This window comes from Kogia breviceps, chromosome 11 (genome assembly GCF_026419965.1).
Source record: "Kogia breviceps isolate mKogBre1 chromosome 11, mKogBre1 haplotype 1, whole genome shotgun sequence".
NCBI lineage: Eukaryota > Metazoa > Chordata > Mammalia > Artiodactyla > Physeteridae > Kogia > Kogia breviceps.
The window spans coordinates 91,365,559-91,509,737 of record NC_081320.1 but is presented as its reverse complement, the minus strand read 5'-3'; the positions used below and the strand labels follow the sequence as shown (position 1 = coordinate 91,509,737).

General features: G+C 41.8%; 1 long non-coding RNA gene across 1 annotated transcript; it reads right to left on the bottom strand.

Annotated features, from left to right (window-relative positions):
* Positions 1-45,376: 45,376 nt before the first annotated feature.
* LOC136792182 (uncharacterized) lies at positions 45,377-130,060 on the bottom strand. Its single transcript, XR_010835633.1, has 3 exons — positions 129,855-130,060; positions 87,828-88,016; positions 45,377-45,499 (listed from the first exon to the last, which is right to left on the bottom strand). It is a non-coding gene; the product is annotated as an uncharacterized lncRNA (long non-coding RNA).
* Between the last annotated feature and the right edge of the window lie 14,119 nt (positions 130,061-144,179).

Here is a 144,179-nt window from a genome sequence, read left to right as displayed (position 1 = left end):
ACAGTTTCAATTTCATTACTTGTGATTTGTCTGTTCATATTTTCTATTTCTTCCTGGTTCAGTCTTGAAAGGTTATACCTTTCTAAGAATTTGTCCATTTCTTCCAGTTTGTCCATTTTTTTGACATAGAATTGCTTATAGTAGTCTCTTATGATGCTTTGTATTTCTGCAGTGTCCATTGTAACTTCTCCTTTTTCATTTCTAATTTTATTGATTTGAGTCATCTCCCTCTTTTTCTTGATGAGTCTTTCTTGATGAGTCTGACTAAAGGTTTATGAATTTTGTTTATCTACTCAAGAACCAGCTTTTAGTTTTATTGATCTTTGCTATTGTTTTCTTTGTTTCTATTTCATTTATTTCTGCTCTGATCTTTATGATTTCTTTCCTTTTCTTTATGATTTCTTTCCTTCTACTAACTTTGGGTTTGTTTGTTCTTTTTTCTCTAGTTCCTTTAGGTGTAAAGTTAGACTGTTTATTTATTTACACTGCTTTTGCTGCATCCCATAGGTTTTGCACCATCATGTTTTCATTGTCATTTGTCTCTAGGTGTTTTTTTATTTCCTCTTTGATTTCTTCAGTGAACTCTTGATTATTTAGTAGTGTATTATTTAGCCTCCATGTGTGTGTGTTTTTTCCCTATAATTTATTTCTAATCTCATAACATTGTGGTCAGAAAAGATGCTTGATATGATTTCAATTTTCTTAAATTTACTGTGGATTGATTTGTGACACAAGACGTGATCTATCCTGGAGAATGTTCCATGTGCACTTGAGAAGAAAGTGTAATCTGCTGTTTTTGGATGGAATATCCTATAAATATCAATTAAATCTGTCTGGTCTGTTGTGTCATTTAAAGCTTATGTTTCCTTATTAATTTTCTGTCTGGCCCATCCATTGGTGTAAGTGAGGTGTTAAAGTCCCCCACTATTATTGTGTTACTGTCGATTTCCTCTTTTATAGCTGTTAGCACTTGCCTTATGTATTGAGGTGCTCCTATGTTGGGTGCATATATATTTATAACTGTTATATCTTCTTCTTGGATTGATCCCTTGATCATTATGAAGTGTCCTTCCTTGTCTCTTGTAACATTCTGTATTTTGCAGTCTATTTTATCTGATATGAGTATTGCTAATCCAGCTTTCTTTTGGTCTCCATTTGCATGGAATATCTTTTTCCATTCCCTCACTTACAGTCTGTATGTGTCCCTAGGTCTGAAGTAGGTCTCTTGTAGACAGCATACATATGGGTCTTGTTTTGTATCTATTCAGTGAGGCTGTTTCTTTTGGTTGGAACATTTAATCCATTCACATTTAAGGTGATTATCGATATGTATGTTCCTCTTACCATCTTCTTAATTGTTTTGGGTTTGTTTCTGTAGGTCCTTTTCTTCTCTTGTGTTTCCCATTTAGAGAAATTCCTTTAGCATTTGTTGTAGAGCTGCTTTAATGGTGCTGAATTCTCTTAGCTTTTGCTTGTCTGTAAAGCTTTTGATTCTCCATCAAATCTGAATGAGATCCTTGCCAGCTAGAGTAATCTTGCTTGTAGATTCTTCCTTTTCATCACTTTAAATATATCGTGCCACTCCCTTCTGGCTTGTAGAGTTTCTGCTGAGAAATCAGCTGCTAACCTTATGAGAGTTCCCTTGTATGTGGTTGTTTTTCCCTTGCTGCTTTTGATAACTTTTCTTTGTCTTTAATTTTTGTCAGTTTTATTACTATGTGTCTTGGCGTGTTTCTCCTTGGATTTATCCCGCCTGGGAATCTCTGCACTTCCTGGACTTGGATGACTATTTCCTTTCCCATGTTAGGGAAGTTTTTGACTCTAATCTCTTCAATATTTTCTCGTGTCCTTTCTCTCTCTCTTCTCCTTCTGGGATCCCTATAATGTGAATGTTGGTGTGTTTAAGGTTGTCCCAGAGGTCTCTTAGGCTGTCTTCATTTCTTTTTACTCTTTTTTCTTTATTCTGTTCCACGGCAGTGAATTCCACCATTCTGTCTTCCAGGTCACTTATCCATTCTTCTGCCTCAGTTATTCTGCTGTTGATTCCTTCTAGTGTATTTTTCATTTCAGTTATTGTATTGTTCATCTCTGTTTGTTTGTTCTTTAATTCTTCTAGGTCTTTGTTAAACATTTCTTGCATCTTCTTGATCTTTGCCTCCATTCTTTTTCCACAGTCCTGGATCATCTTCACCATCATTATTCTGAATTCCTTTTCTGGAAAGTTGCCTATCTCCACTTCATTTAGTTGTTTTTCTGGGGTTTTATCTTGTTCCTTCATCTGGTACATAGTCCTCTGCCTTTTCATTTTGTCTATCTTTCTGTGAGCGTGGTTTTTGTTCCACAGGCTGCAGAATTGTAGTTCTTCTTGCTTCTGCTGTCTGCACTCTTGTGGATGAGGCTATCTCAGAGGTTTGTTCAAGATTCCTGATTGGAGGGACTCTACTCAATAATTTAAAAGCACAAGAGATACAACAAACGAATCCTAGGAGAGCACTCAACTCAGGAGATTGGCAAGGTACTGGGAAGATAGGAAAGTATTTTTACCAGTGGGGAGAGGAGAGTGGAATACACTTTATAAGAATAGGAATGCATCACACATCATATTCTTTTCACAGAGTAATTTCAACATGAAATTGATTTTCCAGATACTACAAATCATTAAATTTATATAAGAAAATATTTAGTCTGAAAAAGTACAGATTGTCAGCCATCTTTGAAATCTTTATGTATTCCTAGGCTCTCCCACTAACAATTTTCTTGGGATTCAACAGCTGTCTGTTCACTGACTTTTAAATGCTTTTCCCATTGGAGGCTGGAAGATGCACACCTTTATCCTTATACAGGGATTTAGGGAACACTTCACAACTCAGCTACGTTTCACACTCTCAAAGCACTTCTGTTTTGATCATTTTCCCTTAAGGAACAGGGTAAATAAAACAACAAAAAACAAAAACCATGCAATTCCTTTGAGCTTCACACCTTATAAGTGTCATAAAACTGCAAATGCTTTCTTGGAGCATCCAGGTAACTTTCCCATAAAATCTCAGGTTTTGTTAGTTTTCCTTAAACTTCAGAAGCAGTTTCTTTCCTGACATGATCTTTGGATGTCTGCGATAACATGGGGGGGGGGGTCTGTTCTTGTGTTTACTTATCACCTGTTTCTGCACACAGAGCCCCTTTCATTTTCCTGATTGGGTCTCCCCAGGATTTTTCTCTGAGTAGATGCTCTGCTTGAAGGGTCATTATTTGACTCTGTTGCATCTGAGGACCTGCAACAATAAATACTGTTCTACAACAGTGTCGCAAGGTGCATCTGTTTTGCACACGTAACCTCCTTTCTCATAACATAAATGAACCATAAATACCAAAGCCAGAATAGATCTGAGACCACCTATGGCCCAAATATGCAGAAATTTGACCCAGGACATCCTTAATTTGGACACAAGCAAATATAATTCCTGAACAGAATGTCTAAAAGAAAATTAAACAGGGGTTACTTTTTTGTTTGCCTATAGAGTGAATGAGCATTCAGTATTGAAATTCACTCATTACCAAGTTGTCAGTTGAGAGCTGACCAGGGGCTGGCAAGATTGGCAAACTGTAGGAATTTGTATTCATAGGCACTGGCCTCCACATTTCCTGCACAGAGATCTCAGACTCTCTTTAAAACAGTGGGTGTTCTAACTCTTTAAGAGATTGGCATTCCATCATTTTATTTATTTATTTTTGCAATTTATTTTTGTGTACTTTAAAAATTTTTTTATTGGGATATAGGTGATTTACAATGTTGTGTTAGTTTCAGTGTACAGCAAAGTGAATCTGTTTTACATATAGCCACTCTTTTTAAGGTTCTTTTCCCATACAGGCCATTACAGAATATTAAGTAGAATTCCCTGTGCTATACAGTAGGTCCTCATTAGTTATTTATTTTATATATTGTAGTGTGTATGTGTCAATCTCAATCTTCTTCTGTGATTTGACTGAACAATATCTGGGTGTGGAATCTTTTCTTTCATCCTACTTGGAATTCATTAGGTTTCTTGAATCTGAGACTTGTCACTTCTCATAGTTATGGAAAATTCTTAGCCATTTTTTCCTTTAAATACTGCTTCTATTTCAGTCTTTCTCCCTTCTATTTTGGGGTCTCTAGTCAGACATAAGTTACATCTTCTCACTCTACTGCCCATATGTCTTAACCTTTCTCGTGTTTTTCCTGTTATTTGTCTCACTGGGACATATTCTGGATAATTTCAGATAAAATTTTCAATTCACAAATTTTCTCTTCAGTTCAATCTGCAGTTAAATTTATCTTATTTATATGTATAGATATAAATTTTATATCTATACATATAAATTTTATAATTAAAAAAATTTTATCATACACATTTTCTTTTTATTTTAGCCCTAGATATTATATTTCTTTTTTTCTATTTTGTATCTGCCTGATCAGTTTTGATAATATATTATTTCTTCATTATACTTTTAATCCCTCTTTTATTTTAAAAATTATTAAAGATATTTGTTGTATATTCTGTTCCTCATAATTGAAATATCTACAGCCTTTGCTGGTAAGACTCTACATTACTTATGCCAGCTCTAATGGTGGCATTTTTCCTTGTCTGTTAGTGAGTTTTGATTGTGAACTCATAATCTTTAGATCTTTATTTGGGAGTTTTTTGAGGCTTTGGTTTAAAATATATTTATCCACTTTTTTTGTTTGTTTGTTTTTTGTTTTTGGCCACGCCGCGTGGCATGTGGGATCTTTGTTCCCCGACCAGGGATCGAAACTGCACCCCCTGCATTGGAAGCATGGAGTCTTAACTACTGGATGGCCAGGGAGCAGCTTATACAGCTCAATATCAAGAAAACAAACAACCCAATCAAAAAATGGGTTGAAGACCTAAATAGACATTTCTCCAAAGAAGACATACAGATGGCCAACAAACACATGAAAAGATGCTCAACATCACTAATTATTAGAGAAATGCAAATCAAAACTATAATGAGGTATCACCTCATACCAGTCAGAATGGCCACCATCAAAAAATCTATGAACACTAAATGCTGGAGAGGGCATGGAGAAAAGGGAACCCTCACACATTGTTGGAGGGAATGTAAATTAATATAGCCACTATGGAGAACAGTATGGAGGTTCCTTAAAAAACTAAAAATGGAACTACTTTATGACTTAGCAATCCCACTACTGGGCATATACCTAGAGAAAAACCATAATTCAAAAGACACATGCACCCCAAAGTTCATTGCAGCACTATTTGCAATAGCCAGGACATGGAAGCAACTTCAATGTCCTTCAACAGAGGAATGGATAAAGAAGATGTGGTGCATATATACAATGGAATATTACTCAGCCATAAAAAGGAATGAAATTGGATCATTTGTAGAGACATGGATGGACCTAGAGACTGTCATACAGACTGAAGTAAGTCAGAAAGAGAAAAACAAATATCTTGTATTAACTCATATATGTGGAATCTGAAAAAATTGGTATAGACGATCTTATTTACAAAGCAGAAATAGAGATGCAGACATAAAGAACAAACGTATGGATACCTAGGAGGGAATGGGGGGTGGGATGAACTGGGAGACTCGGATTGACATATATAAACTATTGATACTATGTATAAAATAGATAACTAATGAGAACCTACTGTATAGCCCAGGGAACTCTATTCACTGCTCTGTGGTGACCTAACTGGGAAGGAAATCCAAAAAAGAGGGGATATATGTATATGTATAGCTGATTCACTTTGCTGTACAGTAGAAACTAACACAATATTGTAAAGCAACTATACTCCAATAAAAATTTTAAAAAATACTTATCCAGAGAAAATTTTACTTGTCCAAAACAGTAGCAATCTAGAATATTAAAAGATAAAGCCTAGAGAGCTTTTTCTTCTTTACCGAAATAAATTTAATTATGATCACAAACCCACAGGAGGGCAGGCTTAAGCTTAGGTATTATGAGAGATGTCTTTAATTTTTCTTTCTCTCTTTTTCCTTCCCTCCTTCCTCCCTCCTTCCTTCTTTCCTCCCTTCCCCCCTTTCTCCCTTCCTTCCTTCCTTCCTTTCTTCCTTCCTTCTTTCCTTCCTTCCTTACCAGAACATGGCCTCACTGTATACTTTTGTAGGGTGGACTTTATCTCCTTATCTTCTTTCTCTAAATGTTGTTCCTCAATGTGGTCTGGATTTTGTGGGTATCTGTGATTTAGTCAACTCTGCTGAAGGCTCAGATTTCTCTCCTATGGCATATAACCCAAGTTGGCTCATTAAAACTCAAGTTCTGAGCACTCAGAAATCAGCGTACATCCCCAGAGCATTCTGGATCCTGTTCTGATTTAGCCTGTGGATTCATGCTTCTGCTTCCTTGTCGTTTCTGGCTTCTGGGGCGTTTCCTTGTCTTCCACCTCAGCCACATGCCTCAAAATAATTTTTAACTGCATTTAAATTGCAGATTGAAGATTTTAAAGTAAAGATCTAGTCTATCATATTGTCAGAAATGGAATCCCCACCCTGATAATTCTTCAGTCTTAACACTGTGACAACAGTTGTCATGGTCAGTTTATTTCTCTGACTTTTTCTGAGAGCTTCTTAAAGGTTAAAAACTATGATGCCTTCATCTCTAATTCCAGTTCCTGACACAAAGTAGGGGGCTCAGTGAAAGTCGGTTGGACGAATGAAATAATACATTTTAAAACGAATAATGCAATAACCAGAGATTTCCGGATACCAAACAGAATCAGCTTATTAAACTTGGTTACCCATATTCCAGGATGACTGATTATAAATTGGATTTTTAAAGCGAGCATAGTCTTCTCAGAAATTCTGAGCCAGTAGCAGATTCATGAGGTCTGAAACCAAGTTGAGAGTTAACTAGCTCAAATATTGAATACTCTGAGGGACTGTGGCAGGACGTGCGGGGAGAGCTGAGCCCAAGGGGCAACAAGGTAGACAGGCAGGGAGGGCTGGCCAAGCAGCTGCTTCCCACCTGCTGGAGTGGTTCCAACGGGGGCTGGGAGCCTCGGGGGAGAGGGCACTGAGTGTAGATCGGAGCAAAGGGGGGCCCTTGGGGATCCAGATCCTGCTTGTCCAGATCCTGCTTGTCTCCCCGAAGGGGAGAAGTGTAACTCTTTTGTTGCCAGTAGCCTCCTCTACTGCACAGACCCACCAGCAGACTCCAAGCTGGCAGACACTACTGATTTGTCCATTGTAGAGCAGCTGTGGCTGAGACTCTTCTGGTGGCATTAACCCAAGAACTATTGGACACAAAAGGATCCCGATGTAACACAGAGCAAGCCCCCTCCATCTGATTTCACAACTCTAATAATCAACAACAGCCTTCTATACTCGATAGCTACCCCTGCCCTCAACCCAAGAATTCTGAATAGCTTAAAACTTCAAAGGGGAACGAATATCTGCATGGCCCCTCCTGTTATTCCCACTGTAGGGCTAGATGATTAGGGAAAGAAGCCACGTGTTCACTTTCAGCCCGGTCACTGCTGGGATCCCTTCTTAAGAAACCCAGGACCAGTCACCCCCTGACTGGGCACCTCGGTTTTCTCATCCATACGGTGGGGAGGGCACAGAATGCTCTTTAAGAGCCTTGCTAGAATTCTACTGCGTCTAGAAGTCTAGGACTGAGAACTTTTTACTTCCTGATTTTATTAGAGGCCACAGTTTATCTCCTACTTTGGAAACTGACAAATAGTTTCCAGTAAGACCTTCAGAATCCCCCGTCCCCCAGTAAATATAATGTAGGTGCATTTTTAGAGTCTGTTTCTAGGCAGTTTACCTATGGACATGAGGAGAGCTTTCATTACTGGTGGTAAGTACTCCAGGAGCCAGACATTTGAAAAATCACTTCAAAATGAAGCTACTCATTCTTGCTGTGGATTTATCAAGCCTGCCTAGTTCCTTCGATCTTGAGGCTTGCCTCGGGAATCCTGCATTTTCGCATGATTGTTTTTGGAGACCCAGCCAGAACTGATTCTTCCATAAAATTGCAATAGCGAACCATTTCACTAATTCTGAGACTCAGGGACACACTAGGCCCGAACACCTGTTATATTAGCCTTCCTCCAATAATTCAGATTGTCCTCGATCCCCTTCCCTTACCCAATTAAACAGAGTTTTAGGGTCGCAGGGATTGATTTCCTAGGACTCAGTGTCCCTGCTGTCACACAGACACGCTGATGGCAGCCTTCCCTGCCTTCCCCAATTCCAGATTGCTCAGTTTTTTCAACGCACCTTTAATGAGCACACACCCAGGTGTTCGGGTGGGCACCAAGGCATACAGAGCTTCAAGAACAGGGTCTGAAGTGCCTAGTAGGGAGGGGAAGGCAGGTTGCTTTATGACTTTCAAGGCCCCAGGCACTTTTGCCTTCCTGGGCCCCTTCCCCCGTAAAAAACTTTTTATAATTTAATTTATGTTTTTTGACTGCATTGGTATAAAGATGAATATAGTCTGGGCTGAATTCATTATTGCATGTTCATTATTAGTGGGTTCAGTTTTTCTCCTGATTTTAAAAGAAATGAAAACATTATGATCTGTCCCTAAAAATAGCATGGGCCCCAGGCACCACTCCTAATGGGAAAGTCAGCCCTGGACACGGGGAGAAGGGTTGTTTGTATAAACAGAGGAGGCAAGTAAGGCAGGCAGAGGCAGTGGGAAGCCCACTGATCTCTGGGACCCCGGGGCAGGGCCTTCTGACTCAATAAGGCGTGGGCCCTGCCCGGAGCCGGACAGTTCAATGTGATGCCTGAACACATGCTGAGGCTGAGGAGGAAGAAAGAGATAGGAAGGTCTTTGGGGAAGAGCAGATGACGTGAGAGATGAGAAAGTAAGAAATGGGGACGAGCGTCCAGGGAGCTGGAAGCTGCTGGAACAGAAGATACCAAACGGGTGGTCAGGGCTGGGGCTGGAGAAGCAGAGGGTTCAGATGGTGACAAATCTCATGGGTCCATTTAGTAGCATGAACTTTGTCCTGGACACACAGCTGGACTTCAAAAGGTGAACAGCAGGATCGGATGTCAGATGGGAACGACATGGAATTATAGGTACAAATTGAACTAGGCAAGGAAGCGAGGGGTGTGCGTGTGTGTGCATGTGTGTGTGTGTGCGTGTGTGTGTGTGTGCGCGTGTGTGCGTGTGCGCGTGCGTGTGCGTGCGTGTGCGTGTGCGTGCTCATTCCAGGAGCAGCTAGAGGGCATATTCTGCTCCACTGGGGCCTCTTTGAAGGCCAGCAGACTTTCTTTCTTGGATGTTCCACTGGTCTGAAAGGCACAGCCTCTGACAAAGTCAGTTTGGGGAGGAGAGGCTGCACAGTACAGTCTCTGAAAATTCTTGTGAAAAAAATACAAAGTTAAAAATTTTTGTCCTGTGATATCACATGGGACAATGTTTGGTACTGTTTTCGATAGAGACAGAGAGAGAACAGTCCCTCGTCTTTCCCACCCTAGAAACCGTGCACTGTTCCCAGAGCCGGCTTTGCTCCCCTCGCCCCCGTGAGACTTCCTGCAAACCATTCCTTCGCCCCACACACCTTCCCCTTCTTGGATGGCTTGCTGAACACCTGCTGCCTTTAAGACGTAGTTCCAGCCCCTCCCAAGCAGGTTTCCTGCTCCTCGCCCCCTGCCCCCAAGGTTCCTCCCTCCCTCCTTTGGTCTGGGACCAGGCATGGTCTTCTCCATCAGAGCACCCTCGCTGGGTACCCCACGTGTGAACATGGCTGGAGCTCCACCAGAAAGGCAGGTCCCTGAGGGCAGGGACTAGGTTTAAGTGTCTCTGCAAGGTTTGGGCCATTGCCCAGCACACAGGAGCTGGGCTAACCTCGGATCAATAGACCTTTTAATCGTGAAACTTTGACGCTCACTGCGCTTTAGTAAGGTGGGATCATGACTCTTGATTTTAAGCAAAGTGTCCCAAATCTGAAAAACATTCATGAAGCAGGGTTTTTGAACTTTAAGCCAAAGTACTGACATTTCTTGTACAGAACGGCCTCTGCTTTAATCCCTCACTTTGTCAGCATTAGGTTGTAAGTCTCAGACTATAGGGGCCAAAGTCACCACTGTGGGTTACTTATTTATTTATTTTATAAAATAGCTTCAAGCTCCCAATTCCTGTTGATGCATTCTATGAGAGAGGCTTTTCTAATGGGACAAAATGGAATCACGCGTGTGTTTAGAGTTCAGTTTTCCGACTTAAATGTTTCTGCTTTCCACAGAGGAAGACATTTAGGAAGGAGCTGACAGTGTGTGATTCACAGACTGAATCTGGGTGGTGATGGGTCCTGGGTTCGCAGAAGAAATAAAGATGACGGAGGACACCCTGGCCCCTCAAGATCCAGTTTCTTCTGTTTGCTGAGGATGCAGGAAGAGGGCAAATGGCTTGAAAATTCTTCACTGCGCGCCTGGGTCTGCCCGCGGGCTGGTGCCCCAGCGGCCCACTGCTCTGTCTGGCCGGCTGTGTCCCCGGACCCAGAGCAGAGAGACCGAGGCTGGGTTCAGAGTGGGGGCAGGCTGGACACGGGCACTGCTGCCCTTTACTGACCATGTTCTGTGCACCAGGCACCGTGTGAGGGCTTTTCAGACACCGACTCTCTCAGTGTTCACAGTTCCTTCATTCCAGAAGCGTTTAACAAACTGTCTCTGGGTATCACGATGCCCCCTGGAGATACAGACGTTTTTAAAATGTTTAAAACAGCAAAGGTCCAGTTCCTCGCTGCGTCTGCGTTATGTTTGGGAAAGTACACAGCAATAGTATAAACAAACAAACTGAGTGTCAATAGCACAACAGGAAAGTAAACAGGGCAAAGAGATGGAGGGCAATAGCAGGTATTTCATATGCAAGAAGGCCCCTGAGGAGATGCGGGTTGGCAGAGAACTGGGTGACGACGTGAAATGGGGAACCGTGTTTGAAGGCCCAGAGGCAACACTGTGTATGGCAGGCTTGAAAGATTATAATCATCCTGCAAATTACTATTATTCCCACGTTACGGAGAAGCCATGCCAGGCCCTATATGGCAGAGAGTCGTCCAAGAGCCCAGAACTAATGAATGGTACTGCTCTCATTTGAACCTGAGTCTCTCCGACTCCAAAGCCTTTGTTCTTTCCAGCCCACGGCCATGTTTCAAGGCAGCTCTTGGTGGTTGAAAAGGAAGAGTCCTACGACCCCTGAGCTTACTGTGCTGCCTCAAGCCCCACCCCAGGAAGTTTCCTGGCACTTCCTGCATCCGTACATCAAGCAGCGGCTGCTGTACAGTGACTACAATCACGATACGCCTGCCTGTACTGGGCAGCGGGGGAAACCCCGCCCTGAGCTCCCACAATCTCACTGCGGACAGCTAAGTGGGAGGGAGGTAAGTCACGCCTGGGGAAGGTCAGAGAAGCAGACAGGCTCTCTCAACCGGGGGGGGGGGGTGGCTGGGAAAGAGCCTGGAGGAGACAGAGTACAGGCTGGGCTCGGTGAGTGAGCAGAGCAGATATGCTTCTGGTCGGTACCTGCTCAGCTCGCTCGTCGTCCTCGCCTGGGGTAGCTGAGGTCACGTGATGGCCATTCGTCCCTCCCCCCTTCTCCTTCCCTGCCAGTGGAATGTGGTCTGTCGCCCTGACCCGACCTTGGCCACATGGTTTGCTCTGGTTAATGGAAGGTGGGTGGAAGCGACAGGTGCCTGTTTTGATCTGAAGCTTTAAGAGTCAGGTCAAGGCGCCACCAGTGCCTCCATCCTGCCACGTTACCATGAGGAGAGAAACGCCCTATAGCTGCTGGTCCCAGAGTGAGTGGACAGGGTAGGGGCAGACCTTAGCCCAACCCATCCTCTCGGGCCAAGCTCAGCCAATCCCGGCTGAGCTGGGAGGTGCCAGCAGCATCACAGCTGACCTATCCACCTGTGACTGTGACATAACCATGTGTTTTAATAAGCCAGTGAGATTACTGGGGTGGCGCGTGACCCAAACAGGTAAACCCAGGCAAGCATCTTGGAGCACCTGTGGTCCAGCGGCTTTCGACTGACCTCCCATCGGTGTTGTCTGGGAAAGTTTTAAAACACTGTTGAGCTCAGCTCTCAAGGACTCTGCTTGAATGGTCCTGGGCTGGGCCAGACAGCAGGACTTTGGGTAGATTCCCAGGTGGTTCCAGTGCACAGCCAGGCCTGAGCTGCTCCGCTCGGCCAACTTCCGGCTGCTCCGCCATCTCAGTGAAAGAGAAACGACCGAAGGGCGTCCTCAGAGAGCAGCAACGCCCAGCCTGGAAGCTAAGCCTGTCTGATCTTGCTCTCTCCCTTGCTAAATGGGAAGCTTCCCTGACCTCTTCTGGCATCAGCATTCCCCACCTTCCCATGGCCTTTGAACCCAGAGCACAAGAAACCCAAATCCTCCCTGGTTGGCAAAAAAAAAAAGAAAACAAAAACCAAAAGGCAGCTGGGCGCAGGACGTGAGATGTCAGCGCAGTGAGGCTATTCTGGGGACGAGTCAAATCATGGAGGCTCAGGACCTGTAAGCACAGCAGCTCTGCCCAATGTCCTTGGTGCTGGATTTGGTAAGTCACCCCTTCCCCCCCTGCTCCCCACTTCCCACTCCCTGCCCCCACGTGGGCCTGGACCCTGGACTATTCAGGGGGTGCCGGCTGAGTCGGGCTGAGACCTGGCCACCACCTTCCCACGGTCCACACCCCTCGGCCCAGCATTTCACGCGTAGCACACCCTGAAGGTAGAGTCTTCTAATGTAAGTGGTAGGGAATCACGCAGGTCATCATATTTTTTTGTGTGGCGGATCAAAGGCCTTTCAACTCTGACATACTACTAACACAAGAGCACGTGAGTGTGGGCCGCCAGTTTAACTGGGGGTAAAAAGAAACGATCCTCACTTTTCCAGCCTCTTGCAGTGGAGCTGTCCCTGGTTACCATTCTGCCTCCGTCTCCACAGAGACTACGCTGGACCCAGTAACCATGGTGATAGGAGGAGATGGGAGCAGATGGGAGCTCTACTTCCAGAATGTAAAGTCCTCATGGTGGGGGGAGTGTGCAGGAATGAGGGGTGGGAGAAAGAAGGGTAAGGGACGGAGGAGAAGTTACGGTATTTTAGCCCAGGAATGGCTTGCCCTGCTGGGGACACACCAGAAGGCGTGATTTTTTGTTGCTGAGCCAAGCTCTTCTCCTTGACCTCGATAATGATTTATTTCCCCACTCTTCCCCTTGCTGTCAGATCCTTCTAGACAACAGCATTCCTAGGGAACTGGAGACAAAAGATTTCTGTACCATGAAGAGTTGGGAGGCGTTTTTTTAACCACATTCAAATGTATTGCATGAATATATGTTTCATGATGTGTCATCCACTTAAGAAAACAAGGGTCTGAAGTCGTGTCAATCTAGATTCAGGGTGATGATGGAGTGTTGAGAGGACCACAGCCCAGGAGGTATGAAATCTAGGTTGTAAGGCTGGTTCAGTTACTCACACCCCCCCTCAGCCCCTGGGCAGCCCGTGCCTTCTCCCGAGACTGCGTTTGTATCTCCCCGGTGCTCTTAAGATGTCTGTTGACTTTGAAGTTATGTGGAAAAAAAAGTCTTACTGGCTGTTAAACCGAGACTTCTGGTGTCAGTTTCTGCTGGGATCCCCACAGGCTGACACCAATAAAATAGGTGACAAACAACTATGCAGGGCATGTGTAAAGCTGCAAAATGTGTTTTTCAGTCCTTAGCCAAAAAGGAGGTTGAAGAGCAGACGGGGGAGTGTTTTTGGAGAGAGTTTCCATTTACTGAGGGTCCCTCCCTGCTCCTGGGAGAGAGGACAGTGGGCCACTCTGCCCGCCTCCCACCCTACACCCAGGGAGGGAGCATCAGTAAACCCACTTGGAGAGCTTGACCCATGACCCTCTGGAATCCGGGGAAACAGAGAGACTTGTACCTGACCCAGAAAGGGGGTCGTGGCTGAGTGCTACAGCCTGCGTTGGGAGCACGGTGAGAAAGACGGTGGGTTCTGGAAATAATGGGAGGAGAAGAAAAGTGGAGAGGAGGAGAGAAGCTTTAGATTGCACAAGGGGTCTGGGATTTTTCTTTACTGTGGACCGAAATAGACTTTCTATTTGGTTTATTTATTGAGGGAGACTGGAGAAGCTGACACCAGCCTGAGACTTCATCCAGGGGATGTGGTGGGAGGGGTTATCCACTGAGAGAATTTAATGAGGAACAATGAGAAAAAATGAAGTGGCTTTCTGTTTGTGCCCAGCTGTACCAGCTCACTCGGTAAACTGGTTATGGGTCTTTATGGGCTGAATTGTGTCCGCCCCCAAAGTCATGTATTAAAGTCCTCACTGCCAGTAACTGGAATGCAACTGCATTTGGAGACAGGGTCTTTAAAGAGGTAATTAAGTTAAAATGAGGTTATATGGATGCGACCTAATCCAACATGATCGGTCTCCTTATAGGAAAAGGCAGTTAGGACACAGGCACACGGAGAGAAAAGGCCATGTGAAGACACAGGGGGAAGGCGGCCGTCTACAAGCCAAGGAGAGAGGCCTTGGGAGAAACCAAGCCTGCTGACACCTTGATCTCAGACTTCTAGCCTTCAGAACTGTGAGGAAACGTGTTATTTAAGCAGCCCGGTCTGTGACACTTGTTATGGCAGCCCTAGCAAACTAAGATATTGGCTGTGATTATTTGGGGACTTCATTGGCCTGAAAAGATGACAGGCCACACCCCCAAGGGTCTCTGCAAAGATAGGAATTCTCGAGTCTGAAAGAGGACCTGAAGTTTTGCCGCTTCGCTGTCTCCTTCCCAACTCACCCTGGAATTAGCACTGACTTCAGTCATCTCTCATTTACCCGAGTCATGGCTCCTGGTGTCCGGGCTGTTCCTCCACCTTGGGTCAGACACACAGAAGTTCATGGCATTTCTCCTGGCCCTCGGGACCGGAAGTCAATGCTGCGGCAGGTCCACGTGTAGGTGAGTTAGGACGCTGCCTGTGCTGTGGTAGCTCAGGCTGGAGGGACAGGTCTGCTGCTACCAAGTTTGATCAGAACCCAAACCAAACCAAATCTAAACCCAAATCCCTTCCCCACAGGCTACCCAGTTCTGAAACTGTTTTCTCCTCACGACTCCCATGACGTCCAGAGCTAGAAGGAACCACAGAGGCCGCTCTGGCCGTCACCACGACATCTAGTACCGGATTCCCATTCATTCATTAACTCACTCATCTACCAAACTAGAATAAACTATGGAAAGGGGGGCAAGATATGCAAATAAGTGGGATTTCCATCTTTCCAGGAGCCTTCCCAAATGATTCATTTCTAGGTACAAGGACTCCTTCTAAAGGGAAAGAAGCTTCCAGGAAAAATAATCTGCATTCCCAGGTGGCTGCTGATGGGGCATGGTCTGGGGGATTGCAGCGCTGTCTCCCACCCTTGTTCTGCTCTGAGACCTCGCCAAACTGAGTCCAATCTCAGGAAGTCCATTGAGGACCAGCCCCACCGCCATGGTTGCAGTAGAACAGAATTCCCCTCTCTCCAGGTGCCTGGCTGGTCTTCAGGATGTAAAGCTCACTGGATGGACACACCCAATGGCTTTCTTGTCATTTCTTGCACTGTGGGATCCTCGGGTTGATTTCCTGCCACCTCTGATTGTCGAGACTAGAACACAGATCGTCTGCTGACTAAACTGACCCCAGGAAGACAGGCGCTGCCTGAGCTCCTCCTTAGAGATGGGCTAGAAAGTCGGGCAGATGGAAATGGAGTGGTAGCTTCCTTTCTGTGGCCAGAGCTGCCTGTGCATCCCTCCAAAGGACTGGTCTCTAGACATGAAGATGGTGTTGGTCCAGGTTGGGGTGTCAGGCTCCAGGGTGGTTCTTGGGAAGGAGGAATTCTGGGCAGCAGTTCTGGGACCAGGCACTGACCTGCTGCCTTGCTCACGAGGATGGGGGCTCCGTCAGAGCGGGATCCATCTGGGGTGGAGGTGATCTCTTCAGAGAGGCCTGGTCCTCCTCTCGCACCGGCGCTGGCTGGGGTGAATTCAGCTGAAGACCTTGCAGCAGCTATACCAACAGGCCCTTCTGTCTCTAGGTTTCTTACCTAATCTCAGAGCTTCTGGGTCACCTGTCCTTTCTCAGATGTATCACCTACTCTGTGTTGCTCGACACCCTCCCTTTCCCTGTCTCACTAGACTTTGTTCCTTTGCCTCCTGAGACTACTGATCTGTGGGAAACAGTCTCCCACACCTCTTAGGACTCTACCAAATATTCTAGATCCTGAAGCATCAAAGTCTGATTACCCCTGAGGACACAGCTTCCCCACCTGCTTCCTTCCGTGGCAGCTCTGGCAGTGGGATTGCAACTGTGCTGGATGCTCTTGGTGCCTTGTCTAGACCCCCTTATTCATACTGGGCAACAGTCTCCAAAGTGCTATACGTGTGAGTGGCCAACTGCTCACAGCTGCCCCAAATGGGGCCACCTTGTGCCGGGGGACAACGGTTGACTGGCACAGGGGACAAAAGGCTGGCCTCTGGCCTCTGGCCTCACATTGGAGCCAATTCGATGGTGCAAACTGTGCTCCAGAGCTCCCTAACTCCGGAGACTAGCTCCAAGTCTCCAGGCAAGACAGCATCCTTGTTTGGTTTCCTTCCCACCTTTTTTTTTTTTGCGGTACGCGGGCCTCTCACTGTTGTGGCCTCTCCCGTTGCGGAGCACAGGCTCCGGACGCGCAGGCTCGGCGGCCATGGCTCACGGGCCCAGCCGCTCCGTGGCACGTGGGATCCTCCCGGACTGGGGCACGAACCCGCGTCCCCTGCATCGGCAGGCGGACTCTCAACCACTGCGCCACCAGGGAAGCCCCTTTCCCAGCTTTATCCTGCTTCCCTCACTCCCTTCTCCTGAGAGCACCCCCTCCCTCAATAAATCACTTTCATGAGAATCCCTGCCTCAGGCTCTGCTTCTCTGGAACTTGACCTAAGACAGCATCCTCCCTGCTCCTGCGGGCCGCAGTCTGTCACACAGTCTACTGCATCTTCTGGAGCTTCTGGAGCTGCTGCCCCTCAGATTCTTCAACATACAGTTGACTACTCACAGCCTCCCGTGCTTCTGCCCACTTCTCCGCCACCCCTCATCCTGCTGTCCATCAAAATTGCCAGGGCCCTGACCCCTCTCCTCTGCTGTCCAATCCATTCTGTCCTTCCTTCCTTTCTTCTTCAGCGTGGGCTTTAGGGTCTATCTCTTCAATCTTCTTTGCCAATGCCCTTCAGTCCTGTCCTGCTATTGTTGTTGCTGTTGCGTTTTCCTCGGGTGTCCCTAACTCTGTACCCGTGAAACTGTCCGAGCCTCACAGGGGCCTCTGGGGAAAGTCACACACCCGTGCAGACTGCTGCCCGAGAACGTTCCTGGTCTCCAACGCGAGGCTGCCAAGAAGTCCTTCTGTTCCTGAGTCAAGTTTGTTTCCCATCGTAGCTATTTAAAATCTTCTTGACGGTTCTCAAACTGCCCACCCACCACTTCCCACTCCTTCCCTGAAGATAACCTGATCATCTACTTCGCAGAGAAAATAGGTGGCGAGAATACATCTTCCTCTACTTCCTGGCTTCACACCTACCGACTGCTTATATCCATTCCCATCCTTAAAAACTCCTTCTGTACAGTCGAAAAGAAAGCCCTGCTCTTCTCGTCTTGTCTCAGCTCTGACTCCTTCGCTCTTGCACTTCCTCCCCGGTGATTGTCCTCTCCTCGCCTTGCCTTTCGGTCTTTCCCTCCCTGGATCTTCCTCTGTCACTTGAGTTACTTCCATCTTGTGTCCACCTCTGAACCCCGCCCCGTCTCTCTCTCTCTCTCTCTCTCTCTCTCTCTCTCTCTTGCCTTTCACAATCAGGATGAAAGCGTCATCTATGCATCTGGAGTTTACCCCCAACCCTCCTCTGAAGCTGTGTTCACTGAGGCCCCCAAACATTTCCAGGAAGCTAAACCTACTGCCACTTACCGGGATCTCCTGTCACATCTCTGTGGCTTTTACCCTCAAGCCCATCCCCTCCTACCTCGACCCTCTCTTCTGTTCTGTGAGTCCCCAGCCAGGCTCAAGCCACTTGGGCCACTTCTTCTCAGGCTCTTATACAAGCTCCTCATTCTTCTCTGACACTAAAATGTCCCCTCTCTTTGGCCCTAACCCTCTTCTCTTTGTCCCAGCATGTATTCCCGGGGGCATTGCCTCCACACCCTCACTGAAGATTTCTGAGTCCCCAGCACTGATGGCTCACATAGGGCTTTCCATTCATTTTTCTAACCACCGACCAGATATTGCTATTCAGAAATCCCACAACCCGCTCAGTCCCAGCATATTAACAAGGGAACGCATCACGGTTTACCCAGGACATCTTTCTCCTTCTGGGTTCCCAGTCTTGGTGGGCACAGTGCGTTCAATGGTGTTCTCCCCAAACGTATGTCATTCTGAACCTGTGAATGGGATCTTATTTGGAAAAAAGTTTTTGCAGATGTAAGTTACTTTAAAAATCTCAAGATGAGATCATCCTGGACTAGGGTAGGCCCTACGTCCAATGACAAGTGTCCTTGTAAGTGAAGCGAAGAGGAGGAGGCCACGGGAAGGGGAAATGCAGGCAGAGGTTGGAGTGAGGCAACCACAAGGCAGGGCTGCCGGCAGCCACTGACACTTAGAACACAGGCAGCAGACAGACACTCCTTCAGGGGCTCCAGAAGGAACCATCCCCGATAGCATCTTGATGTTGGACTTCGGGCCTCCAGAACTGTAAGAGAATACATTTCTGCTGTTTTAAGCGACCCATGTTGTGAGGAGTCCTAGGGAGCTAAGACAGTGGGTGGTGCCACCTTCCACCTGGCTGCCGGGACCTAGAGGTTGTGCATTGCTCTGACTCCCGATCAGGCTCCACCAAGTCTCGTGGGATCTTTCGCTTTTTCTCACCTTATTGCCTCTCTCCCTCTGGGCTCTCTTGGTTCCCTACCCGAGTACCGAGTACCGAGCTTAAGGACCTAGATGTAGATTCTGGAGTTAGAGATCCTCGGTGGTCTCTGTCACCTTCAGCAATCTATTTAACGTTGTAATATTTAGTTTCCTCACCTTTAAACTGGGTAAATAATTGTACTGGTATAGGTTGTTGAGAGGTTAAAATACGTAATAGGTGCTGAAGAGTTTCGATGGTTCTTTTAGCCTAGTAAGTGGTCAAATGCTTTCGCTGATGTCCCTACCAGCCACTGTCTGTGGCTTAGGACAGGAGCCAGTGCCGGACCTCTCATCACACACGGACGTGTGGGCCACATTCAGCTGGAGAAAGGCATCTGAAGAGCAAATATTTCCCTGTCTCTCTCCCACCTCTGTTTCCTCCATCGCATCCCATTGTTTGGGGATAAATTCCATGCTTCTCCAGGTGGGGTGCAGGTTCTTCATGATCTGGCTGCTGATTCTCTCTCGAGGGTCACGTCTCACGCTCGTGTCTTGTGCTTCAGCCGCTGTGAGCCCTCAGCTGCCCGCACCGCGCCCTCTTACCTGGAGGCGCTCTCCTATCCTCTCCCCTTCACTCTCCCTCCCGTGCGTGTATGGAGAAGCCAGGGAGGGCTCCCCCTAAGAAAGCAGAAGTGAAACCAGGAAAGCACGCTCCCCTGACTCTCCTGCACTGGGAGAGACACCCCCTCCATGGGTTAGGCCATTCTGGGCCCACCCTTCCAGCGCCCTAATCACACTATACGATGATCGCCCAGTTCCTCACCTGGGTCTCCCACACGCTGTAAGCTCCTTGAAGATGGGGGTGCTTCTGGCCCACAGATCTTTTCTAACGGCTAGCTCACCACCTGGCATACACTTAGACACCTGGGGACTATCTGTGAAAAGAATTCACTTCTGGAACACTTTCTTTACGTCCGGCTCAGTGCTAGGTCCTCCAACGCCGGGTTGATAAGGTAACGTTACTGCTAAAACACATCCATCTGAAATCTCAGTGACTTGGTGCAGGGGAAGGTTGTTTTCTGCTCTTATGAAAGTCACCGGTGGGAGACTAGGGATGGGGGTGGGAGAGCTCCGGTCCATGAAATTTTCAGGGAACCAGGCTGACGGATGTTCTGCCATCTTTAAAACCTGGTTTCCAAGGCCTCTCTGGCCACCAGTCTCTGGTTGGCAGGTGGGAAGGGGAGAGGAGAGAGGATGATGAAGTGAGAGGGCTTTGCAGTCCAGGCTTCAACGTGTGCCCTTGCTCCCACCCTTATTCTGAGGCTGGGACTCGGTGTCACGGCCCCGCGGCAACGTAGAAGGGGCTGGAAAGCGTACCCCGGCTGGGCAGCCACCGGGGCGCTGGAGGGAAGCCAGCATCCCTGCCGTACATCCGTGGTTGCATTTAACCCTCGCTGTAACCCTGCAAGGAAGGTAAAACTGAGGCCAAGAGATATGAAAGGACTCATTCCAAGTCTCTCAATACCAAGACGCCGGTGCGTGTAACTCAGTCCACGGTGTTTCCTCCATGCCTTCGCGTCTCCACTGGACACACAGTTTACCAAGGCTGCGGGACATTCTCTCCTGCTCTGGTCTCCTGGCCCTGTCTTCTGGTCCTCCGGTGACTAATGCCAGCCCCTGGTCAACTTTGGCCATGGTGAACCTCAAGCCATCCTGGCTTTTGCTGGAACTTTCTCCAGGGTTCTGGAACCCAGCCACATGACCATTGGTCAACTCACCCCTCAACTCGCTCAGGACTGTCCTGCCCCTCGGTTTCCCTGGAAGGGAATGACAGTAGCTATTGTGACAGGACCTTGGGAGTTCACTGCTGTTCTGAGTCAGTACCTAACCTGGAGCTATGGCTGCGCATCTTATGAAGACGAACTTCTGAAATGAGATAAAGCCTTAGCTCAGTTACTAAGTTTTCTTCTGCACACAGAGCTGCACTTTCATGAGAAGGGGCCCTTGGAATTCACGTCCTCTGCTTGTTGCTGGCAGAACTGGCTACCGATGCTGACATTCCCATTACGGCATTCAAGGCCTTCGTGATGTGGACTCTGATGTGGAAACTTCGGCTTCAATTCCCACCTCGCCTTCCCTCCCCCTCCTCGGGGCCTGAGTGAGTAATTCATCATTCCTCCCACGCTGGACCCTTCCAAGTACCCCTGTCATTGCACACCTGCGTCTCCCCTGGCATCCACCAGAACCCTCCTTATCCTTCCAAACGGTGCAGGGAGCCCGATGCTTCTCAGGTGCCCTCCCTGACCCTCCTCTACCTCCCCTGTCCTTTGTCCTTCTGCTTGACAGCATTCTTCACAGCTCACAGCCTCACCTTCGTCTATCTGACCATCCATGTCCCTTCTGGATCACGCGCCCCTGTACAGAGGCTGACTGGTTCCGGTTTGAAGCTCCTCTGCTCAACCCAATAGTGACACTGAGTAAGTAAGTAAAGATACTGCGATGGAATCAGAGACTCCGCCGTTGGAAGGAACGTAGAGGCCATCAGTTAAACCTTCTCACATATCATGTGGGGGAAAAATGTGTCGGGCTCAGAGAATTTAAGTAACTTCAAGTTGAAGTGCAACTTGGTTGAAGTTTGCCTAGCTGGTTGGCAGTACATTCAGGACTATCAGCCAACAGTCTTGACTTCTGGCTGGTGACGGAGAAAACCGCCGCACCTCAGAATGGCTCCTTAATTGAGCCTTTCAAAGACTGTATTCTCCTTTTCTTGTCCCTAGCGTTCCGGGGACTTCTGTCGGTGCGATGTTGCCTGTGGGTGCCACTGAGATCCCGTCAAGGACAGAGCCCCGTGTTAGGGGCCAGGCTTGTTGCTCTGTCCTCTTGCTGTGGATGTGGTCGTGGATGATGGCGCTGCCGAGACAGGTGGGCCCTGCAAAGCCATTCTTCGGGCTGGACACCGCCTCTCCTCCGTGGGGGGACTCTGCTGCTGGCAGAGCAGCTGGGACCCCGCAGTGGGCTTGTAAAGAATTCGGGGAGCGGATGGACCCGGCAGACGCGGAGCCACGGGCCTCGGAAGAAGCCCTTCTCAAGTGTCCAGCGGTTTGGTGCCTGTCCGCGAGTCCAGGCTGCCTCTGGTCCGGGCGAGCGTGGGTGGGGAGAGGGGGCGATGGACGCGGCTTGGAGGATTGACGCAAACGCTAATAAAAACAACTGCGAAGGAACTGGATCCCGGAGCCATGCGGCCTCATCATCACATTTCTTCCTGCCGTTTGATTCTGGCTCCGTCTCATCTGTTTGTTTTCGATGCTTCATTGAGAACAGCTCCTCCTGAGACATGGGAAATGACACTGTGCATACAGCTGAGGTTTGGACAATCTCGACTCATACTAAACTTGGGATTTTCAAACGATTTCATCAGAGAAAAAAATCAGTGAACAAAGAAAGAGGATGCTAAGATCTTCAAATATCCTCTGCTGTTAGCTGGTGAAACTGCAGGCCGCTGTACACATAAATTACATCTTGAAGATTTCTCTCTCGCGCGGTTTTACCAAGAGGATGACTTCTGCCCAACCAACGGGGCTTATTTTTCTTTGGCTAATATTGCCGCCAGGGGGAGACCCTCCTTTTCCTGAGGCGCCCCCTTCTCTGCCTCCTTTCTGCCCTAAGTCGGGCGTCATGATCTTGCTGCAAAGCTGCCATCTGCCAGCCTGGCTCAGGTCTGCCCCCCCGCAGCCTCCAATAAAACCCAGCACCAGGCCACAGCCGCACTCATGCTCTAGATGGTCCGACCACGTCACTCTCCCCGCTTAAAACCCCTCGATAGGGCTTCCCTGGTGGCGCAGTGGTTGAGAATCCGCCTGCCGATGCAGGAGACACGGGTTCGTGCCCCGGTCCGGGAAGATCCCACATGCCGCGGAGCAACTAAGTCCGTGAGCCATGGCCGCTAGGCCTGCGCGTCCGGAGCCTGTGCTCCGCAACGGGAGAGGCCACAACAGTGAGAGGCCCGCATACCGCAAAAAAAAAAAGAAAAAAAAAAACCCTCGATGACCATCCATTGCTTTCAGATAATGCTGGGCTCCTTACCAGGGCACACACAGGCTCCATCTCCTGCCCGCTTCTCCAGTCTGCTCCCCGCCTCTGCACTAGCTGCCCCCTCACTGCACAGCGAGGTCCCAGCCCTGCCGAGTGCTTCCAGCAGCCCAGACTCCAGGCTCTCCTGTATGAGCTGAGGTCTTTTCCTCCACAGCCCCCTCTGCCTGGAACCCTGTCCCCCTCTTCTCCTCCCTCGCTTCCGGCCCCTGTGCCACCTCCTCCAGGGGCCCCTCTCCTGGCCAGCCAGATCCCCATCAGAATTAGTGTGAGCCACTCTCCCCTGTGCAGACCATTCATCTCACTTCTTGCAGGGCTCTGTCACCCCTTCTATGCGCTTGTCTGCCTGCCCGCCGCTCAGAGGTTCCTGAAGGCTGGGTCAGCTCCATCTCCGGGAGGCTTGGCACAGATTCAGGTTTCGGTGGGTGCTTGTTGAATTTGTCAGGGAATGAGCACAGGCCTCAGATGAGATGCCCCGTTCAGGGCTCTCCCTGGCCCCTGCCCGCCTTTGCCTCGTGTAGAGACAGCTGCAGGGCCCTCAGGCCAGAGCCCCTGGGTCAGAGAAACAACTGTCTTGTGTTCTCTCCAGAAATGAAGATTGCAACATCCTCGTGGCCTGGAGCTCAGGGTTGGGGGGTGGGGGGCGCTGCATGGGGTAATGGTGGAGGCGGGGGCCTGTGGGCGGGGACGTGGGATCACCGGCCAGAGTGAGCCCTCAGGGACCGTCCAGCCCAGCCCCAGGCCAGGCCCCACACCGGCCCCTCCCCCCGCCCCCACAGGCTGCACAGGCACTCAGAGGAGGCTGCTCTCCTCAGCCCCCTTCCCACGTTTTACTTCTTCCCCGTAGCCGGTTATGTGTCAGGCCCTTCTCATCCCATGGGAACCAGCACCAGCACCTGGACATATTTACCAAACATCAGCCTTGGTTATATTTTGCATATCATCCACCTCCAAGGGCGTTCAAACGACCTTCTAGCAGGGCCGCGCTATGTCTTGGAGAGTGGTGCCACCTGGTGGCCACAGTGAGTTACCATCCGAATTCTCAGTCCCGGGGAAGCCCAGTACCAGGCCCACCGCCCAGCGCACAGGCTGTGACAGCAGGGTCTCTGCGGCTCTGGTTGAGGCTCAGAATAAGCCCTGCTGTCCCCGAGTCATCTGTGCAATGGTGGCAGGGCTGAGTGTGTGTGGCCACACTGGAAGGAGCAGCCCGAGGCTTCATGTGCGCAGTGACTGGGCAAGGATGCTGAAATGTCCTCCTCCTGGAATCTGAGAGCTGAAGGGTGGTTTAGAGACCAATCAGGTCCAAGCCACTCCTTTCTCAGGTGGGCAAACAGAAGTCCAGGGAGGGGAAGGCTTGTGATAAATTAGTTGAAGAGGGAGGACAAGAACACAGGTTTCTGGACTCCTTGACTGACAATTACCCATTCTAGTACTTTAGGACAGCTCATTGTGATGTCTGATATTTCTCTGAATTTCTATTTTACAGGAAAAAACAAAGAGTCAACCTCTACTCCAATATGAATCTTCTTCCTCTTTTCCAAATGTCTACCAGTTGGGTCCAACCCTATGGGAAGGAAGACCTCCTTCCTCCAGGAAGTCTTCCCTGAGCAACTGGAAATCTCCCTTCTGAAGCCCCACAGGCAGCCAGTCATTCAGCCCATACGTACAGAGGGCCTGGCGTAGACACTGGGATTCAGTGTTCACAAGACAAAGTCCTGTGCTCAAGGGGCTTACATTCCAGAGGGGGGAGACAAGCGATGGGGATAGATGGATGGATAGATAGTAGGTAGATAGATAGATACATACATACATACATATATACATACATACATAGTTACACAGATAGATACATAGATACATAGATGATGGATAAATAATTTCAGGTACTAGTAAGTGCTTTGAAGATGATAAATAAAGCAAAATGATAAGGAAGGACTTTGAACGGTTTTAGCAAGAGTGATCAGGGAAGGTGTTCTGGAGAGGCTCAGCTGCAAAGGAGGATGAGGAGGGAAGAGAATTCCAAGCAAAAGGAACAGTAAGTGCAAAGGCGCTGAGTCTGGGATAAGATTACCCGGTCCGGTCCGGGCACAGAGAAGATCCGAGAGGGGTTACTAGTGGGCCAGGGGGAGAGCAGAGGGTGATGATGCCAGGGAAGTGCGCAGAGACTAGAGCTCGCGGTGAGTTGGGTTTGTACGCTGCTCGCAATGGACATCACGAGAGGGTTTAAGCAACAAAGTGCTGCAATCTTATTTATACCACTGTCAGCACCTGAGGACTCCGGCTCTGACACCTCCTCATCACCTGCAGGAAGTCCTTCCTCACCTGCCAAGTTGGAGTAGGTGCCCCTCCCCGTCTGGGCCCTAGACTTAACATCTTCATGTCGCTGTCACTGTACCCCCCACCTTGTTTAGAACGAATGATTTATGTGTCTTTCTACTTCACTAGGAAGTAAATTCCTGATGCAGGGAGACAGGGGTAAAGAGTCCAGACCTGGAACGCGGCTTTGGTGCAAAGGCTCGCCCTACCCTTCAGTGGCAGCCTGGCTTTAGGCGATTTAATCACTGCCTTATGCCTCAGTTTCCTCGTCTGCAAATTGAGAATAATAAATAGCACCCCTGGTCTCTTGATCTTCAACCTAGTCCCCTGCAGGTCACCTTTCCCATTGCTGCCGAAAGGATCTTTGCGAAACGAAAGTGTTCAGTTCTACTTAACTCGTCTCAAAGACTCATCATTCACAGGAGAAAGATGAAGCTGGAGAGTCATGGCTCTCTCTAACCTGGACTCACCTTCACCTCTCTGACTCTCTCCATTTCACACCTGATGCTCCAGCCTCCCATAAACAGCCCCCTGTTCTGTGAACACACCCTTCATTTTACTGCTTAGGAGGTGAGGAGATTGTCACTCACATTTGTTCACTACGTACCATGTACCAGGTCTGTGCACGACGTTTCATGCATATATCCTTGAAATAAGCATTAGTATTTTAACTGTATTAATTAGACAAGCTTAGAGAAGTTAACTAAGGCTCTGAGAGGGTCAGTAACTCAGTCAATCCACACAGCTAGAAAGGTCTGGAGTCAGGCTTCAAACACACACATCTTCTCTGGGAACCTTTGCAACCTTTGGAATCTGATGAGCAGCTAGTGTCTTCTGACATCCGAGGCAGGAGAGAAGCACTGCTACACATCACTGCCTCAGTGGTCCTCTCCGTGGTCACGGCGGGCTTCCACAGCACGTGGTCTGTACCCCTTTCTTGATGTCAACCACTTCCCGCATGTATTATCCATCATTTGAGCCTCATGTGTCCGGCTTGAACTCAGTCAGGAAAAGAGCCACTGCAAGATTGACAGGGATCAGGGCTTCTACGAATGTGAGAGGAGCTGAGGGAGAGAGGTCTGGAAGGCTGCGGGCAGAGGACGGGAGAAAGTCACGAATGACTTCAGCCTGAAGCAGTGAGGTTAAGTGGAGACACCAGCGCTCCCTGGGGCATCTGAGGAGCTGCCAGGTCTAGTGACCAGGGTGGGACCAAAATGGAAGCCTGTGGACAGGCTCGCGAAGCCACGTATCTCAACATCACAACCTCCCCATGTGATGGAAACACTCCACATCCACAGTGCAGATCTCGTGGGCATTCCTGTCGCTGGCAATTCTGGCACAGAGCTGTGCAGGGCAGGCTATTCTGGCATACCTACTTCCTGGCCTTGGGAGAAAGAGGTAGAGGAGTTGAGTCGACAGTAAACTTTTAAGCTCACTTCTCAGCAGGCCTAGGGGGTGAGGATGGTTACCTGCATTTTATAGGCGGGCTGAGAGGGTCATTTGCAAGGTGATCTAGGGAGCAAGTGTTGAATCCAGGATTCACATACAAGTTGACTTGACTCTAAAACCCCACGTTGTTCTTTTTAGTTTTGCTTGTTTATTTTGTATGGATTTTTAACCACATGGCATCATGCGTGGGCGGCAGCTGGCCTTACTCATGAGCAAATGTATCGCCCTAAATGATCATGCCGGTGTCCGAATCCTACCATCCCCTCTGTCTTCCTTGCTCACGAGAGGCTTACTTTCCCCGTGTGGGACTAGTCTTCTGGGTGCACAGGTGTGGGTTTTCTGCTCTAGGTGGCAACACTGTAAAGACAGAATTCTGATGTCATCCTTTGCGCCCTGTCCCCTGAATGGAGGTAATGTTCGGAAGCCAGTTGGAAACTGACATTCACATTATAGTTTAGTCGATCGAGTTCTCCCTTACAAAGTTCACATTAAAACTTGCGTATGGTTTTTTCACTTTATAATTTTCCCTCTTTCAGAATTGCAAACACAGGCAGGTTCGTGTTGGGAGGTAGCGGGCGGCGCGCAGTGGTCGAGAGCTTCGATTCCTACATTCTTCTTCGCGGCAAGACCGGTGTCTTAGGCAAGTTGAGCCCCTGTGCCCAGCGCCCCCTTCTTAGGACCAGTATGATGGCGGTGCCTCCCTCCCGGGTTCCCGGGACCGCTTAGAAGAGCACGTGGCGGTCCACAACCATGTGGTCATAGTTCTTACTACTCCAGAGAGGTGTTTCAAACCTTATTAAGAAAGAGAAGAGCATTGTACCGGGGACTAGGGACACAGGAGTTATTGAAATTGAGTCCCACATTTAATTTTTAAGTGAAAACAAAACAGACATAAAAAATGAGCAAAGTTGGGCTTCCCTGGTGGCGCAGTGGTTGGGAGTCCGCCTGCCGATGCAGGGGACGCGGGTTCGTGCCCCGGTCCGGGAGGATCCCACGTGCCGCGGAGCGGCTGGGCCCGTGAGCCGTGGCCGCTGGGCCTGCGCGTCCGGAGCCTGTGCTCCGCAGCGGGAGAGGCCACAGCGGTGAGAGGCCCGCGTACCGCAAAAAAAAAAAAAAGAGCAAAGCAAAGCAAAGAGTAAGCACAGTATTTACAAGGTTCTGATGATAAAGCTATGCCCATCCTACCCGGTTCATTTGTTAGAAGAGTTGATTATCTTGACAAGCAAGTGAGCTTGAAAGCTGGGAGTCAAGCCCCTGTCTTCAGCAGCCCTTGTCCAGGTAGCTCCTGGGTGTAAATTACATGGCGGGTGTCTCTACACACACGGCTGCCGCGTCTCAACGCCTCCATCGCTGTCGGTCTGGTCCAGCCAGCGTCATCTTGCACCTGCATCGTTTACATCTGCCTCAGCCTCCCACCGGCTCTCCCTGCCTCCACCCTTGCCTGGTCCCAGCCCCTCCTGCATCTGGGATCTGAGTAAAGGACCCGCTCCTCAATACAGCTCCCTGTAACCCTCTTGCACTGCTGGTGGGAATGTAAATTGATACAGCCACCATGGAGAACAGTATGAAGGATCCTTAAAAAACGACAAATAGAACTACCATACGACCCAGCAATCCCACTCCTGGGCATATACCCCGAGAAAACCATAATTCGAAAAGAGTCATGTACCACAATGCTCACTGCAACTCTATTTACAATAGGCAGGACATGGAAGCAACCTAAGTGTCCATCGACAGATGAATGGATAAAGAAGATGTGGCACATCTATACAATGGAATATTACTCAGCCATAAAAAGAAACGAAACTGAGTTATTTGTAATGAGGTGGATGGACCTGAAATCTGTCATACAGAGTGAAGTAAGTCAGAAAGAGAAAAACAAATACCGTATGCTAACACATATATATGGAATCTAAAAAAAAAAAAAAGGGTTCTGAAGAGCCTTGGGGCAGGACAGGAATAAAGATGTAGAAGTAGAGCATGGACTTGAGGATATGGGGAGGGGGAAGGGTAAGCTAGGATGAAGTGAGAGAGCGGCATGGACATATATACACTACCAAATGTAAAATAGCTAGCTAGTCGGAAGCAGCCGCATAGCACAGGGAGATCAGCTCGGTGCTTTGTGACCACCTAGAGGGGTGGGATGGGGGGGGAGGGAGACGCAAGAGGGAGGAGTTATGGGGACGTATGTATATGTATAGCTGATTCACTTAGTTATAAAGCAGAAACTAACACACCACTGTAAAGCAATTATACTCCAATGAAGACGTTAAAAACAACAAACAACAACAAAAAATATATATATAGTTCCCTGTGCTGTACAGCAGGTCCTTGTTGTTTATCTATTGTGAATATAGTAGTGTGTGTACGTTAATTCCAAACTTCTCCTGGAGTCAAACGAAGCTCTCCAGAACGGGTGACGTCTGAGACGAGGCTTACCTAGTGGTAGTAAGTGGGTTGGGACTTCCACAAACAGGCCTGTGCTGTCCTGCTCTGTGCCGGGGAGCTCTCAGTGGGAGGGGGCAGCACCCATAATTGTTAGGGTCTCTCAGCGACTGAGCCACAGACATAGTCTTCATCCATCACTGAATAGATCAGTGATGGAAGCAGGAGCTTCCAGAGCCAAGACAGTTAGAGGAACTCCAGGAATCCCATCCTTCTCACACCCCCAAGATCCTTGCTGCCTGTGTCCTCGCTCAGGTCCTGCCTCCTGCTTGGAAGCCCCCTCCCTCTTCATTCTGACTTTCCAAACTTTACTCATTTTTCAAAACCCCATGTCCCCTACGAAGTCCTCTTTCTTCACCCCAACCCTCTGGTGCCCGTCCTTCTCCAAATGTCGGGGGCATCAGAAGCAAACACATATCCAAGCCCAATGTTACCAACTTTCTACGAGCTAACCTCTGACTTTGTAAGATGTCTGAGCCCCAGTCAGCTGTGACTAGTGCATGAGTTAAAGGCAGCTATGATCCCTAAGACAGGGAGGTGACCCTCAGGCAGGCTTCTTATAAAATGCTCTGAGATGACATTAAAAGGTCAGGCAATTACCACTTTGCCTTATTACCACAGGGTGGAAATACACTTAATACATTTTAGCTCTTAATGACATTTAATTTTACAAAACTAAAAGTCTTCCAACGAGTATTAACTTGTAATCAGACATTAAACATTCAATGGTGGACTAGATGTAAACTGTCCGACCCTAACCAAACAGAGAATTTAATTTTTTTTAAAGTGTGGGAATTGAATTAGCTATCACACTTAGGCCCTGTGAGGCCACCTGTGATGTGTAACTGACACTGCCACGTGGTCCTGTTGGTGGTTTGAATCAATGAGTGATCTTTATTGAAGCTGAATATAATTAATTACACAACGTTGAAATGTTCAAGTCTAATTTCACTAAAATTACATCGTGAAAACTGGGTCATCTGAAGGATTTCTGGCAGAAGGGAAACAAGCATGGATAATTAATGTTAAAATCATGGCATATATGCGTACAACAAAGCCGGACCCCTTTAGCCTGCTGTTGTGAGGGGTGAAAGTGCCCTGGGGCTGCACATGTATGAACTGTGGAACAGGCGTTACTGTCAAAGAAAACTGTGTGTTATTGATCTAAGCCTACTCTGGAACCGTGTGCACAGGTATTAGCTGCTCCAAACGAAGAAGCTGATCGTCCATGTATGAGGATGGAGCCACCGTAACCCACCTCTGGAAAGTAGTGGGTTACCTGGCGTCTTAGTTGTAAAAGAGGCCTGAGCATCAGGGATGATTCCAGGAGGCCAGATCTGACATGTACAAAACCTTGGGACATAAAATAGTTGGGCATTAAAGTTCACTCTTGTCTGAAGTCCCTCCACTAGTCTCCCTAGAGTGTAGTCTTAGGTTACAGCTGACACAAAACACCAAGGAAATCCAGTAGAGTTTTCCAGCATCTATGTCAGTCATCTATTGCCACAATAATGCTGTGTAACAAACCACCCCAAAGGGCAAGGTCTTAAAATGACACCCCCTTATTATTACTGAGGAATCTACAGATTGGCGGTGTGGTTTGGTTCTGCTGGTCCTGCTGAGCTTGATTGGGTAGCTCTGGTTTGAACTAAGGCTCACTCCAGACGGTGGCAGGTTATTGGCAAATTACTGGCTAATCTAGGATGGCCTTGGCCCAACTGCCTGCGTTCTACTAGCATGTTCTCATGATGGTCTCAGAGGCACAGGGTGGAGTTGGGGGGACAATTTGTAAGGCCTCTTGGGACCAAGTACATAAATGACACAGCACCACTTCTCCAACATTCTACTGACCAGAGCAAGACAAAGCCCAGTGCAGATTCAAGGGGTGGGGAATTAGAATCTACCTCTAGACGGAAGGACCTGCAAAGGCGTAATGCAAAGGAAGAGGAAATCGGAGCCATTCCCCAGTCAATATATCACATCATCCAAAGATGGATGAACATATTCACGTTTGCATTCAGAAAATACACAGTAGATTCTTGTTATTCACAGCAGAACTATGTTCTATACATTTACCATCAACACGGAATTAGTGAACGCCGAAGGATTGCTCCGAGGGGAGACGTGGGGTTAGGGTCCTATGAGCCTCAGATCACAGTATTTTCAACACTTCAAATGCCATCTGTGTTATGTAGGTTTGTTTGCCAACCTCCTCGTGAAATGCACCAGTCTTATCAACATTAAAAACATACCCTTCTACAAAACGTATTTCTTGTGTAACACTTTGTAGATTTCTTCTGCAGCCTCGGATCTTCAGGGCTTACCTTGCCCAGGGGTGTGATCTCTAATGCAGCATGCTTTCTTGGCCCACTGAGGTGTGGAAAGAAAATATTAGAGCTTCTAATTACATATTTTACTCTCATGTCTTACTTAAAAAAAGATGGTGCAATATCACCACAACAATCTCCTTGCTCTGAGCCACTCTAGTTTCTCACCTGGAAAAATGCAATAGCCCTTTCCTTAGGCTCTGCCTCTGCCCTTGCCCCCTGCCCCACAATACCAGTCTCTGCTCAGCGGCCGGAAGGATACTTTTAAAATGTCAGATCGAGTCACACCTCTCTCAAAATCTTCCGATGAATTTCCATCTCACCAAAAGCCGAAGTCCTCAAGGCCCATCATGAGTTTCCTCTCTAATTTCTTCTCCTCTAACCCTCCACAGCTTACTCCACTCCATCCATACAGACCTCCTCTGCGCCACAAACGTGTAGGCACACTCCTGCCTCAGGACCTTTGCACTGGCTGTTCCCTCCGACCAGAATGCCTGAAACCCAGACACCAACATGCCCCTCACCTCCTTCAATTCGTGTTTAAATCTCGTCTTCTCAACCTGCCCCATTGCTCCTCACCCTCAAACCCCCTTACACATTTTGTTTTCTTTCCCACAGCACTTACTGCCTTCTAACATACTGTATAATTCTCTTACCGACTTAGTTTATCAATTATTATGTGACTACAGGAGGGATGGTATTTTTGTCTTTCTTATTCATAGAAATATACCAAATGCCCCGGACAGTGCCTGGCACAAAACAGGATCTCAATATACTCAATATACATTGGAAAGAGGGGTTGAATAAATTGTTGTATTTCATAGAAAGTGCAGAATATACTACTGCTATAATGCAGTCGTATACAATAGTATATATAGTATATAGTAGTATATAGTGCTATAATGTATATAAAATACATTAAAAATAAATTGGGGTAGATACTCATCTTTTTTCCCCCTCTTTATTGGAGGGCTGGAGAAAGACATTTAATGAACATTGGCTTAGACATATGAGATATAATAAACTTGAGGTCATTTGAATGTGTTTCTTACTGTGTCCAGGCGATGGCGCTCATTCCCAACAAGTCGCCAATAGCCGCACAAGGGCAGAGTACCTCATATTCTGGGTGCTTGCAGAGTCCTCAGACTCTGTCATGTGTGTTATCAGTGGCCCTGGTACCATCGTGAGACACAGCCATGCTGATACTTGGATAGCAATGCCCCTGAAATTCCTAGCCGGTGGGGAAGGAGTTGAGAGTACTGCTTTGCAGACAGCTGCCCCATGTCCAGGGCCTGATGCCAGAAGCTCGGCAGGGTCAGGGTGTGCTTGTGGGAGCCCCCAGAGCCCCAGCTGCTCTTCAGCCCCCTTCCACTGGAGTCCTCTTGCTAGTGCAATGCCACAGACCTCTTCCCACTGCAATGCCAGGGCTCTCCCTGCAGACAAGACCCATCCTCCTTGCAATGGCCGCTGCTTGCAAAGAGCAGGTTATATATACCAGTCACTGGGAGGGACCCCTTGTGTCCATAGTTGAATCCCCTCAACAGCCTGGAAGGAAGGGCTTTAGAACTCCATTTTACCAAAGGAGGAACCAGAGGCTTTGAATGATTCACAGCAAGTGCTGGGAAGGGATTCGAGTAAAACAAACAGAAGTCTCAGCGCAGCTCTTTCTCTGCACACGGACGTCCAAGGGACTAAGAACTCGGAAGTGGGTGAGTTCTGGTTGACCATGGAGTTAGAGAGAGGGACACACACGCTCTGTTACAAGCAGACTGTGATACATGCTGACACAATGAAATGAAGAACTTGCAGAGGCGGACTTGCTCCAGAGCTTACGTGTTTCCATATTGTTTGGCTATTAGAGAGCAGCGCTCGCTCCCAGCAACTCATGAGGGATTTTTCCACAGTAGTGTTTCTCAAACTTTACTTAGGGTCTTGTTAAAGAGGCAGATTCTGCTTCGCTAGGTCTGGAGTGGGGCCCGGGATTCTGAATTTCTAGAGGCCTGTCAGGTGGTGTGGATGCTGCTGCCTCGGAGGCCCCACTGGGCAGCAGGGGCCTGGAGGGACGCTTGGCCCAGGGCCTGCTTTTTATGGCCCAGGAGCTAAGCATGGAAAAAAAAAAAAAAAAAGACAGAAGACTAGGCACCAGATCACAGGTGGCCCTCAAAACCTAAGATATTTTCTATTTGACCCTTTACCAAAAAAAGTCTGCAGGCTGGGGGACTAAAGTAATCCTGCCGTCTACTTTCCGAGCTCCATCGGAAGAACAAGTTCTCTTAACGGTGGTTTGGAAGGAAAAGCCGGTATGACTCAGCTTCGCTCGGTCTCCCCAGCCCTCTGCCTGACTGCGGAAAGCCTATATTCTGGGGGCAGCGTGCTGGGAATCTCTGCTGTGCGGGGATGGGCCCTCGGTGGTCCAGCTGATACAGTGATGATGTAAATGGGGGCTGAAGTGAGCCCGCTTTCCGGCACATCTAAGGCAAGCTCTCCCAACCACTTTAACAGTAATCAGGTGATAATTTGGCCCCTGCTACCTTCTTCTTTGGAATCTTAGGGGTTCTGAGACTAAGGGTGAAGGGTACTTTTTTGAGCCCCTGAAGCCAACCTTCTCCAGTTTCCTCCATGCGTTTCCGCTGCGTGTTTGTCTCCTTGCTGAACTCGGGGCAGGCGCCGCGTCTGCAGCCAGGGCCGGCGTTTCGCACCTGGCTGCTGGACTCACGTGAGGCCTGGGGTCGACACCCCTGTGCCGCCAGTGACTCTGTGTCAGTCAACGCCACGACGGACGGTCATGTCAGCGGCCTCATTACAAGTCAGAGCTGGCCCCCGGGCTTGCCATGTCAGCGAGCTCCTCTGGAGAGCAGCCATTAGCCACTTTGCAGCAATGGCCCAAATCACAGAAAAGTGGGCCTGATGTGACAAAAGCAGCAGCCATATATTTTTTTTGCTCGTGGAGGTGTAACCATGGTAATGAGATCAGATGAAAAACTGTGCCTTAATGCTGGCGACCCTCAAATGCACGTGGCAGTTTAGGGTAGTGGAAGTAGGGTTTCCTTTTAGAATCCGAGCATTTCTTCAGGGAACAAAGGGCGTTAGAACAGGGCCCGTCAAAGCCCTTCTGCAGCTTCTGCCCCTTCCAGGAGCGCTCACTCTGTTGTGGGCAGAGCTTTTATCCATCAGTTGTGGCATTTGCCTTGTTTGTGACATTCTTCTACCTGCTTCAGCCACTGTTACAGGGAGGTGCCTTCGGTTGGGGCCATTTCCAGGAGCAAGAAAAGAACTGAACTCAGGAAGGCGTAGCTGCTCTAATCATTCTGTATTCAAAGCAGCTCTCAAAACCCTCATTGCAATCCTTACATGACAGGCATCCTTATTATTCCCATTTTACAGATGAGGAGACTGAGGTGCAGAGGCGATGTGACATTTGATAGGAGACCTGGCTGAGAGCCTGCACTCTTTCATCACGTCCTGGGAGACCAAGTTTCCCCGGCAGGTCTGTGGGGAGACCTTAGGAATATTTAAAGCAGTACTATTGTCCAGACAACCTGAAAGGCCAGTCTCTGCTCCCTGGAAACACAAAGCTGTCGGTTGCTGTTTCTGAGTGCAGATGTATGTCCTCCCAGAGTTCCAGGGCTGGAGGAGAGGTGGTGAGAGGGAAACTTTAACACCTGGCAGAGATAGGGAGTGCGTATAAAACCAGTCTCACTTCTCTGAAAGCAATTTTCCAATATGTATCAAGAGGCTTCAAATGTCTGTATGTGACAGTCCACTACTTGAACTTTTATGAATCAGCCTAAAAGAATAAGCAAAGTCCAGGAAGATTTTTTTTCTAACAAGAGGGACATCACAGTTTTATTTATACAGGAAATTTTCAAAATAGCCTACATAGTCAAGAACTGGGAATCTATCAAGTAAATAGATCTATGAAGTAGAGCATGTTCTCAGCGTTACCCTGGATGGAAAAGTAGAGGTAACGCAGCCTTCTAGGGCAGCTGGAAACAGAGAAACACAGCAAAGGAATCATCTTTAAAATTGTCTTTCTCTGCTCCTTTCTTTTGCCTCTTGTGCTGCAGGGTCTCCATGGTCCTGTGTGACTAATTTCATCATCTTCACCTCTGACTCCTGGGTTTGCTTCATACGGCAAACCCAGCTCACTTGCCACGTGCTTTCAGCCTAAGGGCTGCTGCTTCTCAAGGCTGCACACTCACGGCTACACGCGTGTGCCTGTCGGCACCGTGCAGATATCTCTCCCTATTCCTGTGTCATTCAGCCTGTCACTCCTAATTCCCAGCACCCCCAGCTGCTCAAAGCTCCTGATTGGAACATCAGTCGGGTCCGTGATCCTAACTGACCAGAACTGTTCCTTAGGTTGCATCTTTCAATCATTTTCTTTCCATCTAGATAAGTGCTTTTATAAATATTTGTGCATATCGATGTTTTCATAACACATACTCCATGTCAGGCACGGGTCGCAAGATTTAACTTGTATTAATGCCAATAATCCTTCGAAGTAGGAGCTATCCCATTTTACACCAAACCACAGAAAGCTTCCATGATTTGTCTGAGATCCTGCTGGTAGTCAGGTGCAGGCAGGATTTGATCCCCTGTTTTGGCTTCTAAGTCAGTGTTCTCGATTGTTACATCAGGCTGACACTCAGCTTCGGAATAGGTATGTTTCGAAACCAGTGACACAGGAAATCGTTTTTAAAATGCAGTCACAGTGGGCTTACAGTTCTCTATCCATGGAGCCTCAACCCTCAAGCTTTTGATGTCAACTTCTGACCACTTCTAGGCAGATGCGTTGATGGAGATGCCACTAGATTTAACGCTCTTTCTCCCCCCTTTCTTCTCTGCTCTCCCATATTTCCCCTTCTCTTTTTTTGGTAAATGCTTTGCTGGTGAGTTCATTTGTGCCCACGGTTTCACCACTTATGCCCTTGTTGATGGATTCCCTTTCCAGCTTTGAACGTTCTCCCACGGTCCAAATCTACAAGCCCAGCACCATACTAAACATTTCCTCCCGCGCGTTGCACAGAGACCTCAAACTCAACCAACCCCTAACTAGCTCAATGCCTCACTTTCCTGTCTTGTCACTGGGGCCACCACTGTGCTGGCGTACTCTCAGCCACCCCCGAGTCAGCCGTGACTCTGGCTTTTCCGGGCTCCAGCCTCCACCGGGCGTCCCCTTTCTGTTGACGTTTACCTTTTCCTTCCTGGAATCAACACTTCCCTGGCTCACACACCTTGCTCAGGTGATCCCTCTCCCGAGATGATTGTCCTGGAGGTGGGATATGGTTAGAAACTCGGGGATCGTGGGTCTCCTTCCAATATTGTACTCTGTCCCCCACCCCCATGCCAACCAATTTATTTCCTGGAAAACACCCCCTGTGCCAAGAGGATGGAGCTGAAAAGTGGAACAAGAGGCTATGACATTTCCGTAAAGGAGGGGGCTCCATAAACTGGCAGAGTGCAAACAGGGCAGTACAGTGCAGAAAGCCATCAGTCTCAGCCAAGCTGCTCCTCGGCCCCATGCTTTATCAGGTCTTCTCTTAGGAATCTGGGCGTGTACAACTCTCAGCCATCTTTCAAGTTCCAGATTAAATGTTCCTCCTTCATGGAATTGTAACTTTTTTGGGGTTTTTGCTGTAACTTTTTGGTTCTCCAGACCACCTGACTACTTTTTTTTTTTTTTTTAATCCCTTTCACATGGCATTTAATGCTACTTTTGTCAGCCTTTGTAGGTCCTTATCTCTCCTGCTAGATTGGGAACTCTGGATCAAAGTCTGTTTTATCTTCCTTTTCAGTCCAGAATAAGCTTTGCCACAAAAGTACTCACTGAAGGTGGTTGAGTCAATGAATAAGTGAACAGAATCTGCCCAAAACAGTGTGTTAGATGGTATGAAAAAAATGGCCATGGTAATTCACTTCCTTGGAACCACGCTCTTGGGTAGTTTTTCCTCTCACACTGACACTGTATTTATCCATGTGATCTGCTTTGGCCTGGGGATAATAGTGAGTGTGACACAAGCAGAGACTTAGTCCTTGAGGTCTCCCTTTTCCTGCTGCCCCTGACCGTCATGAGAATGGCCCAAGCCATCGTGCTGGAGTCTGAGGTGCATAAGCGCACCCAGGGGAGGTCAGCTGAGCTGGCACAGACACGAAGAACCATCAGCTGACCCACAGAATAATACAATGAATAAAGATTCTTGTTTTAAACTACTTAGTTTTGGGGCGGCTTTTTCTATGCAGTGAGAGCTAATTGGATGTAGCCATGGATTGCTAATTTTCCAAGAATTGGAGTGCAGTCAAATGAGTGGCCCTAATATAACTGAGCAGGTTTTGCTACTGGTATAATAATACCAAAAAGCTTTCTAGTCAAAGGGACTTTTGAGTTAAACAGCCCTGGATTCAAATGGAAGTTCTGTCATTTACTAGCTGTGTGACATCGAGCATTACCTCACCTCTCAGATAATGGCACCTGCCTTTCAGGATTGTTCAAAGAGTTGACTGGAATTAGGTTCATTAAGCAGCTACTACAGACTCCCACGCAGTATGTGGTTGATATAGATTGGTGATTTCCCTTGCTTGGTCTAGGACTCGAAAATGCAGCTCTGACCCTCTTCCCTCAGGGAAACACTTCTGCTTCCATCTCTGTCTCTCTCTTCTTCCAGCACAGGCAATTCTTTGCTATTTAAATTTATTTACCAAACTGACTAATCCAGTTAGTACCAAATTCCCCCAAGTGAAGTCTCAGGCTGGTTTCTGGGGAGTTAATTACTTACAAAAGTGTACAAGTCAGCCCTGGAATTTCTACACTGATATGTGCTCTGCTCCAGTAATACTTCCCATCCCGAAGACCAGCAAGTACATAAAATAGCAACCAGATTAGGAGGACAATCTGACCGCCCTCCAGGTGGGGTCCCTTCCTTCTGCATCCTTCAAGTGTCCATGAAAACTCTTACATGAAAAGATTTTGGCCATCTGTTCTTGACTCTTCCTTCGTTGTAATTCTCAGGCAATTTAGAACATTCCCGGGGTGCTGGCTGCAACACTTCACCAATTGTTTATTATCTGTTGGCTAAGTAGCCACAGTCTGTGCCCTCATAGTGTTTTTCCTCCATGAAGAGGTAAGAATACGAGTGACTATGGTATCAGCAGGGATACGGTGATGGTTACACATTGAAATACTAAGTATACAATGTGTTCCAGGCACTAGGCTAAGCATGTAATGTGTTTTAATGACCCAGGAAATTTTCAAATAGCGACCACCTCATCTGAAATTGATCCCCTCTCCTACCCTCCTGTGTCTGAGACACCTTGGCCTCATCCCCTGCTTTTTTTTTCTCTGTATCATTCATGATCCCCTGAATTTATATTATTTGCCCATTTGTTCCGTTCTCTACTGTCATCCTCTCCATGAGAATTTAGGTTCCATGAGGGAAGGAGCTTAGTCTGCCTTGTCTGTTGCTGCCCGGAACGGTACCCGGCACGCAGCGAGCCCTCACTGGTTAAATGGTGTGGGATGGGTATCAGGGCACGGTGAGTGGTTTACTTGCTTCTCTCGCCAAGTGGAACGAGAGGTTCTCCGGGACTGGTACCATTTCGTCTACGTAAGGTAAGCTCACAGCACTGTGCCAGGGACATCGTAGGACCTCCATCAATATTTGATAACAGACAAGTTTTGAAACACTGCTGAAAAACAGTAATATCTGCTGCAAATCAGTTATTTCTGATATGTGAGTTTGCCAGAATATTGAGGAAACTCAGCACTTATGTTTTCTTTGAATGGACGTCTTTTAAGTAACAATTGCACTGAGAGTTAAATAGATGTAAAGTTGGCCTTTTTATTTGTTTATTTGCATCCCCCAAATAATTTGGGTTGGTACAACCTAGTTTGGCTATCTCAAGGTTATCGCTGAAAATATAGTTCTCAGGCATTCTCCTATTATGCCGCGTTTCACAATTGCTGTGTCTTCCTCCTCCGGGGGACTCTCAAGCTTTTGGAAAGCAAATTACGTCTGATTGATCTTTATGTCTTTAATGACCAGCTCGCTCAGTGTTTTGCTTCCAGTAGACGCTCAGTAAATGTTAAGTTGAATGAATGCATATATGGCTGAGCGCTCCTACCGCCCTGTGCTATGACCAGTGATGCCCTCAAGGACAGGCCAGCCTGCTGGTTAGCTGACCAGCACGTGTTAGCTCTGTGTGGCTGGCTCTTTATAACTACAGTGTGTCCATCTGATGATTTTTCTCCCTTTTTCCCCTCATGACTCGGGTGAAGCCTTATTTCTGATCAGTTTTCTTGTCTGCTAGGGGTAATGATGAAAATACTTAACAGAGTTTCCTACAACCATACCTTTTTCCTTTCTATCTGCTTCTTATCTCCTGTGGGTGAGGAGAGGAGCCCAGGTTACTTAGCATTGGTGGCAGATGAAAGGAAGTTGCAGATTCGTGAACGCTACTCCCAGTAAGAGGTGGGCCTGTATCCTCGCCTGTTAAACCTGGGTGGTCTTGATTACTGCTTAGACTGAAAGGACATGGTGGAACTGGCTTTGCCAGTTTCCAGGAACAGGCTTAGGAGACTGGCAACATCTGCTCCCCGTGGCTCAGGCACTCTCTCTGGGAGCCCTGAGCCATCAGGTAAGAAGCCCACCTATCCTGCAGGAGGGACACTAGGAAATTCTCTGACGTTGCATGGAGGAGGAGAGGACCCACGCTGAGCCCGGCCCCTTGGCAGGCCCACCAAGGCCCCAGGCAGGAGAGTGAAGCCATCCTGCATCCGCAGAGCAGGCCAGCTCCCAGCTGAACACTGCCCAGTGAGACCAGTGGATGCCCCCGGGAGCAGAATTGGTCTGTTACATCTCATCAGGATGCCTGATCCATAAAAATCATGCAATATAATTAAATGATTATTGTCTTAAGTCACTAAATACTGGGGTAGTTTATTATGCAATGATAGAAAGCAAAACAGCATTAATTATAAAGTAAGATTAAATGAGTCTCAAATGGTCACTTAAGTATAAAATGTTCTATATAAACTGCATGGAATTTGGGCCCTACACTGTGGTTCTTCAGCAGCCACGACTGTTCTTTCCTGAAAGTTGTGAGCTTGCGGGAGACCTGAGCTCCATAGACAAGAGAGCCTATTCTTAAAAATGAACAAAAACAGGGCTTCCCTGGTGGCACAGTGGTTGAGAATCTGCCTGCTAATTCAGGGGACACGGATTCGAGCCCTGGTCTGGGAGGATCCCACGTGCTGCGGAGCGGCTGGGCCCGTGAGCCACAACTGCTGAGCCTGCGCGTCTGGAGCCTGTGCTCCGCAATGGGAGAAGTCGTGATAGTGAGAGGCCCGCGTACCGCGATGAAGAGTGGCCCCCGCTTGCCACGACTGGAGAAAGCCCTCGCACAGAAACGAAGATGCAACACAGCAAAAATGAATCATTAGAATGGCTGTAATGAAAAAGATTGAGAGTATCAAGGGTTGGCAAGGACACAACCAAAGTGGAACTCAAATTGCTGGTTGAAATGTAAAATGGTATGGACACTTTGAAAAGCAGTTTCATAGTTTCTTAAAAAGTTAAATTCACACATGCAATCTGATCCAGCAATTCCATTCTTAGATATCTACCCCCTCTGAAAATGAAAAGATGTCCACCCGAAGATTTACATATATATATTCATAACATGTTTCATAAGACTGAGAAGCTGGAAACAATCCCCAAGCCCATTAACTGGGGAACTGGTAAACAGAATGTGGTATACCCACACACTGAAATGCTACTTGGAAATAAAAAGGGACAAACTGCTGATACACACTGCAAATGGATGAGCTTCGAAAACATTCTGGCAAGTGAAAGACGACAGACACACATATAATCATACAGATTGTACGATTCATATGAATTTTGCAAAAAGGGCAAATCTATAGAGGCAGAATGAAGGGATGTGTTTGCCTAAGCAGAGCAACATACAGAAGGATTTAAGGATCGTCTTCAGAGCTCCAAGTCCTCTGGAAAGGCTGCCCCACTCCCAACTGCAATACCACCCTTCTGAAGTCTAAAGAGTAATCTGCTATGTATTAGCTTCCTATGGCTGCTATAACACACTATCACAAACTTAGTCGCTTAAAAGAATACACATTTATTTTCTCACACTTGGAAGCCAGAGGGCTGAAATGAATCCGAACCAGCATCCCCAGGGCTGGTTTGTTTGGAAGCTCCGGGAGAGATCCCATGCCCTTGCTTTCCCCGGCATCGGGAAGTTGTCTGTATTCCTTAGCTCGTGACCCCTTCCTTGCATCACATCATCTGTCTTCACTCCCTTTGCTTCTATTGTCACATTGCCTTCTTCCTCTTCTGTTGTAAAATCTCCTCTTGTCTCTCTTAGAATGACACTTGTGATTACGGTGGGCCCACCGGGGTAATCTAGGCTAATCTCCCCATCTCAAAATCCTTAACTTAATCACATCCGCTAAGTCTTTTTTTTTTTTTTTTTTTGGTATAAGGTAACATGCACAGGTTTCAGATTTAGGACCTGGATATCTTTGGAGAACGTTTTTCAGCCAACCACATGTTGGCGCTGCCCCCATTAGGACCTGAGGGAGCCCACCCATCTGGAAAGCTCACCATCATCCACTAATGGTCACAGTCTGATAGGATTAACTGCCAAAGACGATTCACCCGATGGCAAATGAGAACTGTGGGCCTCTATGGATGACTGAAGGTAGAGGATGCACCGGAGCAAAGTTATGAAGGTAAGAGTATGCCTCACAGTCAGAAGCTGCCTCTGGAGAAGCCATGAACAACCCCCAGTTGCCCTCCTTCCGTAGAGCCGCACCAAACATGCTCGCTCTCAGGTCAGGAACCACTGATAAGAGCGTGGAGGGCGCTGAAACATGGGAGCTCAAACTGTGGTCTTGGCCCGAGCCTGGTAGGCATATTCTTGCTATTTAAAGAGCCCTAAAATCACAGACCTCTGGGAAGGGGCGGTCACACCAAAACCAGCTGCAAGCCCTCCATTTTGCTATTTATCAATAAACAATGGTAACAAGCCAGTAAAAACGGTTCCAAGCTCACCCGGGACCCACGCTTACAGGGAATACAATTAACCAGTACATTTTATGTACCACGGAGGTAATAATAAACATCTCAGGCTAATTCCAGACCTACTAGAATTAATCCTCAAGTCACAAGCACCTGTTGCCATGTGTAACACCCATATACAGCCTTAGAGATAAACCCCGAGATGAACCCTGATGTTAAAACGGATTACCCATTTTCCCGCAGAAGGTCATCCAGAAGTGATACAACATGACCGCCTTCCCAGATAAGAAGTTTAAGACACCCCGATCAGCCACCATTCTTGAGACTTTGATCTCACGTGGTTTGCGCATTCTGTAATCTAATTCAACTCCTCATCCTTCCCCAAACTTTTCTCTGCCCTCCTAGAGCTCATGTCGTCAGTAAATTCACCTATATTCCAAATATCTCTTAGGGCTACTCACTTTCTTATTGTACCTGAAATCTGGATACATCCCAAGGACTTTATGCCTGCCCTCTCAAGTGGGTGCTGTGTTCGTCTCTCATCTCCATGAACTGAAGGGTCTAGAGGTGGGGTAGGCACGGTCTTAACATTTCATCGCCACTTTTGAAAAATTCTAGCTTCCGTTAAGTATTTTCCATCTCACTCCAGTTGCAGCGTTCTTCCTTTGCTTGCTTCTTTTCCTTGCTTCTATTCACTTGCTTCTAAATATTTCTCCCTTTCCACTGTCTTCTCACCTCCACAGGCTCTCTATGTCACCTCTCCAGTCCCACGTTCTCCCAAGATCTCACACCTTCATTTTCCTATTTGACATTTCTGCTTAGATTTCTACTGGGCATCTCCAACTTAACTTTGCCTAAACAGAATGCTTGGTAGCCCCCCCCTCAATAAAACACTGTCCCTCCCTGAGATTTCCCCATCTCAGGAAGCGCTACCACCATTTGACGAATTTCTTGGGTTGAAACCCCTGGAACCATCCTTGATTCCTATTCCCTACCTGCCACATCCATAAGAAACCACTGTAGGATTTATTTCCAACTACATCCCATAAACGCTGACTTTTCTTCATTTCTAGTGCTGCCCCTTAAACCCTATCCATCATCATCTCTTGCCTATGTTTCCTCAATGACATTCTAACAATCTTATTATAGCGGCTCCCTTTTTGACCTCTCAGAATCAATTCTCCACACTCTTGGCAAAACTGTTCTTCTAAAACTGAAATCAGATCATGCATTCTCTGCTCAAAATCCTCCAACGGATTCACATTACACTCAGAATAAAATCCAAATACCTTTCCAAGGCCTACTAGTCACAATATGACCTAAGACTTGTCTACATTTACCAGATTCATCTCTTGACACTTTTCCAGCACTTATCCCGCTGGTCTCCTGGCTGTACCTTGAATATATCATGTATGTTCCTGGGACCTTTGCATTTGCTTGAGCTTCGAAGCAAACGCAAAGCTTTCTCTCTTCCTGGGATGTTCTTGCTCCAGAGGTTTGCATGACTGGATCTCTCATTTCATTCAGATTTCTATTCACATGTCATCGGCTTAGAGAAGACTTCCTCAGTCTTCCCATTGAGAAGAGCCTGCTGCCAACAATCTTAATATACTGACTGTTACATTTTCTTCATAGCACCTATCAAGATTTTATTTATTACATATGCATTTGCATAATTGATATTTTGCATGTGTATATTGTTTCTTTCTCTAGAATGTAAGTCCTACCTTCAGTATCCAGAAATCTTCCTGGCACAGAGTAGATGCTCAATCAGTATTTGTCAAAGGAAACAATAATAATATGAATCTTTGAGAGGTCTTCATATATTCTGGATAAAAATGCCACGCTAGAGATTATAGGAGTTACGGAACATATTTTCCTAGACTGGGGTTTTTATTTCCACATTGATCACGTCATACTTTGAAATATAGAAATTCTTAATTTTAATGTGATCATATTATCCATTTTTGCCACCATGGATTTTGTTCTTTTGGTGCCATTTAACAATCCTTTCTTGTATCAGGAACAGCTTGCAATTTGGGTTTTTATTTTGGAAGAGTCACCCTGGGTGGTACACCTACTTCTTCTAATAGTCTGAGTGTGTCAGAGCAAGACAGGTGCTGGGTCACAGTGAAATGTGTTTCTTGCTTCTAGTACGTCACAGCCAGCTACCAGTATGGGGCCCTCACATATGCAGCATGCATGCACAAATGTCAGAGGCAGTGGAATATAAAGATAGCAGTTGAAATGGTTGGGTATTACCCTGTCCTGGTTGGTACCTAGATTTCAATCAATAAGCTTTACAACAAATTTATCTGATGGGTATTCTTATTACCACTATTCCATTAATGCAAGAACTGAAGGTGAGAAAAGTTAAAAGACTAGTCAGTGTCGTGTGGTAAGAAGAGAAAGAGCTGGGAAGTGAACCCAGTTATTGGCTGATAGAGTCTAAGCTCTTAAACACCAAAAGAAGACAATGTTTTTGCAGGATTCAGGAGGTCAGGTCTTGACCTAGACATTTATCGTGGGTAAGTCACCTCTTGTCTCTCAGTTTCCTTATTTGGAAAATGGAGATACTGATCTCTGTTACACATCACAAGGTTTTTATGAGGATCAAACCAAAATGATATGATGCATATGATTGGACTTTAAAATTTAAAACACACTAGATAAACGTTAGGTGATTGTTATTATTACAAAGGCACCAAGTATCCTTGAACAACTTGGGGGTTGTAAGCACCAACCCCCTGCACAGTCGCAAATCCGGGTACTGCAACCTCCGCCTCAAAACATAAAGGGATTGGTAACTTACTCACCCAAGAGCGGGAAGCAGAAACAGGTTGTAGAGAATCAAGACTGAAACTCTAGTTCTTGGGACTCCACTTATCGTGATGGCTTGTAGAACATGAACTTCTCTTGTAGAACACGAACTTCTAGATCTGTAGAATGAAAATACAGGTTTGGTATTTACTGAAAAAAATCTGCATGTAAGTGGACCCACACAGTTCAAACTGGTGATGTGCAAGAGTCAACCGCATAACTACACAGTAAGGTGGCTAAATTATAACAAAGACACCAAAATCTATTGTTGTCTGACTCAAATTTGTTACCCTGGAAGCTTATGTACTTGTCCAATGATCCTACTTGTCTTTAGTAAACATGTTGTTTTGAGTGTTAATTATCAGTAGGTAGATTGTGAGCTGTACATTGATTTACGTTAAAATTTAACAAACAGCTGAATGCTATTTAGAGTCAAGTCTGGTGATCAATTGAGGGAAAGCTAGCAAGAAGAAGTAAATAACTTAAACACTGAAGTTACTTTTCTTGTGTGACTTTTAAATAGGCTCTGAAGTCTTTCTCTAGAGGTAACCCAAATATTGAGTCCCAAAAGAAATGCTGAAATGAGTACACGGTCTACACCCCTCCCCTACAGACTGGCTTCGCCTGCGTCTGCATTACCCAGTGTCATGGGCCATTTAGTTCAACTCCCTTTCATGGCAGAAATCTCCTGGACACAGTCAGCCAGGCATGTCTTTACCTTGGTGAACGAGTCATTTCAAAAACTAGTCTGCTTCACTGTTGGACAGCTCTGCTAGTTAGAATAGGCTCCCTTTCATTAAGGCAATATTTGTATTCTTGTAAGTTCCACAACTGTGCTGAGGGAACAGAAGTGTCTTTTGGGAGTTCATACAGCACAGAATTGAGACCGTGGGCTTGATGTGGATTCAAACCCCAACTCTCCCATTTTCTACAGTTGACCTTGGGCGACTTGTTGCTCTTCTATAAGCCATAGTTTCTTCATCAACCCAGTGGAGGTGATGATAGAACCTATTTCATCAGGTGGTTATAAGTCTTCAAGGAGAGACTGCATACCCAGTCCTAGCTCAACAGCAATTTTATGCACTTTTGTAAAAGGGTCCCCCTTTTTAAGACCCTGTACTGCCCCCTGCTGGAAAATTGCCATAATAACCATCAAAATTCCTAGGACAACCAGCAACTAGCCTATTCCAAGGGACTGCCCTTGCTGTAAAGTGCTTGAGGCACCGTGCCCAGCCTGTGGTAACCTCCCTGTATATGTTAAGAACTTTTATTGCTCTAGTCCTGGGCCTCCCCAGTCATGGGCAGTGCGCTAGAAGAATGTCTCTCTGTGGTCATGGCTCGGGGCAGTATTCTTGTTGCAGATGGCCAAAGAGGCTTCCTGTCATCTTAGAAATGTAAGAATAGCTGGGAAGAATGAATCACAGTAATCACTTTGGCATGTGGTGTTTATTTAAAATGAATAGAGGGATAACGATTTTTGCCTTCATTACCCAATGGGATTTTAAAATAAGGACTGTATCGACCTTAAACATTAAGTTATTGAAAACTGAACAATAAAAGCACAGACACATGAAACTGAAAATGCTTTTGGAAGATGTTACTTAAATTATAATGGGTTGTCAAGGGAAATGAATGGACCGGAATTATCAGATAATAGAAGCATTTTCTTTCACTACCACCTGTTGAAAGAACATTGCTTGTCAGGAACAATTTTAAGTGCTTTTCATACAAAGTATGCATTACCTTGTTTGTGACTCATAACCTGTTCCTCCTAAGGTCTCCTCAGTAAACAGCCAGGCTATTCACTAAAGCAGAAGTTGGGGGTCATCTCAGAATTGCCTCTTTCCTGTACCCTGATTATCTACTCTTTCATCAAGCCCTTGTCCGTCCTCTACCCAAAACATATGACAAATGTATTTATCTATCTCCTCCTCCGGTGCCAACTTCCTGGCCCAAGACCCCAGCTTCTCTTGCTAATCGGATATGATTTGCCTCCTAACTTGTCTTTCGACTTCTACTCTTGCTCCTCTGAAGTCCATACTCTTGACAGAAGCTAGATTATTAAAAAAAAATGTTCCATTTCCCTACTTGATACCCTTACTTGATGCTGTCAACAACGTTGCCCTTAGAACAACATCTAAACGCTTCCAGGTGTACAAGGACATGCAAAATCTGACCCTGATCCTCTTCTCAACGTACCGCTTAACTCTTCTTGACCACCTTTTTCAGCTCCCTGCCCCTCCCAAGAACTGGCCAGCCCCAGGGCCTTGGTGTTCACCATTCTCCTTTCATGAATCTCTCTTTCCCCAGTGGTTCCTTCTCATGCCTAAGGTTTCAGATTCAATGCCATCTCTTCAGAGAGGCTTTTATGATCGCAGTATCTTAAGTCCACCTATATTTTCTATCAAAACACTTGTTTATTTTTTTCAGAGTATTGATAACAATCTGTAATTATTTATATCATATATTTCTTGACTTTATTTTCTGCGTCTTTCTCTCTGGAATGTAAACTCCAAGAAGGCAGGAATCTTGTGTGTGTATCTAGGTTCCTAACATGAGGCCTGGTACAAAGGATGCAACTTGTGTACATTTGTAGAATGAATAAATGGGTATTTCTTTTAAAAAAAAAAATATATTTTAACATCTTTATTGAAGTATAATTGCTTTACAATAGTGTGTTAGCTTCTGCTTTATAACAAAGTGAATCAGCTATACGTATACATATATCTCCATAACCCCTCCCTATTGCGTCTCCCTCCCATCCCCCCATCCCATCTCTCTAGGTGGTCACAAAGCACCGAGCTGATCTCCCTGTGCTATGCAGCTGCTTCCCACTAGCTATTTATTTCACATTTGATAGTGTATATATGTACATGTCACTCTCTCACTTCATCCCAGCTTACCTTTCCCCGTCCCTGTGTCCTCAAGTCCATTCTCTACTTCTGCGTCTTTATTCCTGTCCTGCCCTTATGTTCTTCAGAACCATTTTCTTTTTTTTTTTTTAGATTCCATATATATGTGTTAGTATACAGTATTTGTTTTTCTCTTTCTGACTTACTTCACTCTGTATGACAGATTCTAGGTCATTCCACCTCACTACAAATAACTCAATTGCATTTCTTTTTATGGCTGAGTAATATTCCATTGTATATGTGTGCCACATCTTCTTTATCCATTCATCTGTCGATGGACACTTAGGTTGCATCCATGCCCTGGATATTGTAAACAGAGCTGCAGTGAACATTGTGGTACATGACACTTTTTGAATTCTGGTTTTCTCAGGGTATATGTCCAGTAGTGGAATTGCTGGGTCGTATCTTAGTTCTATTTGTAGTTTTTTAAGGAACCTCCATAATTTTCTCCATAGTGGCTGTATCAATTTACATTCCCACAACAGTGCAAGAGGGTTCCCTTTTCTCCACACCCTCTCCAGCATTTATTGTTTTTAGATTTTTTTGATGATGACCATTCTGACTGGTGTGAGGTGATACCTCATTGTAGTTTTGATTTGCATTTCTCTAATGATTAGTGATGTTGAGCAGCCTTTCATGAGTGTGTCGCCATCTGTATATCTTCTTTGGAGAACTGTCTATTTAGGCCTTCTACCCATTTTTGGATTGGGTCGTTTGGTGTTTTTGATATTGAGCTGCATGAGCTGCTTGTGTATTTTGGAGATTAATCCTTTGTCAGTTGCTTCGTTTGCAAATATTTTCTCCCATTCTGAGGGTTGTCTTTTCATCTTGTTTATGGTTTCCTTTGCTGTGCAAAAGCTTTTAAGTTTCATTAGGTCCCATTTATTTATTTTTGTTTTTATTTCCATTTCTCTAGGAGGTGGGTCAAAAAGGATCTGCTATGATTTATGTCAGAGTGTTTTGCCTATGTTTTCCTCAAAGAGCTTTATAGTGTCTGGCCTGACATTTAGATCTTTAATGCATTTTGAGATTATTTTTGTGTATGGAGTTAGGGAGGCTCTAATTTCATTCTTTTATATATAGCTGTCCAGTTTTCCCAGCAACACTTATTGAAGAGGCTGTCTTTTTTCCATTTTATATTCTTGCCTCCTTTATCAAAGATGAAGTGACCATATGTGTGTGGGTTTATCTCTGGGCTTTCTATCCTGTTCCATTGATCTCTATTTCTGTTTTTGTACCAGTACCATACTGTCTTCTTGATTACTGTAGCTTTGTAGTATAGTCTGAATTCCGGGAGCCTGATTCCTCCAGGTCCATTTTTCTTCCTCAAGATTGCTTTCTCTATTCGGGGTCTTTTGGGTTTCCATACAAACTGTGAAATTTTTGTTCTAGGTCTGTGAAAAATGCCATTGGTAGTTCGATAGGGATTGCATTGAATCTGTAGATTGCTTTGGGTAGAATACTCATTTTAACAATGTTGATTCTTCCAGTCCAAGAACATGGTATATCTCTCCATCTATTTGTAGCATCTTTAATGTCTTTCATTGGTGTTTCATTTAGTGTCTTATAGTTTTCTGCATCAGTGTCTTATAGTTGTCTCCTTAGGGAGGTTTCTTCCTAGGTATTTTATTCTTTTTGTTGCAACGGTAAATGGGAGTGTTTCCTTAATTTCTCTTTCAGATTTTTCATCATTAGTGTATAGGAATGCAAGAGACTTCTGTGCGTTAATTTTGTACCCTGCTACTTTACCAAATTCATTGATTAGTTCTAGGAGTTTTCTGGTAGCATCTTTAGGATTCTCTATATATAGTATCATGTCATCTGCAAAGAGTGACAGTTTTACTTCTTTTCTGGTTTGGATTCCTTTTATTTCTTTTTCTTCTCTGATTGCTGTGGCTAAAACTTCCAAAACTATGTTGAATAATAGTGGTGAGAGTGGGCAACCTTGCCTTGTTTCTGATGTTAGTAGAAATGGTTTCAGTTTTTCACCATTGAGAACGATATTGGCTGTGGCTTTGTCATACATGGCCTTTATAATGTTGAGGTAGTTTCCCTCTGTGCCTACTTTCTGGAGAGTTTTTATCATAAATGGGTGTTGAATTTTGTTGAAAGCTTTTTCTGAATCTATTGAGATGATCACATGGTTTTTATCCTTCGATTTTTTAATATGGTGTATCACATTGATTGATTTGCATATGTTGAAGAATCCTTGCATTCCTGGGATAAACCCCACTTGAGCATGGTGTATGCTCCTTTTAATGTGCTGTTGGATTCTGTTTGCTAGCATTTTGTTCAGGGTTTTTGCATCTATGTTCATCAGTGATATTGGCCTGTATTTTTCTTTCTTTGTGACATCTTTGTCTGGTTTTGGCATCAGGGTGATGGGACCTCATAGAATGAGTTTGGGAGTGATCCTCCCTCTGCTATACTTTGGAAGAGTTTGAGAAGGATAGGTGTTAGCTCTTCTCTAAATGTTTGATAGAATTCGCCTGTGAAGCCATCTGGTCCTGGGCTTCTGTTCGTTGGAAGATTTTTAATCACAGTTTCAATTTCAGTGCTTGTGATTGGTCTGTTTATATTTTCTATTTCTTCCTGGTTCAGTCTCGGAAGGTTGTGCTTTTCTAAGAATTTGTCCATTTCTTCCATGTTGTCCATTTTATTGGCATACAGTTGCTTGTAGTAAACTCTAATAATCTTTTGTATTTCTGCAGTGTCTGTTGTTTCTTCTCCTTTTTCATTTCTAATTCTATTGTTTTGAGTCTTACCCGCTTTTTTCTTGATTAGTCTGTCTAATGGTTTATCAGTTTTGTTTACCTTCTTAAAGAACCAGCTTTTAGTTTTATTGATCTTTGCTATCATTTCCTTCATTTCTTTTCCAATATTTCTGACCTGATCTTTACGATTTCTTTCCTTGTGTTAACTTAGGGTTTTTGTTGGTGTTCTTCTTCTTCTTTTTCTAATTGCTTTAGGTGTAAGGTTAGTTTGTTTATTTGAGATTTTTCTTGTTTCCTGAGGTAGGAGCCCATGGTTTTTGGGTCATCATGTTTTCATTGTCATTTGTTTCTAGGTATTTTCTGATTTCCTCTTTGATTCTTCAGTGATCTCTTGGTTATTTAGTAGTGTATTGTTTAGTTTTCATGTGTTTGTATTTTTTACAGATTTTTTCCTGTAATTGATATCTAGTTTCATAGCGTTATGGTTGGAAAAGATACTTGATATGATTTCAGTTTTCTTAAATTTACCAAGGCTTGATTTGTGACCCAAGATATCCTGCAGAACGTTCCATGAGCACTTGAGAAGAAAGTGTATTCTGTTGTTTTTGGATGGAATGTCCTATATCAATTAAGTCCATCTTATTTAATGTATCATTTAAAGACTGTGTTTCCTTATCTATTTTCATTTTGGATGACCTGTCTAGTGGTGAACGTAAGGTGTTAAAGTCTCCTACTATTATTGTGTTACTGTTGATTTCCCCTTCTATGGCTGTTAGCATTTGCCTTATGTATTGAGGTGTTCCTATGTTGGGTGCATAAATATTTGCAATCATTATATCTTCTTCTTGGATTGATCCCTTCATCATTATGTAGTGTCCTTCTTTGTACCCTGTAGTAGTATTTAATTTAAATTTTGTCTGATATGAGAATTGCTACTCCAACTTTCTTTTGATTTCCATTTGCATGGAATATCTTTTTCTATCCCCTTACTTTCAGTCTGTATGTGTCCCTAGGTCTGAAGTGGGTCTCTTGTAGACAGTATATATACAGGTCTTATTTTTGTATCCATTCAGCCAGTCTATGTCTTTTTGTCAGTGCATTTAATCCATTTGCATTTAAGGCAGTTATCGATATGTGTGTTCTTATTACCATTTTCTTAATGGTTTTGTGTTTGTTATTGTAGGTCTTTTCCTTCTCTTCTGTTTCCTGACTACAGAAGTTCCTTTAGCATTTGTTGTAAAGCTGGTTTGGTGGTGCTGAATTCTCTTAGCTTTTGCTTGTCTGTAAAGGTTTTAGTTTCTCCTTCAAATCTGAATGAGATCCTTGCTGCGTAGAGTAATCTTGGTTGTAGGTTTTTCCCTCTCATCACTTTAAATATATCCTGTCACTCCCTTCTGTCTTGTAGAGTTTCTGCTGAAAGATCAGCTGTTAACCTTACAGGGTTTCCCTTGTATGTTATTTGTTGCTTTTTCCTTGCTGCTTTCAAAATATTTTCCTTGTATCTAATTTTTGATAGTTTGATTAATATGTGCCTTGGTGTGTTTCTCCTTGTATTTACCCTGTATGGGACTCTCTGAGCTTCCTGGACTTGATTAACTATTTCCTTTCCCATATTAGGGAAGTTTTCAGCTATAATCTCTTCAAATATTTTCTCAGTCTGTTTCTTTTTCTCTTCTTCTGCTGGGACCCGTATAATTCGAATGTTGGTGCATTTAATATTGTCCCAGAAGTCTCTGAGGCTGTCCTCTATTTTTTCTTTATTCTGCTCTGTGGTAGTTATTTCCACTATTTTTATCTTCCAGGTCACTTATCCGTCCTTCTGCCCCAGTTATTCTGCTATTGATTCCTTCTAGGGAATTTTTAATTTCATTTATTGTGTTGTTCATCATTGTTTGTTTGCTCTTTAGTTCTTCTAGGTCCTTGTTAAATGTTTCTTGTATTTTCTCCATTCTACTTCCAAGATTTTGGATCATCTTTACTATCATTACTCTGAATTCTTTTTCATGTAGACTGCATATTTCCTCTGCATTTGTCTGGTCTGGTGGGTTTTTACCTTGCTCCTTCATCTGCTGTGTATTTCTCTGTCTTCTCATTTTGCTTAACTTACTGTGTTTGGTGTCTCCTTTTTGCAGGCTGCAGGTTCGTAGTTCCCTTTGTTTTAGGTGTCTGTCCCCAGTGGCTAAGGTTGGTTCAGTGGGTTGTGTAGGCTTCCTGGTGGGTGGGACTGGTGCCTGTGTTCTGGTGGATGAGGCTGGAGCTTGTCTTTCTGGTGGGCACGTCCACGTTTGGTGGTGTGTTTTGGGGTGTCTGTGGCCTTATTATGATTTTAGGCAGCCTCTCTGCTAATGGGTGGGGTTGTGTTCCTCTCTTGCTAGTTGATTGGCATGGGGTGTTCAGCACTGGAGCTTGCTGGTCTTTGAGTGAAACTGGGTCTTAGAGTTGAGACGGAGATTTCTGGGAGAGATCTTGCCGACTGATGTTACATGGGGCCGGGAGGTCTCTGGTGGACCAATGTCATGAACTTGGCTCTCCCACCTCAAGGGCTCAGGCCTGACAGCCGGCCGGAGCACCAAGACCCTGTCAGCCACATGGCTCAGGCGTCCGCGCTGATAGCCGCAACTCACGCCCGTCTCTGGAGCTCGTTTAGGCGGTGCTCTGTATCCCCTCTCCTCGCGCACCAGGAAACAATGTTCTCTCCCCTCTTCGGCAGCTCCAGACTTCTCCCGGACTCCCTCCCGGCCAGCCGTGGTGCACTAGCCCCCTTCAGGCTGTGTTCACACCGCCAACCCCAGTCCTCTCCCGGCTTCCGACCGAAGCCCGAGCCTCAGCTCCCGGCCACCCCCCACCCCCGGCGGGGGAGCAGACGAGCCTCTCGGGCTGCTGAGTGCTGGTCGGCACTGATCCTCTGCGGAATCTCTCCGCTTTGCCCTCCGCACCCTGTGGCTGCGCTCTCCTCCGCGGCTCCGGAGCTTCCCCCCTCCGCCATCCGCAGTCTCCTCCCGCGAAGGGGCTTCTAGTGTGTAGAAACCTTTCCTCCTTCACGGTTCCATCCGACCGGTGTGGGTCCCGTCCCTATTCTTTGTCTCTGTTTTTTTCTTTTTTCTTTTGCCCTACCCAGGTGCGTGGGGCGTTTCTTGCCTTTTGGGAGGTCTGAGGTCTTCTGCCAGCATTCAGTGGGTGTTCTGTAGGAGCAGTTCCACGTGTAGGTGTATTTCTGTCGTATCTGTGGGGAGGAAGGTGATCTCCGCATCTTATTCCTCCACCACCCTGGAGATGCCCCCTCTAAATGGGTACTTCTTTATAACTTTCTTGTAACATACATATTATGTTCCCAGTTTTGCAAATGAGAAATTTACTTTTACTGAGACTACTAACTGAAGGGTCGGGAAGCAAACACAGATCAATCTGACTTTTCAAACTAGCTTTTATCTACCTTCTGTCCTGCCTGTGTGTGGGGGGGGCGGGCGGGGTATGTGTTTCGGAGAGAGTTAACTAATATGATAATACTAGTATACTACAACTGTCAACTCTAGAACCACCTGGCATTTATCCAAAAGAAATGGAACTAAATAAGAGCTAAAATGCAGATTCAAATGAAATAAAATGACAGAAATTAACACAACATTGTAAATCAACTATACTTCAATAAAAAATAATAAAATTACATGATATAAAGGCTAAGATTAAACTCCATATATTTACCACTGCAATCTGGAGGGAATCAGACGGTGATGTTTTTCATCCTGGAGGCAATTTTGAAATCCCAGAGTCTAATTTTCATAAGCATTAACTTTGGTGCCATTTTGATTTATTCACCTCTTTCTAGCACACTTTTTTCCAAATAGGTTTTTGTTGCTGTTGTTTGGTGGGTTGTTTTGCTTTGGCTTTGTCTTTCTTTAAATAAATTTATTTATTTTACTTATTTATTTTTGGCTGCATTGGGTCTTCGCTGTTGCACGCAGGCTTTCTCTAGTTGCAGCGAGCAGGAGCTGCTCTTCATTGTGGTGCACAGGCTTCTCATTGCAGTGTCTTCTCCTGTTGTGGAGCACGGGCTCTAGGTGTGTGGGCTTCAGTAGTTGTGGCACGCAGTCTCAGTAGTTGTGGCTCATGGGCTTAGTTGCTTCACAGCACGAGGGATCTTCCTGGAGCAGGGCTCAAACCCGTGTCCCCTGCGTTGGCAGGTGGATTCTTAACCACTGCACCACCAGGGAAGCCCTGGTTTGCTTTGCTAAGTAGCTTTTTATTTCACCTATGCACTATTTTCTTTCAAAAGGCGGGCTTTGTTTGGTGTGTTCCTTCATCCAGTGAGGAGTAAAGACTGGAACACGTGCTGTGTGTCAGTCTGTTCCGTGCAGGACACTCAGCTCTGCCTGAAAGCATTGTCGTAGCTGGCATTCTCTGTGCTGTACCTGCTGTTCCAGTGGTGTATCCAAGGGTCTCCTCCTCTAGTACAAAAGAGGTCCCGGATGATATGAGCAAGCTTTATTCCTGGCATATAAATTCAAAGTTGTTTTCTAACTCTCAGTACAAAAATTGATATTATGTCTGTGATCATAATACTCTGGGAAGGAGTTGAATAATAATGCTTGACTCATGTCTCTTGGTTGCCTGTGCTAACTGGCAAAGATACAAAATAGCCACCAATTCTACCAGCAGTAAGGAGGAAAGCAGTTCTGATGAATTCAAATGGTGTTACACTCTATTGTTAAATGAAAGCTCCAGATATGTATTTGTACTTCTTCATTCATAAGCACACACCTTCTGAATCACCAGTGGGAGGCCACGGATGGGAAATGTGAACGTAAATTAACCTTTAGCAGGAAGATGAATATCAGAATCTACTTCTTATGAGCAACACATGCCTTTTTGTTAACATTTAGGAGACTGTGTACAGCTCCGAGTAAGAGGTAGGAAGGAGAATGTTTTAGGGCAGAGCTCTACGGAGTGCCATTTTCACATTTAAAAAAGTTAACAATAGTTCTGTGATATCAAATATTCAATCAACATTCAGTTTTACTTTGGTCACCATGCTGTGCATTATATCCCCATGACATTCATTTTATACTGGAATTTTGTACCTTTTGACCATCTTAACTCATTTCACCCACCCTCCCAACTCCCCCAAATTTCTAATTGTCTCATAATTATCATAAATGTTCCACTTTGTGTATAGATTGTTTTAATCTGGATCCAAAGAAGGTCCACACACTGCAATTGGTTGACATAATTTTTAATCCTTTTTACATCTGTGGATTCACTACCCATCAGTATTTTTTTCCCTTCTAACTTAGTTGTTGATGAAATAAGGCCATTTGTCCCAGAGAGTTTCCCATTGATTGAGTTTGTTCATTGTACCCTTTGGTCTGTTAAATGTAGGTCTCAGTTTCCTTGCTTTTCCATAAATCTGTGCTTGAGCCTCGAGGTTTGATATTGAGATTTTTAACTTTAATTTTTTGAAGACTCATAGACGCCAGGATGCTGAAGATTTTTCTGCTCTCAGAACTGGCCTAGGGTCCTTGGGTAAAGAAGGGCCTGCCATACAAATACCACGTGGTCCCTTGATGTTCTTCAGTGGAGGAAAGTTCGCTTTTTCCTTCCAAAGATTAATTAGCACTTACAGATATTCTCTTTTTATGAATGAGATTGGGGTCATATGAGGGCTTTGGCTGCACCCAAGAAGAAAGTCATACTATCCAGGAACTAGGGGTGCATTGTGACACAGTCCAAAATTATAAGTGTGCAAGCTATGACGTGGGTAAGAATGAAAGTACAAAGAGAGTTCTGCAGCTCTATGTTCAGTGACCCATGTTCTAGTTCTGGCTAGGAGGATGTGTTTCAGCTGAAGACATTGCAGATAAAACAAATGGCACAAACATAGTCATGGACTTGAGGAAGCATGGGACATTTACTGGGGAAAAGGAGTATATTCTGTGAGCAAGGAGTTAAATACGTAAGACCAGAGGGTGGAATTAGGGCTGGGGCCACATTACTGAAGACTCTGAATGATGGATTAAGGATGGGTTGTTTCCTACTGGAAAATAGGGAGATTTGAACAAGGGCTGGCCTTGGGTTGTCACTGCTATATCTGTGTGCCACCTGAAATCCCTCACCCTTTTGTAGAAGGAAGGCTCCACTTAAAATCAGCAGCCTCCACACTCTGGTGAGTATGAAAGCAGAGCAGTCTGGGTCTTTATTGACCTTCATTTGAGAGCCATATTCTCATCCCAAGCCTGGACTGGAGATCCAAGGGTCCCTGTTTTTTTGGTCTCCAGAAGTCTGCCTTAAAGACCATGGGAGAAACAGAGGGGGGCCGGCAGAGTTTGCCTCCCAGAATCTACCTACTTTAAATTATTCCAACTGGCTTTTGAAACAACAGCTTTCCTCAAGAGATTGGGTGAGAGGGGCTGGCAAAGAAGCAGTTTTTTAACCGTGTGTGAAAATGACAAAACAAATGATGTCATAACATCAGAGCCAAAGAGATGCACGTGCCCCCAGCATCAGGCAAGTGGCACGAGTGACAGAGTCTCACCCTCTCCAGTGCCTCTGAGAAGGGAAAGCTCTGTAAAGGCCCCTGTCTAGTCTTTGGGACTCGGGCGCGAAGGGAGGAGGCAAACCCGGAGCCACAGAAATAAGCCTTCTCAGGATGGGAGGTCAATCACCTTCCTTCCCCTGGGAGCTGAGAAGAGGAGCTGCTCGAAGTGTCTGCTCTCTTCTCTCAACCTGGCTCACATATGTGGGGTGAAACACTGACCGAAGATCAGCGGGGGCCTCCCAACCCCCTCAGGGTTGTGAATATCTTAAATCAGATGAAGGCACACGCACAGTTTGAAAAACCATATCCTAACAGTGGAAAGGAGCTTATTAGATGAAAAGCCATAACGCTCCTGCCCCGCATTTCCTTCTCTGCCACAGCCTTGTTCTCCAGAAGCAGCTGCTCCATACTCTTTCCTTTTGCCATTATTCTGATCATGATTTCCATGTGTCTAAATAATAGAGTCAAATCTCTCTTTCTTCATTTGTCAAATTGAGATGTGAGCTGCTGATTTCCTCCTGTAAGAAATGAGGATTTAGCTCACTTATACCTCTCTCCACCTCTCTCCTCCCACCTCACAAGAGCATTATTTCACTATTTTTAATTCTATTCTTAGCTACCTTTATAACTTTAAATAATGAATGCACACACTTCTAGTCCATTTACCATTAATCACGGACACTATTTCATCCTCTTTACCTATTAAGATTGGATATTAGCAGGTCTACCCTTCCCCTTACCTCTCCTTTTTCCTTTCAGTATCTGGTGAATTACTCTTATTTTAAAAATTTCATAGCTGATTGTATTACCTTCTATGCTGCTACCATTATGAAGTCTTTAGTGACTTACCTAAAGATTGATTTAAAATCTGAAATGATGAATATATTAATATTGTCTTTGAAACAGTAAGTGGAGTGCTGTGATTACATTTCCTTTTTGGTCAACTTGTTTGTTTCCTGACATTTCCAATTTCCTTTTGGATCACTCAATATCCTGGCAGGAGACAGAGAGTCCATTCAAATGGGGTAATTGGAAGTATTTAATAAAGAGACTATTTACAATATTGTGGGCAGATTAACAGGCAACCAATAGGAATGGTGAAGTATTTAGTTGCTATCAAGAGAAGACAGTTATAGTGACCCTGACCTAGAAAGAGAAAGGGGAGGGAGCAGATACCAGAACTGGGAGAGAACGCCTGTCTTTGTGGGAGAGAATCTGACCTTGGCAAAGGGAGGAGAACAGCCAGAGAGGAAAACGGGTACTATGATGGCTATTCTTGACCACTGGCCAAACTCAACTGGAATCCAGAGAGTTAGGGGGCCCATTGACGTAGCCCATAAAACTTAGCATCCTGAGACACAGAGCAGGGCAGGGACATTTGGAAGGTGGGTCTGCAGCATTGAGTAGAAAATATTCAGATGACCTTTTTTTTCATTTCTTTATACTAATATTCTGGCTGTTTCATCACTGGCATCCTTGCCTCAGTACAGACTGGTGAAGCAGGTTTTCAAAGAGAAGTAAATAGTTGATATTCAACCCTTGATTGACAAAAATAGGCTTTGAATTCCAAGGCAAATTCAAGTCTTTAAAATCAAAGCGTACAAGAGCCAGGCTTTTTTGAAAGACAAAGTAGATTTTTTTTTGTTTTTTAATGCCAAAGGTTAAGTGCTCTAGGACTCAGAACTTGTTTATCCCATAAGTTTAGATAGAAGGAAAAAACCACCAAATATTGCAAGAGAAGGAATATTGATGATGAGAAAAGGCAAATTTGAAGAACACAACTAGAATTTAAAGGCTGCTGTGAACCTGAAGAAGTCCCTCATATAAACCTAAGCACAAAGAAATATTGGCTGGTTTCTATTCTTGGTTATCTAACCAACAAGAAGCCAACATAGAGATATGATGATAGCTATGGGCCAGATATCTTCCCCTCAATTCTTGGATAATAAGTAACCCCCCCCCCCCCCCGACCCTACCAGGACAAACTGACAAATAAAAATAAATTCCTGGGAATTAAATCAACCTGAGACACACTCACAGGAAAGGAGAAGAGAGGAGGAAACGATTGAATTGGTTTAGTGGTTTCTCCTGAGTCTCAATATTAAGCCAGAAATGACTGAATGTTTCTTGAATTGGTAAGATTAGGTTGTCTTCTACCAAAGTGGAATGGTGGTTCCTGAGATAAATTTAGTTATAGGGGAATAAAGCAAGTGATATCTTTACCAGTGAGAAATTTTAGCTGTGAAGTTTGCACCTATTGCATTCATACCTTCTTAAATATTGCTTTTATCTGTGTGGTTCTCCTTCATGAGGCAGTTGGTGGCTTTTCTCCAACTTCCTTAGTACTTTCTTAGTACTTCACTTATATCCCCACAATCAATCTTATCACATGGCATTAAAATTTAGGTGTTCTCAAATTATTCAACAGTAATATCTTTCAGAACAAGGATCGATTTTTCTTTCTTTTTTCTTTTCTTTCCTTTTCTTTTTCTGATTCCTTTTCTTTTTCCCTTTTTTCTTTTCTTCCTCCCTCCATCCCTCCCTTCCTTCTTTTCTTCTTTCCTTCCTTTTTTTTAACTGGATATCTTCTCCTTCTAATATTTGGCATATTATATATGTGCACCACAGATATTTTTTCCAACTAGATGATAGTGTAATGGCTGACTGAGACCTTCTCTGTCACTCTCTCTTTTTTTTTAGGACTGACAACAGAATTTATTGCATTTTATTTTTCCATTATTTTTCCACAAGTGTTTGTAAATATTTAATTATTTGCATAAAATTTAAACTATCAGTAAGATAGTATTAATATTTAATGATCAATTTGAAAACAAATCATGGTAATTTTCATTGTAGATGACTGAATAATGTAAAACATTCATTTGTTTATTTAACTAATATTAAATAATCAGTACATGCCATAAACTGTAGTATATTAAGAGGATATAAAACAGATAAAATAGGGATTCATCCTCTATGAGCTTATTATCTGGTATGTTGTGATCATTTTTTAAAATATCAAAAACAGATGAAGCCTACTATGTAGTCTTTTAATGAGCAGTTATTTCCTAAAGATAACTTTTTGATCTCTCAATTCTGAGTAAAGCAAATGTCAGATTTTATCCAGATTGTTTGTATAATAAGTATAAAATTTTTTTTGTATGGAGAGGGATTTTATTTTTTTTATTTATTTTTTTATTGGAGTATAGTTGATTTACAATGTTGTGTTAGTTTCTGCTGTACAGCAAAGTGAATCAGTTATACATATACATATATCCACTCTTTTTTAGATTTATTCCTATATAGGTCATTACAAAGTACTGAGTAGAGTTCCCTGTGCTATACAGTTGGTTATTATTTATCTATTTTATATATAGTAGTGTGTATATATCAACCCCAATCTCCCAATTTGTCCCTCCCCCACATTTTCCCCTTGGTAGCCATAAGTTTGTTTTCCACTTCTGTGACTTAATTTCTGTTTTGTAAATAGCTTCATTTATACCTTTTTTTTAGATTCCACATATAAGTGATATCATATGATATTTGTCTTTCTCTGACTTATCACTCAATATGACAATCTCTAGGTCCATCCATGTCTCTTAACCTGAACTCTCTGATCCCTGAGCTCCAAGAATGATACATATTACCTGATTTGCAGGAGAATAAGGGCACTGAAATTAGATAGCTCCTGCCTCATCAAGATTGGGCCAGTCCTGGTTGTTGGAGGGAAGTGGAGGTGGAGATAAGGAGCTGACTGCGAGCTAGGCTCTAGAGGGCCTTGGTAATGGCCTCAGGGCCAGGTGGCTATTATTTTTTCCATCACAAACTTACAGTCTTGATGAAAAAATACCTCTGATAGATAATGAAGGTAAATATTATCATTATTGTGAGTGGTTTATTATTAAAACTCTAATCCATTAAGAAAATATATTATTAACTGGTGCAGAACTCCTTTGGGACTTTCAGCTAATAGTACACGTTTTGCTTGTTATATTTTTGGAAAGCAGAAATTACATTAAGGTTACATATCCATATGATACAGTAATAAAAACAATTGCGTTAGATTCGGTTTCTCACGATTATGGACTAGCTAGTACTGGTCTGGCCCTTCCAATGTAAACAACCATAAAATAGAACAAAACAGACAAAGCAGTTATTTTCAGCATTGACCACAAGGCAGTGTAAGGCTCCATTCCATGAGAAAAGGGAAACTCATGAGGTGAGCCCCATAATTTCCTGTCCCTCTGCACAGTGAGAGGTCTTCAAGCAGAGCATGAAGACGCCACTGATCTGAGGAGGTGGAGATTTGAGTTCAAGACAACTAAGATGGTTATAATTCTGGGACAGGGCACTGGAGAGGAGGGAGTTGTACAGAGTGGAGAGTAAAGTCAGAAGCCTGTTGCAAGGGCTCCTCACACGTCCTTAGCTAGGGGCTGGGCTGCACATGAAGGCAGGGAGATTTCTTCATATTTACCAGAGAGTAGCAGCTGTAGATGTGAGAGTAGAATGAATAGCCCAGTGCTCCAGCAGGGCTGGGGGAATGCTGACGTTTCGGTCTAGCCAGAATGGACAAAATTACTTATGTCTAATAAACATCACAAGCATCTACCTGGGACACCATAAAGGCCGTGTCTTAGGAGCAAAGACCCTATTCATGAGGAAAGTTCTCTTCAGAATTTTATTTTAGACCCACCTTAAACAAAACTAAAAGCAGGCAGGCCCTGATGAGATTCACAGGAGAGGCAGAGTTTGAATGTTGAGTCCTGCCAAGTTAGAGGAAGTTGGGAAAGATCTTGAGTGTCCCACACCTGGTCTAACAAAGCATAAAAACAAGTCTACCCAAGTTCAGTGTAATCAGCCAGTGTTTGAGCTAGTTAGGACAAAATGCAGCATTCAACAAACAAAATCACAGAATGCAGAACCCATACTACACATTATCAAAAGTCCAGTACATAACCAAGAAGTACCAAGTGTGCAAAGAAATAGGAAATTTTAACATGTAATTAAGGAAAAAAATTCACTAAAAACCAATGCCGAAGTGCCCTAGATGTTGTATTTAGTGTATTGTATTTAAAACAGCTATTATAAAAATTTCAAAGAACCAATGGGGAAAACTGTTAAGATAATATAAGTAAAATATGGCTTTAATTAATTAAAATCATTAATAAAAATGAATAAAATATAAAAAAAGATTAAAAATCTCATCAGAGAAATAAAAAATTATAAAGGAACCAAATGAATATTCTTGAATATAGGAGTATAGTAAAAGAAATTAAAAAAAAAAAAAAAACCCGGGATGGGCTTAACAGATTGGAGAGTTAATGAATTTGGAGGTAGATCAGTAGAAAGTACTTAATCTAAGAGAAAAGAAAATAGATCTTATAAAATGAATAGAACCTTGGGAACCATTGGGACAAAATAAACTGTCTATTATAAATGTACTAGGAACCCTAAAAGGAGAAGAGTGAGAATAAATAGGGCAGAAAAAATATTGGAAGAAACAATGGCTGAAAATTTCTGCCATTTGATGAAATAATTTGACATATAGATCCATGAATCACAGTGAATTCAAAGCAGGAAAAATACAAATGAAATCACATGTAGGTACGTCATAGTTAAACTGATGAGAGCCATAAGTTAAACTGATGAGAGCCAAAGAGAAAAGAAAAATCTTGAAAGTATTTAGAGAAGACAAGACACATTACACACAGAGGAGCAATAATATAAATGATAGCTGACTTCTCATCAGAAACAACAGAAAAATGGAATCCAGAAGTCTGTGGAATGAGAGCTTTACATTGCTGAAAGCAAAAACAGAACCTGTGAATCCAGAATCCTATACCCATTAAAATATCCTTCAACAATGAGAGTGAAAGCCATTTTCATAAACTGGAAGCTGAGAGAATGTTTTTGCCGGCAGAATCACACCACGATCAATGTTAAAGTATATTCTTGAGGCCAAAGTGAAAGGACCCCCATGCTAACTGGGATCTACAGTAGGGAATTAAGAGCACAGAACATGGTAATTAAATGGATCAGTATAAAATGTGATGTTTCATCCTTCTCATTTCCCCAAAGAACTAACGATGATTTCATGCACTGTAAGGTAAAGGATGGTGCAGATGGTAAATGATACTATGCTTTTTCTAACGTTTTCTATTTGTGAGGATGGAAGGAGGAACTGAGAATGGGAAGCATCAGGTATGATAATAGAAGTGGCAATTGGGAAATGAAATGTCTGAAATTCCAAGTGGAAATGTGAAGCGTGAAGTGTACACTATGGATGCTAAGCAGACTAATAAATGAACAGTGTGTATCGTTATCCCAGGGGCAAGATTAGCCTTGGTGAGAAGCAAATAGAGAAAATAAAATGGAACACTAAAAAGAATAAAAAGCAAGATGTTTGCAGTGAGAAGAAAAAGACCAATAGAGAAACAAATGAAAAACAAAGCAAAATATAGATGTAAACCAACCATATCAATAATTGCATATGTGTAAAACACTAGAGGGTCTTATAAAAAAGAGAGAGAATGTTAAATAGATTTAAAAAGCAATTCTCATCTATAGGAAATATATTTCAAATCTGAAAATACAAACAGGGTAAAAGTAAAAGGATGCAAAAGACAATCCATGCAAACAGTAAGCATAAGAAAGTGGTTTAAGACACTTTAAGACAGAGTATTAAAAAATGATAAAGAGGGGGCATTTCATACTGATTCAAACAGCAATTCATTTGGAGGAAACAGTAACATAAATATGTATGAATCTAAAAACAGCTTAAAAATTCCTGAATGCAAAAATTATAGAATTAAAATGAAGAAATAGACAAAATTCAAGATTATATACTTTTACATTTCAACATTCCTCTCTCGGCAATTGATAGAACAAATGGACAATCAGCAGGTATGTAGAGACTCTGAAAAATACTCCCAACTAAATTTGCCTAATTGAATCTTTCCTTGTCAGTTTAATTGAGGAATAACTTACATAAAATAAACTATTCATTTAAAGTACACAACTTAGGGAGTTTTGGCAATTTCAAATGAGTGCAACCATTTCCACAATCAGAGACAGAACACCTCCACCACCACTGGGAGTTTCATTGTGCTCTTCTGCAGGTCAGCTCTTCCTTTGTTCCAGTACCCAAAGAACCACTGATCTGCTTTTTGTTACTGTAGGGTAGATGATTTTATGTAAATGGTATTACTCTGTGTGTGTGTGTGTGTGTGTGTGTGTGTGTGTGTGTGTTTTGCACAGTTATAAGCATATGGATTTTTTCATGTATTTTGATGTGTTAAAACTGTTATATCTACTATCACTTTGGTGCAGAAAATAGTCCATTTGGGGACAGATAGAACCTCTTGAATTTGGCTATTTTGTCATTTTGACACAACTCCAGTAGCCTTTTTAGCTTACTCACTTTCTGACATGACAAGTATTCCAGGATCTTGTATTTTTTTTTTTTTTCTTCCAGATTTGTTCTGGTTTCTTTGGGTGTGAAATGTTTTTTAGACACCAATATAGGAAGTGTGGTGTTCATTGTTACAAAGTTAGTTATTGTTTTTAGGCCCTACCACTCAACAGAGCTAGGAAATCCATATTATTTTGTAAAAAGAAAATATAACATGAGTTCACACTGATATTTATATTTTATAATTTTCAACAGAGCTCTCATTCAATGAGGAAATGAACTCTTTTTTCAGCAAAGAGTCCAGAACCAACTGGATGTTCATGTGGAAAAAAACCACAAAAACCTTGACCAGTGGGCCAAAAAATAGTTGAGTTGAAAAGGATCATAGACCTAATTATAAAAATAAAAGTATAAAATGTCCAGAAAAAAACTGGGAATAAATTCTTTGCACTTTTGAGGTAGGCAAAGATTTCTTAAGAGCACAAAAAGCGCTAATCACAAAAGAACAAAAATTGATAAATTGGACTTCATCACAATTAAAACCTCCTGCTCTTTGAAAAATCTTTAATAAAATGTAAAGTCAAACCAGAGACTTGGATAAAACATTTTTCACACATATATCTGACAAAGGAATTATCTCTATAGTATATTAAGAACTTTAACAACTCGAAAATGAAAAGATAAACAATGCAATTCAAAGTAGACCAAAGACTTGAATGGACACTTCAAAATAGAAGATATACAAGTGGTTAAGTGAATACATGGAAAGATAGTCTATAGCAGGATTTGGCAAAATTTTTCTGTAAAGGGCCAGAGAGTAAATGTTTTATATTTTGTAGGCTGTACACATTTTGTTACAACTGCTAACTCTGCCATTGTCTAGCTATAGTGAATACATAGTGAATAAGCATGGCTGTGTACCAATAAAACTTCATTTACGATCACTGAAATTTGAATTTTTTGAAAATTTTTAAGTATAAAAATATAATTTAAAAAATTTTTAACTATTTAAATCATTCTTGGCTCACAAGCCATGCTAAGATGGGTGTTGGGCTGGATTTGGCTCCCCAGTATAACCAAGTTTAAGGGCATGTGACCTGTGCAATGTCACAGGCTTCTGCACTTAGCAGGGCCTTTTGCTTTGTTTAATATTTTGCTCTTGTCATCTTGGAATTCTTACTAACTTTTGAACAAGTGGCCTTGTGGTTTTACTTTATGTTTAGATTTGCAAATTATGGAGCTGGTCCTGACCACGGACAGAGTCTGTAGATCCCAGCTCTATAAGTCACTCATGAGGCAAAAAACAAATGCAAATTAAAACCACAATGGGAAATCTCTTCACACACACTAGAATGGCTGAAATTTTTAAAGATTAACAATAGCAAGTGTGGACAAGATATAAAGAAATTAGAACTTTCACATATTGTTGGTGGGAATGTAAACTGGTATGATCACTTGGGAGACTGGTAGTTTCTTAAAAGTTAAATGTACACTAACCATATAACCCAGTAGTCTCATTCCTGGATATTTACCAAGAGAAATCAAAACATAAAGTGACTTGTATAGAAATGGTCTCCAATAGATAAATGGATAAATAAACTGTGGTACATTCATACAATGGAATACTTATTCAGCAACAGAAAAAGTGGGTACTTGATACCTACAGCAACATAAATAGATCTCAAAAACATGATGTTGCATGAAAGAAGCCAGACACAAAGGAATGCAATATTGTATGATTCCATTTCCTTGAAACCCTGGAACAAGCAGACGCAACCTACAGAGACGGCCATCGGGTCAGTCAGGACTTGAGAAAGGGAGGCATGAGTGGAACACCCTCCAGGGTGATGGAGACCTTCTAGCTCTTGATAAGGTAGTGGCTGCATCATTTATACATCGGTCTTTTTCTCAGCATTTGTGAGCAACCCTCACTGTGCAGAGCGCCATCTGCTGGTGACCTTGGGGGTATCGCCGTGTGCTTGGCTTATCACTCAGCACAAAATGTTCATTAACTGCTGTGGCTTTTGATTTCCTGTATTGGTGATATTTAGCCTTCACTCTCCTTTCACTACGTTTCTTTTAGATACACCCATCTGCCCATAATTTCTCTTTTGATTTGTAATTTTTGACTTCTAATCTGCTATGAATTTGGGTTTCAGGAAACATTATTTTAGACCCAAGTGTAGACTCAGGCAATCGACCCCTTAGCAAGGCATTGAACGGTCCTTCAGAGTGCAATGAAGAGACTTTCACATATATTTCCCCTTGTCAGAGATCAGTTTAGCTTTCTTTTTTTTTTTTTATTGGAGTATAATTGCTTTACAATGGTGTGTTAGTTTCTGCTTTACAACAAAGTGAATCAGTTATACATATACACATGTCCCCATATCTCTTCCCTCTTGCGTCTCCCTCCCTCCCACTCTCCCTATCCCACCCCTCTAGGTGGTCACGAACCACCGAGCTGATCTCCCTGTGCCATGCGGCTGCTTCCCACTAGCTATCCACCCTACGTATGCTAACACATATATATGGAATCTTAGGAAAAAAAAAATGTCATGAAGAGACTAGGGGTAGGACGGGAATAAAACACAGACCTACTAGAGCATGGACTTGAGGATATGGGGAGGAGGAGGGGTAAGCTGTGACGAAGTGAGAGAGTGGCAGGGACATATATACAGTTTAGCTTTCTTTCCCTGAAATTTTTGGATAACCCTCCTCTGAAAACTGAACAGCAGTTACTCTGCAAATCAGTTTACACCTTGAACCAAGAAGACACCAGATCGCTGGAATAGGGAAAGGAGACACTTCCTATCCTGCCAGGTTGGAGAAAAGGGTCATTTGCTCAGGAAAATAATGTCTATAGTTTGCAAGGTGAGGTTCAATCCAATTTCAGAGACTGGAATGAGACGAGAATGTTTTCTTGGGAAAGAGCTATTCTTTCTTCAAAGGCTTATGAGGGCTAAGCTTTTTGTTAATGAGATGGAAACTGTGCATATGGCCCTCACAGGAGCTGAGTCATTTTATAGCTTGGAAGAGTTTTGTTGTAATCAAGTCACTGGTAAGTGTTAATCCACTTAGGGGACTGCAGGCCTTTGAAGGCCTTCCTGCCTCTAGGGACACTTCCAAATTAGCACCTATTATCAGGGGGATCTGATTTTTATGCAAATAATAGAAATTTTCCTGTCCGTGGCACCTAGATTCCTGAGAAGTCAGACTCTACCTGAAGGAGCAGATGTTCACTGCGGAGAAAAAGAGGGAAGGAGGGAAGGAAGGAAGGAAGGTAGGAAGGAAGGAAGGAAGGGATGGAAGAAGAAAAGAAAGAAGGAATCAAGAAATTGCTCATTGTCTAATATTCCAAGCATTTCATAGATGTGTTTAAATATTTACAGGGTATTTTAAGCATCTCAATAACCTTTTGTTATAGTATTGTTAACTTCTTTTAACAAACAAAAACAGAATACAAACAAAGCCATGAAGGTCAGAGAGGCTACCTAACTTGCAAATGGTATAGAACTAATGAATTTGGGGGTCGGCTCAAAGCCCATGCTGCCCCTCTGCTCTTGGCTGCCTCATGAAGGAAAGCTCTGGACCCCCTGCTTCCCCCGCCATGATACCTGATCTACACATCAGACCCGGAAGACAGCGGGGTAACAAATGTTACAGTCTGAGCTGGATCTAAAAACCGAATTACCCGAGTCTGTATTTGTCTCCTGCTCATTTCAAATGGAACTCGGCAGCAGTGACACTTCCTATTTTCCTCTAGACACACTTTCATGAAACCTTTTTCTGGGTCTCACGCATGCAAGAGAAGGCATTGACGGGAGATCGGTGGAGGTGTTCATTTGTCCAGCTTGTCTGTACTGACATAAGGTGTGCCGGTGTCTGCTCAGTCATAGACTTCTAAGCCAATCTCCTTTTTCTTCTTTAACAAAACTTGACAAACCCTGCATCAGGAGCCGACCACCCTTTCACCTCCATCACCAGAAGACATCTTCCTGCGACTTCCGCCTATTCGCAAAGGCTGGCCTCCACCAAGGTGCTGCACGCATGCCAGGCAAACATATAACAGGAATGAATTCGACACCTCCCGCTCTTCCTTCGACAAGGTCAGAGGCCCTGGGGAGCCTCAGCCCAAACGATCTTCCCTTTAATTCTTAGAAAGGATCAGCACTCTATAATGAAATTTTCCTAACGGCCGAAGGACATGCACAGCACGTGCCAGTTAATGCCCAGCACGTGCCACAGTTGTTAATGGCGCTGACACCTCGCTTCAGGTAGCTAGCTTCTGCTCCCGCCTCGCCACAGAACTGCTCTCCTTCAAGTCCTCCACGATCTTCTTTTTCTTGCTGAATCCGATACACATTTTCCAGTCCTCGTCTGAGTTACTCTCTCTGCTGATGGCTTCCTTCTCCGTGACCCTCTCTTGCAGGGCTCTGCTGCAGAACCTCCTCCTAGGTTTCCTCCTGCATCCACCAGACTCTGCCCTGTCCTCCACGCCAAGGCCCACATATGCTGCTGTCCCCCAGGGCTCTTCCCTGAGACCTTTCTAACTACAGCCTCTACAGAAATCCTCAGCCAGTGCCTGTTTTTTTTGTCACAGAACATCCTCTCCAAGATGTTATCCATTTGGCCATCCTGGGGAATTACTTTATATGCAAATCAGCTGTTTAACTCTCCCGTTAAACACGTTGATGCTTCTTCATCACCAGCAGAATAAAGTCCCAGCATAACAGAGCGTACGGAATCCTTTATTGTCTGCCCCCTGCCCACCTCTCCAGCTCCATCTTGCACTCTGCTTGTCACTTTATGAGCCCGACACTTCAGGTTGATCTCATCTTGCTGTTTGGAGCCCTATTAATAGCAGTCTAACTCAACGCTGTACGAGACAAATTGAATGGAGTTGGTCCCAGCCCCTGCCGGTCAGATTAATCAAAGTGGCTGAAGTAGTGATGAACTCATTGGAAAATTAACTGGAAACTAAGATAGTATAAAAATGAAAGAGGGATGGACCTGGTCATGAGGCAAATATCTATCCATTTCTTGCGTTTCTGCACGTCTTGTGAGCAATGATTCTGACAACATTTGTTGCGGACAACCTCTTCAAGTTTGTTTCTAGAGCAATAATACACATTTACAGGGCAAAGGTCAGGCAGGCTTGCTTAGAGATCATTATAAAAGATTGGGGTCCCTAAGCTCCTGTAGAGGCACCACTGCCTGTGCAGGCCCTGCTTGGTCCTTTTCACATCACTTTGTGGAAATGAGGACTTGGAAACTGGTCAAGAAAATTATGACACTGGCTACCGCTATGGCTGTGAGTAATAAACCAGCCTTTGAATCTGACCCAGGAGTCTCATATCATCCAAAGCATCCATGAAACTATAACAGGAGAACTTGTTAACTTGCAAGTAGGGCAAAATCTCAGACACTTAGCAGTTCTTGACAGTTTTAAAAAGTCTCATACCATTCATAGTTCTTGCCAAGAATATTAAGGAAACATTTGCTTGAAGGCTTTAGAGCACTACTCAGATGGAAAATTTTTAGTTCCAAGATCTGAGAGAGGAAGAAAACGAAGAGAGGTGAGACAAATGTTGTAGAATTTTTTCTCTGGAATCGTTTTTGATCCATTTGCCTTAGTTCAACACCTGGGGGGAAAACAAGATTAATTTCTCTTCAACTGAGTATACCTCTAGTCTTTGAAGATCTCCTCCATGTATGTCCCAAGGCTTCTCTTCTCCCCATTAGTCATTCTAGTTCCTTCCACAGTCCTTCATGAGAAGTAATATTTGAGTCCATTCTCTGTCCCAGTTTGCCCTTCTCAGAGGAACTTCCAGTTTGTAAATATCCCATACAAAATGTGGCACTCAGAAAGGGGCAGTTCTTCCAGTGAAATAATCAATGCTTTGGTAAGTATAACAATGTGCTGATGGCAAAATGAATAAATATAGTAAATTTTACTATAAGCATTTAACAAAATATTATGCAACGATGAAAATGACACTATTAAATAATGTTTAGCTAGCTAGCTACCTTTCTGTCTGTTTCTCCATCTAGATACTTACCTATCTATCATCTATCTTTCTGTTTATCTATCTTCCTACCTATCTATTTATACTGAATTGGATAGTACTTCCCCAAAATTCATGTTTACCTGGAACCTCAGAAGGTGATCTTATTTGGAAAGAGGGTCTTTGTAGATATAATTAGTTAAATTCGGGTCAACCTGGATTTGAGTGGGCCCTAAATACAAAGACCGGTGTCTTTGTAAGAAGGCCACATGAAGACTTATATACACAGGGAGATTGCCAGCTGATGACAAAGGCAGAGATTGGAGTGGTGATTCTACAAGCCCAAAAATGCCGAGAATGGCTGGCCAGCACCAGACGCTAGGGAGAGGCAAGGAAAGACTCCCCCTAGAGACGCTGGGAAGCACACGGTCCTGCCAACATCTTGTTTTGGACTTCTAGCCTCCAGAGCTGTGAAAGAATAAATTTCATTGTTTTAAGCCACCTAGTTTATGGTAATTTGTTGCAGCAGCCCTAGGAAACTAATATACTTCCTATCTTTATTAGTTTTAGATTGCTGCTGTAATAAATTACCACAAGCCAGTGACTTAAAATAACAGAAATTTATTATATCACAGTTCTGGAGGTCAGAAGTCCAAATGGATCAGCAGGACTGTTTCTTCTGGAGGCTCTAGGGCAAAATCTGCTCCTTGACTTTTCCAGCATCTAGCGGCTCCCTCATTCCTTAAAGCATTGCCCCCTTTGCATCATTTCAACCTCTGCTTCTGTCATCACACCTCCTTCTCTGACTCAGATCCTCTTATGAGGACCATTGTGATTACTTTGAGCCCATCCAATGTAATTCAGGATAATCTTTCCACATCAGCTTCTGCAAAGTCCCTTTTGCCGTGTAAGGTTATATAGTCACAGGTGACGGGGATTTTAAACATGGACATCTTTTGGGGGCTATCTTTATCGAGCTATCTAATTAGCTATTTATACACATGTTTATGAGAATAAAAAATAGGAAGGAAATACCCCAAAAGGTCAAAGTGATTATTCCTGTATGATAAAGATTTTTAAAGTTATTTGTAATTATGTAGTCAGTACATAAAATATATGTTGTGCCATTTTATGAGCCACCCATAAAATAATGTTGGGCCAGCATTTTGAATACTAATTAAAATGTTGACCTGAATGCCACATAGAATAATGCACATTCCCTTTGCACTTCAAATTCTACTTGAATAAATATTAGGTTCAATCACGGGCTTCAACTTTGGAAACTATCCCTGGGCTATGGGTTAGGAGACCAGCTTTCCAGTTAGAAAGTTCCACAGTTCCCTTTGATTCAGTTCCATTGGATACAGTTTTATTTTTACCGGGCTGCTGACTCATCCTTGGCTTGTTTTATAAGTGAATTGATGTCTGCTTGGTGTCAAACACTGTTCTTCCAGACACTGGGGTTGCAGAGATGAGTAACATGTCATCCCCCACCCCTTCCAGGAGCACACAGTCTAGTCGAGAGACAGTTGGAGCACAAAGATGGTACTGCAACAGGTCCAGGCAGCTCAGGCTATTATGTGAGCAGAAAGGAGCTGGTGATAGACTGTTGGCCACTGAGGGAGCTTCAGTGATGAATGAGTGACATTAGGTTTATTTTAAATGAAAATAAAACTGAAAATTCTGGAAGCAAAGCACATTTCTACAGTCATAATGACAACTGTCTCCTAGAACTGCAAAGGCTTCAGGAGATCTCAAGTGGCACAATCACTTGTTAGACACCCACAGTTAAGGGTAAACCCACTGCCTGGACCACTTCCTCAAAGCTGGGATTAACCCAAGGCCCTCCTTCTCCCAGACCTCTCCCTGACTTCTCCCTGTGTCTAGTGAGTAGGAAGTACTCCATTCCCAAGCTGCCTGCAAGGGAAGAACAGGTTGTGGAAAGGTCAGTCAGTCTGCCTGTTCAGTTGTGCCCCATGTGGGCCTGGCTCTGAGAGGAGCTATTGTGCAAGAGTGGTGCCTGGGATTCCAAACCAGCCTCAGATTGTAGGTCACCCGCTTCACTGAGCATCTCCCCACCCAGAAGGTTCCTCTCTACCTGCTGAAAGGGTGAGAAGCTCCCTGGGGCAGGTGCAGCTGGGGAAGGAAGTGACCCATGTAGTCTAAATCTTTGAATACATGCTATGAGTCGATTGAAAATTCAGAAAAATACATGCTACTTGTTTGGATCTTTTGTGTAGCCTGGTAGTTAAGCCAGGAGCCAGAATGCCTGGGTTCAAATCCTGGTTTGGGCATGTTCATTACTCTCTCTATGCTTTGGTTCAAGCATGAAATAGAAGTAGGATTGCTAAGATGGAATTATGCAACGCATGTGACGTGATTAGCAGAATGTTTGGCCAAGCGTAAAACTCCAATATATGCAAATCTGTTATCAACCTCCTAACATTCAATCCTTTATTTATTCAATCATACCTAAATACAGAGTCCTTCCTATAAGCAAGAGATAGTGCTTGACACGTTTATGGGAAAGAGAAGGTTTTTAAGACTAGAGTCCAAGTTTTTATGAACATAGAGTTTAGTAGGAAAGCAACATGTGCCCTAGAAACAGCAAAGGAGCAAAATAGGGCATCTTACAATGAAAGATACTGAATCAGATAGGAGAAGTAACTTTCCCTTGCTTGAAGATTCCTTCCAATTATGTCTTCTCTTTGATTCTGGGATTGTACTTAAAGGCTAATATCACTGACAGTAGAAACTATAGGACTTCAGAGAATGGAAAGGCCAGTGTAGCGGGGGTAGGGGTGCAGCTGGGACACCCAGGAGGAAGCGGTGCAGGCAGTGGGCTCAATGGCCTATGAAGTGATCCTGATGTCACTTCAGGATTGATTTTGGCGAGTACCTACTTTGTGAAGTACGTTGCTCTAGGCGTTGCAGATAAGGAAACTAACACAACATTGTAAATCAACTATACTCTGATAAAAATTAAGTTAAAAAATAAATGTATTCATATATTTATATATGGAGCTAGAGAGAGAGAGAGAGAAGAGTTATGATATGATTTCCATTTTCTTTGTTGTTGTCTCTGCTGACCTGTGTGTGTGCGTGTGTGCGTGTGCAAGTGTGCATTTCCTTTAGAAAATTTGGAGTTTATATGTTCTTAAGTCTTATTGTGGTTACCGCAATAATCATAAATAATATACATAAATCTGTATTTCCTGAGGTATCTACTTTTATCGGTATGTTGAAGTTTTGTTATGAAAAATGAGGAAGTCAATACAATTACATTTCTCCTTAATTTCATAATTAAGGACATTAATTTCCTAATTTCTAAAAATTATTGGTTTTTATTGTTATTGTTAATTATTGTTCTATTGATTCCTAATTGCTATTAAATCATTACTGAGAAAAACCTAGTTTGGTAAATTTTTGTCCACATATTTTTTGAATTTGGTTTCCTAATGTTTTGCTTAAATTTTTACATCTACATGCATGAATAAATCTGAGTCTATAATTTTCCTTTTAAATGCTGTCATTGTCAGATTTGGAATTATTACCTCTTTTCTAGCCTCTCAACTGTAGGCCATCTGTTTCCCAAGGGACATTTAGTAGCATCTGGAGACTATTTTTATTGTCATGACCCGAGGGGCAGATGCTACTGGCATCTAATGGGTAGAGACGAGCGATCCTGCTCAACATCCTACGCGGCACGGGGAAGCTCCCCACAGCAAAGATTAGTGCCAAGGTTGAGAAATCCTGCGCCAGAGCATTTTGAGGAAGATTGGAATGATTAGGCCTTTAACGTTTGGTAGAATTTGCCTGTAAAAGCGTCTGCATTTAGTCATATCATTCTTCTAAAGTAGTAAGATGGTTTTAATTTTTTATTGTAGAGGTAAGTGAATTGAGGTTCTGTGATATTAAGTTAATGTTAGAGTAGCATTTACAAATAAAATCATTGGACGTCATGCATTTACTTACTTATTCATTTATCAGATAATGATTTTTTACCTAGTATAGGCATGCAAGGGTCTCTATTAGGTACTGTGAGATGCACAAATGAAGATGTCACTCTTCTTTTATGAGAGTCTGGTCAGGAGGATCAAGCATGTAGCCATATGATTGTAATCCAAAGCAGGAGTAAGAAGTAAGTACCATGAGAAGAACACAAATAAAACTCGATAGAGGAGAGAGAGAGAGAGAGAGAGAGAGAGAGAGAGAGAGAGAGAGAGAGAGAGAGAGAGAGAGAGATCGATCCAGGCCAGGGAATCAGAGAAGAAATTTGATAAAGTATTTTCTATAGGCAGATTTAAAGGGACTAGATGATCTGGGTTGGCATCAAAAGTGGTGAGTCTTTCGGCAGAGGGCTTGAGAAAGCAAGTAGAAGTAATCACATTACAAAGAGAAGATGAAGTGTCATGATGGAGGGCCTCAAATAACAAACTAAGGGCTTAAATTTCAGCCTGTGGGCCACAGAGAAGAGAGCTCCTGTAGTTACCTGTGTAGGGTAGTCGACTGATACAAGTTGTGTTCCAGCAAAAAATACTTTGGAGGCCTTGCAGATATGTATGGGGGTAGGTTATCACTTCAAAAACTGAGAGCTTCTTCCAAGCCCCATTTTATTTACATTCTTGCTCCTTAACCCAGGCTCTGTCTCCGATCCTGATCTGGCGCTGTCGTGGCAGTTTCTCTGTGATGACAGCAATTTGTTCATCCCCATCCGATATTCTAATCTCCTGCCTACCACTGAGGTTAATATGTTTGGTTACGGTTCACAAATGAGGAAGCCAAAATTCTGTGAGCTAGTGTGGACCCCTGCTGTTTCCCAGCCCACATGGAGAGAGTGGAAATTGGATTTTGCTACCAAAAACCAGGGCTGGCAGCTGCTGAGCCCTGGGAGATCATACAATCTGCCAGGATCCTTGCTACCCTCCATCTCAGCACAGCCATACCCACTTTTTTTGTTGTTGTGTGTGAACTCAGCTATGCATGAAATTCAATAGTTTCCATAGATAAATCTGATCAGCATGACTGAAAATAACCAAGACTCTGAGAGAACAAAATAGGAGTGTATCTCTTTTATCAATAATCCTAAGCAAATTTTAAAAATATAACAACTTTTTCCAAAGTTACTTCAATTAAACAGCCTCACGTCACTGCTGTTCTCAGAGCAATGATTCAGCAATGAAACTCACGTCAGTAAAAGTTGTTGACCAGTGAGGAAGAAATAAGAGTGTGAGATTGCAAACTTATCCAGGTTATGTAACCAGAGAAATATGACGAACTCTCCGGTTTCCAAGGAAAAGGAAACTCAAACATCTCACTTGCACACGGCAAGCCCACAGGAACATATGAAGGCATATGAAGAATATGTGCATATATATATATATATATATATATATATAAAACACACATACATATATACACATATGTGTGTATATATATGCATGTGGATACACAACGTGCACATACATAGTATTGTGAAACACACTGCAAACAAAACTCATATATATGTATATGTATATGTATTTACATATGAAGGTAAGCACAGACTGCAAGTACAGCATAAATCCATAATATAGCCCTTTGAAATTCTAAAAGAAGACAAGGAGAGAAGTTGTAACATTAAAAAAATAACTGTGTAATCACTTTGTGATTAACTGCAAAAACATTAATGAAAAGATTAATATAACCTTGGATATAACAGATTGATATAAGATTTGTTAAGCTTATATGAAGAATTTGAGGCAATTTCTTCATCTGATGTTGGCAAAAGGAGTTACCTGCTTGAGAACGAATTGTGTAATCTTGACACGATTTTAGTGCAATAACTCATGGTGCCAACAGAAGTTGAGGGACAGGTGGAAATAATGGAAGGGAGGAGGTGCAGGCTGGTGGCCACTATCTATGAGACCTGGCTTTGTAAGACCAGAACTTAGGAAAATTAAACTTTCAGGAAGAGTTTTCTCAACACTTTATAAAGTATTATAAAGTTGCTAGCAGTAAAAGAAGACTGTGCAAAAGCAACAATGCGTTTGATTGGCATATTACAGCTCTCATTCTGATGAATAAATTTGAGAGGATGGTGGGCTCAGGAGAGTATAATCAACACTTCTCCATGTTGAAAATAAGCTGTTATAGTCTCTACCATAAACTGGAGTTATAAAAACAGTTCAGGTTTTATACAGCATGCAGAAGAGAGGAAGTGAAAATGGATGGTAGTCTTAATCTTGATTCTACTGTGTATCTGGAACTATTCAAGAAAACTTCATGTGCTATATCTCATGTGTTGTTGAGATCTAATTTCCATGCTCATCATCCTGAGTTCTCATTTAAAATAGAATTCAGTATACACTCAGATAGAAAATTTCAAATTTGCTATTCGCCTCCCAAACTCTTCAATGCAAAAATGGGTGAGATGCATTTTTTTTTATAGCTTTCTGCTTAATGTTTTCTTTTCCTTTTTTTGAAACAAACAGGCCTTCATTTAGAGCACCCTTTAAAGAAAGCTAGAGGTAAGAAACATAGGGAAAGCATATCTATATGTCGTATATATCCTTAGGAGTTTTGAGTTTCAGCTTGAGGTACTTGAGGTCCAAACTATTTTTGGACCAGGTTTTCAGAATAGGGGCAAAGACCATCACAGTAACTTGTTTATGCTGATAGATGCTCTCTCCTTTCTACTCTCCATATGGTTCTGGGTCATTACAGTCTTCTGCTGAGAAGGATGAAATTAATGGCAAAGGATTTGGGAAGTTATTGGCATTTGGGAATTTATAAAATATTTATGAAAACCTGTCTGAGTGAGAATTACTCTGGGGCATTGCCTAATCCCAAAGGATGGAGAAATTTGCCCAAATGCTAATCAGATTTCTTAGGATTCAACCAAACATTTCTGGTTTAATTCATGTTATTCCCAGGATTATGGGAGCCATGATGATTTAGTGAGAGAACAGGAGTCTAATTTAGTCCAATAATGATTTCACAAGAGACAAGCAAGGAGACTAAAATAATCCCAGAATACACCAGAGGAGAAATATTGAGCAAAACCATGAGAGAGATGATGTATCGGAAACCAATCAATCCACAGAGAGGCTGTTCTAGACACCAAGTGGGAACAAACAAAGGAAACAGAAGACCCTGTCCAGCCTGTTGAGAAGATTTGGATACAGAGGCAGGAAAGCAGCAGAACGTATCCTAGGCATTGTATATGCTCTAGAAGTTCTGGGAACCAAGGAAGAAATCCTAGGCAAGCTGGGAAAGTTTGCTGGAGGATGTAAAAACTGGAAATGGAGCCATGGATTGATCAGAGAGAGGCAAGCAGATCCTAGAATGTTCCTAAGAGAGTAAAGGGCAATTTTGGCTGGTCCCAATACCAGTTGGGGGGTATTTGGAAATACAAAAATAACAACAGGGGTTGTGCATAAATTATGCATCAATTTATGTCAGGCACTGCGATGTTTGTTTTCATATGTTACACAATCCTCACAACTCTATGAGAACGTACGTTATTAATCTCATGACATATTAAGAACATGAAGTTTTGCCTATAGAACTAGCGCAAGATCACACATCTAGTTCTGATTTGTAGATATTAAGAGTATCATAACTCAGGTAGATTTTTTTGTTTTTAAACAAGCAGGACTGTTTAAGTGAGATGTATTAGCCAAAACCTTTGGTCATTGGGAGCACAGATGGTTAGCTTGGTAGCACTCCTGTATTGGTGAGCTTCTGAAATGGATACGAGTTTTCAGATCATTGACAACTTCAAGATTCTATGGCAGTAGAATCTATGGATAAGTAAATGCCAAGTGAATTTTTACCTTAGCCTTGGCATGAATATCAGCCGGCAGACACCTCATCTGCTCACGGGTGCTTCAAAGGCCATTTCTCTGGGAACTGCTGTGCAGTGCAAACTGTATTTGTAAATTCTCCCTCCGTATAGCTTGTGGCTAATTTACCTACAGACCTTAAATCTGGCAGAATTTTATGAACTGAGACTCTCTATACAAGTGTAATTAAGAGGCACTTTACAATTTGAGGTTCTAAATAATGGCTTAAGGGCAAAAAGATTTTTTTTTTAAGGGTGAAGAACAGAAAGTGCAAATTAAAAAAAAATTACCCTTCATTTGATATAAAAGAAATGCACGTTAAAAGTGGAAAATTTTGGAAACTCAGAAAAGTAAAGATGCTAAACTACAATGACCCTTAAACCCAACCTCCACAGATCATCACTCTTAGCAATTCAACACAGTCCCAACAATTCAGCAAGTTCCTTCCAGCTCTGTTTTATATAGATGAAATAATATTTTCAAAAACAGGATTCTCAAACTCTTTGACCTCAGATTTTACATCTTAAAAATTACTGAAGATTCCAAAGTATGCTATTTTATGTGTTTTGCTATTGATACATACTGTTGGATATTACACTTGAAAAAAAAAAGTTTATTTATTTGTCTAAAATTGTAATAATAAATTCATTACATGTTAATACAAATGACATATATTGGTAAAAATAACTATATTTTTCAAGAGAAAAATTTTTGTGAAAAGAATGGCATCATTTTACAAATCTTTTTAATGTCTGATTTAACTGAAAACAGCTGGATTCTTACATCTGCTTCTGCATTCATCCTGTTGTGATATATTGTTTTAGGTGAAATATACGAAAAAAAATTCAGCCTCATATTATGAAACCGGAAAAGGAAGGAGTATTTTACCAGAGTTTTTAGATAATTGTGACTGTCCTATAGTCTCTGGAAAACTCCACTGTACATTCATGAGAGAAAGAGAGTAAAATGGCAAATACTATCTTAGCATCATTATGAAAATAGTTTTCACTTCACAGACTCCCTAAAATTTTGAGTCTTAGGGAACGCCAACAGTCTCTCTACTAGACTTTGAGAGTCCCCCACTACATATATATTCTGTGTTTATCACTCAAATGTATATTTAAACATTATTAAAATAATTAAAATTAAGATCTGTTATAATTGATTTAACCATTTCCCTGTTATTTGGGCTTTTAGTTTCATCCTGTCTTATACGAACAAAAATAACACTGGAATAAATAAATATCTTTTATCCATAATTTCACATCTGAATTTCATACTCTACTCTCTTAAGGCAGATTACCAGAATCTGAAGATTGTATTTTATGATACTTAATATGTTTTACCAACTTGATTTCAAGAAAAATTCTACCAACTTCTAGCCATCAGATAGGATATAAGCATATATCTCACTGAGTCCTCAGCAGCACTGAATATATTATATCAAATAATCATTGCTTTGCTGTTCAGAAAACATTTTTTCTCCAATTATTTGCATACTGATGAGGTTAACTAATTTTTATACTTTTTAGTCACCAACGAATATTCTCTGTGTGTAAATATAACAGTGGGCTTCGTGGCATTACTGCTGATCACGAATTCTGTCACTGTGAAAGATGTTTACAAATCTGATCAAATACTGAAACAATTTCCCTTAATAATATAATACCGTAAGCAGGGGGCTGTGCATATTATAGTTTGCTAAGGTTGCTGCAACAAAGTTCGACAAACTGGGTGGCTTGAGCAGCAGAAGTCTGTTGTCTCAGAGTTCTGGAGGACAGAAGTCTGAAATCAAGGTGTGGGCAAGCTTGATTTTTTTCTGAAGGCTGTGAGGGAGACTGATTCTTGCCTCTCTCCTAGTTTCTGGTGGTTTCCTGGCAAACTTTGGTGTTCCTTGGCTTATAGAACCACCACCCCAGTCTCTGATTTCATCTTCACGTGGCATTTTTCCTGTGAGTGTGTGAGTGTGTGAGTGTGTGTGTGTGTGTGTGCGCGCGCCTGTATCCAAATTTTCCCTTTGTATATGGTCACCAGTCATATTGGATTAGGGGCCCACCCCACTCCAGCATGGCCCCGTTTTAACTAATCACATCTGCAATGTCCTTATTTCCAAACAAGTTCACATTCTGAGGTACCGGGGGTTAGGATATCAACATAAAAATTTTGGAGGGACACTATTCAGTCATATGACTCAAGACTGACACATCTAGTGCAGCGTAAAATTCCAAGATTCAGACTGACCCCTACCACCCACCCCCTATTCCTAATAAGAAACTTCACATCTTTCAGTGGCCTATATAGTTAGGTACAAGGGGAACACAATCTTTGTTCTCCTCATCCTCTTCCTCTTCCTTTTCCTCCTTCTCATCCATTACAGATGTCCAGAATTTTACTGATCACAAATCACTTCTGCATGCCTGATATCACTTGACCTTCTCAGCTATTTAATGAAGGCAGTGTTGAGATAATAATACACAGTTTAAAGGAATCTGAGGCTCAGACAGTTTGCCTTGCAATCACAGATCACTGTGAAACACGAGAGGCTCACCGTGTGTTTGGATCAGAGCCAGTAGGGTCAGCTTTAATGACCACAGCTCTAAATGACAGCCACACAAAATGCTTTTGGATTAACAAAAAATAGCATATAGAATTAACACTAGGATGGTGAATTATAGCTTAAATAAGAAAATTCAGTTTCCTAGAATAATTGTTACTCATCTTTTGAGAGAAGAGTTGCAATTTCTTATAACATGTATGTTTTGCAATCTTTGTTACCTTAAGCTTTGCGGTAAATAGTTGCATTAACAAGCTTTATAGTCAGGCAGTTACGAATCTCTGAGGGCCTTATTTCTTCTCATTAATTGTTAGTAAATATAAGATAAAGATATCTAAGCAAAAAAATCAGAGGCAATATTTAATCTTCATAAGACCTTTGCTCCAATAGGCTAATTTCTAACAACACTATTGGTGTATTGTATTCCTAGGAACACAGAAGTGTAACCATTGTTATTAGTTCCACCTATTTTTTATTTACAGAGAAAGTAAATATAAATCGTCTTTTTATTTTCCATTCATGTAAAAAACTTCTCAACTCTGCAGCTGTCGCTTACATTTGCAATATCAAGATCAGTCAAAATTGGAAGTTTATAATTTTTGATTCTAGTCACAGAATCAGCTAGTGGTAAATCCACTGGGAAATATACAAAAGGAAATTCATCACAGCAATATTACAATGCACGAAAAGAGCCCAGCTGTCTACTGTTAGAGCAATAGATAAATACACTGTGAGAGTCTCACTTAATTAATGGTATAGGACAGTGAAAATGAGTGAGTCAGCATGGCTGACTCTCAGAAACAATATACTGAGAGCAGTCTCCGAAGAATGCGTGCAATACGAATCTGGTTTTATAAAGTTCAGAACCATGCAAAACTCAGGAATATACTGTTCAAGGATGCATCCTGGTGTGTACAGAGCATAAAGAAAAGCAGAACATTGATAAACACATGATTTAGGTGCGTGGTTTTCTGCGTGGCAACAAGACAGGGAAATTCACTCAGGAACGCCCAATGGACCTCTGGTAGATCTGACACACAGACCCTACCTCTGCTGGAAAAGTAAGAGGGAAGAAAATAAAGGGGGATGTTTGAATGAAGCCACCCTGACCGAGGTCAATATGCACTGTGTGCCTGCTACGTGCCTCTGCACTGCTGGATACATCTGAGTGGGGGAGAGGAAGCAGAAATAAACCAGGCCTGACTCTTGCCCTTGCAGAACTTAGTGAAACCATTCAGGAGGCAACATTCACCTCAAAAAATAAGCCAGGGCTTCGGGCAATCTGTGCTTTTCTTCATTGTGTGGCTGGCTTCTTGTTACAGTCCCAATTAGTCGAGAAAAATCTGTTCTGTCCACCTGTCTAACACAACACTTTGAAAGTCCTTTCTCTAGAGTCACTGATCGTTAGAGTTGGAACCTAATGGAACCTAATGAAAACTCTTCCATGGTACCCCAGCGCTTGTAGCGTATGCCAAGCTCTGTGCCGCAGCCCACAAGGGCATTCAAACTCTGGCTTCTAAGTAACCAAGTTTCCGCCCCCAGCTGTGCCAAAGGACCACCCCAGACTATTTGCTCCTGCTTTTGCAAATCTTCCAATTTGGCAAGCCCGGTCAGTCTTCTGGGTCTTTGCACATGCTGATGGGTCTGGGTGGAGTATTCCACGGAGCACCTAATGAACACCACCCAGCTCCTTGATACTCGGTGCAGGAAGCCTTGCCTTACCCTCAACCCGGGACAGACACCCCTCACCTGTACCCTCAAGACCCTTCTACTTACCTCTATCAACAACACGTACTTACCACAGTGTTAAGTAATTATCTGTTGTTTTGCTGTTTCCCTGATAATTCTAAGAGCTCCCTGACGTACAGGAATTTCAGGGTTTTATGTAAAGGGTAATATTAGTAACCAATAAAACCAAATAGGCCATGAAGCAGTATTTGCAGATAAGAAAACGAGTGATTCATCTAAATATTATAGGGGTCTATAGGGCGAGATGTACATCTTATTGGAGGAAGCAAGAGTTGAACTGGCCTTCGAAGGGTAGACTTGGATCAGCAGAAAAAAGGGGAAAGCACATAACCAAAGGGGAAGCACATAAGCAAAAGTGCAGAGGGAAGAATTTGGAAGGTATCTCAGCAACAATGAAAGCAGAGGAATGATTAAGCAAGAAGTTCCTATTATCATGGGGGATAACTTTGGAAAAGAAAATTGGGCTAACTTAGGTCAATAATTGGGTGTAAATCTTGCATGAAATGGGAAGGACAGTGAAGAACGCAGATCATCTGAATGATCTGATGAAACTCTGAAGCCAATTCTGAGTTAACAAGGCAAAATCATTCAAAATTAAAACTGCAAACGTCACAGCTAAGCTTGTCTTTCTGCCCCTGATCAGAAATCCATACTAAGTTCTGAACAGTACCTGCCTTAGCCCTCCTCGAGGAGGATGCCTGGCAAATTGGAGGCAATAGGAAAGACTGACTCATTCCAATTACTCTTTTGAAAATGAAAGAGGTAAAGGAAGTAAACCCACTTAAGTGCTCAGGGAAATTGTGAAGTGCCTGTCAGATTGGCATAATTGTATGGCAGCCTTTTGTGAGCCGTGATGGAGGACGGTTCAGGTAAGGAAAAGCCTCAGTGAAGTAAAATGCTTTCCTCCACTTAACAGTTGTAGAAATAGACTGTAGATGATGGTGTTTATGTGCTCCAGGCGAGTTTCCACAGAGAAAGGAATGTCCCCAGGAAGGGAAACCTTCCTGGAACCAGCTAGAGAGCATGACCTGTCTCTGCCTAATCCTCTACCCTCCCAGGTCCTCTCTTCCCTTACCTCTCATGGTTGCTGCTCTCGCACCAAGGAACTCAGTGCAAAACCAAGTCAAAGAATTATTTGTGAGCTGAGGGTGAGGGTTTCTGCAATGGAGACCAATGCCGCTGAGCGCTTAAGGGACCCCAAGAAATAGCACCCTTCTCTCACTGCAAGGCAGAGATCAAGATATTATTTTCACGACTGAAATTAAGTTGATGCTGGATAACGGGGCATTGGCATGCTATGATAATGAACTATCGAACGCCAAAGGGAAACTCGAGACCTCTTCACATTGTGTGCTGCACTTCTAAAGAACAGCACGGGGAAGAAGAGCAAATGTGCACTTGCTGAGGGTAGTGAGCTTTCAAGGAGAAAAGGTGCCAGAAGGCACTTAACTTCTCATTCCCGGTTTCTTTTTACCAAATTCACAGTTGAGTAAAGTTATTCCTCTTCCCTGAGGGCTGAGTGATTAAAGGAAAGTAGAGAGACTGCGGGAGTCAGTCTAGTGGAACCCCCTCCAAAGCGAAGAAATTGTGACTGGAGAAGGGTAAGCCCACCTAGCAAATTTCTAAAATCTCAGTGTTCTCGGAGTGGCTGGAGGAAACCATTTTTATCTGGAAGAGCAAATCCAGAACCCTTATGGGTCTCATTAAATATGATTTACAGGTAGGGAGATGGGGGGGGGGCGCACAGAGGGGTGAGAATGGTTAACTGTATTAAAGGAGGTCAGGGAAGGTTGCATAAAGGAGATGACATTTGACCTCTAGTCCTAAAATAGTAAAGTGAAGATCCCAGACAGAATGTACAAGGCATGGATTTTGAAATGGCAAAAAATCTCTGGAAAATTCCAAATATTCTGTATAAATCTGGGGTAGTGAGTGAAAAAAAACTGAGACTATATAGGTACACAGATGAGCCTGGTTATGGGTCATGGGAGGACTTGTTTCCGGGAGATGATCTTGTTCTCTTAGAAACGGGGGAACCACCGAAGGGGTTCACAAATTATTTGTTCCCTGAGGTTCTCTGATGTCCCGGTGATCCTCACCCCCTGATCTTTTGTTTGCTCCCATCTTGAGCACAGCTCTACTTCTACTCTTGTCACTGTGTCAAGAATGTACTTCAGCTGAACTCTCCAGGTCTTATTTAATGGTGCACAATACATTCTTTGATAATTCAGTTGAATTGCCTGACCTTTCACTAATAATTGAGTGAGGAGGGAAAGGCATGAAAATGATAAAAACATGACCCTTATTTTAAGGATCACCTTTTACAGTTAAGGGAGACATGTGTCTACAAAGCTGTATCTAGAACAAATCTAAGACAGAGCTTGAAAAGGGGGCAAATGAAGTACCTTTGGAGCACAGAGAAGGAAACATTCAATATTCTCCATGAGGTTTCCAGTTAGAGAGGACTACACAAAAAGAGTAATCACACATGTGAGGGGGCAGTTTTATACACGAAACGGATGGTCATGTTAATCTCTATATGTATTTATGTCTGCCTGGTCCACACATGCTTGCAGCACATTGGAACTTGCGCAGAGTTAATGGTATAAATTGGAGATGATGAGAATCTGGAGAAGAGCAGCTGTGGGGAGATGGGACACAAGGGACACGGACACAGATTAGATTTATTTCTGAGGTCAGATCGAGAGAAGAGCTGCGGTTTGAAGGGGAGGGAGCAAAGATATATTGCTCGACTTTCTGACTCTGGTGATGAGGCAGAGATTACTCAATCCTGTAGGCCAGAAACCTGCAGCTGCTCAAGGCTCCTGGGAGTAATCCCTGGGGGGAGGGTCTGTAAAAGACTCTGGAATGGACCAAAAAGATTACAGCGTTAACTCAATGGAAAAGTAGGGACTGTATAGCACCGTCTTCTGGTTTATCTGATTTTATTGAGTTTTTATGCCTTTCTTTGTCTTTGAGCTATTAATAAGTTGTAGATAACTGACTGGTAACAATGCAGATGATTCTTCCTCACAGATATGCAAACACATTTTGTCCAATGGAGGACAATTTATCTCACCACCACTTCCTTGCAGACAACTGTCATACTGAATTCTCCTTTGAACTGATTGTAACATTTTATTGTTCTCCTAACTAACTAATGAGTTAATTAATTCATCGTTGACACATGTCAAGTTTATATATATATGAGTGATGATTTTACCTTTTTAAACAAAATTATCTTTTAATGTCCCTCAGTGACTTGAACTTTATTTGAATGTGGGTCCAAGGAATGTGGGTCTTTAACCTCACATTTCCAGTGGCAGGGAAAGGGCTCCTTGGCCCTCTAGTACATAACCTGAGTTCGTGTCGACTACTCCAGAAATCTGACAGGTGAGTGACTAGTCATCTCTTTCTTCCCGGATGCCTAAATGAAGTGACTATTTCTCCCGCAATTCTCTCCAGGAGACAACATGTGTGAGGTTAAAGCCTGAGACAAGGATTTCTTGTCTTGCCTTTAAGCTTTTGAAATGTCAGCTGCTTATTGTAAGCAAATAGTGTGCTCTGGCTGCCCTCTAATAGACTCATATCTCATATTCTTCCCATGCATTTATTAGTTGTGTCTGGAGGAAATTTCTAAACCAACAGAACACAATGGGCCATTGGGGAAGGAGTCTTAAGTGTAAGCATTATTCTCATCAAAAATAAATTCTAAAAGGTAGTTCACTGGGTAGAAGGAAATTCTATTTGGGGACATTCAAACAATGCTCCCATCTGATGGTTGTACCCTGCTAGTAGATTTGACTGCCCCCTCCTTTGTGGCCCCAGCATGTCCAGTACATACTCCTGTCCTAAAGGCTGTAATCCTTGATTACACTTGTTTCTTGATGTATCTGTCTCTTTACTAAGTTGTGAGGCCCTTGAGAACAGGAAGGAGACTTATATTGATCTCTCCTCAACATTACGCACAAATTTGGAATATAGCAGGTTTTTAATATGTATCCCTGCATCTCTACCTCTTTGTAATTTCCACTCCGAGGGTCCCGGGGTGTCCTTTGGAGTTGGACAGACCAAATATGTTGCTCCCCCCAATGTCATGGAGATAAGGCATGAGAATAAGCTGCTAAAAGAGAAAGCAATTAGAATCGTGGAAGCCACTAAATTAGACTCTCTCTAGACATCCTCCAAGAATCATAGAAATAGAAAAGAAAATCAGTAAAACTCCAAATTAGACCAGGCCTGCGGCATGATTGTGAGAAAGAGCGTACTAAAACTTCAATTTATATGTAAGTGGGGAAATAAACTTTAGAAACTAGTAGATTGCCTCTGGAGCTCCCGCCAGAGCTGAGACTTGTGTTGGGACCACGTGGAAGAAAGGTGTAGGGTCCTGGGTGTGACAGGAGACAGATGGCACCCACAAGAGTTCACAATCAGAAGAAGGAAGGCCCCACCTGAGTGAGGACAGATGTGAAGACTGGAAGTCAGAGCTACTGTAGAGTTAATTCTGGAATCTAAGTACCTAGGAAGGAGTAGAGCTGTCCATTGTACTGTACTAAATATTCTGTGCACTTACGAAACCTCATCATACTATGCTGGAAAACTACAAAGAGGCCGTGAAAAGGTCCAAAACTATGGTTGAGAGAACATGCTGTGTGAACAAAGGAGAAGTCACTGCCCTCGTGGGGCTATAACAGAAGGGCGATTTGAGGGGGGTCTGGAAGGAAGCACAGGACTACCTACTCACCAGGAGGGGGACCTGGGCAGCAAGTTCCCTCGTTGACTCTCAACAGATGTCTGGGCACTGACTTGACCCCCTTGAAGCTTCAGACCTTCCTCAGTCCAGGGATGCCCGTCAATATTCGTATTCTCTGTATTAATCTGTCCTCATGTCTCGGGTTCAATCCTCTTCTTGAATTTGGCAGGGTCCAGGTTGCTGCAGAGATAAAATTGGTGGAAATAGATATAGTATCAATGAGTAAACATTTTAGGTCGATTCAAGGATTTATATTTTAGGTGCTAATACAGAACTAAGGCTCAACTTTACATCTAGAACAAGTTTTTAGGCATAGAGAGTTATTAACTGCCTTTCTGTGATCTGTTTTCTCTATCAGAGGCCACTTTGGTGCCTATGCTAACCTGATATTCCTTGCACACGTCTAAAAAAATATACAAAGTATCCTTTGCTCAGGTGTACTGTAGGGAACGAACATTCATTGAGAAGATGCACAGAGCCAGGCATTATGGTAAGTGTACACTTTATGTACATTTTATCAGATCTTCTCTACTTGGGTACGATGCAACCCGGGGCACCATGAAAGAGTTGCAGATGAGCTGAGATATTGATACTCTCTGCCTTTGAGGTGTCTGAACAGGACTGAGGCAGCCAGAACCCATGGGCCAGACACATCAGGCCCCAAAGAGCCTATGTATGTTTTCTGTGTGCCTGTCATGAAACATCTGGATCTCACTGTGTTATAGCATTTATCCCTCATGGCAAACTGTAAGGTAAATACTACTTTCACCATTTCAGATATGGTGGACCCAGAGGAGGCTCCAAATAAACTAGTAACTAGTTAATTAGTCATCGTTAGATCTCACAGACAGTGAGTGTCAGAGTCAGGGGTGCAGTTGTGTCTGCCTGGTACTGAACGCTGAGATTTTCCTCTACCCCACACATTTCAGTTACCAGGACCCTCATGGGTAGCCTCAGTCCAGAAGGCTTAGGACCTCTCTGCATGATATCTGCAAACTCTCAGAGGGCAAGGATTCAGATTTGGAAGCTGAAGTAACAGAAGAACTGGGAGGAGCTCCCAGACAGCATCAGGTTCTGGAATGGGTGGCACTTTCTGCTGAACAGTACAGTCTGATCACAGCACAGCAGTGAAAGAGGTTGGGGAGTCAACTGGGTTCAAGCCCTCGATGTCCTGTGTGACAGAGTACGGAAATCGGGCAAGGAGGCGTAGAGAGTGGGAAGCCACTGAAGCTTTTCTTTCCTTTAGTTTTCCCTTCAAATATCTTTTATTAAGTCTCTCCTGTCCCTGGGTGGACCTGGAGTCATTTTAACATGAAAGCCCAGGCCACGTGAACTCAGCAGGCCCTCCTGCTTGGCTGCAGGACGCCAGTCCATCCGGGGCATCCTTGGGGCGTTACCTTCTCCCACAAATTAGGTCAGTTGGCTTCCTCAGCAGCTGGACCAGTGCCCATGTTGCTGCCATGGCTTGTCCCTGAGCCAATGCTTTCTGCTCCACTGAGGACACTGCCTCTGACGCTGTGTTGCCCCTGGTTGGGATGTGGACTTCGCAATGCCTGCCTCAGAGCTGCTGCTTCTCGCTCTTGACCGTGCTCACATCCCACTGCTACTTGCCTCTAGGTTCCTCTGATTTCCCTCTGACTGCCTTCATTCCCCAGTGCCTTCCCACTCTCAAACACTTGCCTGCCACTTTCTTGGACCAGTCTTATCTCTGGCTGACTGCTCTAAGTGGTATTTGTATCCATTTGCTCCCTCACAAATCAACACCCAAGAGGCGGCTACCATTGATTCAGCTATACTGCCACTACTTTCGGTTCTTATCATCTAGGGAGCTCTCACAGCAAGATGTGTTGGTGCAAGCCGTTAGAACGGTTCAGGTAACACCCACCACACTGTACTATTTCTCCACCCTTAACTTCAGGCCCTGTAACTAACCTGGCTCATTATGGCGAATTTCTTCTTCCCTTGGGCTAGATTCTCTCCCTAAGCATCCACATTCTTTTTAGAAATTTCATTCCACGGAGTTATGCCTGCCCAGTTTACCAGATGTGCTTGAAGATATGTTGGCATCCTAATGTTGGCGCTCTTAGAGTTATTTTCCTGGGATGTTAGCCAGCATCTATGTTAACAGTGGATAATAGGACCTAGAAAGTCACAGAACTCACATACACTTTTCTCCTTATTTCAGAAGCATGTCATATTTACTGCAGAGATTTTAGACAATGCAGTAAAACAACAGAAAGAAAATGAATATCCCTGGTAATTTTACCATCCAGAGATAAATGCAGTTAACATTTACTGAATGTCATTTATATTTATTATGTGACTACTATATTTATTACGTGTCTGCCATTGTGCTAAGCACTAGCAATAAAAAACAAACAAAACAGAAGCCTTGCCTGCCTGTATATTGTCTTATAACCTGTTCTTTCTTCCATGCTACCGTTTCAGACAGCCTATTTCATTTTATTCTTTACTGAAAATGAAAATTTTCTGAATTGTTTCTTGCACTGTGAATCAAGTCACATCCAGATACATGCCTCTTTCAGAATCTTCCAGCTGTCTGTCTTTCCCCTGCACTGCAGCACTTTTCTCCTAGACCTCCTTCTTCCCTCTTTATTTGCTCTTAGCTAGTGATTCAGCGAACTGTCATCCTCAGTATTTGTCAACAAATAGAGGGAATGGTCTGCCTTGGGCTCTGCTCTGCCCACTTGCATGATGCTTGAGTCTCTCCCTCCCACCTGCCAGTGGTGGATGTGACCCCTCATTCTCCAGTGCTCAGCTTCCCATCAGCACTTGCTTATTGTAGTAGGACATTCTGTTGAGCTGACAGTCTTCCCTATTCCCATACTTGAGGCACTGCCTTCTGTGGGGTGGGGTGGGAGCTCTAATTCTCAGTGTTCACTGTTCCCTGTTCAGTGCTCACTGTTCCCGGAGTGGATCTTTTTTCCTTGGGGAGTGTGGCTGCAGATAGATGCAGAAGGATAGCAGAGGGTGCTCTCTCACTCGAGGGGAAGATGGGCAACTGCTCAGCTTTTGGATTGGTTCAAATACTGGATAGTCTTTGAACTTGGGGATAGATCATGGAAGAAGAAAACAGGTTTTTCTTTACATAATCTCTGTTTCACAAAATAAAGCCCAGGTAGCTTTTTCTCTATGTTGTTTTAAACCGATTAGAGTTAGTAGAAATTTCTCTCAGTTTTGACATTAGATTGTCAGTCCATCTTAATGGTCTCTGTTGTCATTTTTCAGTTTCTTTTCTTTACCTTCATTCATACTTCAATTGAAAGTTGGGAGAGATGTCCTTACTCCATGTAGGTGTACATCTAGCCTTCTCAATAATCATAATAGCTGCTTTATTGAGCACTTATGTGACTGCTACTTTTCTAATTGCTTTTTCAATGTTATCATTTTGATTCTAATCCCATGAGGTAGGATCTTACAGTTAAAGAATCCAAGACTGAGAGGTTAATAAAGCATTAGCCCAAAGACACTGAACTTGTAAGATGCACAGTCTAGATTCAAACCTAGGACTCTCTCACACCGAGGCTCCTGACACTTCCCCAGTCTCTTGACACATTTAAAGTTAATTATCATTTGAGTTATTTTGGGACTCCCCTCTAGAAATGAATTAGGACTGAGCTCATGCAAAATTTCAACTGATGGTGGCATTGCGTACTGCAGGTAAAGGGTAAGAATTGTTTGGCACTTTAATGCTATTTTCCTTTTTCCTTTCCTTCCTTCTTTGTACTCTCCTACCCTCCTTCATCCCTTTGCTCTAGGTTCTCATGCTACATTCAGTCCATGAACCAATATTACCTACTTTCTACATGCACACAATTCCTAGCACAGTGGGGTTGATTGGAAATAAGTGGGTTCGAAAGCACTGCAGTAAAAAATGGCTTCTCTGGAGGGTGATGCAAGAGGGAAGAGATGTGGGAACGTGTGTATATGTATAGCTGATTCAGTTTGTTGTAAAGGAAAAACTAACACACTATTGTAAGACAATTATACTCCAATAAAGATGTTAAAAAAAAAAATGGCTTCTCTGACATCTGAAAATGGAGAGTAGACCTAGTCATAATCAGATGCCATTAACTGGTGATGCTTTCATGTGTCAATGGGAAGAGGGAGAAAAGTAGCCTCCCAGAGGAAACAGAAGAGCTGACAAGCTCTAAGACACCATGGCTGAGCTCTCTGGCGGGTGCTGGTTGGTGCTCTAGCACAACAACAGGGGAAGGTGGCTAACACTCAGGATGTGCTATTAGGGCACCTCTGTCTCTTGAGGCATGATGGAGCAGACTCTCCCTAGCAATGGCCCTGGAGGGTAGATTGAGAAGACGTGGGATTACCCAGGCTCTAGTCCTTCCTTCCATATTCAACAAGTGTGGCTCATGAAGTCCATCAACTTGATCACAAATGTAAAATCTATCCATTTCCTTCATGAACTCAATAACATCATGCTTTTTTAAAGTACCTCCACTGATTCTTAAAAAGTATAAATAGCAATGCCTGTTTGGGACTAAAGTCTATCTGTAAATTAAATATTTGAGATCCAGTAATAAAGCCTATCTCTGCACTTGAGCAAGTTATGTCTGGCCGAAAACAGTTATTGACTGATAGGTAAATGATTTAATTTTTCTCCAGATGGGTTTTAAACTTTATTCCTATTCTCAATACTTACACATTTGCAGCAAGACCAGCTCCCTAACAAGTTACCCCATTCCTACATAAATAAATTCATGTGTTTTACCTCACTCACATTGCCTATGTGCATAAATACAGGCCCAATTATATTCTCATATGAAATATTCAAAAAGAACTGGTCCGCAACCCACTACTATATGATGAATTGCACATTACGGGTCTTGGCTGAGCAGACCGGGGTGTCTGTCTACACATTAATTCATAATGACAATTCACAAGAGTTCCCTTAGTGAACCTGCCATTTATCTGTCCCATAAGGAAATCAGATTGTCAGACCTGAGAGCTGACACATATAGCAGTGTCTGTCAGAAATCTGAAGCTACTGCTCTCAAACAGACCTTCCAGAAAAACAAAGGCATTCAATCCTAGAGGCCACTAGGAAAACAAGGAGGGCTTTAGGTAGTTTCTCAGGGAGAAGCACTGTGCCTCGCTGATGAGTTTCAAGACGGCCACAGCCTGTGACACATAAAGGTCACCAACATCCCAGAGAAATTCTCTTTCTCTTTTTAAATAGCTAATTACTGAGATAGTAATTCACATTCCACAAAAGTCACTCATTTAAAGTATACAATTCAGTGTTTCTTAGTCTATTCGCAGAGGTATACACCCATCACCACTATCTAACTTAATAATACTTCAGTCACCCCCATTAGTAATCATTTCTCAACCCTGATACCCACCTGCCAGAATCCTCAGGCAACCATTAATCTACTTTCTATCTCTATGATTTGCCTATTTGGACATTTTATATACGTTGAAATTTTAAAGCATACCCACTAAATAATGGAAATGCACCAATGAATGTGTAATTTCCAAATCAATAGTTGCAAAAAAATTATATGAAAAAGATCATTCCAAAAGAATACAGAAATGAGGAGAAACAAAAACAAAAGAAGCACGATAAATAGGAAACAGAAGATAGGAATTAATAAAGATGAAATCAGAAAGTCAACAGAGAAAATATAAAAGTGATTTACAAAACAAAAAATGCTGGGTGTTTAAAAAGATGATAAAGGAGACAAAGATGAGTCAAAATTGACTTAGAAAAAAAAAGGTAATAATAAACACTATTAAGAATTTAAAAGAAGTGTATAGGGTTTTACATTTGAGATAAAAAATGATAAAGGAATAAGTGATAAAAGGAAGAATTTTCTTGAACATTTTAAGTTATCAGAAGTGACTTCAGAAGAGGCAGACAATAGAGATTGACCAGTAAGCACTTAACAACTCGAAACAATAGTAAAATGTCTCTCACTCGAAAACAATGAAGCCCATATTATTTGCAAGGCAATGCTATTGAATCTCTAAAGAATAATATCTCACTTGGACACTTTTTTCTCTCCTGAGGCTAGGTAAGTGTTTTATATAAGTTTACTATCAACACCTGACAAGGCGACAGGAAAAAAGAACATTATTGAGCAATCATTCGTAAGTACATAAATATAAAATGTATATATGTTGACAAAAAGATCAAATGTATCACAGAAATGCAAAGAGAATCCATTACCAGAATATTTTTTTAAGAAAAAATAACACACACTTATCTCAATATATATGGAAACTATTTTATAAATAATTTTTATTTAAAAAATGGTCTCATTTGTACAAAAATAGAAGGATATTGGTATTATCAGATAAAGGGTCTGTGACAAAAATGCACAGAAAATTCTACTTAGTGAAAAACCTTTAAAAACATTTCCATCAAAATTATGAAAAATATATGCCCATATTCACTGCAACTATTCAACAGGTTCTGAGAAGCCATAACCATTGTGGGACAGACAGAAATGAGAATAAGAATTGGAAATAAAAAGATAAAATCGCTTTTATTTGCTAATTATTACTTTCTACCCAGCAAATTCAAGATTCTAACAAACAAAAGATTATACTTAAGAAAAATCTTCAGATAATTTTCTGGATAAAAGATGAATAATAAAAATTAATTTGCATTTTTTGGCATCAGGAACAACCAATGTAAAATGATACTCAGTATTTAAAGATATCAGAAAGTTTATTTCCTTCTCCCTTCCTTCCTTCCCTCCCTCCCTCCCTCCTTCCTTCCTTCCTTCCCTCCCTCCCTCCCTCCCTCCCTCCTTCCTTCCTTTCTTCCCTCCTTCCTTCTTTCATTCCTTTCTTCATTCCTTCCTTCCTTTCATTATCATTTTCCCTTAGTTTTGGGACATTTTGTTCATTCTCTCCTCAATTCCTCATTGAAATGGAAAGTCCTTGGAATGAGTGTTAACTGCGTGCTTGCCTTAGGGGATAATAACACCTCCCAAGCTTGGAAGAGAGTAGGCACGGTGGCTGCAGCAGAAGAGGGAAGCCTGGGAGTCCAGTCCATCTCCGCACTGAAGGCAAAGGCTCTGCCCCTCCCGGGGCAGAGCACATGGCAATGCCTGGCATGGAGTAGACTGGAGGAAAGGTGAGCTGTGTGAAGGCAGCCGAGCACCTTCCCCTGTGACAATCTTTAACGGACTGTGACACTAGTCCTAATGAAGATGAACAGACAGAGGCTGGGCCCACATTTCTTAGGTGTTGAATTTACTCTTAACGGCACTGCGGAGTTCTGGGCCAGAAATCAATCTCCTTTCTGTTTACATCAAAACTCATGTTCTCCATTCAGTGTCTTAAAATCACTGGAGCAGAAATCTCATATTGATATCTCATTTTGTTTAGAGAAACCAAACTGCATAAAATCATCTCTGCCTTTGTGACACACATTTTGGGGGAATTTTCTGTGAAGTAAAATTCTTTATATTAAAGGTATCTCTGGGATGTCTAACATAACTAAGAGCAAAATTCAGGCCAAGAACACAGCCTCTCTCATAAGACGAAAATGACATTCATCAAGTATTTACCCGAAAATAAGTATATTTTATACGAATGCTTAAAAACCTAAATCTTATTTCAAAAGCCATTGTGACCAAAGTCAATATAACTTCAATTGAAAATGTAATCTATTCTTGGCTTGACAACAAGAGAAATAATACTGAAATAGAAATAAACAGAAGTAAAACTCTTTTAAACCCTATGAAATTGGGATAGGAATATTTACTCGGAGCTTTATATCTAGGGATCATTAACCAGTTAACTGCAGTGGGAGAGAAAAAGAGGGAAGATCTTGGGTTTATAACCAGTATTGTCCCCAGATTTTGGTGGTAGAGGGGATACCAGCCTAGCCCGGTGTGAAGTAATAACTGCTTAACCGCATCTGGACACAACAGGTCCCCAGATGCTGCTGGTGAAGATTCAGGGAAACAGAACTCAGAGGTCACAGGGGAAAACGAGAGAAACCAACTGGCAGTGATATCTGGACACAAGGGAAGACCCAGAGCTGCCCAGAGTGTGGGCAGTAGCATCTCAGCCTCTGAATTAATATCTGAACTCCAGGGATCAAATTCCTGGTTTGGGTTAAAGTTGGCAAGGACAGACTGCAGTATAAGCTATACTATGAAGCAGGTTAATCAAGAAGAATACTTGGGTCCAGGAAAATGAGACTGGAAACACTCACCATACCTGATACAAGGTAGGTTTCACATAAGGTAGCCGCCCAGTTACCAAGTTTGTGATCAAGGTCAAGGACAGAGTATATATGAACTTGGTGTTATGTATTAGATTGTGATTGGTTATTGGGGGTATTAGGGAAAGACTGGGGGGAGAGAGAGAGAGAGAGCCTCGTGGCCAGAAGCCACGTAGAGCCTGCCCTACTTGGGAAACTGCTGCCACAGTCTAGGTTAGAGATAATTATGAGGATTTGACTTCGTGCACAGCCTAGTACTAAATTCATCAGCCTGACTTTTTTCATAATGTGTAAGATATTCTAAGACTGTTTTCTTATTGACCTCTACATTTGGAAGCTGGCAGGTAGACTCTATTGTGAGGAAGGAAATGCATACATTTCTGGAGAGATGAGGATATTGGATTACAGGTTGTTTCAGTTCTGTGTATTTCACCAGGGTGGAGGTAGATTCTGGCCTAGAAAGAAATCTGCAAAGAAAGGCGTATCTAATTTGAGGATCTGCCACTGGTTTAAGTTACTCTTCAAATCTTAAAATGTCAGGCCCATCTCCTCCTTAGTGATTTCCTGGTAACAAACATTTATCTGCAGAAACAGAAATGAAATGTCAGAAGCAGCAGTCTTCAGCTATTTCTATTTCGTGGATGAGTACCTTTCTATTTTCTCACCTAGTAGAGAGGCCAAATTGCCTCCTAGATTCATCACTTAAAAAAAATTAGAATTCTTTTTCTTTACTTGCTTGAGAGACATTTCTCTATTTCCTGCCTCATATATGACCCACATACCAGCTAAACACTCGCAGAGGACACACTTTTGAATTCACCTATGGGCACTGGACAACTGATAAACTAGAAGAACATTTTGAAAGCCACAAAAACCTCATCTCCTGTAACTGACTGCCTTCTGCATTGCATACCAGAGGCTTTGAGTCTGGTTATTTGAAAAGATGAAAGTCTCCTTGGAGCATTTTATAAAGGCTGGACATTAGGGATTAGGTGAAATGAATAAGATGTGTGAGACTGATGCGGTGAAAAAAATTTTAAATGCGCTCTTAAGGTTGGCTGGGTGTACATCCCTGCAAAAGGAAGCTTCTTGAAGATTTTTCTCCTTCGTTTTCTTCAGTGTCTTATCCAAGTATCAGTGAAACCGAGCAGGATTCTGTGGTGCCCTTCCAGGACCAGATGCTCTCCCCACCTGTGTCCCCCACCTGCTTCCTGTTTATAGAAAAGCTTTGGCCTCCTAGACCTTCCCTGAGTTCCAAAGAACAAATTTAATCGAAGAAGAAAGCAAATGCAGAAACAAAGGAAAACAGTCAAGAAAGACAAAATAATAATAGTTTAGACATAAAACAAAGTCAGCGACTTTCAGTTCTTCCTCAAGGGCTATAGATAAATAGCCTGAGCCATATCCTCTAGGTGTTTTGAAGTCTCTCCCACCACCAGGTGGGAGAAATTAACTGCATGCTAACTACCAGCACATAGACCCCAGACTGGTTGGAACCAGAAAACTGCTAATTGAGATTCCAGAAACATCACCCTGTTACCTCACCACCAACCAATCAGAGAGTTGTGCATGAGCTGATCACACACTCAAAACGCCGCTCTCCCTCACAGTGTCTTTAAAACAACCTTCCCTGAAAGCCATCTGAGAGTTTTGAACATGAGCTGCCCTTCCTTCCTGCTTGACAGCCTGCAATAAATGCTGTGCTTTCCTTCACAGCTCAGTGTCAGTAGATTGGCTTTGCTGTGCATCCAAGGAGTGGACACAAGTTTGGTTCAAGTGTTATTCAATTGGCAATAAGGAATTTCATTTCCTTCTCAAAATTACCATTCAGAAACTGAGTAGTTGAAATTATTCCTTAACTAGGGCTCTCCCAAAGGATTCAAGCCAGTATCCATAGCACTTATTGAGTACCTGTCATGCTCCAGTCATTAAACAAAATAGACAAAGATCCTGCCCTCACGAAGCTTATATTTCACTTACTGGGGACTCCTTGAGGGAAAAACTATTACTATCATGTCTCTTAAAACTTTATTGTCCAACTATTACTATCACCTCTCTTAAAACTTTATTGTCCAGCTCCTACTATCACCTCTCTTAAAACTTTATTGTCCAACAAAACGGCTGGTATACATGATATCATTATATTTTTTTGCAATGATACTGAATGAAAATTTTCAGTATGATGAGTTTGATAATTTAATGAACTCTCCTGGTCAAATAAACCTAGATCCAGGATGTATTTCAAGAGACACACTTCCCCACTGGGCTCACTAGAAAGAGAAATCTCCAAAGGTTAAAAGAGAAACTATTTAACCAAACAAAGAAAAAAGCACTCACTAAACTGGAACCAGAGCAGAGAGTGTGAGTTACATGCTAATAAAGTCAAAGGTGATGTTGCCAGCAGGGCAGATGCCCACCAGAACTTTCACAGTCCAAAGTCCAGAGTCACCAGTAGAATACCCTGTGTTGAGTTGGCTTCTCCAAGTGAAGTAAAGGGAGCCCAGGTTAGACACTGAAGAATCTGATGTGTCTCTCCTAAAACAATGTATAGCTAGATTTGTTTCTATTTTAAATCTAATCCAGCAATTTCTTCTAACTTGCTAGTTTAACTCATTGAATTATTGTGATTGATATATTTGGACATTTCAAAATCTTGTTCTGTTAGTTGCTTTCTTACTGATTCTATATGTCATCTGTCTTCTTTTATACATTTTGATAGCTTTTATTTGTTCATTATTTCTTTCATCCTAAACCCTCCAAATTAGAATTTATGTATAGTCATTACCCTTGTGATTTTTGAAAAAATATTTATTTTATTTAGTTTTTTGGCTGTGTTGGGTCTTTGTTGCGGCGTGCGGGCTTCTCTCTAGTTGTGGCATGCGGGTTTTCTCTCTCTAGTTGTGGCACACAGGCTCCAGAATGTGTGGGCTCTGTAGTTTGTGGCATGCGTGCTCTCTAGTTGAGGCGTGCGAGCTCAGTAGTTGTGATGTGCAGGCTTAGTTGCCCCATAGCATGTGAGATCTTCCTGGGCCAGGGATCGAACCCGTGTCCCCTGCATTGGCAGGCAGATTCTTAACCACTGGACCACCAGGGGAGTCCCACTCTTGTGATTTTACCATGCATGTTTTAAAAATTCTGAAGTTAATGTATATCTTATGTCTCCCTCCTCCATCCTAAACAATGTGAGAATGCTAGAACTTTTTCCTCTTTTATACCTTCTATTTTTATTATTCCATTTCCATCTCTATTTATTTGATGGTTGAATATTCCTTACTCTTTTTTCTTAGTGATAACCCTAGAAATTATAATATATATTTTTGGTTTTTAAGATCTAATTTAAATTAGAACTTTTACTATTTCTTAGAAAATACAGAGCTTAGTATTTTGAAGTTCTTTCAATTTTTTTAAACCTAGTTATTTTAATACTCTCTATTTTAAATTCCATAAGACATATTATAGCCAATATTCATGTAGGTTTACCACAGTCAGCTTGTTCACTGTTCTTCATTTCTTCTTCCATCTTCATAGTTTCACTTAGGATCATTTTTCTTGTGTCAGAAGAACACCAATTAATATTTCCTCTAGTGTGTACCTTTTGGTGATGACTTCTCTGTGTATCTCTGTCTAAAAAGTCTTTATTTAACTTCCTTTTTGAAGGCCCTACCATACTAGGTTGGCAATCATTTTCTTTCAGCACTTTGAGAATATCCTTACATTGTCTTCTAGTTTTCATCATTTCTACTGAGAAGTTAGTTGTAAGCCTTAATGATGTTCCTTTGAAGTTAATGTATTTCCTCTTCCCATTTGGTTGCTTTTAAGCTTTTCTGTCTTTATTTTTCAAGAGTGTTTATTTAATTTGATGTTTATTTTTTATTTCTATTTCCCTGCCCTTCACAGTACTTCTTTAATCTGTACCTTGACATCTTTTGTCAGTTTTGGAAAATTCTCAGCTAGGATGACTTCAAATGTTGTTCTGCCTTATTCTCTCTCTTTTCATTCTTGGACTCCAATTACAAATAGAGTATTTCACTGTGTCTCATATATCTTTTATGTTATTTTCTGAATGTTTTATTCTTTTATCTTTCAACATCTTTCAACCATCATTTTTAATGAACTATATTCTGATTTTCTGTGCCTCTTTGGTTTATCTACTATGTTGTTAGCTTTTTTCTATTGAAATCTCCAATTACTGTATTATATATTTTTAAATATTTTCCAGTTACCTGTTAAAATTCTCCATTCATCATCTATTTTCTGAATATATTAATAACAGCTATTTTAAATTTATTTCCTGATAGCTCAAATATCTGGAATATCTGTTGTCTGCTTTCCACTGTCTGATTCTTCTCTTGATTTTTTTAAAATTAATTCTTATCCTTTTGCATTCCCTGTTATTTATTATTTATTATATGCTGGCCATTGTGTATACAAATACAGAAATAATTTGACCCTCTCAATGGCATTATTGTTCTCTAAAAAGAGTTTATATTTGCTTCTCACAGGCTGTCAGGGTAGGAATAGATCACCTTAATCTAACCAGAGAACAAGGTTAGAGTCAAGATCTAATTTTTTGTGGAGGCTGGTTCATTTATAGTTCATCCTAACTCTTAACACCCCAACTCTATCAAAAGTCCCACCTGAAAACCTAGGGTGTTTAAGCAATATCTTCCTCTTGGCAGGCCAAACTTCATATTTTGCTATTTTTGTCCAATGAAATGGTCAGAAGCTTGGATTGGATTTTCAGCCACCTCTATAAAATCAGCAACAGCTTCAAGACAAAGAACTACCCTAAATGTTGGGCTCATTACTCTGCTTTTCCATTTTCTCAGATATCTTAACCTGTACCTCTTTTTCCGCTCTGGTAGTTCTTCACAGCTTCAAACATGTTTTTGTAATATTTTCACCCAAATTTCTTAGTTATTCTCAGCGATTAGATGGTCTGATCCAATCAGTACTCAATAGCCAGAGGAAATTTCATTCTAACCGGGAAAACCTTAGAGGCATTCTTTTTACAATTAGTAAGAAGACAAAGAAGGCTGCTATTGTAGTTGCGAATAACATTTAAAGATACAGGAGCTCCTAGAGAGTGCAGTAGTGGAAGAAAAAGAAAGAAGCAAAAATGAAGAAGCATATTTAGGGTTTTCCAAAGAAATGGAATCTATAGGATGTATATATATGTAGAAAGAAATTTATTATAATAAATTGGTTCATGATTGTAATTTGTGACAGAGTTTAGAAATTTATCAATTCTCCCCAAAGAAGATATACAGATTGCCAACAAACACATGAAAGGATGCTCAACATCACTAATCATTAGAGAAATGCAAATCAAAACTACAATGAGATATCACCTCACACCGGTCAGAATGGCCAGCATCAAAAAGTCTACAAACAATAAATGCTGGAGAGGGTGTGGAGAAAAGGGAACCGTCTTGCACTGTTGCTGGGAATGTAAATTAGTGCAGCCACGATGGAGAACAGTATGCAGGTTCCTTAAAAAACTAAAAATACAACTACCATACGAGCCAGCAATCCCACTACTGGGCATATACCCTGAGAAAACCATAATTCAAAAAGAGTCATGTACCACAATGTTCACTTCAGCTCTATTTACAATAGCCAGGACATGGAAGCAACCTAAGTGTCCATCAACAGATGAATGGATAAAGAAGATGTGGCACATATATACAATGGAATATTACTCAGCCATAAAAAGAAATGCAATTGAGTTATTTGTAGTGAGGTGGATGGACCTGTAGTCTGTCATAAAAAGTGAAGTAAGTCAGAAAGAGAAAAACAAATACCGTACGCTAACACATATATATGGAATCTAAAAAAAAAAAAAAAGGTTCTGAAGAGCCTTGGGGCAGGACAGGAATAAGGATGCAGACATAGAGAATGGACATGAGGACACGGGGAGTGGGGAGGGTAAGCTGGGAGAAAATGAGAGAGTGGCATGGACATATATACACTACCAAATGTAAAATAGATAGTTAGTAGGAAGCAGCTGCATAGCACAGGGAGATCAGCTCGGTGCTTTGTGTCCACCTAGAGGGGTGGGATAGGGAGGGTGGGAGGGAGATGCAAGAGGGAGGAGATATGTGGATATATGTATATGTACAGCTGATTCACTTTGCTATAAAGCAGAAACTAACACACCATTGTAAAGCAATTATACTCTAATAAATATGTTAAAAAAATGTTCAACTAAAATCTCTACACATTTGTTTCTGCTAAGTTGATTTTAAGGTTAATGTGGTAGATTTGATTTTTAAATTTATGGGTTAGAACAAACCCAAGGAGGTCTAAAACAGTTCTGGTGACATGAGAAACATTGCCCTACTAGATAGTAAAATGTATTTTCTCTAAAAATTAATATAGTAATATTTATCTAGTAAAAAAATTGCCAAAGAAACAGGATAATGAGCTCAAACCCAAAGATTTATGGAAGCCTGATCTATCACAGAGTTAATGTTGCTGATCATTTAAAAAGGATGGACTTCTCAATGAATGGTGCTTGGACAATTAGCTACCTAAATAAACAAAAGAAAATTGAAAGTGTATTCTTATCTCACCAAATGCACAAATCAATTCCAAGTGAATAAAGATTCAAATGTGAAAGGAACAACTTGAACTTTTAGGAAAGAATATAGGAGAATATCTTTATCATCTGAGGATTGTTTTAAAAAATGGAGGGCTGCTAAAATGAGTCAAAATATGGTAACATTAAAGACGATTGTTAAGTTCGGCTATTTTAAAATTAACAACTTTTGTTCCACTAAAGTTCTCCCAAAGAGAATGAATTGACAAGTTACAATCTGAAGCAGATATTTTGCCAACATATGATGAGAAAGGATAATACTAAAAATACATTTTTGAAATGTATTCTACTTACCAACAAGGAAAAGATAAATAATAGAATAGATAACATGAGCAAAAGATATGACTAGTCTTTTCATAGGAAACACAAATTAATAAAATGTAGAAAGATGTACTTCGTTATTAATCAGAGAAACGTAAGTTAAAAACCATGAGATACTATTTTCCTTCCATTATATTGGTTGAAATTGGGAAATCTGTTAAGTCAAGTGTGAGAGAGGTTTCCTAGTGTATACAGTTCCAAGGATCAAAAAAGTATAAATCACTTTGGAAAGCAATTACTCACAGCACCATTCCATTTCTAGAATTATATACCTAGAGAAGCTCTTATATATGTGCACTAGGAGACATGTGTAAGAATGTCCGTAGCAGCTTGTTTTGTAATAGAAAAACAAAACAAAATATTCATCAATAGAAGAATGAATGTTTTGTGGTCTGTTGACGCATATTACACAGCAATAAACATGAATGCCCTGCAGTCACACACAATAACATGAAGGAATTTTAGAAACAATGGTCAATGGAAACAAACAAACAGAAAAACATGTACAATGATTCCATTCATGAAGAGTTAAGGCTAACCAAAACTGCAAACTATATCCTTGCATACATACATGAAAATAGTAGCACTACTTGAAAAATAAAGGCAACCTGAGGATGATAAACACAAAATTCACAATAGCTATTTCTTCTGGAGAGAGGCAGGGGTTAGGATAGAGAAGAAACACAGAGGTAGTTTCTAGAATATCTGTAATGTTCTGTCTTTCAATAGTGATAAGTTCATAAGTGTTTTTAAAATTACTTTGCTTCACAGGTAATGTATATACTATATATATTTATTCATATGTATCAAATGCTTTAAAATATTCTTAATAAATGTTGAAGCAGAAGGAGAAACAGATTAGGATATACACAACGCTCTTGACTGCATAGTACTGCATAGCATGCTATGGTAAAATAGAAAAAGCATTTAATGTGTATGAAAATTCTATCATGAAAGCAGAGTAGTTGCTTCTAATACAAGAGATAGAAAATAAACTGCCTAACATCATCAGATAGTAAGGTAAGGACCTAATTCTGCCTGACCTACTTCTAGCTCTGTGTTCTCTATTAAATTCTGTGGTGCTGAAGGATGAGACTCACTGAAGCAGAGAGAAATATTTAAAGAAACTACAAGCCAGATTATAGGATAGAAATAGATTGAGGATTAAATAGCACTGAAATTGGAGTTATAGCTATAGTTGTTCTCCAAAGGAAAGTATTGGCAAAGTAACAAAGAATTTAAAATACTGCTTTAGCAAAAGTTTTCACTTAACATGTTGGTGACAGAAAAGCAGCACCGAAAAGTATTATGTCTAAAATGTTTTATATAAGATTTGTTTTCTAAAAAGTCTTATATATCTTATGGCTATTTAAATACGGATTAAGCTTGGCTATGGGTACTAGTAAACTAAAAAATAACTGTGGTTTAAATAAGAAATAATTCTATTTCTCTAGGTAGGTAATCCAGGTATAAATTGCTGCTCCTTTTTGTTAAGGGCCCCAACCCTTCGGTCTTATGGCTCTGCAATGTGACTGCCCTTGTCGAGTTCACCTCTTCATCTGAGATAGCTACTTCATTCCCAAGTTCAACTCTTCATCCAAGATGGTGCTCCATCTGTATTAGAGCCAGCAAAAAGGGAAGAGTTGGAAATATCACTTCCCCCTTATATCTTATTGACCATGAATTAGTCATACAGATATATATAAATCCAAAGGAAACTGAAAAATGTAGTCTTCATTCTAGATGGCCACATGCCCTGATAAAATATACAGGTTCTGTTGCTATGAAAGAAGGGGGAAATGGATACTGGGGGACAAATAGCTATCTTTGATGAAAAGGAATTAATGTGTATTCCATTTCTCTTATCAGCCACAGAACATAGTACTATGGCAGACCAATATTTACTAGATAAATTAAATGTAGGACAGTCTATTCCTTGTGTGTGAAGGTTTTATGGAACTTCCCTTTGAATTACCTCTAAGGGACAGTGAGGCAAGGCATGTCCCTCTTGATAGTCTCTGAACAACAGGAGGTTTTTAAATTAGAGATAGATATCACTAGAAGAAATGCGATATACTGGAAAGGTGAAGATTAAACGTTAGACATCTGGAGAATGACCACAGTCATGGCTTACATGAGAGCGAGCAGCCCTAAACAGGATTAAGGGGGTTATGTTGGTTGGACTCAGTGGGCATTAGAAAATGTAAAAAGTCAATAAAGAGGGATTTAGGAAAAGTAACTGAACTTTTTGCACTGATACAAATTGACTACCCTTGTCCCCGTAATATGGCATATACTCTTTTAATGAACTTTCAATTCAAGTCAACAAAAGATGTTAAAGTATTCTCAAAATGTGCAGTAAAGTTCCTTTAAAGACAGAATAGACTCAACAGAAGAAATAACACCAGGGCCTAAAGGAAGATCCTAAGATAATCTTTTAAAAACTTGCAGCATCTTTTCTATTATGTTTTACTATTCGTGTTTTTACTTTCAAAAATCAGCTTTTCCAATATATATTTTAAACTAAAACTTTCACCATAAATTTTATGTATTCTGGTCAAAATATTTCAAATATAGAAGTCCATAAAGTTGAAAATGTAAGTTTTTATAATTCTTCTCTCCAAAATTAACTATTTGGTGTATGACTTCATAGGCTCTTGACTATAGACACTGAGTATTTTTTTCAATGTGAAAAAATATTTCAAACTGATTGTTTGTAATGAAAGAAAGCTCAACACATAATTTTGTGAATCAACAGGTAGAATGACATGGAATTAAAGAGAGCAGAAATCATGTACCAGATTTATGATTAGGCAATTTCACTTTATTTGCTTCTTTTTTCTCCCAACGATTCACAAACCCAGGGTCACATATATGTGTGGCTATAACGCCAACATTTTATTTGAATTGCCCCAGTATTAGTAAGGAGTGAAGTTCTGAGTGCTACCAACTAGGGGTAATGATGCAATGTTTTCACACTCCTTGGATGGAAATTTCACTTAGTGTGTTTTTTTTCATTGAAATTCAAATCTGCTGTGATATAGCTGTGCTAATTTTCTTTCTAATCCATGATCTACTTTCCTCTACTATGACAAGAAAACCTTTACCAAAAGGATTTTTAAGTGAGGTTTCACTGAATCACTTCCATGTTGACCATTAATACTTAATTCAAATCACATGTAAATGATCTACATTTTTCAAAACACTAAGAGCCTCCATGATCAAGTCTCTCCATCAGGTTTCAGGTATCATTTTTATAGCAGCTCTCTTTTCATATGCAGCAAAATCATAAACAATTTTGCTCTGGAATTATTGATTAAAATTGTTCAACACTGAAAAAACAAATAAGTCAAATGTATGAACCCCTCTTATTATTAAAATTAAAAATGAATCAATCCACTTTATCATTTTTAATAATTTTATGATTGAGAAAAAAATCAATATTGAGTTCAGAAAATCTCACAAGTAGCTGGCTTTCGAAATCAGTTCCTATTTCATTATAAATTAGTCAGTAGAGATGGTATTTTCTAAACAAATTGTATTGTTCATGACAGCTTATTGAACTCTAAAACTTGCGATCTCTAATTCACAGAGGGAGAGGCCCTTAATGAATGATGTTGTATTTTCTGGCCATGCAGAAAACATCCCAATTTGTCTATGCTGGATTTGCCTCAAAGTGGAAAAAAAACCTCACAAATTTTGTTAAGTGTTAAATTCCTTCACTGATTGTTTTGCCCTCGAGTACTTAAAAGATTAGTATGGTTTACAAATTAGATCATTAAAAATGAAATTAAAAAGCTCGATAAAATTACTAAATCTTCTCTGTCCGCAGATTTGTCCCACTGGTAGTTTAACTTTCGACCCACAGTCAGTTACTCAAGTGTTTCTTTTCAGCAAACTAAACTTTATTTTTCAAGCTGTCCTTGATGGGTGCTTTCAATCTGCCCAGTTCTTTTTCATCGAAAATAGATTTAGGCATATCTATAACAGCATGATATTTCTCCTCTGATGTCAAGTTTACTTCTAAGTTAATTCTGAAACTGACCTCAGAGGTAGTGTCAAGAGTTATTTATTTTGTGGTCCATTTGGTTGTACCGATAATTTTTTAACTTGAGCTAATAGTTTTATTTACCTCAACCTTCTGAGATTTTCTTTCAAACTTGCACAGTCTGTTTTTAATTGTCACTACAAACAATTCCATCTAATTATTACTCATTTTTCTTGCACAAGTGATAGTGGCTTTTAGTATCATCTGAATTTTCAAAATAATAAAACCCATAATTTAAGTAAGCACTAACTGCACCCGAACTATATGGACCAAAACTGCTTACCACCCATTTACTCATTATGGATGAGGCAGCATTTCCATTTTCCTCACTGTTGGCAACCCACAACTGTCTCAAGCCTTGATGTTAGATTATTCTGAGGGGAAATAGAGAAGAAAGAGAGAGAAGGAGGGAGAGGAAAAGAAAGAGGGAAGGAAGCAAGGGAGGGAGGAGGGAGAGGAAAAGAAACAGGGAAGGAAGGAAGGGAAGGAGGGAGGGAGGGAGGAGGGAGGGGGGAGGAAAAATGTTTCCCCTTTCATAATATTATTATTTCTAAAATTCCCTCATTAATTATTTAATATTTGTAGGACTCCCTTCAAAAGGGAAGAAATTATCTGAGCAAGAGTCATGTAGGAGAGATTCAAAGGAGCTGTTGAGAGATCATGCCCTTTTATTAAGAATTCATTAGATTATTGGTACAATTTGCCTCATTACTATGTGAGCTACTGATCTGTCCATGTGGTGTTAAAATACAGCACAAAGACACAGGCCGTCTGGTCCAATCTGTTGACGTGTGCCCAAAGGAATCGAGAGAGAACCCTTATTATAGACACATAATGAGAGGCTTCTGCTGTGGAGCCGAGGAAATAGCCAGCTATCAGCTATGATTGTCTCATACACCAGGGTTGGAGAATTCATCGTCAACACTTGCAGAAAGGTATGAAGTAGAGAAAAGTCACAGAAGCATCTCGTGAAAATGTAACACTGTTCCTCCGCAGAGATGGGGACAACAGAGCTTACTATTCAGGAAGTAACTGCAATTCTTCAAACCCGCCCTACCTGTCTATTTAACCATCAATTCACAGTCCTTAGTTTTATGTTCACAAAACGTGCACTAAATTATTGTTACTTCCTCCCATTTAAAGGTAAGGAGATTGAGGCTTACAGAAATTATCTATCTCAGTCAAAGTCAAATAGCTAATAAGTGGTGGGGCTGTAACTGAAACCGTGCAGTATACACCACAACTTTCTCTTTCATTACTTTAAGAGTCACCATCACTCCCCACTCCTTTTTGGGTGATTCTGAGCAGTGACATACATAATTTTAGCCTCTGGGGAGGGCTGTACTTGCCTTTCTGTTTGATACTTCTCCATGTAGAACTGCGAACAAATGCCTACAGGATACATGGTGACATTGGAGGCCCTGGTAAATGATGGGAAACTTTCAATGAATTTACAGGTCTCAAAATTAACAAATCTATAATTTAACAATTATGAGGGAGGAAGGAAGGGAGGGGAGGATGCAAGGAGGGAGGGAAGGAGACATCCTGAGAGACAGAAGCTAGAGCGAGAAAGAGTGAGACTGATTCTCAGTTCTTACTCAGGACAGATTTCTTGGTGAACAGACCTTTACCCTCCTGTTCATTCTCGAGATGGTTTATAGCTTCATGGCTCCATGAATCCACTGTGTAAGCACAATGAATGACAGAACTTTCTCACTGAGGTTCTGCCCCTACAGAGAAATCCCACAGAGACTGCAGCTTTGAAAGTAGAGAATTTCAATCATCTCTCGAAAAGTGAGAATGGAAATAATCCCAGGGCGCCCAGAAACCCTCCACAAACGTTGAAACAAGGCTATCTGAAAAGATTACCAGGGAGAGTAAATGCGAGAGACGTGATTCCCCTTCCAGTAAATGCTTCTCTGGGAAAGGCACTTGTTAACTCCCACTGAAAAATAGGCCTGCTGTCCAAGTTAGCAGTGAATTACAGAAGAAATGGTGCAAAACTTCACAGCCTGGAGAGAAAACCCCAGTTGCACTGAAGTGGAGCTGTGAAATGATTCCTATATTACAAGGAGAATTATTTCATCTTTTTGCTAAAGTCACCGAAATAAACAATCACAGTTCTAAACTGTGAAAAACAAGAAGAAACGCTGGGAAGATTTATAATACACGTTACTACTCCCTGGAGCATAATTAAGATAGTAAACATACATCCAAAGTTAACAAAATAATTTCAGGTCTCATCTTACTTAGATTTTACAACAGTGTCTGTGAGAGAGATATTATCATCTTATGTTACAGATAAGGACCTAATATTCAAGTAATTTTAAGTGACTTCTCGATGGTCACAAAGATGAAAAACAGTGATGCAAGCACAGAGGTCCCAGTTTTCTTAATTCTAGTCCATGCTTTTAAATCCCAGTTGTGGCTAAGGAGAAATGTCTCAGAAACCACAACTGCATTACTATGACCCTGAATACATTTATTTTTTACCTGAATCCTTCACTGACATTCTTTTAGGGCTTTCCCATTTCCATAATAAGTGTCAGACAATATTTACTATGTATTTATGTACCTATTATTTTATAACACGTGGTTTTCCCAATTAAGGATTTGGTTTTTGGATTCATATAAATATTTAGAACCCAGGCCTTGACATTCATTAGCTCTGAACAATGCACTGAATGTCTTGAGTCTTCTTTTCCCATATAAGTCATGAAAAATAACATTCGCCTTAGAATTATACTGTGTCTGTAGGACCTGGTGAGTAGTAAATATTCAATAAATGACAGGTAAGTATATGTGCCAACATTTCACTACAAAGCCTGTGGGGTCAAATCCTTCTTTTTCCTGCCCTGTCACACTGGGGGCCGGTCAGGGCCTAAACTCAGCCAGTGAAACACTCTCTCCCGGAAGGCTGAACTTTGAGTACATGTTGAAAATCCGAAACAAATATTTGAATGTATTTATCCCAAAGGCAGTGTCCGGATCAGACTGTCGTCTGCTATGACACCACTGTTGTTGTTTTGTTTCTAACCCTCCCAACAGGCATTGGATTGAGAGAGTTTGGCACCCACTATAAATTCCCAGTATAGGCCATTTGCTTAGTTGGGTCAAATTTGGTTTCTATTGCATGAAGCCAGTGATTCCAAAATAAGAGGATATAAATATTGTTTGAATTACTTTGAATTTGTAAACATTATATATATCAGTTTATCAGAGAAGTATATATTTCTCCCCCAGCTCAAATTCTACAAAAAATTACTATGGGCTTCTCTGTGTAAAGGATAGGTACTGTCACAGCCATTTGTTTTTTATATCAAAGCCTTGGTGAAACTTGAGGATATAAATATTGAGCCATAACTCATTGCGGGTATTAATAAAGTACAGATACATTGCTTTGGTAACAGCTGGTTTGTTATAGCACAGAGCTTAGGAGAACTCAGAGCTGTTTAGAATTACCATTTCCTCAGGTGGATTTTCAAACACCTTTCATTAGTGCTTTTAACTATAGTTTCCTAACAGTTAATCCAAAGCTGAAATTCCATACTTAACATACTCTGTATAAAGAAACATTTATTTGTTTGTTTACTTATCTTCTTAGAATTCCTTTTTTTATTTTTATTTTTATTTATTTTTTTTTTTAGAATTCCTTTTTTTAAATTGAAATATAGTTGATATACAATATTATGTTAGTTTCAGGTTACTACATAGTGATTTGACATTTGAATACATTATGAAACGATCACTATCATATGCCTGGTAACCATCTGTCCCCATACACTTACTACACTATTATTAACTATATTCCTTATGCTGTATATTATATCCCTGTGGCTTTTTTATTTTATAACTGGACACTTGCACCTCTTAATCCTCTTCACCTATGTTCAACCTATGTTGCCCACTCCCTCAAGCCTCTCCCTTCTGGCAACCATCCCTTTGTTCTCTGTTTCTATGGGTCTGTTTTCATTTTGTTTATTTTCGTAGGATTTTTTTCCCTGACTAGATACTCTAACTCCTAAATTCTAATCCAGTTCAATTCATGATTACAGTTGATTTCTCAAAAAATAAAAACAGAAACATTACTGTTGGGACTCAGTGTCTTTCCTGGAAAAAAACCATAAATATGTTGTTTGGCAAATAATCACTCTCATATTTGTAAGAGGTGCAGGATATAGAACCCATCACATTTTGCCAAACAGTACAATTATTTTAAGAAAAGCCAACACCTTATTGCTTTAAGATCGAGACAATAATTTCAGGATAAAATTGTATTATAATTTGGAGAATTAAAAAATATAGGATAAAATAGAATGTCAAAAATACAAGTGAATATAATTTAAAGAATGAAAAAATCAAATTAAAGGATCACTGTTATGTTAACTATGAAGCTGTAACAGAGCCTGGTTAGAATTTTTCAAGTAAATGATGTGAAGGAGAAATATTTTATAACTTCCAATATACCCAGAATGATATACCTGGAAATGTTACCAGATTAAAAACCAAGATATTCTGGTTTCAGTCGAGGATATATCACCTGTAAAATGAGAGGGCTGTATTTACTGATCCTTAGTTTTCTTACATATCCATTAGTTTTCTTATAGGTTCATAAAGATGTATGTCTCACGTTACACAAGGGTTATGTTGCTTCATAAACATTACTGAGAACACACTGTGGATCAGACACTGTAATAGGCATGAGATTTACAAAGCAGCTCTTGGCAAGACTGCACAATCCAGGGGAAAATACTGCCAAGGAACAGTTACTACAGAGAGTGTCCTAACTGAAGACATAGAGGTAAGCATAGGATGTGGTGGTAACACTGAGTTAACACTGGGCTGGGTGTCCAGAGGATGTTTCCTGGAAGAGATAATGTCTGTGCTGAATTTTAAAGTATGTTAGCAAGGTAAAGAGGAAGGACTGGAGCACACCAGCAGAAGCAGCAGCTTGAGAAATATACAAAGTGTGAAAAAGCATGCTGTGCACAGGAAATGAGAGGTAGCCAGCACTTCTCAATACAAGGCTGAAAGTGCTAAGAGGTAGGAGAAGATGGAGAGGTAGGTTGTTTTTTTCGGCCATGTAACATTTTCTATTATTAAGGAGATGGGGAGCAACTGAACAATTTTTATAGATGACAGTGAAAGGGTTATATCTGTATTTTAGATCAATTACTCATGTGGAGAATTCATTTGAGGGTACCTAAAGTAGAAATGGAAAAACCACTAAGAAGGCCTGACAAAGTTTGCACACACATACACAACCAAATGATTGGTGAGGATGCTATGGAATGGTGAGTTTCCAGAGGCTGGAGGAGTGCTTCTGCGGGAAAGCTACAGTTAATAGTCAATACAGAATTGATAAATACATGGGGATATATGAACTCACATAAGGCATGGTAGAGTAATCAGAACTGTGACCAAGAATGGAACTCCCCAAACTGAGTGCTAGATGGAGGAAGCAGTGCTCAGGAAGGAGACTGAGAAGAAACTGCCAGAAATATAAGACTACCAGTTAAGAGTAGTGTCACAGATTCCGAAGGTAGAAGGTTTCAAAAAGGGTGAAGTGGAAAATGGCATGAAATTCGGCCAGTGACAGTTAAAATAAAGAATAAATTGTTTATTTAGACTTAGCTCCAGAAAAATAATTGTTCAGAGAAACAGCTATTGTAGCGACATGGAGGAACAGAAGACAGATGCCTCTGAATGGTGGTAAATGGGGAGTACAAAAAGGAGAAAACAATAATTTGACACAAATAAAATGTCAAATTTTGACCCTGTGGAAATCCTAAAAAACAACAAAAAAGAGAAAAAGATGTGAGAAAAGTAACAAATATTGAAGTTAGGCAAAGAAAATCCAACACATGACTACTAGGAGTCCCTGAAAAAGAAAACCAAAGCAATGGAACAAATATTAAATAAGCTATAATTCAATAAAAATTTCCTGAAATAATAAAAGTTTGATATTACATTGGAAGAGTACACAGTTCAGGGATGATGAAGTACTATGAACCAGAATCGTTCTGGGGGTGAGGTGGAAACGGGAAAAAGTGAAGTTGTTGCTTCCAGACATTGGACAGTAGTCAGTGTAGGCGTGTGATCCTTATTTAAGGAAAACAGCAAAGTGAACTTTAATATCACCCTAGCTTTCTGCTTAGAAGTACTTTCTGGACCAAGGTTCATGAAGAAGATACCCAACCAGATAAGACCAGTTTTTTCTGAGTTGAGTAATCAAGGAATCAGTTTTCATTGAAGACTGCAGAGGAAGTGATTCTTAGAGCAGGGTACAAGAGAGAAGAGAATAATGTAGGGAAAGAGTTCCAGAAACTAATATAGGGATCCTCTTGAGTCTTTGGCTGAACACTTAGCTTAATTTCTTTAGGATGAGACTCCAAGAGACTAGGCAAAAAAACAACTATCAGGGAAAGAGCAACTACTAGGGATGAGTAAGCTGACCAAAACTGGAGTTAATACAGGGTTAAGAAGTGTTCAGTTTCCAACCTACAGAATAGAAAATTATGCTGAATGAATACCAGGGTCATTCATTATGAACCCTGGGAAGATCACACCTTACTATACCTTAGAAGTAGGAATAAACTAGCCGTACAACAGACTCTAGAAAAGATTAAAATTGAGTTTTGAAAGGTTCAGGTTGACCTTTCAATAAATTAATTGCCTGTCAAAACCAATTTTAATACTCTTTGAAGGAAGACAACAAAGTCCAGACACTCGGGAGCATAATATTCACAATGTCCAGGACCCAATCCAAAATTATATGAGCATCTCAATAAACAGAGAAAAAGCACTGATACGTTTCAACATCCCCTCCCTCTTGATACAAACTCTCAGCTGAACAGGAATAGAAGAATCTTTCTCAACCCAATAAATAGCATCTACAAAATCTTACAGCTAAAATCATCCTTAATGATGATAAACCAAATGCTTTGTATTAAAGACTAGAAGAAACCAAGAATTCTGCCATCCCTGATATTTAACATTATACTTGATGTCTTATCCAGTGCAATAAGTCAATAAAAGGAAATAAAAGGAATTCAGATTGGAAAGGAATATTAAAACTTTTCCCCCCATATTTGACATGATAGAGTACAACATGAACCTGAAAATAACCAAGAAGAACCAACAGCATCTACTAAATGTACTGGATTTTAAAGAGTAAAGAAAAATCTTTTTGGCACATAGGTAAAATGGACAATAGTAAGGTATCGTATTTGTAATATACACTTATACAATATAACTATAAACAAATAGAAGGTAGTGGTTACTGTTAAAATTAGAATAGTGGTTAATTTTGGAGGGAGAGAGGAGAGATCCGGATGAGACAATCAATGGAGGGGCTTCTGAGGTGGTCGGCAAAGGTCCATCTCTTGAATTGGTTGGTGAGATAATCATTATTATTATCACCTTATAATAATTTAGTGAAACATATATTTATTTGTATAGTCTTATGCATCTGGGTTTTCTTTTATGATAAGAATGTTAAAAAATAAAGCCAAATAGAAAAAAATACATTTGTATTTTATTGATATGTGATCTTCTAAAAAAGTAGCAGAAGCAATTAGGTGTGTTATAGTTGCCAAATAGGGCATATTTTATATCTTGAACCAAAACTATTTATCTATTTTCTTTAAATGATAATATGTGATGTTTTAAACACATTCATTCAACATTGATTCTGATTATCAAAACTGCCAAAGCATTTTGAGTATCTGATGTATAGACAGAATAAGTATTAAGATCAAAAGATTAATAAATATGGTGCCTGTCAAAAAGCTCACTATGTAGTGATTGAGGCAAACTAGTAAACAAACGACCCAACTGTTATGGTACCCTAATTTTGTCATAAGTTTCATATGTTTAACTCCGTAGTTTTTTTAAAAAATCATTATATAAGTATTACCTTAAATTAAAAAAAAAAAAGAAAAAGCAGATGACTACATGGAAACATTACTGGAAAAATGTATTACAAAGATTAATTTTCTTAATATATAAAGAGTTCTTTCAAATCAATAAGGAAAAGGCCAACAGTAGAACGGAAAAGTGGCCAAAAGGAACTATACAAACAATTTATGCATGTAACCATATAAATGATGAATGAACATATTAAATACGCTTGTCCTTGCTCATAATTAAAGACATGCAAATTGAAACGATACAGCATATTAAGTGCAACATGGCAGTGCACATTAAAGTGCTACGTGATCACAGAGCAAATAGGAACGATGTGCTTGAGAACGTTTCAAAGTTTCCAATGTTGAAGTAATATGTGAGATATGTTTTAAAAGATGAAGAGGAGCTTACCAGGCTGATAAGGGAGACATATTTCACATGAACATGGTTTGAAATGTCTTGGTGCCTTTGGAAAAGGCAAGAATGTACATGTAGTTGGAACACAGTATGTGTAGGCTATCATAGTAGGAGACTCTACCATTCAGCCGATGAGGTAAGTTGGAGAACAAATGGAAGGATCCCGTATACCATACTAAGCAGTTTGGGAGCTATCCCTATAGAAGACAGGGAATTTCCGAAGGATTTGAGAGTGACTTAATCAGGTAATCATTATTATAAAGATAACACAAGTATGAAAAATGAACTGAATGGCCATTTAGAAAATTTTTGTAATTATTCAGATGAGACATAATGGCTGTCTACACCAGGCAGTGGTAGGAAGGATGAAGAGGAAGACAGTTTTGCGACACAGGGTTGAGCAATAAATTTACTGTGGATTGTGAAGGATGATGATATCTTTAATTAGAGTAAGACTGGCAAAATTTGAGTTTCCATAGTAGTGATGAATATTGGAAGACATGGTACTATACCAGCACTAAAACTTCTAAAAAGCATGACAGAGATAATGAATACTCTTTTTGAAAAAAGGATATATGAAAATATCTCTCAGAAAAGGAGAAAAAGTGCTGGTCTCTTTAAGGTGTGTTTATATTTAAGTAGCACAAACATAGGAGAAACAATTAAAATACTCTAACATCATCTATAACAAAAGACTGATAAGCAGGTCCCTTATTTCTACAGTAACAGTAGCTCTCAAATGTCACATGGCTTGAAGACCTTGACTATCCATGGGTTAGGTGTTGTAAGGTAACATGACATCAGAGCAGTCCTCAGAACTTTTAAACCAAAGCGATTAGAATACAGATCCATTCAACAATTATTCAAATATTCGTTCCTTTGTAAATTCTTCCCTGATTTCCCTCCATCAAACTATTTTAATTCTAACGTCACTTCATTTACTGAGTCCACTTTAACATTTGCCATTTCTGTCTTTTATTCCAGTTATTGGTGTTATAACCTAATAATGATAAACAGAGCCTAAAATATATGAAGCTTTTATTCTGTGCCAAATACTGTTCTGAGTCATTCATGTATGTCTCAGTTTACTTAATGGTCATAAGAACCCTATGAGAAAGGTACTGACACTATTCATTTTGTTTCACAGATGAGGAAACTGAGGCACAGCAAGTTTGAGTATTCTTCCCAAAATCACACAGAGAATTTAAACACAGTCTGGATCCGGATTACATGCATTTGACCACCATTGTATGATATCTTTCATTGTCTATAATCTCCCACAACACTTGGGAGAGTGCTGGATGCATAGGGGAAAAGAAAGAAACATTTAATTAACAACTGAGCCATGAGCAAATGCCAGGAATTATGGAATCCATCCTATTCCGAGGGAAAGATTACAAGCATTGGAAGCTCTAGGTTTCTAGCTCTCAGCCCCCTTCCTGGTTTCCTTGCGACATGTGATATTCGGAGTAGGGATGTGCAGACCAGAGCTGCAGCTCTCATCTGCACCTGCGGAAGCAATGTGAGTAGGAACAGTAGGGAAAGTTGGGAAAAGATGTTGATCTCCATTAGCTTGACCATCTACCGCAAATCATGAAAATGCCAAGTGCTTTTCAATCTGCCAGATAAGTCACTGTGAAAGCACAGGTAGCCCAGGAAAGGGTGTCATTCAAGAAGTGTATATACAAGTGGAGCTGCCATTAGTGGGACATCACAGGAGAGATTGTTTCCTCAAAGACACACAGATCTCCCTTATGCCTTTCTTCCTCCAGTGCAACTCAGTGGGCTCTTAGTTATTCTGCAGTCAGAAACCAAGTGGATTAATTAACTCTGCCTTCCTAAAACTGCCCTAGGTTATGGAAACAAAGAACAAAATCTTGGAGTTGGAGGGAACCATGGAGATTATCATAGAAAGGAAATTCTACCCAGAATAGACAGCAACAGCCCCAGTTATGAGTGGGAAACTGAGTGTGCATTTGCTGCTGAGACTCAGTGTGTACAAATGTACATTCCTGTTAGAGGGCTTGTGTCCAAGCACAATCTCACCCCTAGTTACAAGCCATAGTAGCTGACACTTGCATTTAATAGCACTCTCCTTATACATGAAAAAAAATTCAATTTGAAAACCCTTTGAGTTAGTGATATTTCTGGAGACATATTCCAAGTTTTGTGTTGTTTATACAGTGAAGTTAAATTCCATCACATGAGCCCAATTTGCATCTCAATCATTCTCTCAGGTAATGTACAATTCTGTAAATTGCATTAACTTACATTTTCCACAACACAAAATCTTTCTTACCATACCCCTCCACTGAATGTTTTCTCTGTTCCCTTCCCCTTTTCTGGTTGTCAAAACATGTCTTATCTTTCAAAGACCGACTGAAATATCTCTTCCTCTTTAAAGATTTTTCCTTCCTGAGTACCTTTTTCCTCTTTGATTCCTGTATTAGATTAGTTGTACAGATTAGTTGTATCTGTAATACAACTCATCAAAAGCATGTCTTGTTAGAGCTGTGTGCCTCTACCAATATTTTTTTTCTCTCAGTGTACATAGCTTGGTTTATGGATCATAGTATTTGCCCAATCAATATTTGGTAAATTACCTTGAATTGATTCACTGTTGCTGAGAGACAGTGTCCTATAATCAAAGAGCACAAGATCTGAAATTACAATGTTTGTGTTTAAACACTATCTTCAACACATTATCTGTGTGATCTGACCAAAGTTACTTAACCTTGCTAAGCATCAGACTTTTCATCTGTAAAACCTGGATAAAACTGTTTAACTCACAGATTTATGGTCCAGATTAATTAAAATGATATCTGTAAAAAGGTGTGTTATAAACTATAAAGCTCTGCACAGATCGTTGTTGTTAAAAGTTCCCAGTTGATTTGGGGTCACGTTTGATCAAGAATGGTGGTTTCACAGGCAAATATGGAACTTTATGCTGTTATTTCAAACTAAACAAGCTGGCCGGCTTCACTTCCTTAGACACAGAAGCCCCACTCACCATATCACAGCTGGATAGAGCTTGCTTTCCGATTCAATGCCTTTTTATAGCCACTTTTCTCACAAGCCAACAACACAGAACACACTCTTCCTGCTAATCAATGCCACATGTAGTACAATGAGCAATTAAGCCCAGGAAAAGGAAGAGGACATTAATAACAGAATGCTTGATTTCTGAGAGATTAGAACCTGAAGTTGTGTTTGCATTCTCTGTTGGAAGGTATAATTTAATTAGCCGACTTGGAAAGGTTTTAGATGTGATAGAAAACTAATATTTCACTTCTGTAATTTCACAGCCCCTTCCTTTCTCTTACTTTCCTTCTTCTTCCTAAGCATTCCTGGGTGCTCACTATATGCCTGGTGCAGGAAGCTTGGGTGACCTTGGACTACAAATGCAGAGCAAAAAGGCATTTTTAAAAAATACTTTATCGGAGTATAGTTGATTTACAATGTTGTGTTAGTTTCAGGTGTACAGCAAACTGAATCATTTATAAACTGAATTCTTATTCAGATGCTGGAAGTGGCATGTGTCTTTGTTCACATTCAGCGTGTTGGGCCTCTTGGTGGAAAGGGCCATAGGTGACTTCCCCTTCAGAAGGTGGAGTTCAGAACCCAACAATTTGCTTGGAAGGTAAAAACATGATGTGTCTCACTTCCCAGAAAATTTCAGGCATGGTGGGAGGTTGGCTTTGGAGAGGCCAGTTCTTATTGGCTTTTCCCAGAAAGCACAGGACCAAGATGTCTCAGTTGCTTGGGCAGAGGTCAAGATTTTCATATTCTAGTAGCTCACAGAAGCTTTTAAAGAGAAGAGTTCTAAACAATGCTAGCTGCTAAATAGGAAAAGAGGCTCAATACATTGAAATTCTGGCTGTGATCAATCCCACTTTAGGGAAAAATAGCATATAGGAAGAGAATACTGTCCAAGCCACCCCCTTCAAGGTGTTTCCTTGCCTGAGGTTGAAGGTAGGACATACCTCTCTCAGTCAGGGAGCTGACTTGGGGTGGGGGGCGTGTTACGGCATCCCAAACTTTCACTGTGAAGGCCTGAAGAAACTCCAGAGGGTTAAATTTAGTTAGCCTTACCCATCTTGATTGATGAAGATCCCACAGAAATGATCCAACTGCAGCAAGAATAGTCAGAACTGCCCAACTGCAAGAGCATCTAAATAAGGAGAACTTGACTCACCAAGCAGGTGGCAGTGGTGGGTTGTGGGTAGGGTTGCCAGATAAAATACAGAATGCTCAGCTAAATTTGAATTTCAGATCAACAGAAATGTTTGTTGAGGGGGGGATAGGTACATCCCAGGTATGCGTAAGACATACGTATCCCCCCAAAATTGTTGTTTACCTGAAATTAAAATTTAACAGAGAATGCTACATTTTCATTTGGGGAATCTGATCACCCTTGTTGGGGAAATTCTCTTGTTCCAGGAGGTTGGACATTCTTGTACTTGTTCTTTAGTAACACCTGAGGAGGGGTTTATATGTCCTGTTGTTTTCTAGAATCTTAGAGTCGCTTAGGAATCTGATTGCCTGGTTTGAGAACCCATATTTCCTAACATTAGCTTATAACCTTGGGCAAGTTAACTTCTCTGTGCTTCAGTTTCTCCATCTATAAAATGGGAATCACAGGAACAGAACCTGTCTCACACTGTTGTTGTCGATATTAAATTAACAGATATGTGTGATGTCCTCTCAACAGTGGTTGGAACATAGTAAGCGCTCAGTAAACGTTTGTTGAAAACAACTTAGCTATTTATTATTATTTTAGTAGTTCAGCACTCTATGGCCATGGGCCGTCCTGCTGGGTAGTAGCTAAGAGCAGCAAGAGAACTTCAGTACCCTAGTCCTTTAGTGTTCTTTCATACCCCCAAGTACTTCGGCCTGCTACTACAAGCACCATGACAGCAAACAAAGTCATGGCACCATGAAGAGATATCGTGCTCACATTTGGAAGAAAGCTGGTGCTTCTGTGAGGTTAGCAGCTACTTCTAGTGCAGAAGCAGCTTCAAATCTGCACAAGATAATGGAAATTGGCAACATGGCTGAGAGAAGATGGCATGAGGCTGAGAGCAGGGTAGATCTAGATCCTTCTTTAGTGAGACCACTTATTCACCAACTTTCCAGAGAATCAAGAACACTGAGACTCATTCTTCTGTCTTCAGATGTAATGTTTGCAGATGATTCAGTGACCTTCTCAGCTCAGGCCGACCCGGCACTGTCCTCTCTCCCCAGCTCAAGTGAGGGCCTCGGCTTGCTTTCCTTTTGTCTTTAGAGCTGCTTCCACTGTCCCTAAAGCCTGGCTGTGTGGTAGGATGCATTTTCCCCAGTCTCTTGGTTTCATATTATTTCTAGAGATAAGCACATGTGGTCTTCCGGCTTTGAATAGTTTTAAATTTACTCTCTGAGGGGGACGGAAAAAACGAGCCCTGTCACAGCACCACTGTGGAGTGACTGGAGCACTGGAACTGAGAGCCACAATATGGACCTGTCATCTGGCTCCGTCCCCAGCCCGTGACGATCGCATCATGGCTGGCTGGTAAACCTACTTGGATCTCAGTTTCCACCTGGAAAAAGACCGTAATTATATTCTGTGCATTCCCTACCACATAAGGTTGCTCTGAAAGTCGAAAGGGATGATACATGTGAAAGAGCTGTGTAAACCATCCAAACACCAACAAGTTGTTATTGTTACTTCTCACAGCCTGTGAGAGATTGGAAGCTTGTGTGAGAGACGTTACCATATGCTTTCACACACTAGAAATGGGGTACTTGCTCATTGCGAGAAAAACCTTCAAATTAAAATGATAAATTCAAGAGTGAACTGTGCTGCATCTGAATCAAATATTTTTATTGCTATGGCCTGGGTGCAATTCAGTATGTCACCCCTGAGAGAATGTCATTGCCTCTAAATAAACTTCCCTGGCCCCTACAGTGAGATATGAGTGCCAGAAAGTGGCCATGTACCATAAAATTATAGAATCTGTCTCAATACGGTTTCCAGTGCATCTACCAAGATTATATTTTAATTTCCTGTGGCCAGGGCAGCATCTCCAAATGCCCTCTTTGCTAGAACTCCCAGGAATGCTGGAAATACAAGCAGAGCTAAATCAAAAATCTTAATTGAAAGACAAAGTTTAACCCAATGAGGGGCTCACAAAGATTGGCAAAGGTTACTTTCCTTCTTCAAAGCACTAGATTAACTGATACCATGAGAGCGCTTTTTTTTTTTTTTTTTTTTTTTTTTTTGCCGTATGCAGGCCTCTCACTGCTGTGGCCTCTCCCGCCGCAGAGCACAGGCTCCGGACGCGCAGGCTCAGCGGCCATGGCTCACGGGCCCAGCCGCTCCGCGGCACGCGGGATCCTCCCGGACCGGGGCACGAACCCGTGTCCCCTGCATCGGCAGGCGGACTCCCAACCACTGCGCCACCAGGGACGCCCCCCGAGAAGCCCCCCATGAGAGCTTATTTTATACACACCTCCTGCCCTTATCACCACAACCCAAGGAACGGCACGGCTCTCTCCACTACTCACTTTTGGGTCCCTTCAACAAACAGTAGCCATCAGTTTTATTCACTCTATTCTGTATCTTTGCATAAATATACAGATAATTTACAAAACTCTTCTCATGTTTGTGAAATAGGAGAGTACAGCCATTTTCCTTTGCCAAATCTCTTCTTTTCTCTTTGAACAATCTTATTTCTTTTGGAGGATCTATTTTCCTTCTAACTCCTTAAATCTTCTCTCTGGTGCTTTTTTATCTGTAGCCGTGAGGGAGGGAGGAAAGGAGGAAAGGAGGAAGGAAGGAAGGAAGGGAAGAAAGAGAGAAAGAAAAGGAAGGGAGGAAGGAAGGAGGGAGGGAAGGAAGGAAGGAAGAAAGGAAAGAGAGAAAGAGAAAGAAAGAAAAAGAAAGAAAGGAAGATTTGCCTGTAGGAAATTTCTAACATTCTTCTGGGCCCACATATTAAAAATATTTTATTTTAATAATAATTGTATAAACTTGTGTACAACACATATTCATAGTGATAAGATTACTACAGTAATAAGTAGTTAACGTATCATATTCCCACATAGTTACTGCTTATTGTGGGTGATGTGAGCCCCTGAAATCTGCTCTTAGCGTAATTTCCGTCTTTGATACAGCATTGTTAACTACAGTCATCATGCTGTACACTAGATCTCTAGACTTATTCATCCTACATAACTGCAACTTTGTACCCTTTGACTAACATCCCCCATTTTCCCCACTTCCCCAACCCTGGCAACCACTCTTCGACTCTCTGCTTCTACATATTCAACTTTTTTAGATCCCACATATAAGTAAGATCACCCAGTATCTGTCTTTTTGTGCCTGGCTTACTTCACTTATAGCACAATGTCCTCTACACTCCTCAGTGTAGACACCCGATCCATTCTGTTGCTATTTGGACAAAATTCTCTGTAATATGGATTGGCTTTTCCAAGCCTGCTAAACTGCAGACGCTTTAAAAGTAAGTAACATTGTAAAACAATTATACCCCAATAAAGATGTTAAAAAAGAAAAAAAAAGTAAGTAACATTCTCCTGTAGTCGCGCTGCCATCCTTGCACTTGATGTGCTCCTGTGGCTTTTGCCAAAGGAGCTGTTCACTAAACAAGGGCCTCGGTCAGAGGTGTACCCTCAAATGTACAGAGTGCGGGTCAAATCGTTAGGTATGAGACAAGGTCTTTATCATGGTCTGAGGTGGGTTCATTTAAATGAAGCTTAATTCTTGGCCACACCCTAGTCTGAATCGATTTATTTTAATGGCAAATGAAATTCCACTAGGCTTTCTTACAGATGGAACTCTTTCTGAATCATCCTAGGCAGAAACCTAGCACTGAAGGTCAAAGAGCACAGACTGTCTCTTATTTGCATCTGTTTCCATATTCAGTGAGGCAGTGCGTGGTAACTTGTCACTCGGTGGACCCGGGGAAGGTGGGTGGGCCTGAGGAAATGGGAAGAGCCTGTCTGCATAATGAGTGAGCTAGTTGGTGCAGGAGCGTTACTAGATGTCCACAATGGGGGCGCTGGATCATGAAGTAGAAATTAAATTCGGAGAGCAGAGGAGGCGTGAGTAAAAGAAGGCCTTACTGAAGTTCATGGGCCAAATCCTTGTACAAAGCACACATTTGAGATGTTCACGGAAGCCAGAGTCCTGCAAGTCATTTTACAGAGAAAATGAGATTAAAGGAGTCCACGGTTTTTGGAGTAGATGACTAGGTTCTCCGTTTTCTATTAACAATTGTTCTGCGTCGTGTATATTTTGAAAAATGACTTCCTTTCCCACAAGCATCACAGATATGTAAGGGCAAATAAGCATACACATGTGCAGGCGCACACACACACACACGCATACGCACACACATGCACGCGCGCACGCACGCACGCACACACACACACACACACACACACTATAAGGAAATAAGCAAACCTATTTCACTGTTCCAGGAAAAGAGCTCCTCGGACCGAGGTGTACTAAACAAAATAAAACAAACCCGAACAAGACCAATTTTGAAACCTATTTTCAAAGTGTGTGTCTTCAGACTAGTCCTGGTTTCCGTCACCTCACACTCATCTCCGGTTCTATAGCTAAAGGCAGAGAGCACATTCCTGCTTCTCACTGAGCTACTAAAGTTGGCATATCTGTGAATCTCAAAAGTTTCTCCTCCTCTTTACTAGGAGAACAGTGCATTGAACACCAGTGGCAGATATTTATGATACAACTCGTGACTCCGGTTTTTTGTTTTATGATTTTTTTTAAGAAAGAATTAAATCTACAATACTAAAGCCCCAAAGGAGCCCCACTCTTTCAATCAAATTAACATCTATCTTTACTTATGTCATGGTCTCCTTGTAAACATCACAATGCGTATCTGGTGTTTCCAGCTACTAAATGAGGGTTGAGGAAGTGGTGGGTTAATTGTATCAAATGCAGAGTAATGATGGTTTTTTCTCCTGGAACTGCACCGTTTCTTCACGCCCAATTTTTAATTGCTTTTCAAGAACCAACACAATTGGCACCTTCTTTGTGAAGCTTGGGTTATTGAGACTGCATGTGGGGAGAGCTCCAAATGCCGAGATATCATGCTGAATGTCACAAGACACTGATAGATCTGCAAAAGCTTGGAAAATATCACTCACAAGAAATAGTCCTAGAGAATAAGGTCACAGTGGCAGGCCAATTTCTCTGCTGATAATGTCTTCAGTTGACATGATGGTAGAGAGTGGCTGAGATTGGGAGAGGATTGTGACAGGATGCATTTGGATGGAGCTGGCACCTAGCTTTTATAAGTTGTTTGTAAGAAGATATTCTTTAGTGCCGGGCCAGAGGTTTTGCACAGCCATCAGTCTGAGTGCTTGAATTATCTGTGTCTCATCTTCATATTGATCGAGAGAGAATGATAATGCACTATGGGTATCTGAACAGCTAGTTCTGGAAACAATAACAGTGAAATCTTGCCCTTCTATTTCTATCTTTTAACTACGCTTGAGGCTACTCTTCATTAAGGCACTGCACAGAGATTGACTAGCAAAAGAAGTCGCCTGTCTCTGGACAGGGTGACCTCACTGTCACAATTCACTGTCTCCTCTGATGGAAGAGCAATGCAAGCGCTTCAGTGGGGCAGAACACACCTGGGCTGATTTCTGAAGAGGAAACATCTACCCCTGCTTTGCTCAGATATAAATAAAACCTCCTTAAAATAGATGAACAAGAATGAGGCAGGAAATTGGAAACACAGTGCTAGGCATTTTCATTTCGTTTTATGAAGTTTCTTGTTTCTCAGAAGACGCTAAGCTCTAGATGGAGAGCTTGTTATAAATGGACGGAAAGGAGAATTTATTTATTTACGTGTTTGTTCATTTGCTTTGTTTGTTTTAATTTTAATGAGCTGTTCAGTCATGCAGCCAGGGTCGATGCTTTCAAAAGCCTGAGCTGATTGGTTCCTTGGTTAGGAATGGAAAACAAGATTCATACCAGCCACTGTAACTTACACAAAAGGATGGCGTCACGACCGTGGAGGACCCTCTTCCTTGGGCTCTGCCATATGCCTATAACACTGCTCTGGAGTCACAGGGCTGCTCTTTCAGCGCTTCCCTCTCTGCCTTATTTCTCAGCGGTGAGGTGAAGAGTAAAAAATCCGTTTATTGTTCGCGTTTAAGATCTGCTGTTTAGAAGCCCACCTTCTAAGGAGATAAGAGAGCCTTCTTGCTTTTTTGGATCATTCTACACATTATGCTACTTCCCAAAATTCAAATGTGACTCATCTGATTCTACAATGAGACCCAGACATTCTCGGGAGTTTTACACCATGGTTGGTATATGAAGTTCAGCCCAGGAACATGGGCAGTGTCTGAATTCTCATTCACGGAAAAGAGCAGTATGTGGAAATTAGCCTTTCTGAATCATGACTCCAGCTGTGCAATTCACACACTGTATGATCAGGAGTTAGTCTCTCCATTTCTCTGGATTAAATTATTTCTAAGGGTTAGTCTAGCTTTGGTATTTATTTCCAATTGTAAGCTTCTTGGGACTGGTTAATAGCATATTGATTTCTCTCTCAATCGACAGGATTTGACCAATAGGATGTGGTCTCGGTAAATAGTTATCAAAAGAGTGAATGAATAAATGGAATTTCAGTAAGTGCTGATCGTTAGCACCGTCTGCATCACTGTTAGCAGCCTATGGCCTATAGCCTTAAAATACAGCACCAGTTTAGGGAACTGTTCCCATCCGTTGCTCTTCATAATCTCTTCCAAGGGGTTAAAACTGTATAGAGATCTGTGATGGTTAATGTTACGTGTCAACTTGGCAAGGCTATGGTGCTCAGACTTTTGTTCAAATGACTAGATGTTGCTGTGAAGGTATTTTTCAGATGTGATTAACATTTAATAAATCAGTGAACTCTGAGTAAACACATTACCCTCCATGACGTGGGTAGGTCTCATCCGATCAGTTGAAGGCCTTAAGAGCAAAGACTGACGGTCCTCAAGATAAAAGAATTCTGCCTGTAGACTGCCTTCAGTCTTGAGCTGAAAATTCAACTCTTCCCTAGATCTCCAGACTGCTGGCCTACACTGCAAATGTCAGACATGTCCCCCAAATCACATCAGTCCATTTCTTAAAATAAATTAATCTCTTTCTTTCTCTCCATATTATAAAACACATCCTGTTTGTCCTGTTTCTTTGGAGAACCCTGACTGATATAATACTTACGTATGTTTCTGATAAGATAGGCATCGTTGGTATATATACTTATTTAGATGCCCAAAGCATCACCCTGCTAGCTTGGAAGCTCACCTTCACTTCTCGCAGCATCTTGTAACATCCACTTTCTGGTTTATATAAATGCTTTGGAACCATGGATTCCAAATCTGTCTACCTCATGCATCCTTCCTTGTGAAAAATTAACAGATAAAATAAAGGTTTGTTCTGCATTAGAGAAGTCTGGCAAGATTTTCCCTCGTCACTGATGTGACAATGTGTTCAAGGAAAACAAGGTAGAGTTAGGAGGTCAGTGACAGCCATCTCTGTGGTCACACAACATTCAGTTCTCCATCTCCAGCATTAAGCCATGTAAGGGGCACAGAAGGTCCTCAGTGAAATTATGTGGGTAAATGGAGTTGAGGGCTTCAAGCTTTACAGTAGTTGATCTCTCTTCTCTCATCACTTTCCTTCCTCATTTTTTCCTGCTCTTCAGGTTCCTCCATCAACTTTCCTTTCTTCTCGCTCCCCTTTCTCCACATTTACTCCACAAACCCTTCCAGGCTAATCTCCGCTACCTAACATATGCACTGATACTTCCAAATATGATTTCCATTTTCACCTCTGGGATTGACTCATCCATGCTACTCTATATAAAATAGATAACTGGGCTTCCCTGGTGGCGCAGTGGTTGAGAGTCCGCCTGCCAATGCGGGGGACGTGGGTGCCCCGGTCCGGGAGGATCCCACATGCCGCGGAGCGGCTGGGCCCGTGAGCCATGGCCGCGGAGCCTGCGCGTCCGGAGCCTGTGCTCTGCAACGGGAGAGGCCACAGCAGTGAGAGGCCCGCGTACCGAAAAAAAAAAAAAAAAAAAAAAAAAAAATAGATAACTAATAAGGACCTACTGTACAGCACAGGGAACTCTACTCAATACTCCATAAAAACCTATATGGGAAAAGAATCTAAAAAAGAGTGGATTTATGTATATGTACACGTGCTGTACACCTGAAAGTAACACAACACTGGAAACCAACTATACTCCAATAAAAATTAAAAAAAAAAAAAAAAAAAAGGAAGTTCAGACTCCCTCAGCACTGCCAACACCTAACTGGAGTAAATCCCTCCTTAGTGCTTCCAAGATATGTGAGGGTATCTCTGTATCAGCGATTATCACCGTGTGTTGCAAATATTGTTTACATCTCCTGCCCCATGACCAGAGTGTGCTTTCCTAGAAAGTAGGATCCAATTCAATTTGATTTGATTCGATATGTCCAGGATTTAGCCTACAGTAAATTTTACTTAACATATGTGAGATGGCTAATTGATCAGATGTAAGAATTTATGATATGCATACGTTCGGAGCTTTCTTTGGCAAACAAAAGATTTAATGATTATGTGTTCTAGGTGGAAATGGATTGATGCATTTAATGAAAATAATTCACAGAGAGACATGACAAGACTGATTGAAAATGTAAAAGTACATAAAGTACAGACATGATTATAGCTATATATAAATAAAGTTCACAAGTCACACCAAATCCATTCACATTATATTGCATCAATATATCTAGGCATTTGGATGACTACTAAGTCATGACGCTATAAATTGCCTATTATGTAAAGGCCATTTTGAAGGATATCCCGGGCTTCCTAGGAGTAAATAACCTTCCCACTCCAGAAGGAAACATCTAGCATGGTATTAGTTGCTTTATGCACATGAACTAATGTATTCTCACAACAAGCCTAAGAGGTAGGCATAAGGACCCTGTTGAAATCTGAGTTTCTGCCATGTTGAAAGGCTCACTTATGGTCTGACAGGTTACAGGTGGTAGAACTGGGCTCTGAACTGTTTTCTGTTTGACGTCAGAGATCGCAATGGCTGTTCTCCTCCAGGTCATCTTGAAGAAACACCAGGGCTGTTGTCACTTGAACCAGGCATTAGCTCCATGGGGACATGGATTATGCATTCCTTTCACTTTCCCTCCTTCACAGCATAGGGGCACAGTGCCCTGTATTGGGAAGGGCTCAGAAATCCTATCACCCATTTGCAGACGTGACAGATGCAAAGCCATCTTCACTGTCGCTTCATGCATGTTATGACTTGTATTGTTTATCTCCTACGATTGCTCAATTTTGATCCTGCATAATCCCTTTTTGAGAAACCCTCTCATTGTGTGCAGGTGTTATCTGTGTATTTTTCCTGTTCATACTGTATTTGAGCCACACAAATCTAGAAATGGAAGTGGAAGATAAAGGGTGGAAACCCATTACCAGCTGGCAGAACGTGAGACCTTTTGTGTGTCCCGGGGCGAGAATGTTGAGTCAGTTCTAACTCCCTTTCAAAACTGCCAGCCTTCATCAAAGAGCAGACTTTCCCGAAACAACTTACTTGGAATCTGACAGATTAATAACAACCCTCCCACAAGTGTCTCCTCACATCCTTTCACACTCACTAGTCTCTCGGTCTTCCCTGAGATGCTCACGGGTCTGGTTCTCTCAGTTCATTCAGGTCTCTGTTCACATGACACCTAATTAGAGAGGGCTTCGTTGACCATCCTTATTCAGTAGACAGCCTGGTTATTTTCTCACCCCTAGTCCAGCTTTCTGTTCCCTTATAGCACTGCCCAGCACCTGCCACCTCATATATTTCTTTGCTTATTCATTTATTATCTGGTACTTCCACTAGAATACAATCTTCCTAAGAGCAGAGAATGTGCTTGTTTCTATCATTGCTGTATCCTCAAGGCTTAGAAGACTGCTAGTATTCGGTAGGTATTCAATAAATATTTTTAAGAGTAAAGTAATGAACGATCATCAATTATGGTAACCCTAAAGGCAAGTATCTGATGCTTTGTATCCTCCACCACCATTCACATGTGCGCCCGTGCACGCGCGCGCGCGCGCGCACACACACACACACACACACACATTGTTATCATCATTATGAACCTGCAGGATAGCATAGAATAGCTTGCTCTTTCATCTCAGACTGGTCGTTTGCACCATGGAAAAGGTCCTAAACAACATGTTTTAGGAAGAGATAGATTAATTAATGAGCTATGTTGTTTTCATTTTCTTTGAATAATACATATATTTTATATTCCTGAGGGTGTGTCTAGTTCTCATCAGCACAGGTCCAAACAAAGTTGTATTGGCAGCAACAAACATCAAAATCTCCCTGCTGCTGGAAGCCCGGTCGAATTCACCATCCCTTCATTGCTCGCTAATGTTTGGAAGAGAAAATTCGATCTCATGTTTTGACTTACCAGCTGTTAGGTGGTCAATGGCTACTTTGAGTGGCAGCCTTCCAGTGCTGGAGAAATCGTAAACCTCACACCAACAAACCAAGCAACAAGTTGGAGGTGTCGGGGTCGGGAACTGTAGACGGAGATCTCTCTCTCCAGCGGAGCGCCGTCTTGTGATTCTCCCCTTTTCCACCTGTTCTCTGTAAGCCGATTGCCAGCTCTAACATCTGTGTGGCGAATGAAGAAATAGGGACCGTCAGCGAAACCTGGTAAGTTTACCTAACCTGCAACTGAGTCTTTCATTTACCCATACTGATATAAGATTCCTGTTGGAACTTTTTGTCCTTTTGTTTTTTTAAAAAGCAGGTGGTTGAAATTCGTATTTTAGCCTTTGGAAAACCTGCAAAGAGGACAGTAGACTCACACGGTCTGGAAAGGGGGTGCTCAGATGGATCAAATTCCAAGACTGTGTCATCTTCCTTTAGGTCCAGGGCTGACCTTTGGAGAGGAGACCTGAGCTTTAGGCTCTGAAGCTGTGGTGCTGTCAGGAAGAGATGGGCTCTGTCTTAAATTAACAAAGACACGATGATCTATTCTGGGTATTAATATATGTTTGTTTCCATAGATACCAGATTAGGAAGACTAATTATACAAATATCTTTTCCAAATGTATTCAAGTTCTATCTCTGATTTGCTAAACCTCCTAGCATCTTAGTCAATTTCTTTCTCGTTTCTCCTTCAAGAGTATGCAAATGCTTTATTAAGCCTGTAATAGAGATTATATGAATAGAAATGGAATTTCATTTATTGTGAAGATATGAATCTGCTATTCTTCTGTGTGGTAAGCAGTTTTGAACATATGGACTCCTCATGCTAACAATGTATATGTCTCAGAGAACTAGTTTGTTCTAGTAACAAACACATATATACATATTTAGACACGTTTGGATCTCAACTTTTTTGTCAATATCTATTCGCTGACCATAATGTATAAATAGGAACTGATTTTTTTTTAAGTAGAATTATATCTCTACTTTCATCCCAGTACATGCTTTCTGAAGGATGAAATATATATACTTCTAGTGATCTGTACTTATGCTTTTATTTTTCTTCACTTAATACTTTAGAGGGTGACACTAAACCTCACCAAAAAAACAAGCAAGCAAACAAACAAACAGAAAAAAACACCTTATCCCAGGTGGCCAGGCCCCTGGGGCCACTTATTTCTTACACCATCCTAAGGCCAAGATAGAAGCGGATGCAATGTTGATTCTTTCTAGATTCTCCTTTGAAGATGGAGGTCCACCAGCAACAGCCCTAGCAACTACCTGGATATTTCGAAGTTGAACAGGTTCACCAGTGTGAACATCAAGTGAGGTTGTATATTTGAGATGACTCTGGGATGAGACTTTCATGTTCTATTATTTCAATGCATTATTATTATGCATAATAACAGTCCCCTGAATGTAAGGAAGACATTTTCCTTCTCGAAATGCATCCTCACATATTATCTTATTCTGATCTTCAAAGGTACAGACACATAGTTATCCAGTTTCTATCGAAAAAAGATATAAGGTATTGGGGGCTTCCCTGGTGGCGCAGTGGTTGAGAGTCCGCCTGCCGATGCAGGAGACACGGGTTCGTGCCCCGGTCCGGGAGGATCCCACGTGCCGTGGAGCGGCTGGGCCCGTGAGCCATGGCCGCTGAGCCTGCGCGTCCGGAGCCTGTGCTCCGCAATGGGAGAGGCCACAACAGTGAGAGGCCCGCATACCGCAAAAAAAAAAAAAAAAAAAAAAAAAAAAAAAAGATATAAGGTATCGAAAAATTACAAAAAGGAAACTTGCGTGGATCCACTGAGCTACTTACACATGGACAATTTTCAGTTCTAGAACCCAGGTCTCCAGATTCCCAATTGTATGCTAAGTGTTCATGAATACCCCTTCATCTGTGCTTCATAAAAGATCAAGTATTGTGGTTAGAACTATAATACTCTATTATTTTTTACAATAAGTCATACATTCATGCACTTCTCAAATATGTCTAAATTTTAAAAGAGCAAATATATTGTAAATGAAGTAAAGCATATGTATGCGTAGAAATACACACACACACATTCACCACACCTTTCCCCCCTTGAATTTTTTTTCCTCTTTTTACGTCCTTTATTCATCTAATTTCGAAGCTGAGTCAATTAGAAATCTAATGGATGCTACCTCAAAGTGCTCTTTTTTGGGGTAGTAACAAAATGTTATTAAAATTTCTATAACTTAAAGCATGGACTTTTAGTTATTTTGCCACTATTAACGTTAACACAGTGCATTTCTTGATCATTTAAAGATGGAACACATACCAAATTAATAAGAGGTCAGAAAATTTTAACAACTGTTTAACAATCAGTCAAGCACTCTGAAATTATTTCTCTCTTAGTAATTATGATTAAGTATCTGTAGAAAGCAACTGCATGCCAATTCTCAAAGCTGACAATCAACTAGTAAATTGGTGTGTTTTGGGGTGATACTTTAAAAAGTGTAAGAAGAAAAAAGAACTAGCAAAGGGGACCCTCTTGGTAAGATTGTTACCTGACAGGACCTGTAAAGGAATTCCTCAAGGTCGAAAATTGTTTCATGAACCATCACTTCTGATATTCAATTAACCCCTTTATAGGATTAAATATTCTGTTTAGGAATGGCATTTATTAGAATCATGAATATACTCGTACTCAGAACACTGGAGTCCATGTCACTTTCTTTATTGACCAGATATCACCTTGTTTCTTAACTTTCCCATTTGTAAAACTGAATCCAGTGATACCAGTGATAATAAGTGACTTCTAAGCATCTGGAAAATGTGAAATATTTGTTTCCAGCACAATAAAAATCTTATTATTATTGATAGTACTATCCATGCTGTATTACTGTTCATATACCCCCTACTTTTCCCCAGTATATACTTTACAACTTTACCCAGAATCTTTTTTTTTTTCCCCAAACACTATTCTTCCACCATAAGTAATATTGAAGCTCATCTAAAAGATTGCCAGGTAGTTCTTTCTATAATTACTCTGGATATTCTTTTTTTTTTTAACATCTTTATTGAAGTATAATTGCTTTACAATGGTGTGTTATTTTCTGCTTTATAACAAAGTGAATCAGTTATACATATACATATGTTCCCATATCTCCTCCCTCTTGCATCTCCCTCCCACCCTCCATATCCCACCCCTCTAGGTGGTCACAAAGCACCGAGCTGATCTCCCTGTGCTATGAGGCTGCTTCCCACTAGCTATGTATTTTACGTTTGGTAGTGTATATATGTCCATGCCACTCTCTCACTTTATCCCAACTTACCTTTCCCCCTCCCCGTATCCTCAAGTCCATTCTCTAGTAGGTCTGTGTCTTTATTCCCATCTTACCCCTAGGTTCTTCATGACCTTTTTTTTTTTTTTTTTACATTCCATATATATGTGTTAGTATATGGTATTTGTTTTTCTCTTTCTGACTTACCTCACTCTGTATGACAGACTCTAGGTCCATCCACATCACTACAAATAACTCAATTTCGTTTCTTTTTATGGCTGAATAATATTCCATTGTATATATGTGCTACATCTTCTTTATCCATTCATCTGTTGATGGACACTTAGTTTGTTTCCATGTTCTGGCTATTGTAAATAGAGCTGCAATGAACATTGTGGTACATGACTCTTTCTGAATTATCGTTTTCTCAGGATATATGCTCAGTAGTGGGATTGCTGGGTCACATGGTAGTTCTATTTTTAGTTTTTTAAGGAACCTCCATACTGTTCTCCATAATGGTTGTATCAATTTACATTCCCACCAACCGTGCAAGAGGATTCCCTTTTCTCCACACCCTCTCCAGCATTTACTGAGTGTAGACTTTTTGATGATGGCCATTCTGACTGGTGTGAGATGATATCTCAATGTAGTTTTGATTTGCATTTCTCTAATGATTAATGATGTTGAGCATTCTTTCACGTGTTTCTTGGCAATCTGTATATTTTCTAGGGAGAAATGTCTATTTAGGTCTTCTGCCTATTTTTGGATTAGGTTGTTTGCTTTTTTGATATTGAGCTGCAAGAGCTTGTAAATTTTGGAGATTAATCCTTTGTCAGTTGCTTCATTTGCAAATATTTTCTCCCATTCTGAGGGCTGTCTTTTCGTCTTCTTTATGGTTCCCTTTGCTGTGCAAAAGCTTTTCTGTTTCATTAGTCCCATTTGTTTATTTTTGTTTTTATTTCCATTCCTCTAGGAGGTGGGTCAAAGAGTATCTTGCTGTGATTTGTGTCATAGAGTGTTCTGCCTATGTTTTCTTCTAAGAGTTTAATAGTGCCTGGCCTTATATTTAGGTCTTTAATCCATTTTGAGTTTATTTTTGTGTATGGTCTTAGGGAGTGTTCTAATTTCATTCTTTTACATATAGCTGTCCAGTTTTCCCAGTATCACTTATTGAAGAGGCTGTCTTTTCTCCACTGTATATTCTTGCCTCGTTTATCAAAGATGAGGTGACCATATGTGTGTGGGTTTGTCCCTGGGCTTTCTATCCTGTTCCATTCCATACAAATTGTGAAATTTTTTGTTCAAGTTCTGTGAAACATGCCAGTGGAAGCTCGATAGGGATTGCATTGAATCTGTAGATTGCTTTGGGTAGTAGAGTCATTTTCACAATGTTGATTCTTCCAATCCAAGAACATGGTATATCTCTCCATCTATTTGAATCATCTTTAATGTCTTTCATCAGTGTCTGCATACAGGTCTTTTGTCTCCTTAGGTAGGTTTATTCCTAGATATTTTATTCTTTTTGTTGCAATGGTAAATGGGAGTGTTTCCTTAATTTCTCTTTCAGATTGTTCATCATTAGTGTATAGGAATGCAAGAGATTTCTGTGCATTAATTTTGTATCCAACGCCAAGACCCATTATCTCCATAAGTGGGATTCATTGTAAGGACAGTAGGGCACGGGGGAGAAAGAGAAATTCTTTCATCAGTGATACAGCCATGCCTCACAGGGAACCTCTCTATGTCATGCTATGTTAGTAACTCTGGAATTATGGCCTCCAATGGATGTGCAAAATTAGACGGAGTGCAGGGAGAAAATGTATTAGAACATCTTTTACATTTAAAAAAATCTCACCATTATACTTTTTAATTTTGAATGGTTTTCTGATAATGTATATCATAAATTATGGCAGTCATCTAAGTTATAAATATATAAATATATAGTATTAGTTGTACGTGGCAGAGAGAGTAATGCTTACCAGATATTGATTCCTTACATTTCCCAGCCTTATGCAATTAAGTGGGTTCATTTGACGAGTCCTAGGGAATAAAATCTGAGTAGAAGTGCCAAGTGGTGTTCCCAAGTTGAAGCAATGAAAAGTCCATGCATAATTCTCGAGTCTCCCTTGCCTCATGGCATGTCTGCATGTTCTAGATGGTGTAGCTATAGGGTGCCTGGGTCCCACAGCTGTATACAGCAGAGAAGTGGATAAAAAGTGTGTGTGGGATGTAAAACTTTGTTAGGTTAAGACACTGAGATGTTGGAGTTATTTGTTATTGCAGAATAGCACAAACTTCCCTGACTAGTAAAGAGGAACTACTCAAGTTTTTTTGATGGAGTGAGCAACTTATATAATTTTTCTACCCACTTTTGTTTTTGCTGACTAACCCTCTCTTTAGGTTTCCCACAAGATACAATCTGATGACTTCTCTAATCTATAGACAGCCACGCATCTTTAGTCCGATAAACCGTGGCCAAGGTGGTATCAGGTTCATGAAATGAGCAAGGTACTTCCCGTGATCACTTCTGCCATTAGGGGGTAGGGCTCTTGATAAGAAACCCCTGTTAACTTCAGGAATTTTCAAGACCTTCCTAAAATATGAATGCAAATCAACAATTTCACGTAGAAACATCAAGTCAAGGAACAGATGGTAACAGATCATCTCGTGTTCAAGGACCTTTTCTATGTCAACGCTGCATTCCAATTTCACATGGATCTTGATCAACAGAAGCCTTGACTAAGTGACTCATGAATGAATGGAAAAGCTGGATGATGACATACATGCTGGAGTTGGTAGTTTCTGCAAGAGGAAGGTGGCAGTGTATTAAGTGGGAGGAAACCGTCTTTGGCCCAAGACCAATCCTCTGGGAATGGGGTCTTCGCCATGTGGAATTCTGCAAAAGTTTTTCAGTTCACCCATTTATTCAACAAAGAGTTACTGAGTGCCCTTTATATTCTCAGGTCATTTTCCTAAAATAACTGCAAAGAAAATGTTTTCCACTTTTTCTTCTTCATCTAGAAAGATCTATTTTAAAGGATGGGATTAATGGATTTGAGCACTGCATTTTCAACAGTCACGAATCCAGGCATTTGGTCCAGGCAGTGCTGGGAGGAGAATGGGTAATGATTTTAACAGAGCCTGTTGCAAACACCCACTTGTTCTTCCACAAGCAACTAATCTTAGGTCTCAGCAATGCAATATCCCAGCAAGTAAAGGATGAAACTGGCTAAAAGGTGAAATGCTGCCAACAAAAGAAGCCAAAAGGAAACGGACTCTTCAAGGATGGCTCATTGGTGTCAGCTCAGGTCAGAATGGTATTGCAGTGGCCTGGTTATTGATGAGTGTTACTCTGACCTCTCTACCCACGGAAACGGGATGGGAGCTGAAGCTGTTAGCTCTTAATATAATGCCTGGGCAGTTTACTTGTAAGTAGAAGAGGTCATTGGTGAGGATGAATTCACATTTGCCTTTAATAAGAATGTGCAGAGAATTTTTAACTGGACTGTGAAGGTTTAACTTCAGTAAGTCATCAGTGGAGGACTTCCAAGGTAGTGGCTATATGCTTGGCACTAGGTAAAGGCCCAAGGGAAAGCAACACAGTGCCTGCCATTAAACGGCTTACTTTTTACCAAGGATACGGAATAGCCTAAAGAAAGTGATCAATGGTTGAAAAGAACCCACAACAGAAAAATAATATCAGTACTGACAAGCCAGAAGGGTTTTGTGGTCAGGCAGGCAGGTTGGAGAGCCAAGTAGCCTAGGTTCAAATCCCAGCTTCACCACTTAATACCAAATAGCTCTAGGCCCAGACCATTCACTTAACCTTTGTGCAATATTCTCATTTAAAATATGGGGATAATAAGAATATTTCAAAGGGGTACATGTGAAGTACTTAGAACAGTGACTGCAATTGGTAAGAAATGAATACTAGCTATCATTAAGGGCAATTGAGATTTAGAGGGACATTTGGTTTGGTTGATTACTTTTTCTCATCAATTATTCTTGCTGTCTCATTATCTTCCTGAAAGGATTTGTGTGAATATGATACCTTTTGACACATTAAGAACTCTGGTCTGGGGATCTAGGCACCCACGATTCATCACTACCTCTGTGGTCTCCATGCGGTCTCCAGATGGGTGAAGAACTGTCCCAGTGTTTAGATCTCTCCTGAGACCACAAATAGTTCCTTTAATAAAAAATGCTGAAGCCTTCATTATGTACCTTCTTCTATCCTCTTCAACCAAAATGACCTCTCTTCTCCTCTCTGTTGATCTAAATTCTTTATGGCTCAGAATCCAGGTCCTCGTGCAGGATGTCTTTACAAGGATGAGATGGAAAGAAAGAATGGATTTTTGCGTTATGAATTATCTCCAGTGAATCTTGTATGAATCTTATATGAATGTATAATATATATATACAACGTATATATATATACATTATATATACAATGTATAATGTATGAATCTTATATAATGTATAATATATGTATATATGTATATTATATATTATATTATAGATATTATATATATGTATAATATATTATATAATGTATAATCTTATATAATGTATAATGTATGAATCTTATATGTCTTAAACTTTCTGAGAGTCTTAGCTTTAAATGGAAATCTTGTCCATTCAGAGCACATGGCCCCTTTATGTCCAGAAGAGTCTTTCTGATGATATCCAGTTCTCACCAGTTCAGTTTCCTCATTGGTCAGATCAATCTCAAGATGAATTGTTAATCATGGCTGCCTGAATCCCTGAGCTAGTCCTTCCTAACACCTGTTCTTCCCTTGTCTTAGGACTTTGGATCATTCACCCTGATTTATGTGACTGAAGTTTGCCTACCTGGTGCAATACACTCACACCAATGATGGCCATCACATCCCAGTGTCCATAACCATATCTGATAGCATCATCGGTTGGGACTACTCCATCTTGTATGTAAGTCCTCTGTGGTACACAATGAGCTGCCTCGTCTGGTCAGCTGAGAGCAAGACTACAATCTGCACCTGATGCCCTGATGCAGCCATGCTCAGGATAAAGAGGACAAGTGGAGAAAGGGAAAAACAGGTGAGATTCCAAAAAGCAGATCATCTCTGCCAGTGTCTCTACTCATTTCTTTCATGATTCTTTCTATTCTTCTCTACTTCCTGTTCTTTCCCTTCTCTTCATTTTTCCTCCACCTCTTCTGTCTTTTGACTTTTTGTTGAATACCTAGAGTAGTGCCTTATGCTAAGTGCTGTGGTCTATGTGCATGACGGTGGAGGGGCAAATTTACAGACTAACGTCAGCTCTACCATCATCTGACAGGAGGATATTAAAGTCATTTTATCTTTCTTAGACATATTAATAAGTTGAGGCTCTTGATCTAAATGGTCTTTAATAACCTTCAAGTTTCTCTATTCTGTGGTTCAGGAGACTCAGAGTCTATTTGCAAGGATGTGAAATGAGCACAAAAAGTCTTAAATTTTCACCCTTATTTCAAGAATTTTGTTTGTGACAGAGGACAACTGCATCCCACTATCCACGTTCCCTTTATTTCTTAAGTAATAACACTTGCCAAGTTTTAGCAGGGTTTCCTAGACAGAGATTACATACCCAGCCTCCTTTGCAACTGTGATTACAATCTGGCAGATGTGAAATGCACTTCCGGGTGATGTGCTTAAGGAGGAAGCTGCCTATTTTCACTTCCTCTTTCCCCTTCCACCGGCTGCCTTAGCCCTAGAGACAGAAGTCACATGTTGGAGACAGCATCAGAGTAGCTCCACAGGTCCTGGGCTACCCACTCTGGCACTCATAAAGTAGAGACATATAATTCTGTTTTATTTAAGCCATTTCTGTCTTGTTGAGTCTTTTGTTACAGCAGCTGAGCCTGTACCCAAATAATCAACTAGTCTTTGCCCTTGTCCTTCGATTTCTAATCAGTTAAAGGAAATGGTTTGAACGGAGAATCCTATGCGTGTCTCCAGATTAAACACTGTAGGATTTGTGTTCTGGAACTTGACAGGTACAAGAAGATGATGTGTGACAGGCTATCCTTGTTCTAGGATTTACCCAACAGAAAGAATATAAAGAGCACCCTGACAGGAATAGTAGATATTCCAACACTAAGGTATTCTTGCTGCCTAGGCATCCTGTCTGGCCTCTCACCTCACTGCTGCCCAGATGCCTAGTCTAGAATCCTAAATCTGCCTGACCTGGAAAAAAACACCTCTTGTCCTTAGAGACTTTGAACTCCTGGGTGCTGCCTGTTGGTTTTAACCATTCACTGAGCTATGATCTGCATAGCTTATAGACTCACTGAGCTATGATCTGCATAGCCTATAGACTCAGAATCCTGGAGGTTTGGATAAAGAAGGTCCCTTAGAGACATCTATGTTCTCCATGGCTCCAGACCCAGCATTTCATCTTAACCCTCAATATCAGTTCTGCAGATTCAGCCTGTCCCCTCCCTATTACCCTTCTGACCACCTCCCTCCCCCACACCAACTCGGCTTAAAGGGGAGAATAACAAATCACAGAATTTTAGAAAATAAGTGATAGAACCAAACTTAAGGATTGTTATTTTTATTTTTAAACGGTAGAATCTTTTTTAAAATAAGAAATTGTATCTAAAATCTGTTAGATATTAGAAAATCTACGTGTAAGATATAACAGCAGAGCTTCTCTGATTGAACAGCCAGTGGGTCCCTGGAGCCTACATGTTATTCTTTCTCCTTGTGCCTCATGATGGTTCTTGAAGTACCTCCTGGCTACCCTATGCTTTTCTGAATTTAGTTTGAAAACCACTGGTCTATGTCAACTCTCAATCCAATGTACACATGGAGAAATTCAGACAAGGAGGTGCTTAATGACATGCCCAAGACTCTTGAATCCAAGGCCAGGGTTCTTTCCACTAATCACACTGCCATCCCATCCCCAGCTGCCACCACACAGACACTTGCCCTTCTTTGACAACCTTATTCTAGCTCGACTGTACATGGTGAGATTCCGAAAATGTTCTCAAGTAAGAGATACCTTGGAAACAAAATCAAGTCTTTTCGTCTATGTCTTTTTCTACATGTGTCTTCTGAGGTCACCGGAATCCAAACCTCCAAATATAGCCCCAAAGTCATCAAAGTTTATTTTAATGAACAATGAGACTGCTTTATCTGACATCTTTCTTTGATACATTAGACAGATTGTGTCCAAGTTAAGGCTGAAGACTTCTTCTCTGAACTGGATTAGATGCAGCTCTAACTATGCGCCACAGTCTCCTAAATTTTCGTCCCATCTCTAGAGCTGATGCTGTAAAGATTCTGATTCTTTCTCCTTTGTTAAGAATTCACCATCCATCACCTTTCATTTCCACCCTGCTATGACCGTAAGGGCACTCTAGAGACATACAGACTCACTCTGAGAGGTTTTACTTTCATCTTCTAGGATAGAGGTGGCCAAACCTTTTCTGTAAAGGGCTAAATAGTAATTATTTTAGACTTTGCAAACCACATATGGTTTCTGTTGCATATTCTTCCTTTTTGTTTTCTTTCTTTTAAAAAAAAAATCAGTTCTTTAAAATTATAAAAACCATTCCTAGCTCAAGAGTTGTACAAAACCTGCTTCAGGCCAAATTTTCAAAATCATATGGTCTTATTTTAGTTATTTTTAACTGTTCATCCCTCAATTTATCTCTCTCCTCTCATATTTTACTATGAGCAACAAGAAGAAAGCAGGCAGCAACTTGGAAATCTCCTTTGCAAATAACTAGGTATAACACTTGTGAGTTCTGCTTTCCACATAACTCCAAGGCAATTTCACTAAGCTTTCTGCCACTACATAATAAGGAGTAGCTATCCTCCTGTTTCCAGTAACATGTTATGCATTTCCTTCTAAGCCCTCACTAGGAGCATCCTCAAAGCTCCTATTTCTTCAACAGTCTGTTCAGGAAAATTCAGGCTTTCTGTTATCCTCCTCAAAATTCTTCCAATTTCTGTCCACTGCTCAATTCCAAAGCTGCTCTCTCATATATTTCTAGATTTTTGCTACAGCATCACTCCACTTCCAGGTACCAAAATCTGTGTTAGTTGTAAATTGCTGTGTAACACATTATCGTAAACTTGGAGGCTAAAACAACATCCACTGATTGCCCCACTCTGTGGGTCAGGAGTCTGAGCGTGACTTAGCTCGGTCCTCTCCTCAGGGTCTCACAAGGGGTCAGCCAGGGCTATGGTTTCATCTGTTACTCAGGTTCTCTTCTAATCTTTCATGATCTTCTTCTTGAATCTGCAGAACTTAAGAGTGGCCTGCTCCTTGAAAGCCAGGAGGAAAATCTCCCTTCAGATCTCTTTGACTTCCTTAACAATTCACCTGATAAGGTTAGGCTTGATGAGGACAGCACCCCTTTTGATTGACTCAAAATCAACTGATTAAGGACCTTAATTACATCTGCAAAATCCCTTAAACTTTGCCATGCATGGTAAGCTACTCTTGGGAGTGATACCCTATCATCTTCACAGGTCCTGCCCACACTCAAAGGGAAATAATTATACAGGGTGGGAATCTTGGGGGGTCATCTGAGAGCTCTGCCTACAGTAGTTTGAAAAGATCTTCAATCAAGTGTGAAGATCCAGTGCGTTTCTCCATTTCACTCTCATGAATATCTTTTTTTCAGTTTTTCACTTAACCATGCAAATTATAATAGGCTTGGTGTATGGAATAAATTAAACCTAATTCTCACTGTTATAACCACGGCCTAAAGCATAGTCCTGGTCTGGGACTCAGGAGATGTACTTTTTTTTTTAACATCTTTATTGGAGTATAATTGTTTTACATTGTTGTGTTAGTTGCTGCTGTATAACAAAGTGAATCATCTATGTGTATACATATATCCCCCTATCCCCTCCCTCTTGCGTCTCCCTCCCACCCTCCCTATCCCAGCCCTCTAGGTGGTCACAAAACACCGAGCTGATCTCCCTGCGCTATGCGGCTGCTTCCCACTAGCTATCTGTTTTACATTTGGTAGTGTATATGTGTCCATGCCACTCTCTCACTTCGTCCCAGCTTACCCTTCCCCATTCCCGTGTCCTCAAGCCCATTCTCTAAATCACATCCCTGCCACAAGCTGAGATGTTGGGTACAGACAGAGGTCAGGGAATAGACAGCATGTCACTGAGTTTCTATTCCTGCTTAATACAGTTTTCCTTCCAGCTCTTAGGTTCTTTGGCTCAATGATTTACATGTTCTGAGGTATAACTGTTTTACGGCATATCCATAGTGAAAAGTAGAATCAGTGGGTGAGGGTAACAAGAGCCAAAGGCCATGAAAATGAGAGAAAAGGATAAAGGACACGGAGGCTGGAGTTAACTACCCTTCCTTGTCCAGACTAGGCAGGTGCTGTGTGTGTACTCCCAGGCCCCGCACTTGCCACTCCAAGCCTGAGGCTGGAACAACCTTTTTCCTGCCAGCATCTGAACTGAGAGTGTGAACATTAGCTTTGCCATTTTCATGGTTAAGTGGTTTTATGCTAGGAGTTTTGAAACTAGAGGTTTCACTAAAGCAAATTCAAAGACAAATTAGGTATTCCTATCTCTCATAAAGACCAACCGCAATCTTCAATTTCCAAAGGGCAGTAAAATTGTTTAATTAGCCCAGGCATCTCTATGGTTGGAACAGTTCCCACAGATACGACAGCAACGTCTGTGACCAAAGTTTTCCATCAAACCTCTCTGTCTGGTAGATGACCAGTTTGCAGGTTTTCCTTCAAATGCTGTCAAGCTTCAGTGAAGACAAATGGCAGGGGCTGTCCCCTGGGATGGGTGGCTGTATGGTACGATGGTAATTGAATATGTTACTTCAGAACTGAGATGGAGTTAACAGACCCAGTGCTCTGGAGAGAGCCACATTGACTCAGAAGCTGCCTGTGAACTTACGAGCCCTGGGATCTACGAACCAACCCAATGACACCCTTATAAAATGAGGGATAATTATAACTACAAATTGTATGGCCTTGTCATCATGGGGTCACTACTGTCCCCGTTCTGACCCTCAGCCCTGCATGTTCTAGTTGCTCCCTAGGGCTGTCAAGTTTCTGAATAAAAATGTCCATATCACTGAGGATCAATCTGTGATGCATCAGGCACTGCTTTAGGTACTTTGAATATGTTTTCTCTTACAGTCCTCATAACCTCAGTTACGAACTGAACTGTGTCTCACTAAAATTCGTATGTTAAGGCCTTTATCCCCAATGTGACTGCATTTGGAGATAGAGCCTTTCAGGAGGGGATTAAGGTTAAATGAGGTCGTGAGGGTGGGGCCTTAATCCTCTAGGACTGGTGTCCTTATAAGAAGAGGGAAAGATAAGGAGGAGCATGTGTAGACAGAGGAAAGCCCATGTGAGGACACAGCAAGAAGGCAACCATCTCCAAATCAGGAAGTGAGGTCTCACCAGAAGCCAACCCTGCCAATATCTTGATCTTGAACTTCCAGCCTCCAGAATCGTGAGAAAATTAATTTCTGTTGTTTAAGCTACCCTGTCTATGGTGTTATTATGGCATTCCTAGCCAACTAATACAGCATCCTCTGAAGTAGGTGGCATTTATCTTTTACAGAACAGACTGGGGCTTAGGGGGGCCGAGTTAATGGTTTGTCATAACACAACCCATGGACCAGTGCCATTTTGTTAATTTATGGAGGTAGAGCCAACATCTGTGCCTTTTTCATATACAGAAAACCTTATGTTCACACTTCCCTCAACTTACAGGTCAGGGTCTGGGACATAGAAATCTTGCTTCAACAAGAAATAAAGCATTTCTAATTGAACTTTTTGATCAAACCCATCTACACTTAGACTTATGTGGCTGGCAGCCAGTTCCTGGTACCTTCAAAGAACACGTATGAGGACATTCTCATTAGTGTTAACTAGATTTTTTTCAGAATAGTTCTCTTTGTATATTGTTTACATCAATGCTTGGCTTAACACCTTTCCTAAGCCATTATTTATATAAGCAAAACAAGGAGGATGTTGCAGAACTTCCTAAGAAGGATATCTCTGATTTCAGGGTCTGCC